This window comes from Megascapheus bottae, chromosome 8 (assembly GCF_031878675.1).
Source record: "Megascapheus bottae isolate mThoBot1 chromosome 8, mThoBot2.hap1, whole genome shotgun sequence".
Lineage (NCBI taxonomy): Eukaryota > Metazoa > Chordata > Mammalia > Rodentia > Geomyidae > Megascapheus > Megascapheus bottae.
Genome location: NC_143516.1, coordinates 29569310 through 29713488, shown reverse-complemented (window position 1 = coordinate 29713488; position 144179 = coordinate 29569310). Strand labels below are relative to the sequence as shown.

General features: G+C 36.5%; 1 protein-coding gene across 8 annotated transcripts; it reads left to right on the top strand.

The window, feature by feature from the left end:
- Positions 1-36149: 36149 nt before the first annotated feature.
- On the top strand, positions 36150-137614 carry Pkib (cAMP-dependent protein kinase inhibitor beta). 8 transcript variants are annotated; one of them, XM_090338196.1, is made up of 7 exons: positions 47956-48069; positions 55952-56049; positions 66631-66681; positions 99393-99459; positions 116522-116624; positions 135299-135472; positions 137354-137614. In XM_090338196.1, the coding sequence occupies exons 5-7, from the start codon at positions 116549-116551 to the stop codon at positions 137419-137421; spliced, it is 318 nt and encodes a 105-aa protein (XP_090194322.1). In that variant the 5' UTR covers positions 47956-48069; positions 55952-56049; positions 66631-66681; positions 99393-99459; positions 116522-116548; the 3' UTR covers positions 137422-137614. The 8 variants fall into 8 exon arrangements, with proteins under 8 accessions (XP_090194324.1, XP_090194322.1, XP_090194321.1 ...); XM_090338198.1 differs by lacking the exons at positions 47956-48069; positions 66631-66681 and adding an exon at positions 36150-36287; XM_090338195.1 differs by lacking the exon at positions 66631-66681.
- The last annotated feature ends 6565 nt before the right edge of the window (positions 137615-144179 follow it).

The following is a 144179-nucleotide window of genomic DNA, read 5'->3' as shown; positions in this document are numbered from 1 at the left end:
TTAAGTAGTGGTTTTCCTGTGGAATGAAATATCCTATTTCATGTCCCAGGACAGTGAAATGTAACAAAACTTATGACTGAGAACAATGCCTGTGTCTAGGCTCCTGGAGGCAATGGAGGAATCACAGAGCTGCCTTTTATTTTTGGACTTTTGATCTTTCCATCATCCATGGGATTCTTTGTATGCTCACCTGCTTCAGAACAAACTCTCTGGTGAGTGTGTGTGTGTGTGTGTGTGTGTGTGTGTGTGTGTGTGTGTTCTAACATAATGAGAACAATCCCAAGACAGATCACAGAGTTGGTTTTCAGTTCCTAATGTCTCTTGTGTGTTCATCCTTTGTGATTCTGATGAACAAAATCTAAACTCTTGCTTGAGGTTTTTGCTTCATCTTCTAAGCCTTTGTACCATCTATTCACAAAGACTTCTTGGATTATGAATATAATTTCCTTTTTAATATTTATTCTTATATATAATTCAACATTATATTTTTAAAAATATTGATTAGGGCCTTTGTTCCCATTCTGCAGACCTCAGTCCTGCTCTGCAGCTGGTTTTTCTCCTCAGACCCTTCCATTGGGTCCACAGGATTGTTCAGCTGCCCAGTGACCTGGTTATTCACCTCTCATCTAACTCAATCTGTATCAGGATGTCAACCAGTGTCAACCAGACTAGCTGATGTTGAGGAGATACCAAAGACTTAGAATCAAGTAGGTAGCAAAGCTAGTTCCATCATAGAAAGCCATGCTAAAAGAATTCCACAATGAGAATGGGAGCAGCCAGGAAATGATGTGGGGAGGAGGAATATGAAAGAGTGGAGAAAGGGGAAATCCTAATGGAATAGTGAAGAAAGGGAGATGTTTGCTGGAACTGTTCTTTAAGTTCCTCCATAAACATTTGAAAAATGTACTATTTAAAGAGCTGAAGGATAAGGAGATATTTAATTCTAACTCTGCTGATAACCTATTCCCACTCATGCTATGGAAATAGTAAATGCAACCCAGGCCATGTATGGAAAGTAGATGAGTTAGTTACTCACAGTTTTGGGGGGGATTGTTGAGATAATGTTTATTGAAACAGAATATACATTCTAAAAGCATATAAGCATCTGATTCTTAGGAATTTCACAATATACATATTTTAAACACCAGCAGATTAAGGCATGGAATATTTGTAGTGGCAGAGGCATCTCCTTAAGTTCACTCACTCAGGACTTACTCTAGTTTTAATTATTTTTTGTCATTCCTATGGCTTGAACTCTGGGTCTGGGTGCTGTCCCTGAGCTCTTCAGCTCAATGTTAGCACTCTACCACATGAGCCACAGCACCACTTCCACTAATGAGTTAATAATTCTTACAGGTAACTACTTATTTGGCTGGAATTAAAGAGATTTAAGAAGTATTTTTCTTTCTTAAGTATAGCCCTTCTGGGAAATGCTTCAAAATTAAGCAAATATTCCCTAAGCACTTAACTGTGCTCAAAGCAGTTCAGCTTCTAAAAAGAAGAAAATGTCACTTGTGACCTCTAAAAAAGTGGTTAGCAAACTTTTTCTGCAAAGGCCCAGAGTGTAAATATTTAAGACATTCTGGTCTCATGGTTCTCTCTATTAGCTATTCAACATTTCCTGCTAAGCAACCACCAATATGAAATGTGTTTGCCCCCAAAGCTTTTATATAAGGATATTGAAATCTATGTAATTGGTATAAAGCATGAAATATTCTTCTTTAGAGTATATTTCCCAAAGCATTTAAAAATGCAGAAAATATTCTTAGCTTATTTGCTGTGCAAAAAGTTGGCAGTGGGATGGATTTATCATACAAAGATTCTTTTTCTGTGTATATCTTATTGTTCATTATTTTATATGTATATTATTCATCATATATTTATTGTTCACATATTTATGATAGAACTTATATTGTTTGTGGTGTATAATTACAGTGTATAACCATATGCAATAGTAATATTATTATTATTCATTTCGGTCAACAAATGTTTTCTTTTGGTAAAGACCAAATTCTTTTTGAATCCAACGTTTCCTTATTTCATGCTTATTCCTATACTTGCTTACATGTTTAATTTATGACCATTGCTTTTAACCGTATGTGTCAATCTGCTGATTTTCACATTTTTTAAGCACAATTTCTTCTCTTCACCTTTCACCTATCTTTTAAATAATAATTATTTTAAAGTTCTTGTCTAATGATTTAATGCTGCTATGTTTGTATTTCTCTCGACTTATTTTATTATTAGTCCTGCTTCTTTGTTTCTTTATATGTCAAATACTCTGATATACTATTGAATACTGTACATTATTTGTTGGGTTGTCTGGATTTTTTAATAATGATAACATTGTGTTTGGCAAATAATTATTTGTGAGCCAGTTTGACTCTGTTGATTCTTTTAATGAATGAGAAAGTAGGTGTTGAGTAATGTGAGTTAGTAGCATTGGTTTCAACCTGTACCTAACTGTTGGGCTACCAGGTTCTTTACTTCTTACTCTGGTTTCAATGATATGTCTTTAACAGTTAGAACTTGAGATCTAAGCTTACAGTTTGTCAGACTCCTTTGCCTCATAAAGTTATATCTTATCTGTGAAATTATAAATTCAGCACAGTAGCTGCAGCCATATGAAATTCCAATCCTTGTTTTCACAAACAGAGATTAGCATCCTAAGTGTAGGCCTTCCTCCCCATGCTGTCACTGAGAAAAGGCCTTTCCGAACGTAACTGAGCCCACCGTAGGGGCTGCCTCAGTTGTCCTCAGTTTACCTGTCAAAGAGTTAAGTCCTGAATTGCTTTTGAAAAATGTATGGAAACCTTTGTTTCTTATATCTCATTCAATATTCTATTTCTTTGTCTTAAGAAGACAAATGCTATATCAATTGGAGGCTGAGGTAGGAAGATTATTTTAGCTTGTATGTTGAAGTCCAGCCTGGAAAAGGAGGTTAGAACTCATTTAAGGAGGAGGAGGAGGAGGAAGAGGGGAAAGAGTGGGAGGGGGAGGAAGAGGGAGTCTAAAGTTGGCAAAAAAATATGCTTTTCTCTATTCTCTCATATTATAATTCATTTTATTGTTTTAAAATACTTCATATATGTTTCCCTTTGTAGCACTTTCTTGCTTAGAGCCTGGGTGTTATTTGAGCATTTTTTGCTTAAGGCTTTATCACTTGAACCACAGGTCCACTTCTAGCTGCTTCTGCTGCTGCTGCTGTACCACCATCTTCTCCTCCTCCTCCTTCTCCACCTCTTCCTCTTCCTTTTCTTCCTCTTCCTTTCCTCCTCCTCCTCCTCCTCCTCCTCCTCCTCCTCCTCCTCCTCCTCCTCCTCCTCTTCCTCCTCCTCCTCCTCTTCCTCCATCTTAGCTTGCCTTGAAGAGAACTTATCCTTTGTTTAAAAGACTTGTCATGTATCTATGCCATAATGACCCCAATTGAACAAAAAGACCAACTTTGATATCTCTGGCTCAATTGATCAAACAGTGTAACGGCAAACATTACACACCCTTGATGTTAGAGCCCACATCTATGTCTGGGTTGTGTATTATTTCATGCTTTGCTTTAATAATAAACTTTCTTGGTCTGTCTCTTGAAGTGTCCTAAAATTCTTTTCCTTGGTAACCATGTTATGAGCACAATACCCAAAGGCCAGGTAAATGCTTTCTTCTTTTCGGAGTCATCTTCCTGCAGTCTCACCAACTCCAGTAACAGTGATAGAATGCAGGCAACTCACACACTTTGAAGGAAGTAGCAAGTTTTACAGGAGTATTCATGGTAAATGCTGCAGGGATTGGGGCTGGAGGAACTCTTACCATCAGTATATTGATTGTTGGTTTACTTTGCATTCACAAGTCAGGGTTAGACTAGTGAATGAAAACCTAAATCCATAAAATAGATACATATGTACCTTTACAACAATTTTCATTTATGTTTCAGAGAACAGAAACCTAGCTCCTTATGTATTATCAAATGTCATTCTTCCTAGATTTGGAAATGTGTTGGAAGAAACAGGGTAAGTTAATTTGAACAGACTTGTTCTGACATGACTGTAATTAATTTGAAACACACCTGGGAATTACAGTAGTCTATGGACAACCCTCAACTCATTTCTCATTAAAAAGTAAGTTCATGGTGAATTTTCTGTATAAAAATAACCCTTTAGGAGACTGATTTGTTCAGCATTCAAAAAGTTACTAAACTTTCAGGTATATAGGCTGTGACAGCTGAACTCTGGACTCCCCAAGCATTCCTAAAGTTATAAAAAAATATGACCCTTAGAAAAAATAAAATCTCATTTAGGCCTCTCTAAATGGTTGTCTGAAATCAAAATGGAAAGTCCACATGGAGAATAATAGTGAAAAAGACATCAAATATTTATGATTTATATCAGTTCATTTCAATGTACAATAGAGTATTATAGTTACATACATCTCATATAGACAGTATTCAGTGTGTTTCAATAATAGGATGGCGAAGTGAATAAGCAAGCAAGTTAAGCATTTCATTGTCTGGCTTTCATCTTTTTTCATATATTTTTTATTGTAATTAATAGAAGGGTTACATTATATTGGCCAGATAGAAGGTGCCTTAATTCACATACATTGATACCCTTTCTCATGTCTTGATCCCCATTTCCCTCCCCCCACCCCCACCCTTCATCTTGTTTCATCTTCCCTATCCAATTTCAAATAACCAAATACAAATATATCCAATATATCAGATAACAAAGTGAGATACTGTAACAATATAAGATAACCAAGGGATAGCAAAAGAGATGAGAGATAACATAGTGCATTAAGGACAACAATCACTCATTATATGGCTTTTGTTTCTATATCCTAGAGGTCCTTTCATTTAGCATCATACTATATGGCCTTATGTATCTAGGTTTTGCACTATTGTAAATCTCTGCTAGGAGAGCCCAAGGTTTCTACTGATTATGACAAATGAGGGAAACCATTGAGCCTATGTTCCTTTGAGTCTGGCTTACTTCACTTAATATAATTTTTTCTAAGTCTTTCCATTTCCTAACAAATGGGGTAATGCCATTCTTTCTGACAGCAGCATAGAATTCCATTGTGTACAAATACCACATCTTGTTGATCCATTCATCAACTGAGGGGCATCTCGGTTGTTTCCATATCTTTGCTATGGTAAATAGTGCTGCAATGAACATCATTGTGCTAGTGGATTTAGTATGTCCTTGTTCCTGGACAATTGGGTAAATGCCTAGTAGTGGAATTGCTGGGTCATAGGGGAGTTCTATGTTTAGTCTTTTGAGGAACTGCCATACTGCTTTCCATAGTGGTTGAATGAGTTTGCACTCCCACCAACTGTGTAGTAGTGATCCCTTCTGGCCACATCCCCAAGGCCTCGAGGTGAAAGAAGGAATAGGAGATACGCTAGGGCTCCTTGGCACAGTTGAAACTTTCTTAATAAAGACCAAGAATCACAAAATATCAGAGAAAGAATGGATAAGTGGGACTGCATTAAACTGCAGAGCTTTTGTATGGCAAAGGACATAGCTAATAAATTAATTAGGAAGCCTACAGAATGGGAGAAGATCTTCACCAATCATTCAATGGACAAAGGCCTCATATCTAAAATATATCAACAACTCAAAAAATTGAATCACTCCAAAACTAATCTCCAAAGTAACAACCATCCCATTAAAAGATGGGCCAAAGACTTAAAGAGAGTCTTCTCTGAAGAAGAAACAAAAATGGCCTATAGACACATGAAGAAATGCTCAACATCTCTGGTCATAAAAGAAATGCAAATCAAAACAACTCTAAGATTCCACCTCACTCAGTTAGAATGGCCAGGATCAAGAAAACTAATAACAACAGTGACTTTAATCTTTTATTTGCAATTTCAAGAGTCAAATATGGCAGGCTCACAATGAATAAATGGGCAGGAGAACCAACTATCTAAATTTTAACTTACATTTATCAGAATGTATTAAGGGTGATATTAATATTAGCATTTGGAAAATTACAAAAGTAAATACTTAGGTACATTCTGATTGTGCTTTCAATTCATTTGCATGTAATTTTTTTAAAAAAAAGTATTTAAAGAAACAGGAGTACTTTCTTTGGTAACTATATATAGCCACATAGATAAATATTTTTGATTGAAATTTTTGAAGGCATGCTTTATATGACAAAGATATCTCTTGGTTCTATCACACAAGCTCCCTTCCTCACTGTCATGAGCTTCTGGTATCTGCAGCAATGAATTTCCATTCAATTATTGTCTTGTTTTTTGAAAGTTCTGGGGTTTGAACTCAGTGCCTTCTATTTCTTGTGTTTTTCCTTACCCACCTCATTTAAGCCCTGGATACTCTGTTTTGTTCTGTGATCCACTCCTAAACCTTATTTTTAAATTTTCAAAAATCTAAATTATTTGTAGATTTTAGGATCTACATTATTGATTGACACCCAGAACTTTAAATGTTTCCAGTGTCATCCTAGAAATATTTAAATTCATTAGCTTTATGCTTTTATCTCTCAGGATTGCTCCAGTACCACCTTTCGTATAAAGTCTTCCCTGACCCTTTCTTGATCAGGAAGTGCATCGTTTCGCCTCTTGGTTTCTTTAGGGCATACACTGATCACCAGTCAAGCCTTGATTTACACTTGACTAAGTCAAGTACCAAGCTCCAAAACATTGCTCTTTTGTCACACATTAAGAACTCAACAAACCTTTGTTAAGTCAATGGATTTTTCTTGTTTTAAGGTACTTAACTTATAATCTCCTCTGCAGAGAACTGAACCATAATGCAGATACAAATGAACTTCCAGTGCAGGGTAAAATGTAAAATGATAGGGTGATTCTCATGCATTTTGCTCTGCTGTCATCACAATTTCTGCTGCGTCACCCTGATATTTGAAAGCAGCTGTCAGACCAGCTTGAGCTTAAAGCTCTTCACAACTCGTCCAACAGGAATTGTGTCACAGGTGGATCTGACTAAAGGAAAAACCAGTCTTCAGTGTATTTCACTATTGAGATGGATGCCTGCATTTATAGACCTTCAGGTATAACTGAGAGTTTATAGTTTTCAGAAAGTAAGATTTAAAAAAAAGTCAGATTGTTTAAATTTGCCAGTTAAAAATTCTGTATTACATAATGGTCAACTGGCTGGTGTACCTCACTTGCTGGATGAATATCATTCTGCCTCAAACATTGGGTCAGAACCTCTCACCTCTCAGTGGATCACCTGTCTGGTCACAGGGATGTCACTGCTAACGCAGGGACTAGCAAGGACACAGTTCCTGCAAAAGTGACTTCTTTGCTATTAATGATCAAAACCACAGCAATGTTCTAACCCTTTGGGGAAGTTTGCATACTGAGATCCAATCTTGGAGACAAGAAGAGAAAACAAGATATAAAGATTAGAAGCAACACATGGTCACTAACGTACAATGAAACATTTCAGTTTATTTTGGGGAATGAATGCTGCCTGGGGGCCATGAACTCTATCTTTCAGTTAAGAATCCCTGCTTTGCTGAAGATGATTGAATTATTGGAAAGGCAGTAATTTAGCTATCACATATAACATCAAGAGGAAGTTGGAAGGAAGGAGAAATCTATCTCCAGATGAAACTTATTTGTTGATCCTTAGGATATACTCTCAGAGAACCAGTGATGATGTAGTTAGCAAATTCGTAAGACTTAAATCCAAACTAAACACAGAGCCTGAAACAATTATAAGTAACTGTGCATGCTTATTTCACTAATGTTAGACAGTTACTCAAGCACAATGCCTACAAGACCATGGGGGAAAGCTTTCTATTAATTCTTGTGTTTGGGAAGTACATATTCGATTAAATGCCCAAATTATGATGTAAAGTTAAATACCAAGACTTCTTTTTTAAATGAATATTTCATCTTATTAGCAAAATAGCATTCCTAAATACAATTTGAATTCATCTTTGTTAGTATATATTACCCCTGCCAGAAAACATTTGGTACCCAAGTTCTATTTTATTTAGTCTTTACATGTACCCTCTTCTATCAAAATTAGAAATGCAGTGACTTCTACAAAGGATTTGTAATTTTGTAGTTGCAGATAAAGTGTGATGATGTTAGCTTGCAAATTAAATTAGAAATGTGGAAATAGTCTGTGCAGCTTCCAACCTTTCTTAAATATCACTGTAAAGAAAGTCTATTAAAGCAAACACATAGAATAATGGTAAAATATTAGTATTTGATATATTAACAGGAATATGTTCTTTAAAACTGACAAATTCACATCAAATTTGGGAGGAAAAGTACATTGGTTCATTTTCCATATAGTATTATCATGACTCATTTTTTTGGTAAGTCTTAAGATTAATGGTTCAATAGGACAGTAAGCTTGCTTCTTTCTTTTTTTTTTAAGCTTGCTTCTTTCATTTAATTTATGCTAAATATAGTCTTAGCATTTTCCTCTTGACAATTATAACTAATTCTTTATTTACTTAACTCATCAGTTGAATGAAAATATTGAAGATTATACTTCATATAATGTTTTTCTATACTGCATTGGAGCCAAAACTCATGACTTCATGATACAAAATCACAAAGCATGCATCTCTGTTATATCTACCTATTTATCTATCTATCTTTGCACATCTAAATGTATACACACATCTTCCAATAATACATCTAATACATTAGGAAAGCAAAGTAAGTTTTAAAAATGCCTAGGCTTGTTTTTGATTATGAAACATTTTCAAAATATTTGAATTTTCAGTCTGCTCCAAAGTACTTGCTTACAGATTAGTACTTGGTAATTAATCTTGACTGTTAGTGGACTTCTATTCACAGTCCAGAAACAAAAACCTGTTATACCAATTATGTCTTGTAAACAAACTGGTCTGTTACATTAAGACTAAAAAAAGGATTAGTATTATCTCCCTCAGAACCATTCTGCTACAGGGTATGAAAATATACAGAACATTAGCTAACATGTTCTAAATAGCAAATTTAACATGAATTAGATAAGTTATGTTAAATTTTTAGGCAATTGCTATGTTAATGACTTTTCAAATGCAAATTAAGGTATAAGATTAATACTTGAGTGTATACTAAACACAGGCCAAAAACCTCTGCATCATAGAATTGGGGTTTACTTGGGCTAGAAATTGACCAGGATCACAAAGGTGTAAGTGCTATGTGCATCTGGTCTTATAAAATAATATTTATCAAAATGAGTTCTAGAAAATGAAGACAGCAGTTTTTGTTTTCTTTGATGCTGTTTTTGTTTTCTTGTTTGTTCATTTATCTGTCTTTGGGAAGGGGAGGGAGCCACAGAAATGGTGGGACAAAGGGTGAGCAAATGCGGCAATGATGATACTCACTAGATACTCTGTTGAAAATGAACTGTGCAACTTGTTGATGGGGATGTGAGGGAAAAACTGGGAGAGTGAGGGAAAGGGTGATACTATTTAAAAAGAATTGTACTCCTTCTCACTTATGTAACTGAAACTCCTTTGTACATCACCTTTACAAAAACAAAAAGTACAAAAAGAGAAAGAAAGCTATTATTGACTACTATGACTAAGCTACATGTTTCTGATGAAAGTAATACATTTGCCTACTGTGATGACAAAACAATTTTCCACTATGACTTAGTCTTGAATTTTCCAGATGCTGTCTCAATGATTGGCTTTGAATTATAGGCAGCTGAATACGTGTTGATTAGAGTCCTATTTTGTTCCAACGTTGTGTAGGTAGAAGAAATGAAAATGTTTAATAATTTCTAGAGTACAGAAGTTGTCCATGGAACACTTCACTAAATGTGCCAACATGTTTTCCCAGAGCTTCATTTGCATATTGCTTGTATTCATTTAAACACAATAGTAGCTAAAATATACTTGCAAGATATATTTTACAATGGGATTGTTTTATAATGAAAAGAACTGAAAAGATATGAAATCACACCTTAAAAGTCACACAGCTTGTACATTAGAAAATAGGGGCTCAAAATGAAGGCTCTATTATTCTATGATAAGTACATCATTTTAACAGAAGTAAGCTATAACAAGGAGCCCATACTTTAATTAACAGATCAATTCTTTTTGAATAGAGATAAAAATTCATTGAAGACTTGGCCATGAAAATAAAGCAAATGAATTAAACACTACTAGGTAGAGGTCTAAACAAATCAATTCAAAGAAGCATTTTGCTAGTGGCTTTAATAATTGCTTTTGAATTTGTTTGAGAAGATTGTTACCTAGTAAAGATTTTCAATAAAAACAACAGGAAATTGAAAGTGGATAGATAAGAGACGACAATGAAGGATCTGACAAAACTAGAAGGCCATAAATGAATACTTTTATTTATTCATCAAATGTTTGTTAAATGCTTTTTTTCTAGTAACTGAGGAAGGGGTATACAGATTTAAAAAAATATTAATTTCTTGTAAGGACTGTAGTAATTATATAAAATATTTTTGAGGAATCTGGAGATGGGTCACAGATAGTTTTTAGGGAATCAAGGAAATCATAGAAGTGATGTGTGAGTTGAGTTTTGAGGATGACACATAATCCAACTCTAAGGAAAGTTGGATCCATATTTGCGGTGCCTTTAGCTATGAATTATTTGTTTTTCATCTTATAGGCAGTAGAACTTGATATACCATTAGAAATAATTGATAAAATTCAAAATTTAGACTTAAAGTAGAATAAATACCAAATGCTAAATGGAAAGAAGAAATACAAAGAAACTAAATGTCTTGTAGAATGTGACATTCTATCTTTGAGGCATGAGGTAAATTTCATATCTTAACTTTCTGCTGTGCAGGGCTACCTCTTTATTTTCCTCGTTTTCCATTAGGATTTTATCCTTTGGGTTCCTTTCTTTTTTTTTTTTTTTCCAGTCCTGGGCTTGAGCTCAGGGCCTGAGCACTGTCCTTGGGCTTTCTCAAGGCTAGAGCTCCACCACTTGAGACTCAGCAACACTTCTGGCTTTTTTTTTTCTATGTATGTGGTACCAAGGAATCGAACCCGGGCCTTCATGCATGCTAGGCAAGCACTCTACCACTAGGCCAAACTCCCGGCCCTGGGTCCCTTTCTTAATTCAGAGCATCACTTGATGTTTGGCTGAAAGATACTTTTCGTTATATCTTAGCTATCATTTATTAGTACTGTTAATTTTGAATAGGCTAGATTCATCATAATATTGAAGAGACAAAGTCACCCCCCTGGAAACAAAAGTTGTTGATAGTACAGAAAAACCACATGGCAGTTTAGATTTTGCAACCTTGGTGCAATTGTTATCATTCTAGTGGCCTGTGGCATGCTGACATATCCCTTTGAAGATAGAGGACAAGTTAGTCCATCTACTATTAAGAAAGAAGCCCTGTGCTTTGTAGGCCTCTACGGTTCTTCAGAGGTAAATTACATCTAATTTTGGCATAGAATTCTAATCCATTTGACAAAATATCTCTTACTCATTTACGAGTAAGACCAGAGCAAAAATAGCAAAAAAAAATTTCTGTGTATAAAACCCAAGCAGCCACACAAGCAGCTCTGATATCTGAAATATCACTTACATTAGGGGTGCTACATGGAACCTTCAGCAAATTCCCCCAAATGAATATCAGTATAGAGATTTAGTAATTTTTGGATAGGACTCTGCCTTCTGTGAAGAAAACTTTTCTCCTTTTGAAAAACAGGTTCATGCTGGCATTGCATAAGCCACAAGTAACTGAAAGCTTGACCACATGTGTTAAGTTATCAGGCTATGTGAACTGCCTACCAAGAGCCAAGAGTTTGGCACAAGCAAAATTGTTATACACATGCAACTACTCTATCTTCAAATGAAATGACAGATAGATAGATAGATAGATAGATAGATAGATAGATAGATAGACAGACAGACAGACAGACTAGGCTCAGTTGGACCATGGGACACCGCTCATCTCAATCCTATGATCTCACTGGTTGCTGCCTGTGACCAGGTGACTAAATGTTTGGGTTTGATTTGCAGGTATTTCTCCACATGTTAGCACTCTTCTAAAGAGCAGAGCTATAGGACTACAGTTGTTCTCAGGAATATACAGCATCGAGAAAACTGTAAAAATCAATGATTTGATGAACCATCAAGGCAGTTCATCTGATTGTTTAATATTATTTTGGAATTAAATAGATCAAGAACATGGATGTATCAAGTCACATATGCTTTCATTTGGAGGTAGGTAGTACATGGTCCTTTATTTTACTTTACTTTATTGTTTAAATTTTGTATTTTCTTTAAGTGGTTGTCCAAAGGAGGTTCCATGTAACAATACAATGTAGGAATATAATGCAACTTGATCAGTGTCACCTGTTCAACACTTTCATCCCCCCAACCCACACCATCTCTTACTTTTCTTAATTTTTTGGCATATATTATAAATTCTTAACTGTCTTCTCCTCCCTTTACTCCTTCATTCATCTCTCATTCTCTCCTTGGCCCTAGACTCCGCTTGAGTGTACCTATTTCCTGGCTTACAAATTGGACAGGGAAGGGGGGGAAAACCAAGAGGGTGGTGGGGGGAGGGTAATGGGACCAAGACATGTGGAAGGGTATCAATGTATGTGAATTAATGCACCTTCTATCTGGCAAATATCATGTTACCCTTTTATTAAATACAATAAAAAATAAAATAAAAAAAAACAAAAAACAAAATTCAAATCAATATCTATCAAAATGCCAGTAACATTCTTCAAGGAGATAGAGAAAGCAATCCAAAAATTCATCTGGAATAGTAAAGGATGGTGGATAGCAAAAGCAATCATTAGCAGGCAGAATAGTGTTGGAAGAATAAAAATTCCAAACTTCAAGTTGGGTGTGGTGTCTCAGGTCTGTAATCCTAGCTACTCAGGAGGCTGAGATTTGAGTATCATTGTTCAAAGCCAGCCCAGGTAACAAAGTCTGTAAGACTTTTATTTCCAAATTAACCACAGGAAAAATGAAAGTTCTGCTGTTGTTCAAAGTGGTAGAACCTTAGTTTTGAGCTGAGGAGTTCAATGACAGTATCCAGGCCTAGAGTTCGAGCCCCACGACCTACAATTTTTTTTAAATGCCAAACTTCAAACTCTGTTTTGCTTTAAAACAGCTTGGCACAAAATATACTACTGGCACAAAAAAATAGGCCAAAGGACCAATGGAACAGAATAGAAGAACCACCCATGGAAATATCAACAAATAGGCTGGAAGATAGACAGCCTCTTTATGGTGGTGGAAAAACTGGATGTCCACATGAAGAAAATGGAAACCAGATCCTGGTATAATCACCTTGCACCAGCATCAATTCAAAAGACCTCAATATCAGACTGGAAACCATGTAACAATTACAGGAAGAGACAGTGGAAATACTAAGGCTCAGAGCACAGGCAGAAACTCTGTAAATAAAAAAAATCACACATGCTTCTTAATGCTGATGGGTAGTCACAGATGTGCAAAGAGTGGGAATTAGAAAATTGGTCACAAGACATTTTGAAGAAGAGATATGTATAGGTCTCTCTGCTATGTACATGTTATGAAAATATTTGTGAGCTATGTGAATGATCACTAAAGAATGATATCAACAAAGAGAGACTTTAATAATGTGAAAATATATCATCCTGTAAATAGAGATTATGCCTTTCTTTTCTCACTGCTACCTTGTCCAAATAAGCTCAGAAAGTGGTCAAGGAAGAAATGATGGAGATCATTCATGAGCACAAGCTCATCTGGACATAGCCACTATCAAGACTTGCCAACATATAAAATTGGAGTCACTTGTATTGCACCATTCCTTTGGAAGTCTTCCCATTTACCCACTGGCAGGGTGATTAGTTAGACCATTTATACTGTGGAAGGGTTTTTTTATTTTCTCTGAATATAATCTTTCCTTCCCCCAATGCTTTTGCCAAAATCATCATCCATGGTTGTTTTGAATCTAAGTCATCCATACAGAATGATATATTCAACATCATAGCATTTTATACAGCATTATCTCTGATCTAGGAACTCTTTTCTTTATAACAAATGCAATGTGGCATTGGCTTTGTGTTCATAAAACTCACTGATTGTAGCATGCTGCTTATCGCCCTGAAGCAGCTGGCCTGATATAACTGTGGAGTAATGTTTTAAACATTCAGCTACAGTGCCAACTAGAGAGCAACTAGAGACTGGAATAATGTCCTTGAACATTAGATATATAAATCTGAGACAAATACATGATATTGTCTCTCCCATAACTGTAATTCAAAAAGTTGATAAAGGAGTGTCTATCATTGTTCCTTCTAATTTGTGCTAATTTAGCTCCTGGCTTAGAGGTCTTCTCAAGGGAGGTATTGTCATGGAAGAGATAATTTCTGCTGGAGGACACCATAATAGCTTTACCAAACTTTGTTAGACTAACATCTGCCATCAAGAATTCCTTACAATATAAGTGACAGGCATGCTCACACATGCACTCACACCCCCCCACACCCCTAAGCCAGGGGTGAGGTTATTCTTTTAAGGAAATGAATTCAGATAATCAGAGAAATGGTTGCACTATTCACTGAAGAAAGAAGAATAGATTTAGAATGAGAGAGAAACTTTGACAAGCCATGGTGTATTTATATTCTGTAACAAAATTTCATTAAAACCTGCCATGATCAACAGAAATGGGACTGCTATGTTTGCAAACCCACAGGAAATGAAGATATTGTTTACACAACCGCGAAAGTAACCACCACTATATAGATGAGGTGTTATCTGAGAAAGAGGGGACAGTGGAATGTTGTAATACAATTAGAAATTTAAAGATATAAGATTTGATTGTGCATCACAATTTGCAGAAGTGAAGTCTGTAATAGTAATTAATACTTCGAAGAATCATCTTGACATTGTTTGGATCTACCTTATGATTGTCCTATGTTAGCGCTCTATTTGTAGGCTTTGGTGATTTAGGGATTGCATAGAGATTGAATAGTTCTAGACATTTACTTGCCTTCCTGAGTTTCTCTGAGAGGAAAGCTTCCCTAAAACTGCAAAATATCCAGTTCATTTGCATTTAGTTAATATCCTAGGCTAGTAACTGGAACCTCTGATCATGCTTCGTCTTAGTTTCAAGGGAGTCTGCGTTTTAATTCTTAGCCTTAGGTTTCAAGGCTAAGGCACATTTCAGGTCTTAGCTTAAATGTTTATGGGACTACAGAACAGTTGGTTGGAACTGGGAGTGATAATTAATCTTTCCTGTATCTCTGGGAGACCATGACTAAGACCGTTCTTTCCACTGCTTTTTAATTAAGATAATTAGATTGGATTGCTGTCATTTTCACCTAGACATGCCAGCACCTTTCACATGGACTAGCACTCAAGTTCCTTGTGAAAGATCTGAGGAAATATACTATAGCTTTTGCTGTACCTATCTGCTATCCTCAAGCTTTCTTTGCACTAACAATTTTCCCTCTTCAGTTTTCAAAACTGAATGATATTAGGATCTCAACTTTCTTGGATTGTTAAATATTGATTAGCAAGGTTGTGTTTATCCTTGCCCTTTGCTTTGAAAGAAGCATCCTTGAGAAAATTGCTTAAAATATTCCAGAAAGTTGACTTTTTTTCTTAAAGCCAAGTTTCCTAAGTCTCAGGAAATACATAGCTTGAGTCTGAATTATGATGGATACCAACAAAGTGATCTGCTTTACTGGTGACTGTCACAGAGGGACTATTTTCTTTCTTTCTTTCTTTCTTTCTTTCTTTCTTTCTTTCTTTCTTTCTTTCTTTCTTTTTTCCAGTTCTGGGGATTGAACTCAAGGCCTGGGCACTGTGCTTAAACACATTTTGCTTAAGGTTAGAGCTTTGCCACTTGAACCCCAGTGCCACTTCTGGCTTTTTTTGTGTATGTGATATTGTGGAATCAAACCCAGGGGCTTCGTGCATGCTGGGCCAGCACTCTACCACTAGGTTACTCCCCTGGCCTCACTACTTTCTATCTAGGGAAAATATTTACCTCCTAGATCATTCAGCTTGGCAAGATTAGTTGTCAGTAATAAATGTATTCCATAATTAGCCAGGATGTATTTGAAACAGGAAAACAAAGTAAAGTTATTATATGTTTTACAAAATCAAAACAGCTAAAATATAGACATTGGCTTGAGGTATGCTCAGATCAGATTATCTGATTACTTTAACAAGATCATCAGAAACCTCTCTCTACATTTCTCTCTCTGTTTCCTTGTGAAAGTTCTCTTTCACTGTCAGATAGAAACTTGAGTGACTTGTCAGTCATGGCCCGGTGAAACTCCAGGCTCTCCGGTATTCTTATCTTCTCCCTTTTAAATGCCCCCACTGGAAGAAGCCAGTTGCCATGCTTTGGGTGTGCTTAGAACATGATACCTCTTGTGATGCAACTTTCAGATGCTAACCAGAGCTACATGTAGGTAGAACTGTGAACCAAACAGGAACACAATATTAATATTCCTAAAGCAGGTATTTTTGAAAAAACAAAACAAAATAAAATAAAAACAAAGCAGACATTGTTTTGTTTTACAAAATTCGCAGGAAAATTCCTAGGCTCACTTTGACTTAACATGGTCACTTGCCTAACTGTGTACTTATGGCTATCCTTGGACTATTCTTAGACAAGATCAAGTTTGCTGTCTCCCCTTGAAAGTGAGGAGAGGAAGCAGTAGTGGAAAAATGTAAAAGAATGAATTATTACCATTGTGCAGAACAAGCAAACACAATAGATATTCATGACTGTCTTCGGGAACCCTGGGATGGCTGAGAGGAAGAGCAACAACAAAATACTCTAATCCTGCTTCCATTATTTGTAATCATTGGATCCTTTCTGAGCATACTGTGCTCAATTATAAAAATTAAAAGCAAAACTTATCTAATTGCTTCACAAGGTTTGCGTGGTGATGAATAAGTTTTACATAAACTTTAAATGTTAAATCGATGTATTGAGTAGTCTTAAACTATTTCAAATGGTCTTTATACTAGCAATGTTCATATTCTTTAAAATGTAATACATATTACTTTCAACATAGATTATATGGGCCTAACCACCTTAATCATGTTATTAGTATTTTTTTTTGCCAGTCATGGGCTTGAACTCAGGGCCTGAGCACTGTCCTTGGACTTTCTCAAGGCTAGCACTATACCACTTGAGCCTCAGCACTACTTCTGGCTTTTTTCTGTGTATGTGGTACCAAGGAATTGAACCCGGGTCTTCATACATGCTAGGAAAGCACTCTACCACTAGGCCCAACTCCCAGCCCATGTTGTTACTATTTTAATACCATCCTTCTACCCTTCTTTTCTTATTCCCTCCTTCTCTCCTTTTATTCTTCCCTCCCTTCTTTTTTCCTTTCTTCCTCTCTCAGAAACATTTTTTATAGAGACAGTACAATTCTTAACTCTAAAATTTCAAGTGAAAAGTATTCACATTGGTCATTTAGATTGTTTCTACTGTGAGCATGGTAAATATATACAAAATTAGTTTTGTAGAATTATTCTTCTAAGACTCCTGATATAGAGTGGCAAATGTCTTTCCAAAACATTGAGGGTGTTTTTGATAATGTTAGCAACGTATAGAAGTATGAGTTTAACTGTCCATACAAGCTACCTCAGTTGCTGCCATTATCATATTCTTTAGACCATACTAAGGAATGTGATCTCAAGCAATTTACAATTGTTGATAACCTGCAATTATTGTTCTAAGACTCTGAGGGATGCCAAAGACACTTCTGTCCAATATGTTATGAGTCAGACATTCTTGATTGTCTGTTTTGGCACCCTCTCCAATCCTTTAAATCGTTATACTTATAGGCTCATCTCAGAGTCTGCTTTTGGGAGTGTAATACAAAGTAATCTAAAATGATCATGATCTTATCTTTACTGATCTTTTTAATTGGTCAGTTTAATAGGAAATGAGTAACTAGTTATTTGTATTAACAGAGATCAATCTTAAAACATTAAAATTAAAAACAATATTCAGAATACTCAGCAATACAGTAGTGTTCATGAAAACCTGGAAAAGTAACAATGGAAAAAATTATGCAAGCAAAGTTGTGACACATATGCATAATTGCATAAAAATGATAAAAATGCTAATGACTCATTGGAGGAGATGGCGCAGAGACAGTAGGGATCCAGCCTAGCTCTGTCCCACAAAAAGAGAGAATCAGGGAATCCCACGAGCCAACTACCCTAAGAAACCTACAATTACAAATTCAAGAAGCAACGGAGAAGTACACAAACTGGAAAAGAAATCCAGATAAAGCTTATATCCAACGTTCTCAAAGAATCCAAATGTGAGGACTCCTCCCCCACCCCTGGCTGCCAGCTCCAAGCTGCGGAAACGATGATGGAGGGCGCCAGGCCCAGGAAGCCCCAAACGTCATCAATGCCAGCAAGCAACGAATCCAGACACAGAAACCCACACAGACTGGGCACAGGCAGCACAGACGGTGGCGGAGACCAGAGGGGAAGGGAACAACCCACCAACACCTTGGAGCATCTCGCATCTAACCCCATCAGGAAGTAGCCCAGCAGGTTCCCCCAAACCCATCGGGAAAGCAGAGCTGGTGGTGAGCTACAGAACTTAACCCAGACCCCTTCAACACCCCCCCCCCGAAAGACTGGCAAGTGCAGGGGGGCAAAGAATTCAGAGTCCTGTTCCTTCCCCCAACAGCCCCCTCCCCCAGGATGTTGACTGGAGACTGACAGGCGGGTGGGTGCTAAGACACAGCACCCCACCAAAGGGGGCGGAGGTGTCCCTGCTCCCACCTGCCCAACAGCCTCCTCTCCTAGGCCACTGACATTGGAGACTGAGGGGCGCTGAGCCCCTGCCTCCAACAGCATGTAGGGGTGCGCGGGAGTCTGCCAGCCAGCATCTGTCCCACCTAAACCTAAGCCCTGAGCGGGGCGCCCTCCTTCTGGGAGTCTCCAGCAAGACAGCACCAAGGGGCCCCAATGGAGGAGTCACAGGCAGGCTCTTTGCCAAAGCGGCTGAAACACAGCAGGGAACTGAAGGGCAGACAAGCAGGGGCCAAGTTCAACCCCTGAGAGCCAAAAAGGTGTAGCTCTGCCCTTGGAGCCCACTTCTTTGCCTGGGCCCTGCCCCGGAGAACAGGGCAGAAACCACTCAGGCTAGTTTAGCTGGGAGCACTCAAACCCCCCCAAATCTCAGGCCCTTGGCTGGGCCCCACCTCCGGGAACAGGGCAGGAAAACTAGCCATCTGCCTGGCTCAGTGTCTACAATTCAAGCAAAAATGGAGGCATTAAGCAGCAGATTGGCTGAGATGGAGAATAGGACATCAGGAACGGAAGATAAAATACAAGAGCTGGAACAGAGAATCATCAGCCTGGAAAGATCAGTCAGAATCCACCAGAGAGAACTTCAGAACCTGGCAGACTCAGCTAAGAAATCTAATCTTCTTATAATAGGGATCGATGAGGGGCCGAGTTCCAGGACAAAGGAATGCACTCCTTATTCACCAAAATCATAGCAGAGAACTTCCCCAAACTTAAAAGGGAAAATACTCACATAATTGAAGGTTTCAGAACTCCAAACAGGCAAGATCCTAGAAGGAATTCATCTAGACACATCATAGTAAAGACACTAGACCTGAATACAAATGAACTGATCTTAAATGCTACAGAAACAAAAAAAGAGCTATACTACAATGGGAAAAAATTAGAATAACTGCAGACCTCTCCAAGCAAACCCTAAATCCAAGAAAAGCTTGGAAAAACATCGTTCATACCCTGAAGACCAACAACTGTCAACCCAGAATTATTTATCCAGCAAAACTAGCTTTTACATTTGAGGGTGAAACAAGAATATTTCATTCCAAAGAGAAGCTATATGAATACATGCTCACCAAGCCAGCATTACAAAAAATATTAAATAATCAGGAACAAATTGCAGAACAACTAGAAGCCCCATCAAGAAGCAATTACCTACAAACCACAAAACACAAAAGGGGTAAAAAGAGAGAAACTCAGAAGTAAAATTGAATAATGACAAAGGACACTGACCACTTTTCCATAATTTCCCTAAATGTGAACGGGCTGAACAATCCAATCAAAAGACACAGAGTAGCAGACTGGATTAAGGAACAAGACCCATGCATATGTTGCCTCCAAGAGATCCACCTCACTGCCAAAGACAGAAACAAGCTCCAGGTGAAAGGATGGAAACAAATTTTCCACTCTAATGCACCGTGCAAAAAAGCAGGAGTTGCAATCTTAATCTCTGACAAAATTAGCTTCTCAGTAAAATCAGTACATAAAGATAGAGGCAGCCACTACATATTAGTAAAGGGCACAATCCATACCCACAATATTGCAGTTATAAACATTTAGTCCCACAACATGGGAGCACCCAAATTCGTCAAGCAAACTCTCTTAGAATTACAGAACAAGGTAGACTCAAACACAATCATAGTGGGAGACTTGAACATGCCACTCTCACCAAATGACAGGTCAACTCAACAAAAGTTAAGCAAAGACACCATCGACTTAAACGACACCATAGCCCAGCTGGGCTTAATAGATATACACAGAGTCTTCCAACCAACGGTGAAACTTTATACATTTTTCTCAGCAGCACATGGAACACACTCCAAAATAGATCATATAATAGTTCATACAGAAAACTTAAGCAGATACAAGAGGACTGATATAATCCCATGCTTTCTATCTGATCGAAGTGGATCAGACTAGTTCTGAACAATGCAGTAAAAGTCAAAAAATATTCAAACACTTGGAAGCTGAACAACACACTACTGAGTAACTCCTGGGTGACAGATCAGATCAAAGAAGAAATTCAAAACTTTCTTGAATGTGAATGACAATCAAGAGACTTCACAAAGGAACTTATGGGACACAGCAAAGGCAGTTCTAAGGGGACACATTTTCTATTGGAGTCCACATAAACTAGTTAGAAAAATACAAAGTACCTAAAAGAAAAAGAACAAAAATATATTAACACATACTCAATGAAATGAAAATATTTAGAGGACATATAAACTAGTTAACTAAATTTTAGTTAACCCTACTTATAATTAAATACATACTAAATGAGATAATTTTCATCTCTAAAACAAAGCTTTTTATTATGCTAAATGATAAGTTACAGTGAAGCAGTCTTAACTATCCTCATAGTATTTTGAGTTGATATTCTTTGATTCAGTGATTTATTTTATAAACTTCAGTGTTAAGATCCAATCAGGGCTGTGATTTCTCTGGTCAGAGAAAAGCTAAGGCATGTGACAAGTCTTGGTATAAACACATCCTGTTCATCTGCCAGCTTATGTAATTTAGTGTGAGTCACTCTTCCTTTCTCACTGAACCCATTTCCTGTATGTAAATTTCAGATATTCAAATGCCTAATACAAAAATTCTGGTACTATTTTCAAAGGGAAAATATACATCTGTACAGATACCTTGAAAATTTTTTCAAAATAAAGAATATCATCGTAATGTGATATTAGATAAAAAGATCAGAATTTAAATTTGTAAACAAATTGTAATTCTATATATTAACAATTATGTAGAAAATATACCAGAAGGTAACTGGGTTTTATGAATGACTTTTTGTTCTTTAAGCTTTCTGATATTTCTAAGAGATGTTACCTGCTTAACAAATAACTGATAGCTAAAATAGCCTTTTCATATACCTCTATTCAAAAAGGCACAGTCACAGAAATAAATTTTACTCTATCCCTTTCTTTAAGTAGCTTTAAGTACAAAGGAATTGTCATTTGACAAGGAAGTTTATGAATATATCTAATCAGTGTTGTCCCATCCAAAATTTTCACCCAACTCTCCCCTACTCACTCCTTCCCTCACTTTTCTTAATTTTTTAGGATATACCTTGGATTTTTAAGTACATATGACTATCAACATTGCTAAGAAGCCAGCATTAAATGAGTGGCTCTTTTCCCCCTACTACTAAGAAATGGAGCTCAGGCCCTCATGTTCTCAGTAATCTTGCTTGCTCACAGCTGGTGCTATACTACTTGAACCACACACTTCACATTTTGCTCATTAATTGGAATTAAAGTCCTGTAGCCCTTTTCTGTCTGGATTCGCTTTAAACCTAGATCCTCTGGTTCTCAATCCTCTATTATTTATTGACATGAGTCACCTGCTTCCACCTATTACTTTACTTTATTTTTTTTGTCTTTGTACTGGGAATAAAACCCAGGATACTTGCTATCTGAGTGCTTTTCTACTGAACTACATCCCAACCCTCTTATTTTGCTTATTAAAATAAAAAGTAGTTTTAAATAAATTAACACTGAAATTATTTGATCATTCTTTAGAATTTTGCCAAATAGTAATCAGCTTAACTTACTAACACTTTTAAACTTTGCATTTTTACTCTTTAAAAATAGTTCCCAGTGGATGCGGTTAAATCAATGATGTGCATGATTCACATGAAATCATTTACATGAAACTTCTTCCTTAGGTTAACATGGTTCAATTGATGTCTACAAGCACTATTTTTGCTTATGAGTTATAGAGAGAAATAAAACTCTAGAAATGGTTTGATTTGACTGGTAAATTAGAAGCTCCACAACATGGTTTGGGCATATAATTGTTTTGTTTTCATCTAGGCTATGAAATCAAGGTAATTACTAAGCTGACTGCAACTACTATGTTATTCATTAAATGCACTAGAAATAAATCGATCCTGTTAAACTTTTCCTCATTCTCTTCCTTATAAATTAACCAGATTCTATCTTAATATTTTTAGCATGCATTTTTTTTGGGGGGGTAGGCTCTCCTAGCTTAACATTGTCAACAAACTCTGAGCATCAAGCACAGATCTAGCATTAAGCTGGTATTTTTACAGTATCACATTTATAGGAAGCAAAGATTTGTTTTCATCTCTTCTTCTTGCATGATTGCTGACACTTCCACTCCTCTCTCCTGCTTTTTATAAAAAGACTGAATCTGCTTTACTGAGCTTCTAAAAATGAAAAACAAACGAACAAATGAGATAATAAGCATTGTTTATCCATAATGAATTGTGCCAGATATCTTGTGTGACAGGACCTGTGGTAAATGCTTTTTGGGGGCACCACCACAAAGCATGTGGACTATTGCCTACGGAGAAAGTCATTATCATTAATTCTTGTTGTCTGGGTTACCACTGGGTGGATGGCTTCAGTTCTGTATTATTGATTCTAGCCTGACAAATGCCCAGAATCCTCCATCCATCCCTGGCTCAAAATATACCTGGAGTTCCATAGCAGTTAGAGCCCTTGCATTATTACACAATCAGAACATCAACTATCCTTCAAATAGCTCTAGTAACTTTGTGGAAATAAAATTTTAACTACTAGACCACACTGTGATTTGGAAGAATGTAGCTATTATAATACTATGATCATTTTTCTATCTAGGAGAGAAAATAGACTTTTCAGATCAAAAACAGTTTCTTGGTATTAAAATTTAAGCTCTCCTGGGAAGTGCTGGTTTGGTTTAGTGAATTGACTCCACTTTTACAGGTCAACACAGAGTTGTTTTTATTATAGCAATTCTTTAACAAGGTAAAGCTTTACTTTCTATCTTGACTTATGAGACACAGTTAAGCATGAAAAAATGAAACAAAAAAATAAAAAATGGCTTGTTATAAGGCCCTACAAATAAAGAGATATGAAATGGAAGATTACAAGATGATGTTAAATTTAAATATCTTGACATGCAGGTGTTTAGAAAGCAGTTACCACATCTTTAAAATTTTAAGGCTGAAGATTAAAGTTTGAAGAAAAATTCCTTTTGTCTCTTACACAAATATAATCCTCTTAATATGCTTTCTTCTTTTTTTTGCCAGGCCTGGGCCTTGAACTCAGGACCTGAGCACTGTCCTGTCCTTGGGCTTTCTCAAGGTCAGAGCTCTACCACCTGAGCCACAGCACCATTCCAGCTTTTTTTTCCTATGTATGTGATTTGGAGGGATTGAACCTGGGTCTTCATGCATGCTAGGCAAGCACTCTACCTATGTTTTATTCTTTTAATTCCATGAGTTATACCCATGAGTTTGCCTTTATTGTACTTTTTACTGTTTTTTTTCTTATTGTATCTTAATCTCTTTTGTGGGCCATAGTGGCGGCAATTCTTAATTGTGACAGATGTCTGTAATTACTGAGTAAATATTAGTCAATCAAACTATAAAAATATGTTTTTGTACTTGTGTCCTTCTGTTTGTTACAAGTTAGTTTTTTCCCTGGGTTTATATCTCAGTAGTTAAGAGTGGCATGACCCATCAGAGAGCAGTATGTGCACAAGATATGTCACATGGCATCACTCTGTATGTTTTCTGTTTATGAATTTGCTACAGACACCTATTCTTTTGAGTGCAGAGATTGGCAGAGATTGTGTTTTTACCACTTTGAAGCATACAATGTATGAGATATGCAGTAGTTGTTTCTTTAAAAAAAAAACTTTTGTCTCTGGATGATGGATGGGAAGACTTTTTATGCTGATATTTTTGTTTCCTCTGATGTTTGTGTAGTTAATATGGTTCACACTTAAATCACAAAAAAAGCGGAATCTTTTAGGGTATTACTGAGTAGCTTTAATGTGTCTTGTTAGAATACGTCAATTATTCTGGGCCAAATAGACTTTAGTCACACCCCAGAATGTGTCTTTTATTTTCCTCTATTTTGCTGCCAAGAAGAGAGAGGTGACTAAGATGTGGCTGTGGCTGAACAACTCATTCAGTTTTTGGCTTGTAATTCTCATCCAGATGCAAATGACTTGGGAGTATTTTCAAAAAGCAGAAGACATTCTTATACCTGAGTTTCTTGCTCAGTGGGTGCTCTATCACTTGAACTATGCCTCTAGTCCAGCTTTTTGCTGATTATTTTGGAAATGGAGTCTCATGGACTTTTCGGTCCAGAATGGTGATAATATTAGCAACAGCAATGCTAACTCTTCCTGATTACTTACATTTATAGATGTCAACATATTGTTTCTTTTTCATTTAATTTTGTTGTAAAGGTGATGTATAGAGGGGTTACAGTTACATAAGTAAGGTAATGAGTACATTTCTTGTCAAACATATTTACCTCCCTTGTTTATCTTCTACTATCCTCCAATCCCCCCAATGCCCCCACTACATTTTTCTTTTACTCTAGAAGTCAAAAGGTAATAGTTCCTTAGGCATCTCTGAGACAAGGGAGAATGGGCAAAAAAGCCAACACTTTGGCTTGCCAGACTTCTCTTGTATTAGGTGTGTGCCCCTGTAGGTTGTTTCACATGGGTGAAAAGAGGTAGAGTTAGTCTTCAGTGTGTGTGAGATTCTAGCTTAATAAATCATACAAAGGGATTGAGAAGTTTTATTTATGTTTTACTAGCACAGATTACATATCATTGATGATTTTCTGTGAAGCAAATGGATATTTAAAAGTCAATAGTAAACAGTACAATAAAAAGCTTCTTGCTTCCATTTCTTGGAGTTAATTTCACTAACAGTCATTTTGTAGGACCATATGCACATACCTATTGAGCCCTTGTGATCCTCTCCTAAGAATATCTTCCTTTGGTCTCACTGCATGAATGTTGAGACAGCTCTTTCATTAATCATGTCTAAGAGTACTTATTTGTCGTGTCTTGTTTGAAGTTCTTTCCTTTGTTCTCTGGTTTATTCCCTCTGTTGCTGCTTTAGATTCTGTATACTTTGTCTTGTATACAAGTTTATCTAATTTGGGGCATGATAGGGGAAGCACAAAAATTGGGAGGAGGTACAAAGAGTGAAACAATACACCAGTGAAACCCACTAGACACTAGATTAGAAATGAACCATACAACTTGGGAAGGAGCGAAGTTGAGAGGGGAAAGCTAGAAGAGAAGGAAAGAGGGGATGACATTGTCCCAAAGGAAATGTACTTATTACCTGACTTATTTAACTGTAAACCCTCCATAGATCACCTTTACAATAAAATTTAAATAATTTAAAAGTGCTAAGTTATGTGACACATGCAAGGCTGCAGGGTGGTTTCCCTATCCGATTTTTTTTCTTATCCCATGGGAAGATCAAATGAGTGAGTTAAATTAAAATTCACTTCTATAAAATAGAAGTTAAATATAATGACAATGTGAAGTATTGGTTAAAAATTATAATCAATGCTAGATTAACTCAATTTTGAGTATAATTGGAGCCAAGTTTCTTACTTTTGTAAAGACAAACTTGTTAGATATGTAGCAGAAGTGCAAGCTAGAGGCCTATGATATACTGATTAACAATCAGCTTTTTGGTACATTTTCAAGAAAGATGAAAAAATTAAATTAAAAAGAATAAGGAAAAATTAAGTAAAAGATCAATCCATTTTTAAGTTAAAAGTTAAATTCTACTTAGTGTAGTGGCTCATATCTAAATCTTAGTGACTTGGGAGCCAGATACGAGGCAGACAGAGATTCTGGACCAGTGTAAGCAGAATTAGTGACCCCCACCCACCCACCTCTGCCACCACATAAGCCAGCCACTTCTCTAGAGTTAGCTTTTACTACTTGTGTGAGAGAAAAGTTATTAAAACCATCAGTGAACCCCTTCCATTTAGCTTTAACCCCACAACTGGGGTAACTCTTAGAAAAGCAGCAAGTAAAAGTAGTTGACCTGTGATTCCAGCTACATGGGACGTGAAGATAATAGCTGTTATCTATGCCCCTTTAACTAGCATTCTCTGTCCAAATAAATAATTAATGCAAACAACAGCAGCAACAAAAATCTCACACACAGAAACCCCACTGGGGGATGGTTCAAGTTGTTAGACTACCTGTCAAGAAACATGAAGCTCTGAGTTCAAACCAACCCTAAAAACATCCCCAAAGAAAGAAAGAATGAAAGAAAATCAATCTCTTCTTGTGAACTTTATGTCAGAGAGACTTTTAACAATGAGCAGGAAATAAAAGAATAAATTTAATTTACTATGTTCCTTTTCTATGTGCGAAAAAGTGCTCTTAGTTTTTCAAAAAAGTCTTAAATTAAAAGACAGATTGGCTAGGTGCTGGTGGCACATACCTATAATCTTAGCTACTCAGGAGATTGAGATCTCAAGATCACAGTTTCAAGCCAGCCTGGGGTAGGAAAGTTCTGGAGACTCTTATCTCTAATGAACCACCAGAAAATAAGAAGTAGAGCACCTGTGGCTTAAGATGATACACAGCTACCCTTGAGCTGAAGAGCTCAGGGACAGCTCTTAGGCCTCTGAATTCAAGCCCTATGACAGATACCCCCTCCCCCAAGACAAAAAAGAAGACAGATTGAACTAAATTTGAGTTGTCTCCTTACTTTATTGTAATCCTCCAAATTTAAGTTCATTAAACTTCCTATTTACAGTGTATTGTTATAAGCAGAAGAGCATTTATCCCATATAGCCAGGCAAGTAACTACATAGAGCGGCACATGGCCCACTGAATAACTGAAAACCTGTCAACCTCACTTGGCCTTCCTAGAACTGAACTCTTTAGGCTACTTTTACTTGCTACTTTTCGAAGTGTTACCCAGTTGTTGGGTGAAAGCTAAAAGGGAAGGGTCATGGGCTATTTTAAATTCTTCTCTCTCACACAGGTAGTGAAAGCTAAATTTATAGAAGTGAAATTAAGTTTCGTCATTGCAGGTCAATGATGAAGGGCAATGATTGAATTTCTTAGCTTCTAGGCTACTACTTTTCCTATGCAAGTTATCTTGCTTCTCCCAAGCACTTTATTCCAAATGTATTAAATTTTACAAAATTGTATGTAATTTTGAATTTTACAAATGATCATCACTAAGTTTTTTCGGAGTTTTTAATGAATCCCTAATTATATGAATCATGCTGAGCCCCTTGTAAAATGTATGTGAATTCTGTCTTGCATCCCTCTTCAGTCATTGCTTGAAGGTGGCATACACTAAAACCACTTGATTTTGAGATTGGAGATTGGAAATGCTATCAATGTAACAAATACTACCATCAAAAGGTGTCATCTTTTCTTGTTAGTGATCATGTTTTGCCATCTTTTTGTTCCTAGTAGCTAACAGAATGCTTACCCAATAATAAATACCCTCTGACCTGAATTAACTTAACAGAATTGAAAAAGCATTTTTATAAAAATCATGCTTTATAATTATCTGCTTAGTGCGTACTTAAATTTTCTTCTTTGTGTGGGCAGAAAGTAATCTGTGTCGAAACTGAAAGTAAACTATGATCTGTTGAACAATGAACATTTGTCATGATATGTATCATCATAGTCAAATGCAATATTGGTATTGTCATATGTTTTCCCCAGTTTACATCACTGCATTTTATATGTTCTATTTCTGGCTGCTCTTTTAGCCAATGGGTAATTTCTATGTTATAAACGTTGTATTTTGGGGCACCTCGTCCTTTTGTAATTGAAGCAAAAGGTGGTACTATAACTTCAAAAGAATGAAATAGATGAAGAGGTGCCTGGGTTAGTGCTAGAGGAGAACATTAAAATCTTGCATGAAAATAATCATTTTTTGACTTTTCGTGTTAACTTCAAAGAAACTTCTGGGCAATTCCTTCCTCAGCCCTACCGCCTGGATAATTCTTTATGCTGCAAATGGGCTATGTATTGATATAGCAGATGAACTTACAATAAGGTGAACAATTGAGAAGACGAAAGCAGGTAGTATTTGGGGAATTAGGAATCTGGGGAAATATGAGAAACAATTCCAAGAAAGCCAAGTGCCCAGTGTTGGACACAGATTTTCCATGAATTCCTTTGGGTCCATAGGAAATACATAAGCACCAACAATGATGAATTTTCCTCTGTCTTTTCCTCAGTATAATGTGGAATTCAAGAAAGACTTGATTCTAAAAGAGCATTCATTGTTCACAGCTAAAGGCAAAATAAAATATTTCTATATTCAGGCAGGTAAATCAAGATATGAGCCTCTTTTTTTATACTTTTATTCTTGAAGCATACTCACATTTGTTTAAATGACATTAAGTCATCATTTCCTTGTGGAAATATGTTGTCCTCCCCCTCCCTTGAGCCCTCCCTTCAGCAATGGATGTAGAGCCTAGGTCTTCCAGCATGCCAGGGAAACTAGCCGTGAGCAATGACTTCAGCCCCTCCTCCTTATAGATTCTTGAATACACCTTGTCTGTGCTTGTTTACTGCATGGCTATCTTGAGAGAAGAAATATGCTATGCGGACCTGGAATGTTTGTAGGAAATCATCCAGCCCTATTCCCTACTACTAAGGATAAGAAAACAGGTCCTGGAAATGTTGTATAACTTCTAATTAGCATCAGAGGGTCAATATCAGTCAATACCAAGTTTCTTTGGTCTCCCACTGAAGTGTGTTGGTCAATCAGAAAAAATACACAGTAATTGCAAAATTGGTAGGCTTTAAAAAATTCCTGACTTTAGGCTTGAGGGGGTTTGTGCTACAAGGGTCTATGACCCTTATATAACATTGTTAACATAAGACATTTCACATTAAGTTATATTCTATAATCCAAATGTAGCTCTAATATCCATGGAGTAACTCCTATGTGTATAAAGTTCCATTATAAAAAATGTTAACTGTAGCTAGTACTTCTATACTGCTGTCAGAAAGAATGACATCACCCCATTTGTTAGGAAATGGAGACTTAGAAAAAATCATATTAACTGAAGTAAGCCAGACTCAAAGGAACTTAGGCTCAATGGTTTCCCTCGTTCATCATAATCAGTAGAAACCTTGGGCTCTACGAGCAGAGATCCGTGATAGAGCAAAATCTTGATACATAAGGCCATATAGTATGAAGCTAATTGAAAGGACCTCCAGGATATTGAAACAAAAGCCATATAACGAATGATTGTTGTCCTTAATGTACTATGTTGTCTCTCATCTCCTTTGCTGTCCCTTGGTTATCTCATATTGGTATAGTATCTCACTTTGTTATCTGATATATTGAATTTATTTGTATTTGGTTATTTGAAATTTGATAGGGAAGGGGGGAAAACCAAAACGGGTGGGGGGTGTGGGGGGGAGGGAAATGGGTACCAAGACATGTGAAAGGGTATCAATGTACGTGAATTAATGTGCACCTTCTATCTGGCAAATATCATGTAACCCTTTTACTAATTACAATAAAAAATGCAAAAAAATGTTAACTGTAGCTCGTACTTGTAATTTATAAAAATCCTTGGAAAGAAACAAAATGTTTCTATATGAGGGAATGTCTAAATAAGTCTTACTACTTTTGTCGAATGAAATATTATATAACAGCTAAAAAGAGTGACAGTATCATCAATATCACCAGAGGTACCAAATAAGAAGTTTGCCAATATCAGTAGAATTTCAAGGCATTATATGATAAATAATGAAGGCTTCAGAATCTTACAGTTTGTGACATACTATGATATATGCAATATTTCTGCGTACATGTAATCAGTATGTAATATGCACTAACAAAGAGCAGGACATAACTATTATAAATTGTGATAGATGGTTACGTATGAGATAATGAGCTGAACAGTTGAAGGAGGTGGCTTTAAAGGTAATTTAATTTCATATCCATATTTTGTACTTGTAAAAAATAATTTTAGCTACTATTTGCATAATGTAAGAAACGGTGTTTTTTTGTGTGTGTGTGGGTCCTGGGATTTGAACTCTGGGCTTGGATGCTGTCCCTGAGCTCGCTCTTCAGCTCAAGGCTACCACCCTATTCCTTGGTTTTGGGCATTGTCCCTGATCTTTTCAGTGCAAGGCTACTGCCCTACCCCTTGAGCCACAGCACCACTTTCAGTTTTCTGGTGAATAATTGGAGATAAAGAGTCTCACGGACTATTTAGTGCCAGGCTGGCTTTGAACTGTGATCCTCAGATCTCAGCCTCCTGAGTAGCTAGGATTATAGGCGTGAGCCACCATGCCTGGCTTGAAGAGGTTTTTAAAGCCTATTACCTATCAAAAGGTTAATATGTCCCTATTATGACATTGTATTGTGCTAGGAACAGGGGAGAGAGTTGTCATTCGAATCTAGTTTATGTCCTATAAAGCAGATGGTATAAATAAGTCCATGATGGACAACTGCTACAGAAAAATGAAAATAAAAAATGAAGAGGAAGTCATGGAAGATAGCAAAAACATGACCACATTTGAATCAGTAATCAATTTGTTAATAAAGGACAAGGAGACTAGTATATTGTGTTGCTTTAAAAATTATCAAACTGTATTATTTCTGCTAACAATTTCATTATTGTCACCAGTAAGATTTGTCTTAGAGATTACACTTTAATCAATGACTAATTGAGTTACATGATACAGAACCAAATTTGGTCATCTTTCTTCATTATAGAAATGTAACCCTCTGATAATGTCTGGTTCAAACTGATAATCTATATAAGAGGCTTTAATGACCACAATAAACTATTTGATTATTAGTGTGTTTCCACACATAGTACTGAGGAAGCTAACTTGTATAGTCTGTTTTGTTCTCCCCTTTTGATTTGATTATTGTAATTTTTCTTACATTTCTGTCTGTCTTTGTTTCTTTCTTTCTCTCTGTGGTGTGTGTGTGTGTGAGAGAGAGACAGAGAAAGAGAGAGAAAGAGAGAGAGAGAGAGAGAGAGAGAGAGAGAGAGAGAGAGAGAGAGAGAGAGAGAGAGAGAGAGAGAGAGAGAGAGAGAGAGAGAGAGAGGTCCTGCCATATTAATCAGGCTGTCCTTGAATTTCTGGCCCGGAGTTTTTGGCTTCTTCTAAGTCATTGGGGCTGGGCCATCATGTTTAACTTAAGAACCAAATTTAATGATCAATCTCAATAAATCTGCCAAAGTATTGTACATATTTATTTCACTCCCCTTACGCATAAAAGTAATTCAACAATCTTATTTATGTATGTGGTTTTCTAATAGCGAATTACCTTTGGAAGTTCTTGTGTGGGGAGTAAATAATGAGTTCCACAAGTTCCTTTTATAGATTACTTCCTTTTTAATGCATCTGTAGCCTGTTTGGCTGGCATAACTTCTTGATCAAATGTTTTGTTACGGATGAATTTTAAATATCCAACCTTCCATCAAAATAGTGACATCTGATTAAAGGTTGAATTTTTTTATTTATTTTTTGATGGCTCATGGGGCCTGAACTCTGGGCCTGGGTGCTGTTCCTGATCTCTTCAGTTCAAGGCTAGTGCTCTACCACTTGAGCCACAGCACCACTGGAAGTTTTCTAGTGGTTAATTGGAGATAAGAATCTCATGGTCTTCTGTTCCCCGGATGGCTTTGAACCAAAATCCTCAGATCTCAGGCTCCTGAGTAGCTAGGATTACAGGCATGAGCCACCAGTGCCTGGCAAAAGTCAATTCAAAAATTACATATTTGAATGTATTTTTAATTATTGAAAATAATATGTCAGAGTTGTTTTTTTTTTCTTGGCTCTGTTGAATTTTGAACTCAAAAGTTTACCCTTGCTAGACAAATACTCTGCCACTGGAGCCATACCTCGGCCCATATTTTAAATATTATTTATGCCAGTGCTTGATAATTCATGTCAGGTGACCTGGGACTTGCTTTTAGGAAAGAAAAATCCTTCATTTTCTGAGTGACTTTCTATTCTATCTTTCTTACCTATCTAAAATCTTGGCTATAAATTGTGTTGATCAGCACAGAAATCAGATTTACCTAAACAGTAGGATTACTGTTCCATGATGAAAGGATTACCATTCTTAATGTCAAGAAAGCAGTTTATCCACAGTAAAACCTCACAAAATTAACCACTGTGTTTTGCATGAATGTTTAACAGTGCTTTTAAAACTTTAATGTTACTTTACACAAACCACTTGGAGATCTTGGTAAGTACAAATTGTGATTCATAAACTAATGAATAGATGGTATCTGCTGATATCAGGTATCAATTTTATGGATTTGGAGAAATCATATCAAAATTATCCACAACTTTGAAGTAGGCATGGGTAATATTCTTGATTTGAAACCTATACGTGTCTGGAGGTTATTTTTCTTTGATTATTCAGATAGACACAAGATTGAGTTTAAATAAGATTGCATAATAATAAAGTTGTTATATAAATAAGATTGTTAAATTGTTTTATTCATAAGGGTAGTGAAATAAATACATAAATATAATACTTTGGCTGCATTTCTTGAAACTGAATATTAAATTTAGGTCTCAAGCCAAATATGGCAGTTCTACCTATAATCCCAATAACTGAGAAAAGAGGGATCACTTGGGGCCAGAGATCCAAGGGTGGCCTGAATAACTCAGGAGAAACCCATCCCAGTACACAAGATATGCATTACCAAGCTAACGTGTATTTGTGGATATCCAAATAGGGAGGGTGGGGAGAGCGGGAAAAGATTTGGCCTCAGTAGGTTTATGTGCTTCTATGTTTCTTTACAGCAGAAATTTGCAAGGCTGTTTGTAAATAACTAATGTAGAAAAATTTTTCAGAAAATGGTCATGCGCATTAATAACTTAGTTAAGTCATTAAGTTAATGTGAAATCATGAAAGTGACAGCTGAGAGGGCTATCAGCACTGAACTGAGAAATATTTTTATTTATCACTCTCCTTGAGATGTTGCATCATTTTAAAAATTAAAATGTGGTCCTAGTTAAGACTGCCTTTGTTGAAACTGAGTGTAAATCTTCCTCTGATTTGTATAGGAATGCCAATACTATTATGACTTTATATTGACAATTTAGAAATGTTAAAGCCCCCAATGTTGGCAGGAATAAAATAGCGAAAAGAATTGATTATCTCAGAATACTTTCATCACAAAAACCCTCCAAATAAACAGACTCCAAGATAAGTATAATTAAAGTCCTCTTCTTTAAGATTCACTTTATTCATTCTGAAGCATATATCATTTGTGCATTATGGACAGTGAATATTACCATTTTGTGAAGAAATATTTCTAGGAAAACAAAAAGCAAAACAAAAATACTACATTTAGCTTAGTACCAGTGGCTCACACCTATAATCCTAGCTACTTAGATCTGAGGCTCAGATCTGGAAACTATGGTTCAGAATCAGCATGAGCTGACAAGTCTGTGAGACTTTGGATTTCCAATTTACCAACACACAATGTGGAAATGGAAGTCTAGCTCTAGTAGTAGAAAACCAGCTGTAAGAGAAGCTGACTGTTGACTCAAGGCCCTGAATTGAATCCCCTGGACTACGACTAATTTACTAAAAAGAATACTGTAGAAGAAGCAAATAAACAACAAAACCAAACCACACCACATGTTCTTTTCTTATAGTTGAGATGGGGTTACAGGAATCAGATGACCTCTTTCATAAAACATCTATTAAAATGGATAAATGGGTCAATGTTTTTCAGATACTTATTGAACATGAAGCGAACTCAGAGAAAGAGGATAGAAATGAGGTAAGCATCATCATCAATGTCTCCCATCGGTGTCTGAAGAGTTTCAAGATCCCAGTGCAAGCAAAGGAACTCAGGCTGGCCCTCAGATTTCACAGAATTGAAGAGATGGAGTTGGTCATTTGAGCAGCCAGAGCAGATAAAGTGGATTTAAAACTAGCTTGGATTTATCTCACTTAGCGGTATTTAGATTATCTAGCCATACTGAGCTCAGTTTATTATCTGCAAATACAGAAAATTACCCCATTGTACAGTTATAGATATTGAATAAAAGTCTGATTGAGCCTTTACCTGTATTTTACTTGCATTCTTCACATAGATTTGCAGTAAAGGAAATTTGATATTCGTAGAGAACTAGCATGTATCTCAGGCAAGCCTTGAGTTCCAGGATATCAGAGGCAATACAAATGAGCATGATTAGTGTCATGACAACTGAGCAGTAACCACAACTTTCAGGAAATCAGAAGAGATACCAGAACTTCAGGGGAAAAGCAATACCCCCAAAAAGCAAAGAAGAAACTGCATGGCGGAATATGTCTATAACCTTAACTACTTGGGAGACCAAAAGCCAAAGGTAAATGAGACCCTGTCTTAAAAACAAAAGGTCTGGAGGAATCACTCAAATGGTAAAGTGCTTGCCAAGGCTGTGGGCTCAGAGAATAAGAAATTAAAAAGAAAAAAAAGCAGAGAAGTATCATTTCATTCGTTTTCATTTTCTAGTAGAATTGACATACTTTGCTTATGACTTCTTGCTGTTGTTTATTTGTTTTGTTAGTTCATGTTGGAGTTTAAACTTTGGACCCAGTGTGTGCTAGTCAGAATTCTTGAGCTAGACTCTTAGCTATTACTTTGAGTAGGGTAGGGTCTTTTGTCTTGGCCTTCGTGGACTTTGAGATCCTCTCAACTACCAATTCTCACGCTAATAAACCTAATAAACCTAACCCGTATTTCAAGCTTGGTATTTGAGATAGGGGTCTCACTAACTTTTAACCCTGTTCTAATCCACAATATTCCCTAGCTCAGCCTCTGGAGTAGCTGTCATTAGAGATGTGAACCACCATACCCTCCACTGACTTTTAAAGATCACAATAAATCACCCCAGCTTGAGCAGGAGGCATAGTCAGGAGGATGGTAGTATGAGCATAACCTGGAAATACAACAATGTGAGAGCTTGGCTGAAAAAATAAGCTAAAGCAAAAAAGAGTTGGTGGTGTAGCTCAAGTGACAGTGTTTGCTGTGTGCCTTGGTTCAAACCCTAGTACCACCACGACTTTAATAATGACTTTATATTTTCCTTAGTAAGCATTTGAAATGGAAACTCGATACACACTGATTTCTGCTTTTGTTTGCATAAAAAAACTAGCCTGCGTGGCATATTTGCTCCCGGTCTGTCAAAATAATTTGGGGGGGGGGACCCACAAAGGCGCTGATTACAGGAGCAGATAAGAAAATTCTGCGCAGTCGTAAATTCTCAGAGCATGCACGATTAGATCACAAGGACGAGCTTAGGACAGACACTCAGGGGACACAAATCCTTGGAGAGTCCCCAAGCCAGCACTAATTGTCAGAGGTCGGGAGGGAAGGCGCAAACATTCCCATGGTCATACCCAGAATATTCCTAACCACCCCCACCGTCGCCTGGGGCGGGGTGGGGGGACAGGGAGCGTGGAGAGGCAGGCGGGGAGGACACAGGTGGATGGTCACGGGTGACCGCAGAACAAACGCACAAGAAGCGCGGTGTGGTGGGGGTGGACACGAGGCTCCTTGGTGACGGAGTCTGCAGGGAGGGCTCGCGGTGCTCCGGGGCGGGGCCCGGCTGCTCCCCCGCCCCGCACGTCGGTCGCTGACTGTGCCTGGCGGAGCCTCAGCTCCCTGCGCGCACGGGGATCGGCGAGCAGGAGCCGGAGTCCCAGCCAGCCGAGGCTGAGGGAGCGCGAGCGCGAACCGACCTGACATCCCCGGCCCCGCCCGCGTCTCCGAGCGCCGCGCTGGTAAGCACCTTATGGGCTGGCATCCAGAATGGGTGCCACCTGGGAGACCGTGGAGGGGACAGACCGGGGGAGACGGCGGGGCGAGGGGTGTGGGGGAGACTAAGCCGTGGAAAAGCGAGGCCAAGTGCAACTTTGCCGTCTCCCGCCCTATCGGCCCGAAGCGCAAGGTCCTCTTCGGCGAGGTCGACCCCATCCGCTTCCGTGGGCTAGCCGGGGCGCGTCGGGAGAGCCCGGAGCAGCGCCCCTCATCACCGGGGGCCGCTCGCCCGTGGGGTTTGCCCCCTGGGCACTAAAAGTGGCCAGCGCTGACCTCCGAGCCCGTCGCGCCGGCCGTGCCACGTCGTTTTCCTTTGGGCAGCAGCCGGCTGGCCACGGGGGTCAGCAGAGACCCCGGTTCTTTCCGACTCTGCCAGCACCGCGCTCAGGGCTTTTAGCCAACTCCACCGGTTCCCCGCCCCCCATTCTTTGGTCAATAGCTAGGTGAGTTAATCAATGGCCTCAGGGGGTCCCCGACAGCTATTCCGTGGTTCCCTATCTGGGGACACGGGCAGCAGAAGAGCAGGGTGAGGTGGCAGCTGAGAGACACAGCCAAGGGCCTGGATCCCCGGCTGCTGCTGCTTCAACCCCTTGTGGAAGGTCCTCAGATGCCTTCCTGGTAGAAAGGAAAGGGTTCGCTGCCCTGTCCCTCTTCCAGGGCGTCCCCCCACTCCCCGTTCCCCACGTGTCCCTTCATTGGGGAGGCTGAGATGGCAGGGTTCATCGCATTTTCCGAAGTTCCTCTGGAAGAAGGCAGCTCCTCAGAACTTGCACTGAGAAACAGGCAGGCAACAGAAAGGGATAGGTCCCTGGGAAACCCTGAAACAAACCCGGGGAGTGAGATAATATCCTGCAGGTGGTGTGATTAGCTGGTGTCTTGCAGGATTAAAGCAGGGAGACTGATGACAGATGTGCACCGTGAAACAAACAAACAAAACACTGGCAACGTGGATCCACCTTTGGTTAGTGAAAGGGTATCAGAGTGTTGGGTTTCTCCTTCTGTGCTTTTGAGATTAAAAATCTGTCTGCCCACTTCTCCTTCCTTCCTGACACCCACCACGCTTTTGAACTTGGTCATCACAAGCTCACAGTTTAGATGATTAAAATGAGGCCCTCTGATGGGTGCCCTGCGATCAGAATTTTAAAATCTTTGTTTTCTACTAGTGTACCAGACACTGCTCCATGCATGCCCTGCTGTTGACGCTATGCCAAGACGGTTGAGTTTCTGAAGTAAAATGTTTTCAAAGTTCAAATAACTCAAGTTTGAAGCAAAGTATCATTCTGAGTAAAATGAAGAACTTTCTCATAATTGACTAGTCTTATCTTCACAACTTTTTCCCCAGCCAATTACAAGACATTAATGGGTTACTTAATACAGATTTTTTTTAAAGGGCCAAATTTCATTTTTATTGCTCTTTTTAAAGTCATTGTAAGCATATAGTTAAGTCACTGTTGTATCAATCTCATTTTCCTGCTAATTTTTATTATTACTTAAGGGCAAACGAGTTTTTAGAAAGTTATGAGTGATTATTAGACTATCAAAATGTAAAATCATTAGTAAAATCTAGTTTTAGTGTTTTTCTTTTTAAATCACTCTGCGATATCTTTCATGTCTCTGTTTCTACTCCAGTTCCAGGAAACCACTAATCTACTTTTTCATCTCTATAGATTTCCCTTTTCCACATTTCAAGTAAATAGACTAGCATATCTTCTGTTCATGACTTTATTCACTTAGTATAAGAATTTTGTAGTTCATTGAATTGTAATTTGTATCAGTATTTTATTCCTTCTGGTTGCTAAATAATTCCCTAATCTATGGATTTACTGTATTTTGTCCATGCAATCAGTTCTTGGACATTTGAATTCACCCATTGTGGCCCTTGTGAATCATGCTGCTAAGAACTTTTGCATGAGAGACTATGAGTTAATGTTTTTCATTTCTCTTAGGTCACTATTTAGCCATGGAATTCTTGGTCATATGATAAATTTATAACTTCTGAAAAACACAAAATGATTTTTTAAGGTATAAGTCTGTGTGCTTAGGAAACTATAGAAAATGATAGGGGAATAAATGATTCCCAGTAGATTATATATGATAGATAGCAAATGTAGATGTAGCAAGAATTGGGGAGAAAGCGTGTTCCTTCCTATCAAATTATGCATTCAAGTAAAGCAGACAACTTTAAAATAAAGTTGTGATAAATTTCAGTAATATTTCTTGCTAATGGTTTTTTAATGCTAAATGAGAGTGAATCAGGCTTAATCAAGACTATATTTCCTTCGAAAATGAGATGGTGAGCAATTTGAGAGTTATATTTTAAGTTGTTGATGAGACATAATCTTGAATGACTTGACAGCACTTTTCCATTGCCTCAATGCAAAAGTTGAAAGCAGGAATAAAACATTCCTTTTTGAACAGCAAAGACAAACAGTCAGCCCCATGATAAAATATTTCTTTACCCATGGTGCTGTATAAAGGGTATTTAATCATATCCTATGAATAGATTTGTTGATTTAAGGGCCAAAGATCAGTTACTTTGTACCAAAAATCATATATTAATCCAGGATTGTAGCTTTCCTATTTTAAAACTTCTCCTCTAGATCCTGTTCATCTCCAGTATTTTCATGTGCTTTGTGTAGGTGTCATATATCATTATCGGTTAGCAACATCATATGTGAACTCCTGGTTATGCCTGTAAAACCAAATTTAATTGTTCCTTTTAAATTTTCTTCATAGTAATTTTGAAAAACAAACAGAGGTTACTTTTTACTTAAGTAAAATATACTTCACTCCGGCTTTCAGTGACAGATAGTTCAACATTAGGTGTGGCAAGTATGATGCATGCTATGAATTTTACAGAGCAGAGTGCATTCACATTCTTCAGTAGCTCTTAGTATTAACACATAACAGTGTTGAAGAGTTGAGTCCTTTCTTGGGGAAGAAAGATGTAGAGGTAAGAATGAAACAATTCAGACTCCTACAGAAACCTGAACAGGATGAAGCACTATCAATCACCTAATTCCCCAAGGAATTAGAAATAGGTTTTCTCAGACAGGGAAGGGGGCTGAGGAGATGTACATACTTTGAGGGAATATGGAGCCACAGCAATTAGAAAAATTGTTTTTGGAGGGGAGGCAGAAATCAGAAGTATCTATGGAGTATAAAGACAGCTGGATGCCTTCCTACATTCTGCCTTCTCATAGTTCCTACTTCCTTAAAAGCCCTAAGGTCTACTATGCATATCAAACAAAAACCCTGTCTCCATGGAATCAGTATTCTTACAGCATTCTTAAATATAGGTTTCATTTGGGAGAATAAAAGCAAGGGAGAAATGGAGGTTCAGTGTAGTAATTTTGAAATAAAACCATAGAAGACTAGGGTGTTAAGTAGGCTTCTCACATGTCATGTTTTGTATTTTAACAATCACAGTATGATTTACTTCTACAACAAATTTTATAAACTGAGGTAATATGTCTTAGGAAGAAAATGCCATTGCTAAAATCAGTGTGTGTGTGTATAAGTGTTTGTGTGTGGGTAATGGAGGATGGCTTATAATTCAGGCAATTACATTGGTCTATTATGTTTGTTTATTTTTTAAAATGAAAGTAAGTACTTTTATTGTAGATCTCTGGAGCCAGTTATAATATTAAATCTCAACAAAATACTGAAATAAGGCCCTTTTGTTTGCCTTTCTCAAAGAGGCCTTGAAACCTAATAGAAAGGCAGATTATAGGTATGATAGGTTTTTTTTATCACATTTTGAAGATTTGTAAGAGTCTATCAAGCTGAAATAAGAAGTTGAATCCAGAGCTGCTTCCACAGGAACCACTCTACCTTTCAGTTCCTCTAGTCCTGAAAAATGATGTATATCAGAAATCCGAGCACTAAAGTATGAAAGTAGAAGTTACCATATTCGTGACAAGTTAGAAAAAAAAATAAAGTACATATGTCTTTCAAATATACATGTTCCTCTGGGGGTTTAAATCTGAAGGACACTTAATTGACTGTTGCATTAGATCACTGCTTTTAAGGTTCTCATACAGATTCTAGAAATGTTAGGACCAGAAAATAGCTGAGCATAATGATAGCATGCAATGCCAAGGAAAGTAGAGAGTATGTTATATTCTCAGTTTGTTGTTTTGAAATTGTGAATTGGTGTCATTTATGAACATAGCAGTTTGAGAATGGGAGCAGATTTGATGTCTGAACTGGATTTCTGTCCCATGAATTATGTGTCTTCCCAGCACCTAAGAATGAGAACTTCTTTGAAAACAAGAGACTGCTCCAGTATAACTAATTCTAACTAGTTCTAACTGATCACATTTGTTGACTATTACCAGAAGCTGAGAATGAGGCATGAAACAGACTCTCCCCTTGATGTTAAAAGAATAATCCAACCTTGTGGACTTCTTAATTTTTGTACTGCTGGCTTCCTGAATGGAATGGAACGCATCAGGAAATTCCCTGTGTGTTAAGCCACTTAGTTTTTCATAATTGGTCCTAGTAGCCATAGGACACTGTTATAGGAGCTATTAAGAAAGATCATAGATAAAAGTCAAATCAGAACATGATAGCCAAGAAACAGTTGTGCGAGAAGCTCTGTGGAGGTAGATCTAGTTATTACCATGTAAGATGTAAGGATGAGGCCTCCTATGATAAGAATGTAGAAAGCGAAGAGAATTGGAAGAAACTGGGAAGCTAGGAAATGAGGTTCCATGAAACATGGGGAAGAGCATTGTCATAGAAATAAATTCAAGGGAGGGTAGCTATTTGATTATTTCCATAGGAATACATCTATGCGTAAGATGGGGAAATGGCTATTGATTGTGCCCACATGTCATGGCTCAAACTACATTCTCTCATGTAATTTATTTACTCTTCAACCTATGGAGTTGGTTTTGGCTCTGTTTTTCAAATAAGTACATGAAGAGAATATCTATTCATAATCATGTCATGGAAAAGAGCAGAGCTGATATGAGAAGCTACATTGGATTGATGCATCACTGATGCCTTTTGATCATTGAACTGAAGAAAATGGTCATTGCTCTGTAGCACACACTGAGTGCTCTTTCTCCATGTCAGTTAGTAAAGACTGTTGTATGGTAACATAGTAATAGGTTCACATTGTTATTACTGTCATCACAATGCTATAGCATTGAAGAAAACCAGTCATTTTAGGAGATGTATTCATGTATGTACTAGATGGATTCCAGAAGGTGAACATGAGTTGAGGAGTGGCAGCTGTTTTTATTCATTTGCCTCCCAGAGAGATGAGATAAATTTTAAATGAAGCAAGGAACACATTTCCCCAGATTAGAACTGGCACATCACCCTCAGATGTTTAAGGAATTTGCCAAGGTCCACGTGATATATAGTTTCTAAATTCCCATCAACTTTGAAACATATGATTCAGGTCTTTCTTTTTTATGATGTGCCTAGTCATTTTTTTTCTCTCCTTTATTTAAAACCATCATACGTTTGCTGCCTCTCCCCTGGACCACATTTTCCCTTTTTATTTGGCCTTAAAAATGGGCAGGGGAACCTGAGGTAAAGCAAAGAAAGGTGTGAAGAGAAAGGTCCACAAAGAAATGTACTCATTACCTGACCTACGAAACTGTAAACTGTCCATACAACACTTCAATAATAACAATAAAATTGTTAAAAAATATTCATCACAGCACGGCCTCTGGAACACCTGTACAGTCACAATAAACTCCCGTTATTTCCCTGTTTTCCATACTCCTGGAATTTAACTTTCTCCTTTGTATCCAATTTCTCCTGAGCCAATAGGAATGTAAGTGGAGAGAGTAGACATATTTGCCTCATTCCTGATTTTAAAGGAAATAGTTTTAACTTTCACCATTAAATATAAGGCTGTACATTTGTTATATACAGCCTTTATTGTATCGAGGAATGTTCCATAGATCCCTAGTTTTTTTCAAAGCTTTCATCATATAGGAATATTGGATCCTGTCAAATGTTTTTCTGTATCTACTGAGATGATCATGTGGTTCTCGTCCTTGCTCCTATTGATGTGCTGAATTACATTATTGAACCAGCTTTGCATTCCTGGGATGAGTCTCATTTCATCATAGTGTATGAGGGTTTTTTTTTTTCTTGGTTTTTTTTTTTTTGGATTAGTTGTTGAAGTCGGTTGGCTAGAATTTTATTGAGAAGTTTTGCAACGATGATCATTAAAGGAATAAATTCTATAGTTCTCTTTCTTTGATGGGCCCCTGTTTGATTTTGGGATGAGGGTTTTTCTGGCATCATAGAATGAGTATGGTAGTGCTTTTTCACTTTCAGTTTCATTTAAGAATTTGAGGAGTATTGGAGTGAGTTTTCCTTTGAAGGCAATATAGAATAAATATGGCTGTAAATCTGTCTGATTCAACATCTTTGGCTGTAAAAGAAATGCAAATCCAACTACATTGAGGTTCCACCTCACCCCAGTTAGAATGGCCATTATCAAGAAAATAAATAACAGATGCTGGTGGGGATGTGGCCAAAAGGAAACACTATTACACTGTTGGTGGGAATGTAAACTGGTGCAACCACTCTGGAAAGCAATATGGAGCTTCCTCAAAAGAATATACATAGAGCTCCCCTATACTCCAGCAATCCCACTTCTGAGCATTTGCTCAAATAATTACAAACAAGGCCACAGAAGCTACTAGCACAACTATGTTCATTGCAGCATTATTTACCATAGCCAAGATGTGGAACCAACCCAGATGCCCTCAGTAGATGAAATGATCAAGAAAATGTGACACACACACACACACACACACACACACACACACACACACACAGAATTCTATGCTTCCATAAAAAGGAATTACAGGCCTCTTAGCGTTGCCAGCTACAGGCACACGGAGGTTGGAGTTCAAACTTGTAATAAATCACCCTTGCTTCTTTGCTTTGAAAAGAAAAAAAAAGAGGAATTACATTGCCCCATCCATAAGACTTAGAAAACATCATATTAAGTGAAGTAAGTCAGACCCAAAGAAACATAGGTTCTATACTTTCTGTCATTTGTAATTATTAGTATATGTCTAGGTATCTATGGTAGACCTAGCAGAAGATCACAATAGCTCAATAACTATGTATATATGACCATATAAACTGATGTTAATTGAAATGAATGCCAAGATATGGAAACAAGAGTTTGCTTTCAATATATTGTGTGAAGTTTGTTTTTCTTTAGTCTTCCCCGCCTTTGTTTTGTCACCTATTGTCACTGTTTTTCATTTTGGTACCCTGTGTCTTATAAATACATTTATCTGATCTGGGGAAAGAAAGAGGAATTGCAAAATGGTGAGACTAAGGACACAGAGTAAACCAATGCAACAGCAATACTCACTAGACACCATGTTGGAAATGAATTTACAACTCGGGATTGGGCAGAGGGCAGCAGGATGGAAAGTAGGAGAAAATGAGGGAGGAGATAACTATTCAACTGGAAATGCATCATTACCTTACTTATGTAACTGTAAACCTTCTGTATATCACCTTTACAATAAAATATTATTTTAAAAATGTATGAATCTGCTGAGGTGATAGGTTCTTAAATGCTAGATGAATACTTTAAATTTTGTAGCTATCAGAGATATCTATCTATAGATATTAAAGTTCTAAAAGATTAATTTACTGCAGTCTGTACAAATTGTTATTGTCAAGGGGTTGTTGAAAAATGTAGTGAATAAAGAGACAAACAAAGCATGCTCACTCACTGTGTTATTTTTCAGAAGTTACTTATCCTTTTGCATTTTTAGTTTATTTGTAGCAGACAGATACTACTATTTACTGCTTGTTTGTTGTGGTGATTAATGATTATCCAGGGCTGTGTACTTTCCTAGAACCTACAATATCTCCACTACTTATGACTATTATTTTTACTTTAAAAGTTGTCTTTCCAGGCATGGTAGAACATGCTTCTTATTCCAACTACTTGGAGGCAGGTGGACTCAAACATAGCATTTGATTCTAGTCTAGGCAAAGTTTGCAAGAGTTAATCTCAAAAGTTAAGTAAACAAATTTGCTGGGGTGTGGTTCAAGTGGCAGAGGGCTTACTTAGAAAACTCAAGACAGTAGTACTACACTGAAGAAAAAAAGACTGCTGATGTAGGCCTTAAACTGGTTCTAAAATTTAATTGGAGAAAAGTATTTACTTAAAAAAATGTATATATATATATATATTTTTTTTTTTTTGCCAGTCCTGGGCTTGAGCTCAGGGCCTGAGCACTGTCCTTGGGTTTTCTCAAGGCTAGAGCTCTACCACTTGAGCCTCAGCACCACGTCTGGCTTTTTTCTATGTATGTGGTACCGAGGAATCGAACCCGGGTCTTCATGCATGCTAGGCAAGCACTTTAACCACTAGGCCAAACTCCCGGCCAAAAATATATTATTATTATTAAACTGTAACTATAAAATGCAATGGTATGTTTAAGTGGGATAACACTTCTTGGGTTTAAACATACCAATGCTATATTTTATTTTAATGTATACATCAAATTTTCAGATATCTACTGTGAAGTAAATTGTCCAAATATCTAAGTTTTATCATGTAGTACTGAACACTTTCTGGCAGTTATGTATTCCAAATACTAATGTCTTTCCAGTTGGAGAAAGATGGTCTTAGTCATAATAGACTAAGAATTTTCTTTAGGTTTCTCAACATGGACAGGATCATAATTCACATTTCCATAGATAAGAATTTGTATAGATTGATTTAACATAGACAATCAGATTACTTCTAATATGAAAATGTGTTAATATGGTTGATTAGAAAATGTAGGGGCAAAAAGAATGAAAATGGAGGCTTTTATGAATTCTAGCTTCTGAGGTATTGTGGGAAAGGGTTGAGTGGCTTTGTGGAATTACCCTTGGCTAATATATTCATGGTCTTTTATGCTCTATTGGCTCCTTTTCTAATTTAATTTTTCTATTAATTCTTTGTGGGAGACAGATGTTAAGGAAATTCTGTGTTTTGAATTTTTAACAGGTTTTAAAATTAGGATAACTTCTTGCTTTTTGGTTAGCTGCAAATTCATTTTTTAAAATTTTTTATTGTAATTAGTAAAAGGGTTACATGATATTTGCCAGATAGAAGGTGCATTAATTCACATACATTGATACCCTTTCACATGTCTTGGTACCCATTACCTTCCCCCATCCCCCCACCCGTTTGCAAATTCATTTTTTAAAATTTTCCCTACTTTAGTTGCATAAAACATTCCTGAATAAACTATATTTACAAGATTTGTTTTAAATGCTGCTGATTTGAATGGGAAATAATTTTCCTTACAACTGAATTAAGGTCAGTGTTTGGTCATTATCTGAATATGTAGCTCCCTTTAGTTTTATGCTATCACAAAAGGAATGTGGGTTGTTGTGGCAGTTCAGTGGTAAAGTACTTGCCTCCAATGCACGTGTGCTGGATTGGATTCCCAACCGGACCAAAAACAAAAAAAGAGGGAGATGGATTGGAATACAAGCATTCTTATTGTTTTAAGTTTCTTACGGATTAAAACACCATGGGAAGGTTATTTACCCTATAGTAACTTGTTCTGTTTTTACTAAGAAGACCAGGTCAACAGTAAGGAGATTGAATTTCACTCTCAATTTTCTATGCATTACTTCTTTTCCCATTTGTGCTAGAAGCTGTCACTTGGGAGATAAAGGAGGTTAACAATGAAAAGAAACTAACTCCTTATGCAGCCTCCAATTTGCCTTATTAATTGTTCTCCAACCATGAATAAGTTGTAGTTTACAATCTCTTTAATGTTAAGGAACAAGCAGGTCCCAAGGAGATCAAATCATACAGAATAAGATCTGGTCCTTAAAAACCAAAGGCTTGGGCTGGGGGTTTGACCTAGTGGTAGAGTGCTTGCCTAGCATGCACGATGACCCAGGTTCGCTTCCTTGGTTCCACATACATAGAAAAAAAAACCGAAAGTGATGCTGAGGCTCAAGTGGTAGAGCTCTAGCCTTGAGAAAGTCCAAGGACAGGACACTAATATGGATTAAGGATGAGCATGTTGAGATATGTTTATAAGCAATCATAAAATCAGGATTAGATGCTCAAAAGAGGTGAGATTTTTGCCAGTTCTGGAAGATATCTAATAATTTATAAGTCAAAGAGGAATGTATCCTGAGAAGAGGAAAGAGAACAGAAGTGTGTGATGTGTTTCTGAACTGTGATGACTTCATCTTATTGGAGTGTGCATTCTACAAGTCCGTAGCAGATACATTTGAAAGTTTGACAAGAAACACACATGGGAGTAAAACATGTTGGAACTAATCAGCTCTTACAAGAAGGCAAAGTTCCGCTTTTAGGATTTCATATCATGCTAAAAATACTTAAACTTGATAGAGGTTTTGAATTATGAGAGTAATGGAATTTTATCTGTGCTGTGGTATACTGGCTGAAATTACACATGCCTTTGAGGAAATGACTCTACAACAGAAGTAAGGAATGCCAAGGGACAGTGTGGGCAAAGCTGCACTTAGGTTTTGAAGGTGTTAGGTCTAAAGTCTGTTATGTGTTTGTCAGATATGAATGGAAAATCATGGCTAATTTAGATTTGTTGAATTTTAGGGTGTGGAGCTGCGGAATGTTGAAGCTGATGATGTAAATGTGGGTTTAACCATAGATGAGAGCCTGCCTAGAAGTTAATGCATTGAACTAGATTATCTTTCTCTTCTGTGTTTCTCTTTCCTTCCTTTCTTTTTTCCTTCCTTCCTTCCTTCCTTCCTTCCTTCCTTCCTTCCTTCCTTCCTTCCTTCCTTCCTTCTCTCCTTCCTTCTTCTCTCCCTCCCTCCTTCCCTCTCTTTCTCTGTCCCTCTCTTTCTCTGTCCCTCTCTCCCTCCTTTCCTTTTCCTTCCTTCCTTCCTTCCTTCCTTCCTTCCTTCCTTCCTTCCTTCCTTCCTTTCCTTCCTTTCCTTCCTTCCTTTCCTTCCTTCCTTCCTCCTTTCCTTTTCCTTCCTTTTATGTCAGAGCATCCTATTTGGTGCATAGAGCCTTAAACTCGCAGACATTTTCCCTAACTTGCAAATTCTGGGATTGAAGTCATTAGCCACTACACTTTGCTCCAAGTTTTTAGGAGCAGATTTTATATAATAATATGCATGATTTTTTAAAAAAAGTTGTATTTCCTTAATGTTCTATCCATGAACAGAAAGTAGGTAGGTAGCTAACTTCTCTGAAATGAACACTTTCAGCATTATGTATTAAATATAATTTAATAAGCAATAGACAGTAACACTACAGATTTGCCACAAATTTGGATTCTGATGTCCTAGGTTTTTTTTTTGTCTACTTCTCTAAGTCTCCAAGGACAGAGTTGAAATCAAGAGTATTTTCAAGGGTATCTTTCAGGCCAAGCACAAATCCTGTTTTGATTTTTATTTAACAACAGTCGGAGAGCAGTCCAAGAAATGTGTGTGCAGATTATGTAACTAGTCACGTCAAGAAGTAGGGGTCCCTCACTTCCTGTTAACCTGGCCCTCTTGAGAGCCATTGAACTTGGGAATGTGCTGGGGAACAGCTGGGTGCAACTCAGCCCTGTTGCTTAGCAGTCTTTGTGAAGCAGTCACAAGGCCTTGTTGCTGAGCAACCAGGGGCCTCAGTGGTGGCACATCTTCCCCCATGGAGTTTAACAGTAGTGGTAGGGCTACCCCATGGGAGAAGCAGTACAGCCTGGAAGGGGGCTGGCCTCCTCAGAGGCTCAAGGGTTACTAGCAGTAAGTATTTGACTTTAGCATCAAAGCAGATAGCGTCATAGTCTACGAAGATGTTGGTTATTTGTGGAATTATTGATAGAAACTTAATTAACATGAATTTGAGGCAGGGAAATGTAGCAGCGGCAGCTAGTTTTCTCCTTTAAATACTTTGAATCTACTGTTTGTCCTTTGCAGGCTTAGTGGTACAGTGAGTTTGGGGGTCAGTGAGAAGTAGTTTTCATTGTGCTACATGGAACATGTACAGTTCCTGATTAAAATTATGTAACTAAAGCAAACATTTCAGAAAACCGAGCACGATGATCATATTCTGGTTACGAGGACCTAGCTGACAATATATTTGATTCAGTATAAATGCAGGATTATCTTACATTTTGTTTCTGCATAGAAAGGTCAGAAAATCACAGTTCATCAAGACCTAATCTTAGCTCTTTTTAATACTTAACAAGGTACACAAATCACTCAAGAGAGCTGATGCACGTGTGGAAATGAATCAGCTTTCTCAGAAAGGCTAAGTTTTGCTTTTAGGTTTTAAAATTTCTGTGTTGAGCAATGGTTTTTATTCAAGGTGCTGCTAAGTATTTTAAAGGTCAAGATGTAGCCATTTCAAAGTTTGAAACAGGCCTGGATCTTTATTGGCATGGAGGGTTGTCACTCGAAGTAACCTATAAGTTTTGGTGAAGAGTATAACTTTTGAGAAGTTTTGTGCATACTGCTCAAGCCCAGTACTCTATCATTTGAGCCACAGTTTCACTTTGGACTTCTTGGCAGTTAATTGGAGATGTGTCTTATGGCTGTGGCTTAGAACCACAGTCCTCACATTGCAGATTCCTGAGTAGCTAGGATTACAGGCAATTAACTCTCTCTCTAAAGGTGATTTTAATAGTTATTTTTTTATCATTTATATAATTAGCTGGAGCATTCTATTTATCTTATGTAAGAGTTTTCATAAATATAGCATGCTGAATGCAGTAAGTGCTAGATATTGTTCTGTGTGATTTAAATTCAGGAGACCATCTGAATTTCTAACAATCATGTGAAAAAGATTATTAAGCCTATTTTATATGCAGGGAAGCCTTCACTGGTTTAGAGAACTTGGGTATGGTAACAGTATAGATTTATAATTAGAGTATACCTTCAGAATCCATGTTCTTCATTATTATCATAACTATCATGATTTAACGAAGGAAACTGAATTTCTAACATATTTATTTTTTAAAAATTATAACACAATTAGAAAATTCAAAAGACAAAGACTACAGAATCATTTGTGTGATTAAGTTGGCTTGATTTCTTCTTTGAATCTGTAGTTCACAGCTAGGAATCCCTTTTTGGATGTTGCCTAGCCCCATTGTACTTATTCAAACTATAAATATGAAAGTAAATGCATCAGATATTTGGCACTTTTAAGGTTTTTATGTTCACAGTCAGATTATTTTTTCTGGCATGTGATAGAAAGGAAAGGGGAGAGATTAGGAGAAAAAAATAGAGGAAATACATGTGCAAATTGACTTATAGTCAGTTCTCTACAAATTTCCTGTTCCCTAGAGCTTTGCAATATCAAGCAAAACAATAAATGTAAAGGAAATAAGCAGTGAAAGAAAAATCACACAAAGGAAAAAGTATATGTCAAAGGTAGGTCAAAATTCCAATAATATTGCTTAAATGGCATCCTTATGTATACTGAATCATATGCAAATTTTAAGCTGAGCTTAAATCCTGGATTTAGGTCTTATTTGCTAGGTGACATTGTGACTGTATCTCCCTGTCTCAGCACAGAAAAAAGGATCTAGTATATGGTGGATTGTAGTGATTAAATAACATATAAAGCATTCCACAAGGTTCGGAACACAGAACTTACGTTTATGGAATGGCGAAATCTAACCAGGAGCTGCTAAGTTATGCTGGTAAAACTATCTACTAAGGAGGCTCTAATCTGAGGAGTACAGTTCAAAGCCAGCCCAATTTGGAAAGTCCACAAGACTCAACGTATTTTGCTATTAGAAATATTATAGGATTAGCTTGATAACTAAAATGAGTGGATGTATATTAAACTATTTTTATTCACTGGCATCTGAAACATGAGTATGTATCTTGGTAAATTGTTTTCATCTGTATCCTTAATTCGTTATTTAGCTACTGAGCTTTCAGCGTGTGGATGAAAAATTTTTGATAAATTAGACATATGACACACATGTAAAATTTTAATTCTGGTCATTATGTATGTATTTTAATTATCAATTTCATCTAGTTGCAGCTCATCTTTGTCCCCAAATGGTCAAGGTTTCCTCCTGGTGTCTGTTGTATGATTAACAGTGATATCTGTTGAAAATGAATAAATGATTATTACAAATTTTATGTCATTATATCTGTGAAAGCTTATAGAAATATTTCAGTTACCTAGACTCATTTAAAAATGATTAAAATTGTAAAAGATCAATGTTATATAGGAGATAGAAGAGAATAGAATATATTGGGTTGCAAGGGAATTAGTGAAATTGAGCCAAGAGCAAGTAGGGGAATTTGAATAGAATGGTACTTTTGTTAGAAATATATTTGAGTTTTATACATTTTTATATCTGTATGATTTATCATTCTGGAAACACATAAAGAATGGATAATTGTAAAAAAAACATTTGAAAAGCCTCTTTAGTTTATAGCTAAGATGTAGTTTCTCAACACAGGTAAAGAGGTAGAGATTTTCTACTTAACAATTATTTATTGAATACTTGTGTGATGTGGTGCTAAGTCTTATAGAAAGATAAAGGTATGGTGCTAAGTCTTATAGAAAGAAAAAAAAGAATTGTTCCCTGGCTACATTGTTCAGCCACAATACAGCATTGGGATTTTGAGTAAAAAGACTAGAGTCAGGATTTGAAGAGTACCAAGCTGGAGCATTGTGCTAAGCTCATGGAAAGGCAGCATTTGTGTCAGATCTTTAACGATTACCAGGTACCATCTAGGGAAAGAGGACATGGGCTTGGCAGATGTTTGAGGTAGGATTGTTTCTATGAGGTAGGATTGTTTCTTGTGGACTGTTCATGTAAATATTGGTATCTATGACCATTCTATGTGTCCATTATACCTTATCACATGTATACAAGGTCTCATGCATGGAAAGGAGGAGGTAAGTCTTGCATTTAAAATATTCAAAGAAGTGGCTAGGAGTTTGGCCTAGTGGTAGAATGCTTGTCTAGCATGCACAAAGACCTGGTTTCAATTCCCCAGTTAACATACATAGAAAAAAAAGCTGACAGTGGTGCTGTGGCTCAAGTGGTAGAGTTCTAGTCTTGAAAAAGCCTAAGGACAGTGCTTAGGCCCCGAGTTAAAAAAATATACGAAGAAGACATTTATAGATCCTTATTTATATAGGATAATGACATTCAAGAAATATACTTTATTGTTGGTTATTCTTCACTGACTACTATGCAATACAAAGAAAAATTTGAACTATCTAAATACTGGTTAACATTAATTTCATCAATTTTAACATATCTGGATTATTTTAACATCTCTTTATTTTGCTCCTTCTAATCTTAATTTCCATATTTTTATTTACCTACTTAAATTCATGGATTTAAATATACCCATTTGGAAGTTATTTACATTTCTGGATTTGATCACTTAGAATATTTTCAGTACTTGTGCATTGGGAAAGCACTTCTTCATTTAAGCTTGTTCACTAGAATCTGTCTGAATTTGAATTCATCTTGTCTCCCTCACCTTTCCTTGCTAACTACATTTTTTCTGGATAGTTGTATTTGCAAATAATTCCCATGTATATTTGCCTCTTTTCAATCTTTAACAATCACTATATGCTCTTTGGACAGCTTTCTCATTTGTTAATTTTAAATCACAAATTAAAACACATGGCTTATTAAGCCAACTAGTTTTCATTCATTTTCCTTCAGTTTTCTAACATCTTGACACTACTAATGCTTGATTTATTAATCAAGAAAGTGTAGCTTCTTTTTGTAAACTATCATCATGTTTTTATTAGAAAAAACATGAGTTAATTTGTAGAACATAAAATATGAGAAATAATTTTAATTATTATTTTATTATTAATTTATCTTAATTAATAATATTAATTATATGCAATAGTCTTATGTGAACATACTTTATGAATATTTTATTATGTATGAAATTAACATACCCATTCTTTTTCCAGTTCTAAGGATTGAACCCAATGTTTCACACATGCTGGAAAAGCCCTCAACCTCTTACGCTATGGTCCATGTTTTTGTTTATATTTGGGAAAGGAATGTGTGGCTCTGGCTGGGTTAGTTTTGAATTCATAATCATAGCCTCTGTTTCCAGAGAGCTGAATTAGGGGCATACATATCCTTGCCCTATTTAACATATACTTTCAAACATGAAGTTGTGATGATCATTATATGTGGAATGTATCCAGTTATCTCGTTTATTATTTCATGGAAACTTTTCTATCTCTTCTAAGTACATACTCTATAAGACTATATAGTGAAATAAATAGAAAATTAATACAGAAAAAATTGAATATTTCCAGTGTACTTCCTAGGTATGAGATCTTGGGCAAATTGCTGAATATTTGTATGATTTACTTCTGTGATTTGTAAAACGGCCATCCTAATACTATACAAATGCTAGCATTTGTGGCTAGCATAAAAAATTCTGCTTTATGTGGTTAGTTGCCACCTCTTCCTATTGACTATTCCATGCATTATTTGACTGCATCCTCAACCTTGTTGCTTATCATTTCAATTATGATCTTCTCTGTCAGCTGGCTGTTTTCTATTAGTCACTTTTCTTTATGATTTAAATTCTCTTCCTCTCCCATCTTCTTCCTGTTGCTTGTATATATTATACCCGTTTCTCCCTTTCTAACTAAATGCCACTTAGGATCTTGTGTTATGTGGAAGAAGAAGCTGACTCCTCACAATGTTTTTCAAATCTTTTTATTATTCATAATGTAATGCCAGTTTTCAGAGAGGCTTTTAGAGAAGGTCTCCTCTGATGGCTATCAATCACAAATTCCTCTCAGCAGCAGAAATGAGTGGCACAGTTCAGAAAGGGAATCTGGTGTCATGTCACAGGATCCTTTGTACTTGCCCTAGAAAACAACCCCATCTTTCATTGCACTTTTTCAGCTCTATTTTCCAGATAGCCATTTACAAGCATATGTCAAAGTTGAGATATTGGGTGATAATACATTACATGTATACAGCATGTACTGAATTAGTAGAAAAATACTACAAATCTGGAATAATTTTTTTTAAAAACATAGTAATGTATGATTGTACATTTAATCCAGAGAAAAAGCTACACATTCATGGGTTCATGATGTCATGAATATGTGTTACATATTATGTAATTTCATGTATAGAAAGTACTTAGAGTAGTCAAGTTTACAAAAAGTAGAACACAGAATGGTTGTTATTAAGGGAGGAAGAACTGGGCATAGAATTTTAGTTTTGAAAGACAAAATTCTGAGATCAATTTTAATTTTGAATCCATTGTTCAATGTCTGCCACTGTTCTCCTTTTCCCTGGCCTCACTGGCTCTGAAATTAGAGTCCTATTCCTTACTTCCACAATATCAACATTTTTAGATTATACACGTTAAGCCTGTGAGTGAAGTCATGAAATTACTTCAATTTTCTTTTACATTCAGGATGTTTTTCAAATCCAGAGATATTAGAATTTGGTTTCTCTGGTGTTCTTTTCCTTTGGAAGCTAAAACAAATCCTTCAGAGCACTGAATTCCTAAAAGGATTTTAGGAGTGGGATCACAGATACCGTTTGGAGGTCTCAGATTTCATCTTGTGTCAAACAAAAGCAACTTTTAATTTTACTACTTTTTTGAGGGGAAGAGCACTGACTGTGTATCTGCTAGATTATTTTATGCCATCTTCCTTGAACCTTAGAGGAACCTGGAGAGGTAGATGGGGTAAATGCACATTATGATGAACAATGCTTTGTAATTACCTTACAAGAAAGATAAACTCGCATGATTTTGTACGCAACACAAGCATAGGTCCTGAGAGCATGCAGTCCTGATCATCTTTCCAGGTTCCTTACACATCTGCTTGGAAGAGATAGTGACTCTCTGTGGAGTGTCAGTTTCCTGGCCAGTATAATTCAAATCACCATGCAAGTCACTTTTCTAGTCGCACAACCTGTTGCATGAACAGCAATTACATAGCCCTTTTTCCTATAGCCCTATAGGAATTAGCGCTCACAGAATAGGTTCATGCTTCTACCATGAGTAATAAATTCCTTCATCTCTGAAAAAAAGAGATAAAATCAATACTTAATGAGTGGTTGAGGGAGTTAGAATCCAATATGGTTGAATTTTCTTGCCACTGTAGGACATTGTATGTAGGGATTTTGGCTATTCCATTGGTTTGATATAAAAAAAAAATGGGAAAGGGTAAGACGTATCAGATTATTTGGATACTGAGTTAAGACAGACTAACACAATGATGCTGGTATCAGGAGAACAAAATACACTTATTTAAGAATCACTGCAAAAAGTCATGTTATTCATGGGTCTCTAATTTACAGTTCAGTTAATGAACCATTGTGAATCATCTATGGAGGATGGATTGGAAGGAGGAAGTCTCAGTGTCAGGAACACTTGTGAAGGGTTATTGACAATCTCTGTAGGAATTGGTAGGGTGGAGGAGGTATGGATACACAGTCAGACTAGATGGTACCTGTTCAAATGGAGTTGGAAGAAAAAGAGAGGGGGAGAATATTGAGATCCTAAAGTGGGTAGAATTCGTTTAATAGAAATGGAATGAGGAGAGGCTAGCATATAGCACTCATCCCTAAGTATAGAGAATACAATGAACTCTCCTGCTTATATTAACTCTAGTAAAGTTGGACAGAAAATACAAGCTGAGAGATATAGCAATAATACATATACCTACACTTAGGAAAAAAACCAACTGGTGATTTCTATAAGATGCAACAAATGTAACAAAAATATGGCTTTTATAAACCCTGTCATCTAAGATTTTGTTATGTTTTTCCTAATGTGTGTAGCCTGCTTCAGTGAATGTGGGTCTTGTTTGACCCATGGTCCGTTGTAGCCACTTCTCTCAGAAGGGTATTTGGAATTGAAAATAAATAGTTTGTTCTGTGTATTCTTATTTTGTAAAATGGGGACATTTAATACAGAAATGCCTAGGAATATGAAGAGGAATAAAATGTACAAGTGGGTCAACTGTCTATTCATAGCAAAATTCTTATCTCTTGGTGCTGAGGCTTTGTATATAGACTGGATTTTATTGGATTTGTTTCTGCCCAAGCATGCCAATCACGGTGTCATGTGATTGAGGAAAACAATGTCTTTGCTTCTTGGCATTGAAAATCAAAGATGAACTGCTGCAGAGATATATAGAAATTTCAGGCACACATTTGAGAAAGGCTGTCACTCAGCTAGTCAGTGGAAATTTGAAAATCTGAAGGAAAACAATGTATTTTGTTGGTAAGAATGTCTTTGGTAAGAATGTCTTCTGACAATTCCTTTTACACAGTTAAAGACAAAACACAATTAAGATTTCTCAGAAGATAATTGATGAGTTTGGAGTGGTGAACAAAACAATAATAATAATAATAATAATAATAATAATAATAATAATAAAGCCTACATTTATTTATAAGGAAGCATGGGGCTGCTTGTTCAAGAAAATCTGCCCTTTTGATCTCAGACAAGAGAAAAAAAAGAAATAAGGAATGAAAAAATAATAATGGATATTGTTCTAAAATTGTGTAGCATTTGGACATTTGACATTAGATTTTTTTTGCCTGAAGAACCACATTTCAATTTCTAAAGAAGACAAAGAATTAGAAGCATTTATCTTAATAAAACTCTCCCTTCCCCACTTCATTTTCTTCAGGGGTTTTGGTATGTTGAAAAGGCACTCCATCAAGAGTAATCTGGGGAAAACTAGAAAGCCGTAGTAACTGAGACCATACCAGGGCACAAGAGACAAAGGTAAGTTCAATTCATGTTCACCTTGACCCTGATATAGGGGATGTTCCTGAAATGCCTTTGCTGTTATCAAGCAAAGGAATAGTAGTGTGAGAGGTTGAATCAGTTACTGTTAAAAATCATCAGTAAATAATATATCCCGAGACTTTGAGGGATCCAGTTCCATCCTATGTCAGCCAGGGACTCTACTTAGTAGAGAGACAAGCTTGGTTTGCTACTTTTATCCTTAGCTGTGCTTACCTAAGTCATTCTTAGTTGAGGCAACTGGCCCATCATACTAATTTAAAATCTGTCCGCTTTAAGACCTGGGAGAAATTCATGATGTCCTCATAATGGCATTCTGTAAAGAATCTAAGTAAAACACTGACAATGAAACACAAGTAAATTTCTTTGGGTAGCACTCTGGTGTCATGCTTGGTTTTGTGGTTGTACTCAGGTCTCAGTATACAAGGTACTCAAGACCTTGTGTTTGCTAGGCAGACACTGTATGACTCTAGCCCTAGATCTAACCCTTTTTTGTTTTCCAAAAAGAGTCTTGCTTTTTGCCAAGGCTCGCCTAGACTGGGATACTGTGATGATCCTGTTTCTTTTCCCTGTGCTGATGAAATAATGAGTGTGGCATTACCTCACTTAGCTTTTATATACATAATTTAAATAGTTGCACAAAGGAATTGACATTAAAAAAATGTACAGGTGGGTAGAATTTCTCTGAGACCACTTCAATCACTTAATATATGTTCTGCCATACAGAAAGGGACATGTGCTTCCCCACTACTGGTTAGATGATGTATCTGGAGAATCTGGAATAAAGCTTGGATAAAGGCTTCTATATTCTCCACCACTCTCAGGTTTCTATGAGAATAAAGCTTTGGTAACAGGTAAAGGCATTATGTAAAGTTTGGCCTTATAGCCCTGGTTTTAAAAATAGTTTTTTTTAAAACCTATTGTTAACCCACCATGATTTCATTGTAACAGTTCCACTGGCTCATTGGAGTATCTAATATAAAGCTTTCAGTTCATCCTCATGAATATATCATTTTAATTCAACTTTATCTTTTACTGTGGAGTAATTTCAATGAAATAATTTTATCAAAACACATCTTTACACAAACCACTGAACCATTCCTACTAAGAAGTGATTACCAGTAGAAATATGAGCATAAAGTTTTTTATTTAAGGAAAATTAAAGGCAGCATATAGTCATGTACTGAGCCCATATTGTATGTGGTGTTTACAGTAATTTGCAAACATAAATCTATTTAATTCTCAAGGTAACTCTAAAAAGGGACTGAAAGTGTATCTTTTTTCTCTGTAATAATCTTGCCAAATGCACATATTTAGCAGGTGGGTGGTGAAGTTAGGATTTGAGCCTAATTCTGTCTGATATTTAAGTCTATATTTATCCTTGACCAACTGACAGGAAGTTTTGGCAGAAGCTAAAATGTTTTCCACTTAAATGAATAAGCTACCTTGTTTCCATAGGTATTTATGATTGGTTTTTGAAAATACACTCTTAAGGAATACATTATCCTACATCTGAAGAACTTTCATTTTTTCATATATTTTTATTGTAATTAATAGAAGGGTTACATTTTATTCACCAGATAGAAGGTGCATTAATTCACATACATTGATACCCTTTCTCATGTCTTGGTCCCCATTTCCCTCCCCCCCACCCCCACCCCTCATCTTGTTTTCCCCGCTTCCCTATCCAATTTGAAGAACTTTCTTATGGAGCTCACATTCATTTTGAAGATTCATTTTATTAAAAAAGTCATACTAAAATGCTCCACAAATAAGACAAAAAATATCAAAAGAGAGCTAAAAGGAAAATCACAAATACTTATAAAATATGAGCTAAAGGAATTAGAAATAGACAAAATCAATTAAGGATAAATAAAATTGTATTCTATGAATGTGAAAATGACTTAAAATCGGAAATTTATTAAAATAACTTAATAATTAGAGACCAAAGAATAAAATTTTGCTTTGAGGGATACCAAATGCTATTTGGTAAAATGAAATTAGATTTCTTTAATAAAAAGGTAAAGAATTTTAAAGAGAATTGTGTTAAAACTGAACATTAAACATTAATAGACTCTATAAAAGAGAAAATAGGTTTGCATGGAACATGGTAATTTAGGAATGGAAAGAATGAGTGAGTTCATGAAACAGACAATTCTAGAGGCTTATTAAATAGCCAGTTTCATCACCTTCTAATTTCTTATTTACATACACTGTTCTAAATGACTTTAATTACTGTAAATTTTTATTTTACAAATTAGAAAGTTGAGACCTACAAAAACTAAATACGTTAAATAGTTATGTTAAATAGCTAAGCTGAGTTAGAAAGTATCTGAATTCGGTTAGAGCTCAGGAGGCTAGACTTAGAAGTCTTTAGGCTTAAATGTTACATCATGTAGGCTCAAAGGTTATAATTATTTTTCAAAAATGATACTGTAATAAATATCTTTATCATTAGTCCCAAGAAATTCAACTGAGAAACTATTATAGTAAGGAACCAAAGTAGAGGTAAAAAGATAGGTATGTATATAAACAAGTTCATTATAATAGCAATAAATTTAAAAAGAAAACACAAAAAGTACCAGTTGAGGTAGAAAGGAAATATCTGTGAATAAACCATGCAGAGAACATGCAAGATCTAAGTGAAACAAACAGCAGTGATATAGTAAGAAATACACATGAGATTAGCAGGAATATAATAAATGTTGTATAGCCATTCTGTTCCCTAAAATTATAAGCAGTAATGAAGGTCTACTATTATATTTTGGATGAAAATAATAAATGTTATACAGATGTTTTTTTCCCCTAGCATTATAAGTTTAATGTTTATTTATAATCTTGAAGATATTTTAGGGAACCATTTTCTAATTAGAAGAATGGAGAATATGGGAAAAGTACCTTTTTGAAAATGAATAGCAAGAGGAAAGACTACAGTATGACTCTAACTCTAAGCAAACACTGGTATAAAAGCATATATGTTTATTTGTTTGAAAGTTTTATCACTCCCAGAAAAATTTTCTGGATATAATCATTAGTAATGAAAGAAAAAGAATGCATGGCTATTTTATTTGAAATAAGACACAAAATTGAATAAGCACAATTCTAAATATAAAGAAATAAATCTTGTTACTTGTCATGCTAGCTAGACTGTCACTTTTGAAGACTGTCAACAAAACCAAGCAAAACTTGTTTGTAAGCAGTAATTTCTAGATGGAAAAATGGGAGACAATAAAAATAACCAAGGGAAAAAAACCCAAAAAGCAGAATAGACAAAAAAATCTTTGTGGAGTAAAGTAAAAAGGATATATGTGAAAAAAAGGAGATTGCTAGTAGGTTAACCTCAGTTCTTATAAAGATCAAAATAATTATCAATTAATATTCAGAGTAGGTGAATCTCTTCCCTCTATCCAATAAATATTTGTTGAAATTTGCTTCATATTCTTGGGGCCTGGAATTATTTTGGGTCCAGGTATCTGATAACACTGATGAACAGACTTCATAGTTTCCCAAGGTTTGTGAACCACCTTCATAGAAATGCCATGTTTGAGAAAAACTAGCCAAAGGTTGTAATAAGAACTCCAAGAGCCCTGGGTTAGCATTGCCTACTTGCACCCTTTAGGCGGTGCCATCATGTTGATCGTTTTCAAAGCTGTGAGAACTGTCATACAAAAATGACCATTGTGCGCAATTAATGTGGAAAAAGTAGACTGAGTAGATGGTGGGGGGAAGAAACTTTTTTTTTGAAATCAAGAAAAGGCTATTTGAAATTGTAGGGCTCTAGTTCTGGTAACTGAGTGGTATTGTCACCTAGGCACCATTTAGAAATGGTGTAGCAAAGGGATTTATATGTTGAATGGGGAGAAGTTAGCAAAAAGGGATTAAGTTATTCATTTGGGCTGGTTACTGAAATGACAGGCATAGGAAGGGATCTCCTGAAAACAACACAATGAGTAAATCCTATGTTTAAAGTAAGCATTTCAAAAATAATATTTTATAAATATTTTATCTCTCATTTCTATGAGGAGCAAGGATTTTACTGTCTAAAAAATTAAACTTTTAAATTTAAACAGTATAGAAAATGAAAGGGATACCTATTAATGTAAAAAGTATGACCATTCTTTGTAGAAAACAAAATCTTTCTGACAGGAGCCATCGTATTTATGCATTAGAAAAATCAACAGGCCATTTTTCTATTTTATTAGCACTCTTTTGTCTGAGCTTAATTGATGAAAATATTTAATTATTCTAACTCAGTCTGTAGTTCTTCATACTATGCTATCGGGTCCATATTTTCAACTTCAGTTTTTCATATCAAAGGAGATCATAGACAATATGTTTTTACCTGTTATAAGAAAGCATGCTTATACATGTTAGATAAGTATTTGGGAGTTATTCTTTTGGTTGCTGTGTTGCAATCATTTCTGATTTTTCTGTCATGTTATTGGAATTAAATTATTTAAATTACCTATTAAGAAGTCCAAAGGGACTCCGTTTGTGGAACTAAAGCCAGATTGTGCTAACATTAGCCTAATAAAGCAAGTAGGGATCATCTATAACATTATGAGATCAATGAGCTATCACTGACTTGAATGTGCTTACCAGCTACAAGAAATGATCCCTATGAACATTCTCCTTTTGTCTGGGAATGTAGTGTGGTGATATTGTCTAGTCTGCATGAGGGACTGGATTCAATTCCTTGGCACCACATAAAAAATGAAATGGAGCCATGAGTTTGGCCTAGTGGTAGGGTGCTTGCCTGGCATGCACAAAGACTGGGATTCGATTCCTTGATACCACATACATAGAAAAAGCCAGAAGTGGTTCTGTGGCTCAAGTAGTAGAGCTCTAGCCTTGAAAAAGCCCAAGGATAGTGTTCAGACCCTGAGTTCAAGCCCCAGGACTGTCAAATAAATAAAGTTTAAAAAATGAAAAACTACCCCATTCTACAATTTTATGCAATGTGTCTTTGTTTATACTTGAAGTAGTCTATACTCTGTTTTTGAAGTATTTTTATTTATATATACATGTGGTATGAAGGGTTTTCACTGTGAGATTTCCATACATGCATACAACGTACTCGAGTCAAACATATTTTCTCATTTAAAGTGCACAGGCTGCTCCAATCTTGAGATGCTTTGACTTTGTAATTTTCCCACTTTAATAATGATGTAAAAGCAATCCTCATTTAGTAACAACTGTACTTTTTGAGTTTTAGTTTTAATCTTTTTCCAGTATAGCTATATGCAGAGCAATATTCAGAATATTCTGGCCAGCAGATAAGGCCCCAGGTCTAAACCCTGAGGAGAAATAACTGAGACTCCACAGTGAACTGGTTGCTTAGCTCTCATGCTCAGTAAGTTAAATGTATTTAACATTTCAGTTTAGAATGATATTATAGTACCATTTTTCCTTGACTAGTCAAGGAACAGTACTTAATGTTGGAACAGTTAAATGCAAAGACAAATCAAGAAGAAGATCAGTGGTGGCGGAAAGGGGAAGAGTGCCATCAAGATTTCATGGTGTATACCACAGAATTATAAAAAGGAAGGAAGAGAGGGTGGGTGGAAGGGGTGTGAGAATGTTGACGAGGTGGCGCTGATCAAGATACATATATACTGCTTTGTTATGTGGCACCTCCTTAGAACAATTATTTGAAGATAATTTTTAAAAATATGAAAAAAGTAAGATCAGTTCTCATTTCCCAGAACTGACTCCTTTCCTTTTGAAATGTTTACTTAAACTCACCCTTTAAGTAAAATGCTATATTTACTCAAATCTCCTCTCAGAAACCCCTACAAATTAGTGTAAGTGATTCAAATCCATTTTGTATTTTTCTATATTTTTTGGAATCATCCCAGTATTTACTTTTGGTTTATAAACGTGAAAGTCATCAAAACAATACACTTCTTTTCACATTATATGTTTGAGATCCATAAGTGCTCATAGTTATAGTTCTTTTCCCTCAGGACATTCTACTTCATTTGCTAATCACATTGCATGATTTGCCTTACTTCTACATTGAGCATGTGCTTATTAGAATAATATTCTTGGAACAATTAGAAGAAAAAATATTGTGTTTTTTTTACAGTTACAAGTAATAGAAGTATTTTAAAAATGCTAAAGCTAAGCTATATGGGAAGTCAGGGAATCTGTTCAAGAAATCAGAACTTTTGCAAGCATAGTGGAGTTAACCCTACTCCTTAGGCCACCAGGGCATAGGTCATGGTACCTTTTCTGTTTTTGAGTGTTGTTCACCTTATGAATTATTTTTATCTATCTAAAGGTTATTCTTTAGGTATTGCTTCATATAGCTGGTTAATGGCAATTTTGTAATGACTCAGATCAACACTTAAAATTAACTGTACAGGATAAAGTATATAAGGCTTTCTAGCCTATTATTTCAGTCACATTCTACTCTTTAAAACAATGATGATATATATTACCCTGACTTCAGAAGGACTGATTAGAGTATAGCTTCAACCCATCATTTTTTTCCTAGAGATGTGATGTTTTACTGGGTAAACTTATTACCTTTATTCACTGGGACAAAGCACTCTTCTCGTATTTGTTCCAATAGCTGTAAGAATGAAGGCTGGTGAATCATTTGTCACTGGCAATCAGAATTCATTTCTTCTTAAGTCAGTTGCCAGCTGGTTGCCTCCCAGCAGTTGTTTTGATTCCTGCTTGTTAAAGAACATGACATATCTAACTTTCCAGAGGTTTGAATGTATCAGAACTCTACTAGAAACAGAAAATTAGCTGATTAGTTAAAACCTCAGGAAAACAAAGAGTTTGCATTCCCAACCCTGGCTTTAAATTTCCTTAAAGAAAGCTGATCTCAGGTATTTTTTTTTGTACTTAACAGCTAAAACTCAGTTTATTTCTGGCTTTCTATCCAGTATTAACATATTTTTTTAATTGTTAGGATAATGCATAGAGGGGTTATATTTACATTTGTCAGGGAGTAGGTGCATTAATATTCACATATTGATACCCCTTCTCATGTTTTTGTCCCCATTTCCCTTCCCTTACTCCTTCCCAATTATCTTGTTTTCCCCCTTCCCTTTCCTATTTCAAATAAACAAATAAACATATACAATATACCAGGTAACAAAGTCAGATACAGTAACACTATGAGATTAACCATAAGGGCCAAAAAAAGAGAAGAGAAATAACATAGTACATTAAGAACAACAATCGCACTTGCTCCTCAGTAGATGATTGGATCAAGAAGATGTAGTACTTATACACAATGGAAATCTATGCGGCCATCAGAAAGAATGGCATCTCCCCATTGGTAAGGAAATAGAAAGTCTTGGAAAAAATCATATTAAGTGAAGTAAGCCAGACCCAAAGGAGCATAGGTATTCTTCATAGTTAGACAACATAGTGTGAGAACAAATCATTCCTTATTTTATTTTTATTTTAACTTTGATGAATTATATCACTCCTAAGATTATGATAGTTTTAAATTTTCTCTTTGCCTTTGTTCTGCTTTATACACATAGGAGATAAATAAAATCAATAAGCTAATTTCTAAAGTACTCACTATAAGCCAAGTGACTTACTGTTTTGGTTCAGTTATTATAAATCTGTTATCCTAACTTGGAATGAGCATGGAAATTATAACAATAGTCATAAATTGACTTGTAGGGAAATGTGCATGCACATATTTGACTGCTTTTAGACCTAACTCTATAAAATTCAGATGACTTCCAAAAAGAGAGCACTAGGTGAACAAGTGAAGTCATCAAAAGGTTTTGTAGAGGAATTTTAAGTATTGAAGATAAAATGTGTTGCATAGTGGCATTATGCCAACTTGGCTGCATGAATCTCAGAAGTCATTCAGAGATACCATGCAGTGGTATAGACCAAATCAAGGATTACCAGATTTGAGTTTAACTTTCACCATTCATCAAATGAATGGCCTTAAGAAAATTATTTTACTTCTCTGCCTCAGTGTTTTTATCTGTAAAATAGAACTGATAAGGTTACTAAGATTTAACCACTTGCTATGTATATATTTCTTAGAATATTGCTTCTAGGTTATTTAATGAAGTGTCATGTGGTTTTACTTCGTTTTGTTTCAAATTTACAAAGAGTAATTTTTGCTTTGAGGTTTACATCCATCCTTCAGCTATTTCTTGCCTTTGTTGTATGTTTCTTTAAACTATTAAGTTTCTTCTCCTGAAAGCCTTGTTTCTGTGCAGAACATTAATGTCATTAATGACATTAACTGTTCAACACTGATGCTTGCTTTCTTCAACTGTTTAAATCAAGGCAATTTTGTAGAGTTAAAAATGTGCTATAAAAACCAGGTAAAGGGCTGGGAGCATGGCCTAGTGGTAGAGTGCTTGTCTAGCATGCACAGAGACACAGGTTCAATTTCTTGATACCACATACATAGAAAATGCTGGAAGTGGTGCTGTGGGCTCAAGTGGTAGAGCTCAAGCCTTGAGAAAGCCCAAGGACAGTGCTCAGGCCCTGAGTTCAAGCCTCGGGACTGGCAAAAAACTAGGCAAAATATTGCCATATCTTATAATTATCTAGAATGTGACAACTCTTTTTTTTTAATTTCAATATATAGAGGGGTTACATTTATATTCGCCAGATAGTAGGTGCATTACTTCTCACACATTGATATCCCTTCTTCTGTTTTTGTCCCCATTTCCCTTACCCCACCGCCCTCATTTTTCCCCTCCTATTTCGAATACACAGGTAAACATCTGTATAATATACCAGGTAACAAAGTGGGATATAGTAACAATATGAAATTAACCAAAGGGCAACACAAGAGAAGGGAGAAAAATATAATACATAAGGAGTAACAGTCACTCATAATTAAGCTGTTGTTTCTATGTCCTGGAGGTCTTTTAATTTGGCCTCATCTTATTTGGCCTTATGTATCTAGGATTTGGGATACTGTAATCCTCTGCTAGGAGATGTGTACTAATTCTTACAGACCTGGGAAAACACTGAGCCTATGTTCCTTTCCATTTCCTCACAAATGGCCCAATGCATGTGACAACTCTTACCACTGGGTTGAAACATGCTTTTAAATTGTGTGGACATTTTGTTTACTTCTTAAATAGCTACTATCATTTATTTTACTTTTCAGTTTCCATCTTTATAAATGCCCTATGCATTGGCAAGCTGTTTGGAAAAATTATTCATTGATAATACAGAGATATTATCAGGGCAAGTACTCCAGGGTTTATCAGATTTCTTTAGTACAGGTTGGTACCTGATCTATCACACGCTCATAACTCTTGTTGTGCAACCTGAAGTCTGTTTTCATCATGCTTGAAAACTCTAAACTTGAAATATTTCAGATTAGGGCAATTGAACCATATAATACTGACAGAGAAGGAGAGTGACAAGGGGATGGATCTGTTTTAATTTTAAAGAAAGGGCAGGCTCACCAGGTCATGGGAACTGGAATTTATGGTAGGACCAAGTGCAACCAAGTCAGTGGTTTCCTGACAGGAGGTCAGAGTCCAGAAGGGACAAGCAAGCACAACAGATGGTGTTCAGGCAAGTGAATGGGCCCTGGTGACAAAGAGTCTGGAGGAAGGTGATTATGCAGATAAGCAGAGAGGCCTGATCCCCAAGGTGGAGACTAAGGGAACATTTAGGCCTGGGGAGATTGGGTAGACTAGCACAAAGGTCCAATTTGGGCGTTAAAGCAGTGACTGATTACTGGGCACACTGCTTGAAGAAACTTTGTGATCTCTCAGGTTTGAGGGTTGTGAAGGTTGAAAGGCTGTTAGACCAAGGAGCCTGGGCAGACTCTTCCCTGCCCAGAGATACTCCCCTGTAAAAATCAGGGTTAACTTTTGAAAACTGAAAAACCATAGTGTTGACCACTAACATGTGCTTTGCCAATTATTATTTTTGCCTTTTTTGGTGAAGACTTGTAGTTCATTTCAGACCAGATGAACTCCCCTACAGTTGAATCTTTCCATGTGGCTCAGATTAAGAGAAGAATAAAATATGGTCATACTATTTTTATACTTCTTAGGTTTTTCCTTAGGAAGAAGTCATTTGTCAGAGAAAAGAGCACAAAATGAAGGTATATAAATTATGTGGCTATTTCTGGTTGAAATTTTCTTCTATAGGGAGAGAAAATGTGTGGGAATTGCTGAACCTGTGTTGTAGTAATATAAGTTTGAAATGATTGTTCTGGAATTATTATTTAGGGAATTATCAGACCTTACTATGTTACTAGAGAAAATTCCACATCAAACCACTAATTGCATCTCCAAGGATAAGAACATTGGACATTGACTTTTGCCTGATTTTTAACTTAAAAAAAGTGTTCAGTATTTATTTAGTTCAGAGAAAGGTACTCTCCTCTTTTCAGTCTTCATTTAGGGTGTTTCTTATGACATTTGTGTTGGTAACGATTCTTTTTCATAGGATGACTCAATCCTTCATTCTTAAAGGGTCCATACCATTAGCATTTCTTCTTAAATTACTGCTCTTTTTCCAATTTACTGTAGTAAGAGAATGAAGTAATCACTGATAATTTTTTTTGTTTTCTGTTGCATTTGGTGATAGCCTTTTTCTAGCAGAGTTCCCAGGCAGCATATCACATAGGAAGAGAAATGGGTACGTATGTGTTTGTATGTCTTCTGTTCTCTCTTTTGTCTCATAAAGCCATCAGTATTCAATCAGGTACCACAATGGTTTTATTTAATTTGAATCATGTTTCAATGCCCCTATTTTTTTTTCTTTTTTTGCCAGTCCCAATGCTTGAACTCAGGGCCTGAGTGCTGTCCCCTGGACTTCCTCAAGGCTCTTGAGGCACAGCACCACTTCTGGCTTTTTTCTGTGTATGTGGGACTGAGAAATCGAACCAGGGCCTTTGGGCCTTTGTGCATGCTAGGCAAGCTCTCTACCACTAGGCCCAAATCCTGGCCCAATGGCCCTATTTTTAAATACCATTGTTAGACTAGGCTTAGACTCTGTTTATAACTGAGATAAAGTCATTAAACTCCTACATGAGTTTCAGAAGGAACAACAACATTCAAACTATAACGGATGCTCCCAAGAGATCTTTCTTCTAAGCATATTCTTTATCTCTATTGTGCATTTAAACCTAATTACCTGCTTAGTAATTAATATCAGTCAATATCACATTTTATCTTTTTCTTTATTAATTCAAAATGTGGGCATTTCAAAATGGTTGATATGGAATCCACTCAATGACATTATTAGTACATCTTTTTAATCTAAGGTCTTTGACCACCAAGACATCATATGATTGGATTAGTTGCCAAACTAATCAGTGGATGCAGTTTAAGAGTGGTATCTGTTGCTAGATGGATGAATCCTGGCTATATTAGCACTATGTGTTCATTATATACCAATGGAAATTTAGAGCACTGACATCTTCCTAGTGAATATTTCCAAAGCTCAGCAATACTCTTCCACCTAGTTATTCATTAAAAAAAATTGGTTTCCCTATTCTGTCATGTGTTGATGACCTAAAAATGTGTGATGATGAATCGTAAGAACACTTAATGTGAATTTCTGTCATGTTTTGATTTTTGATGAAAAGTATTATCCATGTGGAATAGTATAATGGTCAATTTAAAAGTTCAGAAAAGGGAATTCTGGCAGATACGTTGCTTGCTTGGAGATACAGTCCTTGCATGATGGACATAATCCAGTACAACCAAACTGCTTCTGGGTACCGTGGCTCATCACTCCAACAGACAATGTCTTGTGGGAATTCAACATTGATGCTTTCTGCTTGCTATCACTAAATTGGCTTTGGTGAATGGAATTCCATGCTGCTGAGACCAGATATAAGTTTCTACTTTATGGATACTATTAATGAATCCCCTGGGTAAAAGATGGTAGGGGCTGGGGAAAGAAGCCCTCTGTACAGCTTAGCTACTTAATTATTAAAATCCTCTTGCCATGGTTACTTTTTGTTTAACATTTACATAAGATACAATTTTTGGTTTTTATGTACAATATTATCCTTTGTAGAGACCTATTCACCTTTTTTATTGTAAAGGGGATGTAGTGTTGTTACAGTTACATATGTCAGGTATTGAGTATATTTCTTTTGGAACCGTGTCACCTCTTCCTCAATTTCTTTCAGTTATTTTCCTCTTGGCGTTTCTCCACCATAAGTTGAATAGCTCATTTTCAATATGGTGTCTAGTGATTATCACTGCTGAATTAATTCCCCCTTTGTCTTACCATTTCTGTGCTTTTCTTTACCCTCTCCCAAATAGATAAACTTAAGTACAAGACAAAAGGTACTGAAGTCAAAAACAATGACAAAAGGGGGAAAAACAAAAAGTAAAATAAAAAACTCTTTTCATTTTTTGGAGTTCATATCCATAAACATCATTTTATATGATTATATGCACAGAGCCCTTGTGATCCTCTCCTAAGATTATCCTGTGAATGTTTAGAGTCCTGTTTAATTTATCATGCCCAAGTATAATTTTTGTCTCTTATCATCTGTTGGTTTTACTGGTAGATTTATAGACATTCTAATTATTACAAACGAGGGAAACCATGCAACCTACATTTTTTGGGTCTGGATTATTTTGCTTAGTATAATTTTTCTAGATCTTTCTATTTCATTATAGATAGGGAAATGTCATTCTTTCTCATGGAAATATAGAATTCCATTGTCTGTATACACACACCACATTTTCTTGATCCCTTCATCCACAGAGGGGCACCTGGGTTGATTCCATATCTTGGCTATGGTAAACAATACTGCAGTGAACATGGTGTGCTGGTGGCTTTAGTGTGGCTTGGTTTCTGGGGTTGTTTTTTTTGAGAAATGTCCAGGAGTAGGAATGCTGAGTTATAGGGAAGCGCTCTGTCTAGTCTTTTGAGGAACTTCTGTACTGCTTTTCAGAGTGGTTGAACAAGTTTACATTCTCACCAACAGTATAGTAGCATTCCCTTTTGGCCACATCCCCACCAGCATCTGTTTTGGGTGATGGCAAAGGACATAGGTAGCAAGATAAGGACACACACCTCTTCTCCAGATATTCTTGTCACCAAGTTTCTGGTCATTTTGCAACCTGATGAACATCCAATTAAAATGATAGCCTTATTGTGTCAGCTATATCTCTATCCAAGTAAAATGAACACTCTGCTTCATGCTAGAAGTCATTTGAAGTATGAAGACTTTAACACTTTTTCAGAGAGGGATTAAAATAGGACTATTTTGTTATGCATGTTCAATTTTCAGGTGGCACCATATTAAGCATAGCAATCTACAAACTAGGCTTAAGTTTCTCTTCCTGTCAATTGATTATAAACTTCCCCATGATGCCATAGGTGTGAGTTGGAAGAAAAAAGACAAAACAGAAGAATTAGGAACTATGAACATTTATTCCACTGTCTGGTATAGATTTTTTTATTCAGAGTTTACTTGAGCTCTATCTCATATACACTACTTGCATTTTCTATTAGTGTGTTTCTATGTATCATCAGATTAAGGATTGATGAATCAGAGGATCAACTAGCATAGGATGGATAGCTCAAGTCTTATGGTAACTTGATGGACCATGATTACAAATTCAGTTTCAAAAGATTCAGTTACAAGTTCAAACATGGTTTCTCAAGAGATGGAAGGAAGGCAGAGATTTGTTCTAAAATTCTGAGGAATCACACTGTGATTCACCTGTTGCCTCTGCTAACAGTTTAAAATAGAATCCCTTTTGTAACTGATACTTCAAGCACTATTGGAGCTGATGAATCATAGACCCTGATGACAGAGTAGCATACACGGCAGACTGGGCTTTTAGAAGAGACTTCTTGTATTGAGAGATTTTTCTTGAAACTAGCAGCTGTTTGAGTCACCCAGAATTTGAGCAAGAGAAAGCTATCCAGTGAGTAATGGATGTTGCTTCTAATATCCAGAAACCTACTTCCTAATAACTCTACTTCCTTATTAGTTGTGGGAGAAACCACATAAAACAGCTTATCTTTTACCATTGAAGAGATACATCATAATTCCCCGTACTAGTAAAATCATATAAATTCAACTAAGGTGGAAAGGTCCATATAGACCACATAGGTGGATAGAGGAGGCTATTTAGAATCAGCTCCACTTTACACTTGCTTTCTTGATGGTGAAAATAATCCCTGTAATCTTTCCTGAATGTGGTTTTCTTCCTACTACTTTTGCAAGTTGGGAGAGGTCCAGTGTTTTCTACTTTGATATTCCTACTATAGTTTTATAATAAGCCAGGGGGACCAATGTTAGTCATATCCAAAAAAGGATCAGTATCACAGATCCAGAAAAATATAGTATGAAGTATAATGACTAGTAAATGTGTACTGTTTTCACATAATCACAGTAAAATATTAAAAAAGACAAACCATTTTAAATTAAGAACTATTTACATGGGACTGAGAAGCAACATATAGAATAATTTTTTTTCAGTAAATTGGTTTACTTGGTTATGGAGGCTAACTAGACAATTATAAAATGCTTAGAAGGTTTTTGCAAAAAAAAATGGAAGCTTAAATAGGCACTGGTGGCTCATGCCTGTAATTCTAGCTACTCAGGAGGCTGAGATCTGATGATCATGGTTTGAAGCTTGCCTAGGAAGGAAAGTCCATGAGATTCTTATCTCTAATAACAGAAAAAGCTGGAAGTGGTACTGTGGCTCAAGTGATAGAATGCTAGCTCTGAACAAAAGAAGCTCTGAAACAGCACCCAGGCCCAGAGTTCAAGTCCAAGGAAGAGAAAAAAAGCAACAAAACAAAACAAAAGAAAAATCAAAGAAAAGGAAACTAGTAACTACTGATTTTTACTTTCATCAAATTGGATCAAACCTATTAAGTTATTATAGAAAATCTTTTTTTTTTTTTTTTTTTGGTGGGTCATGGGGCTTGAACTTGGCCTGGGTGCTGTCCCTGAGCTTTTCAGCTCAAGGCAACCACCCTACTCTTGAGCCAAGCCCCACTTCCCATTTTCTAGAGGTTAATTGGAGATGAGTCTCAGGTCCTTCCGTGCCTGGGATGGCTTTGAATGTTGGTCCCCAGATCTCAGCCTCCTGAGTAGCTAGGATTACAGGAGTGAGCCACATGGCGGGTACCGGGCTAGACAATCTTTTTAAAGAAACTAATTAGAGATACTGATCATATAACAAACCATACCGTAAGACAATCTTTTTAAATAAACTAACTAGAGATACTGGTCACATAACAACCCATACCATGTACGGGGGCCGGAAACCTAGGTGACATATGTCTGATCAGTTAACTTTCTGAATAAGCTCTAGACAACAGTTTCTTTAGTCATTTATGTTTCTTAAAATCTAGAGTAAGATGTTGCAGTTATAACATGGGTTTTGGTGCACAATGTGGCTCTTTTCTTCTAAGAATTACCCGAAAAGACTTCTTTCTTGACAGATGTTTATCTCTCTTCAGTAAGACTTCTTTTGGATGATCTGTTGCTATTATTGTCTTTGAATTAACCCACTGATGAAAACATCCACAACACAATGGAAAATGTCATGATCTTTGGATCTCTTTGGTGTTCATTTTTTACTACAATGGAGGGGATTATGTTGCTATAATCTGTTTTTTTAATACTGTTTTTAGTAGTTCTTAAGAATTAAATTAAATTTTATTGTAAGGGTGATGTCAGAAGGGTTGCAGTTTTCTAAGTAAGGCAAGTAGTACATTTCGTCTTGAACACTGTTACACCCCCTCTTTTGTCCCCCCCCCAGTTCTCCCCCAACTCTCTTTCTTCTCTAGTTGTAAAGCTCCTTTCTTGTGAATATTGCTGTTGCAATATTGGTTCACCTTCTATTCTTTGTCTCACCATTTTGTTATTCTCCTTCCTTTCCCCAAATCAGGTAAACATACACAGAAAACACATCATAGCAAATTCAAAAATAGTGACAATAGGGGATAAACCAAAGGGGGGAAAAATGAAAGAAAAAAAAAACTAACACAGTACATTAAAAAACAAAAGCAAGCAAAGCCCCTCTTGTTTTGTATCTTGAGTTTATTTTGATTAGCATTGTTTTATAATGTCATATGTACATAGCTATTGTGGTCCTCTGCTAGGACATTTACTAATTATTATAAACTAGGGAAACCATGGAGCTTATCTTATCACTTAAGTGAAGTAGGTCTTAAGTTCAGTAAGACCCTCTGTCTTTCTGAACCATTGTACTATCTGAGCTCTCCAGAGTCTATTTTTATATTTCTGTTAATTCATTTTCAACTTCTTGAATACCAGCCAATGTGTACATTTGAGCTACCACAAATGACAGAAACCATGCAACCTTTGTTACTCTGGGTCTGGTTTACTTTATTCAATATAATTTTTCCAAGTCTTTCCATTTTCTTATAAATGGTACAATATAGTTCTTTCTAATGACCGAGTAAAATTCCATTGTGTATATATACCACATTTTCTTAATCCATTGTGAGGCACCTGGGTTGGTTCTGTTTCTTGGTCATGGTGACTAATGGTGCAGTGATTAAGGCTGTGCCAATGGCTTTCCTGTAACCTTGTTTGTGTTCAATTGGATAAATACCCAGTAGCAGGTTTTCTGGGTACTAGGGAAGCTCTATGTTTAGTTTTTTGAAGAACCTCCTTAATGTTCCCCAGAGTAGTTGAACAAGTTTATATTCCCAGCAATAGTGTAATAGAATTCCCTTTTTTGTTATTTGTTTTCTTGATAGTAGCCATTCTAGGGTGAGTGGAATTTTGATTTGCATTTCCTTTATGGCCAGAGATAGTGAGCATTTTTTTCATATGTTTATTTGTCATTTTTACTTCTTCTGCTACAGGAAACTTTTTCTAATCGAGTATGGTTAAAACCTAGCATCTAAGAGCCAAGTAGGGGGAGACTATTTCCAAAAATTGGTCCTTTACTTTGAACAGTAAACTCTCCATATTCTATTTAGTATAACTTGGCTGGTATTAATTGAGATTAAAAAAAATTGGGGGACTGGGAGTTTGGCTGAGTGGTAGAGTGGCAAAAAAAATTGACTCCTCCTTGTACCTTCCATCTTTCTCTTGGCTCTATTTATTTATTTAGCCAGTCCTGGGCCTTGAATTCAGGACCTGAGCACTGTTCTTGGGCTTTCTCAAGGCTAGAGCTCTACCACTTGAGCCACAGCACTACTTCCAGCTTCTTTCTTTGTATATGGTACTGAGAAATCAAACCCGGGTCTTCATGCATGCTAGATAAGCCCTCTACCACTAGGCCAAATTCTGGGCCTTCGCTTTATTTAGTAACAACAGAATATTGATTGTGTTTTATGTTAGATTGGGTCATTTTTATGCCTCAGCCAAACAAAATTTTTCTGTCATCTCCCCCAGTCTTTGCTGGTTCTCATCTCTATGTTATTTTCTGCTACTGTGAAGAATATAGGGTTTAGATTTTTATTTTTATTTATTTTTAATTTTTTCCATATATTTTTAAATTGTAATTAATACAAGGCTTACATTATATTCACCAGATAGAAGGTGCATTACTTCACAGATATTGGGGTTTAGATTTTTATTATTAGAGTAGTTAAATTTTGGAAACCTTGAGTTCCTTGTAAAGAAAGTAATTTAGGGCATAAAATTGAAACAAGGTTTCTGTGTGTAGGCTAGGTACTTAGAAAATACTATTTTCTTTGCTACCCTGTGTCTATTTTCTGAACAGAAAGATGAGTGAACAAACAGCATTTATGTTAGGGGGTAAAGATTGTTTTCATCATTTCCCCTGTTTAACTGTGACTCCAAATTCTACATTCTAAAATTAAATTCATAATGGTCATTATTTCTAGAATATTATTCATGTCAATAATAGATGTTTATTGAAAGCCTACTAGGTTGTGGGTTCTGAAGCAAGAGCATAAACTCCAGAGAATATTATATGTGAGTGTAATCTACATGCTTAATCATTAAAACAATATGTAAGTCTTGCATGGGAGGCTCATACTTACAATTGTAACTACTCAGGATGCTGAGATCTGAGGATCACAGTTCAAAGTCAGCTGAAATATGCAAGTACATGAGATTCCCTTTTCAAAATAACCACCAAAAATTCTGGGAGTAGAACTGTGGCTCAAGTGGTAGAGCATATAACTTGAGGAAAAATAACAAAAACGAAAACAAGCAAAGGCCCAGGCCTTGAGTGCAAGCCCCAGTAATTCACACACACACACACACACACACACACACACACACACACACACACACACAATATATATATATACATGTATATATATATATACCTTATTCCTTGTCATCAGAGTTCTAAAAATTTTCTGTATTGGTTTTCTCATAACCTATTGGAATATATTTCATTAGGATTTTTTGTACTCTTTGGCAATTTTGGTATTGGGAAACAATATCTATTATGAGAAAGAATGCTTCATATATTTATGTTAGCCATTTTCTCTAGCTGTGAAAAAGTACTAAAGATTAGCAACTATCAGGGAGTGATATTGATTTGGGTTTATGGAGTATAGATAGCAGAACTGGAATATGCCTACCTTTACCTTAGCTCCTCAAAAAAAAAACTCTCTGTGATCCCTAATCTAAGCAACATCCTCCTTGAGTTTTCATTTTGTTCTAACAATATGTGTTTTCCTTCATTGCCCCAACTATATATTATATACATGATTCCTTGTATATATTCTCTTTTTATCTTCATCTTTAGGAAATTGTGAAACCTTGCTAGTTTCTAGTCCATTAAGTATTGTTAAATAAATGAATGATGATCAAATCTTTTACTTTGCTGCTCTTGGTGCTTCCTTTTACTCAGTATAATTCGAATCTAACTATTGGTCCTGGCTCTGTAGTCACTGGGAACACTTAGATTTGCCAAAATACGGAGAAATGTACATTCTTCCTCCTCCCCGAGGGTTATTCAATTGGCTTGCAGTAGATGTTAGTGATCACATATTCTAACGTGCAGTTATTCATCCTGAATAAGAATCCTGATTTATTTTGATGCTATTAAGTCATTGACTGATGTCAGCATAACATTTTAAAAGTTCACTCAATGTCAGTTTTTAAGTGTTACATGTAAGATTTGACAGTGAGGGAATTTTAGGAGTGAATGGCCATGGATTCATTCACATGACCTCTTATTTGACAATATCTGCAATATTGCTCCCTTTTTTATTACAACTTAATAGGAGTTGTTCGCAATCTTTCTTTCACTGATTTTCCTAGGGAACTCTACTCACATTTATTGATTATCTTCAGTCATGTTTCTAATCTCTGAAACATTAGTGAGTAATCCAACTTAAATATTGCCTTTCAGCCACATGTCAATGTACTCACGAAACCAATAACAGTTCTATGAGATTAGCTTAACAACTATGGAAATAAAGCAGCTCTTACCTGAGCTATTAAGTCTTGGTTAAATATCGTAAACGTAGTGATGTGTGATAACTTTAAAGAAATACTCACAAATTCAAATTGCTTGATACAATTCATATGGTCATTTGTAGAATTTTAGGACTATTACTTCTATCACAGAGTTGGCATTTATATCAGGCCCTGTAATCATGAAGGAATGATTAGAAATGGATTTATAACCTGAAGGCTTCTATGGGCAATCTTGCATATTTTAGTTTGAGCTTAGATCAAACATATGTAATGGAAACCAGAATGGTTGCTATCCTCTAGGGCATTTTAAAGATGTAAAAGAGCAGAATATATAGAGATTTTAACAGAGTTCCTGACACATTCAAAGCACTTGGTAATATGATATGTTTACATTAATAATGACATTATATGGCACTAATTTAATGAATCTGTATCAAGCATCTTTTTATCATTGGCCAGTCATTCTTCCAGATTATTACTACATAATGTTGAATAAGACAGAATCATAGTCTAGTAGAGCTAGTCTTTTGTATTAGTATTAAACAATAAGCTTTAGTTAAATGAATTTTTGGGAGGGGTCGGTCATGGAGCTTGAACTCTGGGCCTGGGTGATGTCCCTGAGTTCTTAAGCTCAAGGCTATCACTCTATCACTTGAGCCACAGTGCCATTTCCATTTTTTTCCTGGTGGTCAACTGGGGATAAGAGTCTCATGGACTTTTGTGTTCAGGCTAGCTTTGAACCATGATCCTCAGATCTCAACCACTGGAGTAGTTAGGATTACAGGAGTGACCTACCAGTGCCTGACCAATCAAATGAAAATTTTATTTATTTTTTATTTTTTTATTTTTTTTCATATAATTTTTATTGTAATTAATAGAAGGGTTACATTACATTTGCCAGATGGAAGGTGCATAACTTCACATACATTGATACCCTTTCTCATGTCTTGGTCCCCATTTCCCTTCCCCCACCCGCACCCTCATCTTGTTTTCCCCCCTTCCCTATCCAATTTCAAATAACCAAATACACATATATCCAATATATCAGATAACAAAGTGAAATACTGTAACAATATGAGATAACCAAGGGAACGCAAAAGAGATGAGAAATAACATAGTACATTAAGGACAGCAATCACTCATTATATGGCTTTTGTTTCTATATCCTAGAGGTCCTTTCATTTAGTGTCATACTGTATGGCCTTATGCATCTAGGTTTTGCTCTATTGCAAATCTCTGCTAGAAGAGTCCAAGGTTTCTACTGATTATGGCAAATGAGGGAAACCATTGAGCCTATTTTCCTTTGAGTCTGGCTTATTTCACTTAATATGATTTTTTCTAAGTCTTTCCATTTCCGAACAAATGGGGAGATGTCGTTCTTTCTGACAGAGCATAGAATTCCATTGTGTATAAATACCACATCTTGTTGATCCACTCATCAACTGAGGGACATCTGGGTTGGTTCCATATCTTTGCTATAGTAAATAGTGCTGCAATGAACATCATTGTGGTAGTGGATTTAGTATGTCCTTGTTTCTGGATGGTTGGGTAAATGCCAAGTAGTGGAATTGCTGGGTCACAGGGGAGCTTTTCTGGCACAAGAATAGGGCTGAAGACCAATGGAATAGAACTGAGGACCCAGATATTAAACTACAGACCTATGGCCACCTAATCTTTGACAAGGGAGCCAAAAAAAATAGAATGAAAGAAAGACAGCCTTCAACAAGTGGTGCTGGCAGAACTGGATAAGCACCTGCAGAAAACTAAAGTTGGATCCTTCTTTGTCACCCTGCACTAGAATTAACTCCAAATGGATCAAAGACCTCGAGGTAAAAGCTGACACACTGAAAACTTTACAAGAAGGAATAGGAGACACAGGTCGAAACTTTCTTAATAAGGACCAAGAATCACAACAAATCAGAGAAAGGCTGGATAAGTGGGACTGCATTAAACTGCAGAGCTTCTGTATGGCAACGAACATAGCTAGTAAATTAATTAAGAAGCCTACAGAATGGAAGAAGATCTTCACCAACCAAACAATGGACAAAGGCCTCATATCTAAAATATATCAACAGCTCAAAAAATTGAATTACTCCAAAACTAATCCCCAAAGAAACAACCATCCCATCAAAAGATGGGCCAAAGACTTAAAGAGAGTCTTCTCTGAAGAAGAAATAAAAATGTCCTATAGACACATGAAGAAATGCTCAACATCTCTGGTCATAAAAGAAATGCAAATCGAAACAACTCTAAGATTCCTCCTCACTCCAGTTAGAATGGCCAGGATCAAGAAATCTAATAACAACAGATGCTGGAGGGGATGTGGCCAGGAGGAATCACTACTACACTGCTGGTGGGAGTGCAAACTCATTCAACCATTATGGAAAGCAGCATGGCAGTTCCTCAAATGAAAATTTTAATTAAAACTTTTTTTTAAAATTGGGGAAGGTTGTCATAGACATGTTTACTCTTCTGGAGTAAAGGAAGTGGGCTGTGGCTCAAGAACAAAACAGCTTTTAAGAACAAGTCCCTAAGTGAAAAACCTCTGTACCACCAGACAAACAAACAAGAAAAAGCAAAAACATATAGAAAAACAAACCAAAGAAGCTTGTACCATTTTATGCTTCCAATGACAATACAATTTGGTGTGAATAACATTGCGATGAGTATCAGAAAACCTGAGTTCTAATTCCAGCTTTTCTCATTTTGGGAGCTCATTCAAAGTAAAAGCCCATTAGATCTCAGCTCTGGAATTAGGCAAAGAGAATTAAAATTTTAGTACATGTCCTTGTAGAGGTCCTTATAAGTCCAATCTTCTGTATCATAGATACAGTCAATTTCTCCTAGCTTTAGACCTCTGGTTAAGAGAGATTACTATGAATTTAGGATTATAATTAATAGCTAGGGGCCAAAGGCTCCTGTAGTCCTACCTATGCATAAGGCCAATATCAGAGGATTGTTCATTGAAACCATTCATGGCAGAAAAGTCTCTAAGACTTCAGTTAACCACACAAAAAGAAGTGGCGTTGTGACTCAAACAAGTAAAGCACTAGCCTTGAACAAAAAACAGAGGGACAGTACTCAGGCCCTGAGTTCAGAGACCTAGGCAACTGTCCATTACTGGTTTTAAAAAAAGAGAGAACTTAAGAACATGAGACCCTGAAATAATAAACTTACATCATGAGGGAAAGGCTTAATTTGGCTCACATTTTGGATGTTTCAGTTTCTAGTTAATTGTTATTCTGGAGCCTGCAAGGCAATGTATCATGGTTGAGAATACATGGAAGAGTAAAGCTGTTTACTTTGTGCCTGGGAATTATAATGATAATGATGATAGTGTTAATAATAATAATAATAATAATAATAATAATAATAAAAGAAAGGAAAGGGAGGATCATGGATATACTGTATCTTTCAATGGCACATCCCAGCAATACAGAACCTCCCATTAGAGCCTCTGTCTTAAAATTCCCATCACCTCTTAATAATGCCACTCTGGGCAACACCTAAGATGAAAGCTGTAGCAAATATATTGGGATAAAATAGATCAATTACACTAAAAAGTGATTGTTCCATTAATCACACATCCTTGATCAATCTCCTGATGACATTATATGCCCTAAAGTATGTTTGTGCTTATTATAATCCACAAAAGGAATTTGTTCTCATATGAAAATGTGAAGTTTCTCCAGACAAGTAGGGTTGGAACTGAGTTACAAGTACAAGAAAAAAATCTTAATAAAAAACATACTTCTGAAACAATATTTTCTTTTTATCTAAGAGCCTTCTCTCTTACCAATTCTCCTCCTTTACATTTACACTTGAAGCTTATATTTTATTCAAAGGGTAGAATATTTAAAAGAAATGTTTAATATGGGTCTGGGAGTTTGGCCAAGTGGTAGAGTGCTTGCCTACTATGCACGAAGGCTTGAGATTGATTCCTCAGTACCACATACATAAAAAAAAGTCAGAAATGGTGCTGTGGCTCAAGTGGCAGAGTGCTAGCCTTGAGGAAAAAAAGGCCAAGGACAGTGCTCAGGCCCTGAGTTCAAACCCCAGGACTGGCAAAAAAAGAAAAAAGAAAAAGAAATGTTAAATACAACAAACTGAAGAAATAAGTGGAGCGATCCCACTCCTTTGAAATGTCTGTGGTGGGAAGATAGCATTTATAAATACATATTGGAGTTGGAGAAAATATAGTTAAGACCGCAATACAATACAGATTCAAACACAAACACAACTCTCTAACAAATTCAGATTTTGTTTACCCTTTTAGGTTTTGTTTGTTTGTTTGTTTGTTTTTGCCAGTCCTGGGCTTAGGTTCAAGGCCTGAGCACTGTTCTTGAACTTTCTCAAGGCCAGAGCTCTACACTTGAACCTCAGCACCAGTTCTGGCTTTTTTTCTATGTATGTGGTACCGAGGAATTGAACCCAGGTCTTCGTGAATGCTAGGCAGGCACTCTACCATTAGGCCAAACTCCCTACCCTTTTAGTTTTTGTTATATTTTGCACAATATGTCATACTGTTCCTAAAGTTTGATTGTAATGCAAAAAAATGTTAAGTCATAACAGTCCTGTAGAAAAATAGGACAATGCTATAAGGTGATTATATGTTATAAGCATGCATTCTGTTTTGTAAGAGACTATTCTTATATTTTATAGTATAATATAAATATACAACTTTAATTATGTTTAATGTTTATAATAATAGCCATCAAATGTTTACAAGACACTCAATGATCAAAATTCTTTCCCTCTGCCAATTAATGTATTTTTTAATGCTTAGTAGCCAAATTGAAAAGGTTTTAAAAAAAAACTGTCCAGTTTTGTATCACTGAAGTGTGGTTATATAATTTATTCTCTTAGAGTTGATTGAGTTTGGATTTTGCTTTATTTTTATGGTTTTTAAAAAAGTATAGAGGCAGAGAGTGTGATCTAATGGTAGAGTGCTTGCCTAGCATGCATGAAGCCCTGGGTTCAATTCCTTGGTACCACATACACAAAAAAAGCTAGAAGTGGTGCTGTAGCTCAAGTGGTAGAGCACTAACCATGAGAAAGTCCAAGGACAGTGACCAGGCCTACAAGTTCAAAGCCCCAGGACTGACAAATGAAATAAACAAAACCAAAAAAGCAGAGTCCTGGGGGAATTATTTTTTTGGGGGGGAAGATGGGAGTCAAGGGACTTGAACTCTGGCTTGGTTGCTGTCCCTGAGATCTTCAGCTCAAGGCTACCACCCTACCCTGGAGCCATTGCCCCACTTCCCATTTTTAGTGATTGATTGGAGATTAGTATCTTGGCTTTGCATTGCCTGAGCTGGCTTTGAATCCCAGTCCTCATATCTCAGCCTCCCGAGTAACTAGGATTACAGGCTTGAGTTACCGCACACAGCTGAATTATCTGTTTTTTGAGTCAAGTGGCAACTTTGGACCAACACTCAAATAATTATTAACACTTCTGTTAATTATGAAATGCTTTATGAGTTTGATGGCATTATGTTTCTTGCTAATATGTAAACTAAAATATATAACTTGCTCAAAGACACAGATATAATCAATCATTCAGTTAGCATGGCTCAAGTATGTCCCATTCCAGCAACTGTGTCTTGCTAGCTTCTAAGATAAACACAGATAATTATGAAGGTGTAGTTTTTTTTAACCAGCCCTGAGGCTTAAGCTCATGGCCTGGACACTGTATTTGTGTTTTCTCAAAGCCAGCACTCTACCAGTTGGGCCAGAGCACCACTTCTGGCTTTTTCTGTGTATGTGGTATGGAGGAATCAAATCCAGGACTTTATGCATGCCAAGTAAACACTCTACCATTGTGCCACACGCTAGGCCCTGAACTTGTAGTTTGATAGCTCAATTCCTTAGGCCTGTTTCTTTTGTTCCTTTACCCTGGTTATATCATTTCTTGTGTATTTTATTTCCTTGGGAAAAATTCATGAAAATAATACTCCATTTGTCTTAATATACCTTTTTGTTCTTCTGAGTGTATTGGTATGTGTGGACATAATTAACTCTGATAAAATCATGAGTCATGAGATGATCCTAGGAGTACTGGAAACTTAAGTTATTAGGGAATGGTTTGTCCATCCAAACTATTGTTATGTATTCAACAATGTAAAGGTTATTAATCTGATCCTGATTTGTTATATGAGTTAGTTATACTTGAGGATGCTTTAACTTAAGGACAATCTCTAGTTTGAGATAGTGGAGCCTGAAAATCTGTTAAATCACTATAATTCATTGGTCAGTATACTTTATTATGTCTGTGCCCTCTAAAATTTGCTGATATATTTAGGATGCCTCTGAAGTACACATGAATTACATGGCTTAAAACAAAAAAATTATTTTCTCATAGTTCTTGAGTGAGTATGTTCCATTAGAAACCTGCAAGAAAGGGCTCTTTCTTCTTCCAGCTTCTTTTGAAGCATTCTGTATGCTTTGGCTTAGAGATGTGTCAATCCTATCCCTTCATGTGATGTTTTCTCCACTGTGCCTATGTCATTACACCATTATGAGTGATATTTTATCAAGAGTCTATCCTATTTTAGTGTGCCTTCATCTTAATTTAACTTGATTGTGACTGCAAAGAGTATTTCCAAATAAAAATCAAATTTGTAGGTACTAGAAATAGGACTTTGACATTGTTTTGAGGCCCAAAATTTGACTCATCACCCTAGTTTGGGTATTTCTGTTATTTTTGGAGTGTGATTGGCTGAGACTAACCCCACAGGAAATCATGGCAGGTATGGAGTCATTTTCCTAAGCATTTGGAATAAAGATTCATTTCTTCAGTTCATTCACAAAATGGATACATGATTATGTGGTTACTCTGGTGTTTGATAATCTTCAAGATGATGTTACTTCAACTAGCACAATATGATGTGAAAGCAGTAACACTAAGTGCAATGAATGTATCAGCAACTGACAAAATCAACAGACTCCACAGATGATATCTCTACCAGCTGTGACGATCAGAGGATGACTGAGGTTGGAAGAATAGCTTTCAGTGGCAGCATCTGCTCGGAGAATTAGCAGTAGTGAATCACCACTGTAGCTGACATTTTTCTCAGAGCCAGGAAAATGCTGAAATGAACAGATGCTGTTATAGGAAGCACATAGTGAGCCATTGAGAGTGTTGGTATATACTGATTTTTAGTCATTCTCAAATTTGGGGAAGGAGAATTTTATCATTAACTGTATTTTTACTGTTCTTCTTTTTTTTAAACCATCTTCCCCCAAGTTCTTTTTGTCATGTCCGTTAACCTCTTTGCTTTCAGTTTATTGCATGTCAATGTCTTAATGTGAAATATACCTGTAATAAATTTAAAATTCTGCTAGAAGGAAACTATACTTAATATAATGGTTAGAATTTAGAATGCCTAGAAAATGCCACTAGAGAAAAATCTAATTATATTCTGAAAATATCAATAGTTGTTTTTATTTTGTTTTGTTTTGACTTTAGCTGTGAGTGTATTTTGGGCCACAGTGAGTGATACCCATGAGTATAAGTCTCTACAGACTCATGTAGTAGACTTCTCTAACTTCCTTTCCTGTACTTAAAAGACTGACAAACTCACCAAAAAAAAATGACCAGCACAACCATAATGATGTAGAGAAATGAGGTATGGCTGAATCACTTGGTAAAGAAGCAGAAGTAAACATTTCAATGGAAATATTTTTCTTGGCCAAAGTCAATAGGAACTGTTAACTTCTTCAGATGACTTTACAGAAATTAGTCCCAATAGGTCACTCTTCAGAAGCCCTCTAAAAAATGAATTCATAGCCAAGATGCCAGTATACATCTGAAATTCCAATATTCGGAAAGCTGAAGTAGTAGAATTCTGAGTACAAGTCCAACTTGAGCCACTTAGAGAGTCCCTGTCTCCAAATGCCAACGGCTGTGGAATTAGTGGCAGACTGCCTAATATGCTCCAGGCCTTGAAGTTTGATCTTCCACACTAGGAAAAAAAAGATTAAGATGAAAAATAATTGATTAGATTATTTTCAATGTTATTCTATATTCTGAAATTAATAGTTTGTATTTTATTTAGAAGCTTCTAAATCTGAATCTTGTTCATTAACAAGAATGTATGCCTCTCATTTCTCTTGTGAATTTCTCTTGGGGACTTTATTCTAGACTACAGGAAAAATCAAAGCAATAATCAAAAATATTAGGACAATGTACATTCAAGAGAGGGACTTTGAACACAGAAGTATCAGGATTAACATCATACAGAAATTTAGAGTTTTGAAAGGACCTAGACTTTAGGGAAGGGGAAAAATGGCTCTATTATACCATGAGTTTTTAAATTTCAAATAAATACCTCTACAATGCAGTTGAAATTTTATAGGCTTTTTGTGGTCTTGCATTACTAACCACTCATTTAGAGGGACATTGGTTTTGGATGAAGCTGAGTTGATTACTTTTCCCTTGAAAAGAAATGGCTGGTAACCTCATCATGCTCGTCACTGATTCTTCCAACCATATGGGTTACTTCCTTAGAAAGAAGTTGTAATAATGAATTCCATTTATTAAGTGATGACCAGATTCCATGTATTGTCCCAAGTATTTTTCAGGCATTGTCTCTTTCGATCCACATAAAATCCTACAAAAGCAGAAGTCTAATTTCCACATTACAGAAAAGGAATTTGGACTACAATAGCCCAAGTCACATAGCTGCTATGTTCTCAAGCCAGCCTGGTTCCAAAGTGCATATGCAGAGCATCATACTATCTTTAATGTTGGAGTCTTTTCCAGATGTAGCCTCTTATAACAAACTTTTATGACCATCTGACTTCCTTTGCCTCATTTCCTCCATTGACACAGTCTCTCAAGCAGGTTCCAGAAGAGTAGGCCCAGTAAGAGTTCTTAAAACACTAGCAGATTTCCTAGACAAATGAAAAAACTAATGTACAAAGAGTATAGTGCTTTGTTAGGAATCATATAGCTAATGAAAATTCAGGTTCATTTCATAAGAAAATCTTGACATATGCAAAAAGGCACCCGTAGAATAGCTATGTAAGGACTGGTTTTGTTTGTTGGTTAATGGGGACACATTATGATTTTGTTCCGGGTTTTGTTTTTATTCCTATTTCCCTGCAGCCTCTGTTATGCTAGGCATTGCAAAATCAATACATTGTGTATGTAGAATACATAGAGATATATAGCATATGTAATATATAGCTTAGTAGTGTTATGCCTTTATGGCACAGTTTTGTACTTTCAAAACAGATCAGGCTCCTTTGAGAAAATTATTGATCTTACTAAAGTAGAGATAGGGCATCTTCACTGACTAGAACTGGTAACTGAGCAGTGAATAAAACCCATTTTGAAAAAGTATGGAATCCTACCAAGTGTGATCTCTAAAGTAGAACTCATTAGTGTACTTATTCTTTGATACATCGATGAAGTGGTCTAATAAATTGTTTATATGTATTGCTAATATTTTTGTCAGGCGGATCTGGATAAATCTTGTCTGTGCTTGGCTTTGACTCTGTTACAACCACAGGAAATCTTAGGTATCCAATATATTAGTAGTTTTTTCTGAGGCCTTTTTGTAAGGATTCAGGGAGAAATTATTTGAAGCACCATCTTCACCATTTATTCCCATCAACTTGGAGTGTTCAATATTTATGTAACAGTTTTCATCGGCTTTCTTTTGTGAGCATATTAGATGCCAAATGTAAATCTGCTAGTGATATTAAAATTCTTTTATTAGCCACGAGGACTAACAGTTACCTTTTGTAATATTGTGACCTATATTGAGTACATACGAGGTTTCTAAACTGTACTACTATCGATGTGAAAAGTAATTAGACTAAGGAATTTGATTTGGAGGGCACATTTAAGTTACTGACTTCATTAAAGCTTTGCCAATGACCATTAAGAAGCAATAGTTTATAATCGATTGTGACTGTTGCTTCAGTGTCATGATTTTTATATGGCACCTGGTAAGAATGGAGTTTTGTGGGTTAATATGAACAGTTCTGAGGTCATATGCAGAAACAGAATGCCACAAACCAGATCTGTGATGGTGCTTCTACAGATGAAGCATACACAGCTGGAGCAGTGCCAATCCTGGATATTGAATGCTGAGTATCACAAAACATGAGTTCCCCACCGCCACTATTGCCTGTATACTGGACATATACTTGTCTTTCTTTTTTTAATGTTTATTCAAATAAGGGAAGGGAGGGAGAAAAACAAGATGATGAGACAAAGGACAAAGGATGAATCAATGTAACAGCAATATTCACAAGACAATATGTTGGAAATAAACCTTACAACTTGGGAGGGGGTAGGGGAGGGCAAGTAGGAGAAACACATGAGAAGGGATAACAATATCCGAGAAGTAATATACTCATTACTTACAAATGTAACTGTAACCCCTGTATTCATCACACTTACAATAATTTTTTTTGATTTTTACATCATATTTAAAATGACAGGTTTAACAAACAAGTGTTCAAGAAGGGAAGCTCTATTTACAATCACTGGAACTTAGTATTTAGAACTTAATCAAAATTAGGCTAAGGGTTTGTATGTCATAGAACCATATTAATTTTTGAAATAAAACATTATGTCTATAGAGTCATAGGTTTTTATATTTATATAGTTATGTTTATATTTCCATTACCATGTCCATAGCATTGGGTATGCAGATATTGAGTCCTCGCTCTTGTACTCTTTGGATTTAATAGCCACATATTAAGGATACCATGTCCCTTTTGTTCCTTAGGTCTTGACTTGTCTCACTCTACATGATTCGCTCTAGATTCATCCACTTCCCTGTGAATGCCATTATTTTATCTTGCTGTTGGCTATGTAGAATTCCATTGTGTATATATACCACATTTTCTGTATGCATTCATCTGCAATAGGACATCTGGATTGTTTCCATCACCTGGCTATTGTGAATAGTGCAGAGATGAACATAGCTGAGCAGGTGTCCTTATGATATCCTGGGTCATGATGTTCAGGGTAGATGCCCAGAAGTGGTATGGCGGGATCATAGGGAAGGTCTATTTTCAGTTCTTTAAGAAACCTCCACACTACTTTCCAGAGTGGCTGAACTAGTCTACATTTCCGCCAGCAGTGTAGTAGGGTTGCTTTTTCTCCACAACCCTACCAGCAATGGTCATTGTCTGAGTTCAAAATCTTGCCATTCTTGTTGGGATAAGGTGGTATCTTAGGGTTGTTTTTATTTGCATTTCCTTTATGACCAAAGATGATGAACATTTTCTCATATGCTTTTCTGCCATTTTAATCTCTTCTGCTGATAAGTCTCTCTTTAGTTCCCTTGCCCATTTAGTGAATAGTTTATTGGGTTTTGGGGGATTAGTTTCTTGAGTTCCCTGTAGATACTGGATATTAAGCATTTGTCAGATGTATTGTTGGTGAATATCTTTTCCCCGTTGGTTGGCTGTCTCTCTACTTTTGCAACTATGTTTTTGTCTGTATAGAAACTTTTTATTTTTGGGTAGTCCCATTTATCGAGTCTCTCTCCAATCTGTTGTGACCCTGGGATTCTGTTCAGGAAACTTTTGCCTGTGCCTATGAGTTCCAGTGTCTCTCCTACTTTATCATGTAGCAGTTTCACAGTTTCCGGTCTGACATTGAGGTCTTTGATCCACTTTGAGTTAATGCTTGTGCATGGTGAAAGGCTAGGATGAATTTTTAGTTTTCTGCATGTGACTGCCCAGTTTTGCCAGCACCAAAAATTGAATAGACTTTGTTTGTTCCACTATATATCTTTGGCTCCTTTGTCAAATACAAGTTGCCTATAGGTATGTGGTTCTATTTTTGGGTCTTCTATTCTGTTCCACTGATCTTCTGGTCTGTTTTTGTGCCAATACCATGCTGTTTTTGTTACTATGGCTCTATAGTAGAGTTTGAAGTCTGGTATTGTAATACCACCAGCATTGCTCTTTTTGACTAGAATTGTTTTGGCTATTCTAGGTCTTTTCTTGTTCCATATGAATCTTTGGATTATATCTTCAATTTCCATAAAGAATGTCTTTGGGATTTTGATGGGGATTGCATTGAATTTGTATATCAATTTTGGCGATATAGCCATTTTCACTATATTGGTTCTCCCTAGCTATGAGCATGGGATGACTTGCCATTTCCTAGTGTCCTCTTTAATTTCTTTCATTAGGCTTTTATAGTTTTCATTGAATAATTCCTTTACATCTTTGGTTAAGTATATTCCTAAGTATTTTATTCTTTTGGGGGCTATTGCGAATGGGATCATTTTCTTGATTTGGCCTTCTGTTTGTGTAATGTTGGGAGTGGAGTTTGTTGGGTCACTCAAGTAGAGGATCATATCATCTGCGAATAGGAATAGTTTAATTTCTTCTTTCCCTATCTGGATCCCTTTGATGTCCTTTTCTTGCCTTATTGCTCTGGCTAAGGGTTCCATCACTATATTGAAGAGAAGTGGAGAGAGTGGGCATCCCTGTCTAGTTCCTGATTTTAAGGTGAATGGTTCCAGTCTTTCACCATTTAGTACAATACTGGGTGTAGGTTTTTCATATATGGCTTTCACTATGTTGAGGAATGTACCTCTTATTCCTATTTTTTCTAGTGCTTTCAGCATGAATGGATGTTGTGTTTTGTCAAATGCCTTCTCCGCGTCCAGAGAAATTATCATATGATTCTTATCCTTAACTCTATTGATATGATGTATTACATTGATTGATTTGTGAATGTTAAACCAGCCTTGCGTCTGTGGGATGAAGCCTACTTGATCCTAGTGTATGATTTTTTAAAATTTGTTTCTGGATTCTGTTGGCTAATATTTTATTGAGGTGTTTTGTGTCTGTGTTCATTAGAGAGATAGGTCTGTAGTTTTCTTTTTTTGTTGGGTCTTTCCCTGGTTTGGGGATGAGAGTAATATTAGCTTCATAAAATGAGTTTGGCATTGCTCCTTCTGTTTCTATTTCTCGGAAGAGTTTCAAGAGTATAGGTGTTATTTCATTTTTAAACGTCTTGTAGAATTCCACAGTGAAACCATCTGGACCTGGGCTCTTTTTGGTTGGCATTTCCCTGATTGCTTCCACAATTTCATTGTAAGAGATTGGTTTGTTCAGTTTGTTTACCTCATCCTTGTTCAGTGTGGGTAGCCTGTATTTATTTAAGAAATCATCCATTTCTACTAGATTTTTTTGTTTCTTTGAATATAGGCCCTGGTAGTACCTATTCATTATGGACTGAATTTCTTGGGAATCAGTTGTGATTGTTCCCGTGGGGTCTCTAATCTTGTTTATTTGAGTCTCCCCTTTCCTTTTTTTGATTAATCTTGCAAGGGTCTGTCTATTCTGTTGACTCTTTCAAAGAACCAACTTTTTGATTTATCAATTTTGTGTATAGTAGATCTTATTTCAATCTCTGATATTTCTGATTTTATTTTTGTTATTTCTGTCCTTCTAGTTGTTTTAGAATTAACTTTTTCTTGCTCCTCTAGGTGTTTCAGGTTTTTTTTAAGGTTATTTACATGCTCTTTTTCTGTCTTTTTAATATGTGCTCCTAGTGTGATAAATTTGCCTCTTAGAACTGCCTTTGCTGGGTCCCATAAGTTCCTTTGTGATGTTTCTTGATTGTCATTACATTCAAAGAAGTTTTGAATTTCATTTCTGATCTGATCTGTTACCCAGAAGTTATTCAGGAGTTTGTTGTTCATTTTCCAAGTGATTGCATGTTTTTGACTTTGACTGCATTGTTCAGAATTAGTCTGACTCCACTGTGGTCTGATAGAATGCATGGGATTATATCAGACCTCTTGTATCTGCTTAAGTTTTTTGTATGAACTACTGTATGATCTATTTTGGAGTGTGTTCCTTGTGCTGCTGACTAAAATGTAAAAAGTTTCGCCATTGGGTGTTAAGACTCTGTGTATATCTGTTAAGCCCAGCTGGGCTATGGTGTCATTTAAGTCGATGGTGTCTTTGCTTAATTTTTGTTGTGTTGACCTGTCCTTTGTTGAGACTGGTGTATTGAGGTCTCCCACTATGATTGTGTTTGAGTCTATCTTGTTCTGTAATTCTAAGAGAGTATGTTTGACGAATTTGGGTGCTCCCGTGTTGGGGGAGTAAATGTTTATAACTGTAAGATGGGCATGGATTGTAGCCTTTACTAATATATAATGGCCATCTCTATGTACTGATTTTACTGAGAAGTTAATTTTGTCGGAGACTAAGATTGCTACTCCAGCTTTTTTGCATGGTGCATTGGAGTGGAAAATTTGTTTCCATCCTTTCACTTGGAATTTGTTTCTGTCTTTGGCAGTGAGGTGAGTCTTTTGGAGGCAACATATGGATGGGTGGTGTTTCTTAATCCAGTCTGTTGCTCGGTGTCACATTTAGGGAAATTATGGAAAAGTGGTCAGTGTCCTTTGACATTATTCAATTTTACTTCTGAGTTTCTCTCTTTTTACCCCTTTTGTGTGTAGTGATTTGTAGGTAATTGCTTCTTGATGGGGCTTCTAGTTGTTCTGCAATTTGTTCCTGATTATTTAATACTTTTTGTAATGCTGGCTTGGTGAGCATGTATTTATATAGCTTCTCTTTGGAATGAAATATTCTTGTTTCACCCTCAAATGTAAAAGCTAGTTTTGCTAGATAAATCAGTCTGGGTTAGCAGTTGTTGGTCTTCAGGGTATGAACATGTTTTTCCAAGCTTTTCTTGCATTTAGGGTTTGCTTGGAGAGGTCTGCAGTTATTCTAATTTTTTCCCATTGTAGTATAGCTCTTTTTTTGTTTCTGTAGCATTTAAGACCAGTTCATTTGTATTCGGGTCTAGTGTCTTTACTATGATGTGTCTAGACGAATTCCTTCTAGGATCTTGCCTGTTTGGAGTTCTGAAAGCTTCAATTATGTGAATATTTTCCCTTTTAAGTTTGGGGAAGTTCTCTGCTATGATTTTGGTGAATAAGGAGTGCATTCCTTTGTCCTGGAACTCGGCCCCTCATCGATCCCTATTATACGAAGATTAGATTTCTTAGCTGAGTCTGCCAGGTTCTGGAGTTTTCTCTGGTGGATTCTGACTGATCTTTCCAGGCTGATGATTCTCTGTTCCAGCTCTTGTATTTTATCTTCCATTCCTGATATCCTATTCTCCATCTCAGCCAATCTGCTGCTTAATGCCTCCATTTTTGCTTGAATTGTGGACACTGAGCCAGGCGGATGGCTAGTTTTCCTTCCCTATTCACGGGGATGGGGCCCAGCCAAGGGCCTGGGATTTGGGGGTTTTTGAGTGCTCCCAACTAAACTAGCCTGACTGGTTTCTGCCCTGTTTTCCAGGGCAGGCCCGGGAGAGGAAGTGGGCTCCAAGGGCAGAGCCACACCTTTTTGGCTCTCAGGGGTTGAACCTGGCCCCTGCTTGTCTGCCATTCAGTGTTTTATCTTCCATTCCTGATGTTCTATTGTCCATCTCCGTCAATCTGCTGCTTAATACCTCCATTTTTGCTTGAAGTGTGGACACTGAACTGATCATGTCTGCTGTGAGGGTATTAATCTTTTCTTCCATTTCTCTTTTATATTCGAGGAACTTTTTGGTGATTTCCTGCATATGTTCCTGGAATTGTTTTTGGAATTTTGTTTTAATCTCTTTAGTCATGTCCACAATCATCTCCTTGAATAGGGTCATGTTTCGTGTCTCTTCAGGTGTCATTTCTTGGGATGGTGACGTCTTTGTCATCCCTTCGGTCTTGTTTCCTTTTGGGCTTTGCGTGGGACTTTGATTATTTATGTATGCCGTAATTCGTCTTTGCTCTCTCCTAGGCATCGAGAACTGTTGTTGTAGTTCGCTCTGTGGTCGGTAGGTGGCGGTCTTTACTTGGATTAGGACCGGTGGTTCTGGGAATCTGTGTAAACCTGTGGTTCTTGGCCAAATCGATTCCGCTGCTGACTAGGTCAGAGTTCGCAGTTTTTGCAGGTGTTCTGCCTGTTCCCAGAGGCTGTGTGCTGCTGTATGACTAGTCTCAGCCCAACCAGTGGCCTCACAGTGGGCCATGGGTTGGATCTAAGTGCTTCAATCTCAGCGTGCTGGACGGGTGGTTGGTTTTCCTGTGCTGTTTCCAGGGGCGGGCCCCAGGCCAAGGGTCCGGAGTTTGGAGTTTGGGGGTTTCCAGGGGCTCTCAGCAGGACCAGCAGCTGTCTGCTCTGTTGCCAGGGGCTGGGCCCAGCTGAGGACATGGGCTCCAAGGGCGGAGCCTCGCCTTTCTGATTCTCAGAAGGTGAGCTTGGCTACTGGTCTGCCCTTCAGTTCCCTGCTGTGTTTCCACCGCTTTGTCAGAGAGTCTGTGACTGTGGGGGGGGGGGACCCTCGGTGCTGTCTTGCTGGGGATTCCCAGCTGGAGGATGCCCGGCTCAAGATTTGAGGGGGACAGATGCTGGCTCCTATTTTCTTACACACCCCACCCGCTGTTGTAAGGCAGGGTCTCAGCGCCCCCCACTCTCCAGACCCAGTGGCCTGGGAGAGGAACCTGTTGGGCGGATGGGACAAATGCCAGAATCTTGGCTTTTAACTGAGAGAGTTGACTTTCATGTTACACGTTTTTGTAACTTCAGTGCTGAAGTGAATGGGTTCATTTCTTTTCCAACATTGTTATCCCCTCCCTCATTTTTCCTCCACAATCCCTCTTTCCCCACCTCCCTCCCTGCAGGTTGTAAGGTTCATTTCCAGCATATTGTCTTGTATCACTGTTTCTTTGTTCAGCCTTTGTCCTTTGTGTCATCATGTTGTTCCTTTCCCAAATCTGATAAACGTATAATACAAGATACAGGACACCAAAATAAAAAAACTCTGATAAAAGGGGATAAACCAAAGTGGAATAATAACAAAAAGACATAACTTTGCACAGTGATTAAAAATAACAACAAAAGGAAACCTCTTGTTTCCATATCTTGGAGTTCATTTTGATTAGTATCACATATATATAGCTACTGAGTTATTGAAAGCCTCTGCTAGGACTATAAACGTATACTAATTATTACAAATAAGGGAAACCATAGAACCCATGTTTCTTTGGTTTGAATTATTTCACTTAATATGACAATTTCCAAGTTTTTCCATATCCTTATGAATGAGGCAATGTAATTTCTCCTGATGGAAGCATAGAATACCACTGTGTATATAAATAAAACCATTTCTATTTCAAAGAATGATTAATTTTCATGAGAACATTAGTAAGCAAAATCATTATGTAGGTTCAATATGTTTACAAACCACAACAATTTATCTTCAAATTTATTTATCAGCGTGAGTCATTTCTATCATTCGATGTTTTTAATTGCTACTATCATTCAATGTTTTTAATTGTTACTCTTCTCTTATGTGAGATGTACAATTCTTTGTCTTTGCTAATTACTGCTGCTTCCTCTTGCCTTGTATGATAATACCCTCTTAATTATTTCTATCTATAATCTTAGCCTGAGGTCCTATAAATATTCACTTTTTAAATATTTCTATTATGCAACATTTCTGAGATTTCCATTTTCTTTTCTGTCCTTTTATCTGAGAGTCAGCTCTTATGAGCAGTCATTTACCAAGTCTTTCTTGCACTCTCTCATTTCTTTTTGGTTCCATTATTGTCCCAATTTCTTAGAACTTTAGAGCATTTCAGTTCATCCCTGTCTTTTATTCAATGTATACTAGGACAATACTCCATAATTTCTTTCCTTTGAGAATGCCTTAATAGCAGAAATAAGGATATGGGTGTGTCAAGTTAAAAAACAACAGTAAGTTCAATATAATATAAAGTGAATTCTGTCTTATATACAGTTCCTATAGGTGGCACAGGAATGTACAGTAGCATGAGAGTATTAGGCTCCTCCTTTCTTATTGCTATCTTCTTTTCATGTATGGTCTTTGTCCACCATTATATTCTCTCATTTCCAGAGTCTAGGTTTAGAAAGGTGTCTTTCAGGATGTAAGCTACAAGTGGAATGTACAACCCATATATAGTTCCTATCTCATGTTTAGTGACAAAATCCACTTGCATCACAGATACATTATGCATATATACCTAGTTAGCTAAACCTATTTTTAGTAGCCCATAGCATGTGGTTTTACTTTCAAGCCTCTTTAAAAATCTGGTCTTCGTTTATCTGTTTCCAACTTCTTTCCAACTTTTATTCTTCCAAAAGTAAATGTGCAAATGCCTCTTGTCTGACAGACACAGAGACCTGATTTTCTTTATCAAAGTCATTTGGGATTTGTGGCTAGAAAGCATCTTCAAGAACACACAGGGTTCAGTGGTCACTATGATTTACCTTGCATGGCTCTTCCTGCTATTATGCATGCTTCAGAGATTAAGAGCATCCTTTTAAGAACAGGCTATTAAAACTAGGTCTTGCACTTGAAAAGACAAATTTGCTTTACAGAGTTCAGTGGATATTCACCTGACACTTTCAACTTTCACGTTCACAAATATTTTGGAATGATTTGCTTTCAAAACCAAACAACAGTGGTAAAGAATACCTACCTATTGGAGGAAAAGCTCCAATTAGATTTAGGTCATTGTCATTGTAAAAAAAATAAAGGTAGATTTAGACAAAAATCTTTTTAATGTTAATTTTTGCAACAGAGTCCCAGGCTGTTCTTTTTTAAAATTTTTTTAAAGAATTTATTGACATTGATTTTTACATCATATTTCAAATGACATGTTTAACAAACAAGTGTTCAAGAAGGGAATCTCTGTATACAATCACAGGCTCTTAATTTTTAGAACATAATCAAAATTAGGTTAAGGGTTTATATATCATAGATACGTATTAATTAATGTAATAAAACATTATGTCTATAGAGTCATAGGTTTTTATGTCTATGTAGTTATACTTATATTTCCAATACCATGTCCATGGCATTGGGTATGCAAATATTGAGTCCTCGCTCTTGTACTATTTGGATCTAATAGCCACATATTAAGGATACCATGCGCCTTTTGTTCCTTTGGTCTTGATTTGTCTCACTCAACATGATTAGCTCTAGATTCATCCACTTCCCTGCACATGCCATTATTTTATCTTGCTGTTGGCTATGTAGAATTCCATTATATATATATATACATATATATATGTATATATACATACATATCACATTTTCTGTATCCATTCATCTGCAGTAGGGCATCTGGATTGTTTCCATTGCCTGGCTATTGTGAATAGTGCAGAGATGAACATAGCTGAGCAGGTGTCCTTATCATATCTTGGGTTATGATGTTCAGGGTAGATGCCCAGAAGTGGTATGGCGGGATCATAGGGAAGGTCACTTTTCAGTTCTTGAAGAAACCTCCACACTGCTTTCCAGAGTGGCTAAACTTGCTTACAATCCCACCAGCAGTGTAGTAGGGTTCCTTTTTCTCCACAACCCCACAAGCAATTGTCATTGTCTGAGATAGAACCACATACCTATAGGCAACTTGTATTTGACGAAGGTGCCAAAGATATACAGTGGAACAAACACAGTCTATTCAATTATTGATGCTGGCAAAACTGGGCAGCCACCAGAAAACTAAAAATTGACCCTAGCCTTTCGCCATGACAAGCATTAACTCAAAGTGGATCAAAGACCTCAATGTCAGACCGGAAACCATGAAACTGCTATATGATAGAGTAGGAGAGACATTGGAACTCATAGGCAGAGGCAAAAGATTCCTGGACAGAATGCCAGGGTCACAACAGATTGGAGAGAGACTCGATAAATGGGACTATCTAAAAATAAAAAGTTTCTTCACAGATAAAAGCATAGTCGCAAAAGTAGAGAAACAGCCAACCAACTGTGAAAAGATATTTACCAAGGTATTTTACATCTGACAAATGCTTAATATCCAGTATCTACAGGGAACTCAAGAAACTAATCTCTCCCAAACCCAACAAACCATTCACTAAATGGGCAAGGGAACTAAAGAGAGACTTAATCGGAAGAGATTTATATGGCAGAAAAGCATATGAGAAAATGTCCATCATCCATGGTCAAAAAGGAAATGCAAATAAAAGCATCCCTAAGATACCACCTTACCCCAACAAGAATGGCCAAGATTTTGAACCCAGGCTGTTTTTAAATTCATTATTTACTTGCCTCTGCCACAAATGCTGGGATTATGGGATTATGTTGCCATGGTCTGCTTATAACAACTCTTAATTCATGAATTATAGCTACATAGATTTTTATTTGCACCATAACAACTTAATCTAAAACATAGTCCAATGGAGTTACATGTAAAGCCTTTAGAGCACAACATAACTTTTTGGTTGACCTTATCCCACAAATAACATTTTATCTTTCACAGTCCTAACTGTTATGAGATAGGAACTTCCATTACTTAACTGTCATAATTTTTAGATTTGCACTTATCTCCTCAGAGATGTTGATGTACAAAGTGAGATATGTGACTTTATTATATAAGCTCAAAATTAAATATGATATGTATTTTAAATGGTAATGTTATGTCCCCCGTAGAATTTTTGCATGAACTTTGAAACATGTTCATGAAAACATTATTAATCTTGATATCCATAGTTTGGAATGCTCCCTGAAATTTTATGGTGGAAACTTGATGGATTATTTTTGTGTATATTATTTGAATATTGACACCCGTGTCTGCTTGAGCAATTAAAACTTTAATGTTAGAAAACATAAACACTAGGTAGCCAGCAATCCATTATTATGACAGAATCCCTGGGATCATTAGAGTGGGGAGAGGTTTTTATTTTGGCTCATAATTTTGGAGGTTTCCTTTGAGTAGGTAACTCCTTTTGGTCAGTGGTAAAAGTTGTAATTGTTTATTCTGGTGTAAGTACTGGATGGTGGAAGCTATATAACTCAAGGGGAGGGGAGGAGAGAAGAGACAGAAACAAGAGACAGAGATACAAAGACAGACACAGAAACAGTCAGAGAGAGGAAGAGGGGAGAGAGACAGAGAGAGGAGAGGGAGATTTGGAGAGAGGAACCGTGCTAGAGTCCCAGTACCTTTCTCAAGGACATGCACTTCACTTCATGACTTTTTCAACTCTCATTGAAGTTTGTTTGTTTGTTTGTTTGTTTTTTACCATCTGTCAATAATTCCATTAGCTGAAGTCAAGGCATGTAGGAAATACTTACATGAATCATAACACAGAGAAAATAGGCACTATTTTACCAAACACTGGAATAAAAAATCACCATAAATCCTATCTGATTACAATGTATATGTTTTCAATTGAGATCACATCAGAATATGCAGGAAAGCCTCATCTTTGAAAATAAGCATTTCATTGTCACTGATCTCCTTGCTCCTCTCTCTGGTTTTGTTGCAATGGGCAGAAATGGTTGAGAATTCATAAAATGAGCCAAAACTTTAATTGTAGAAAGGTAACGTGTATAGTTTTTTTCCCTTTATTTTATAGCTGTGCTGGGGTTTAAACTTGGGTCTTACATTTAAGATGCAGATTGTCTACAGTTGAGCCACACTTCTGTCACATTTTCCACTATTTATTTATTTACTTACTTACTTATTTATTTATTTTTGCCTGTCCTTGGCTTGAGCTCAGGGCCTGAGTACTGTCCTTGGTCTTTCTCAAGGCTAGAGCTCTACCCCTTGAGCTTCAGCACCACTTTCAGCTTTTTTTCTATGTACATGGTACTGAGGAATCGAATCCGGATCTTTGTGCATGCTAGGCAAGCACTCTACCACTAGGCCAAACTCCCGGCCCCTCTAGTGCTTATTTTGAGATTGACTCTGCTTCCTCCTCCCCAGGTTCATGCCTGGACCATGATCCTCCCATTTTAGGATTCATGTGTAAGTTAGAATGACAGGGATATGTTAACACATCTCACCCACTTTATGCCACTGAAAGAGTCTTTGGCTGGGGCGCCCCTTACTGACCTGGACTCCTCCAGACCTCAAGCTCCCACATAGCCACAGTTTTCAGGTATTGGTTGAGAAAGGATTTCACATGCCCATGGATGGCCTCAAACCATGATCCTCTCAATCTTACCCTTCCAGATAACTAGGATTAGCAGTATGGGGCATAAGTAACTAGCCATTATAGGAATTGTTTAAATACACACTTTACAGATTGTAGATACTGACTTAGTCTATGATGAATTCCTATTTGTGCTTTCTACTAGATCTTTATCAAGAACTATATGCAAATGGTTGAAAGATTTTTTTACTACAAATTTTTATTTTCTTGACTTCATCTTTGATGAGTCTGTATTTGCATTGTATTATATAAAATTTGCAGCTTTTAACTTTTTATTTAATTACTGCTAATATGATCAGTTTATTTCCCTCTCGTGTCTTTTGTCCCTCTGTCTTTTGTCTGCAGATGCGAAACTCAACTGCAGGGAAATGGTCTCAGTTTTAGAATTAGGGGAAAGGTGGCCCATGGCTCCGGCCTGCAATCCTAGTTATTCAGGAAGTTGAGATCTGAGAATCATGGTTCAAAGGCAGCCTGTGCACTAAATCCCTGACTCTTATATGCAATTAATCACTAGAAAACCAGAAGTGGCACTGTGGCTCAAGGGGTAGGATATCCTTGAGCTAAAATGCTCAAGGGCAGCATCAGGCCCACCCAGAATTCAAGCCCCACAACTGATGACAAACAAAGAGTTAGAAGATGATCAAGAATGTATGCGAAAGTTGGCTTCTCAGAAGAAGCCAAGTAAGGTTGTCAAATTCTCTCAAGGTTGTAAAGTATGCAATCAGGTACCTTGACCTTCAATAAATTATTTATTCCATTCATCCTACCATCTGCAAAATTTTGTGCTAGGATTGATACAAATGAGTCATAATCCATGCTCTCAAAAGGTTTTAAACCACTAAAGCAGGAAAGTAGAGCTAACCAGATGTTTATGTGTGAAAAGTGCAACCAGAGAGATGAATCCATATTTATCCATTTAAGAATGGATGAATAAATAAATAGATTGCCCCAGAAACAATACAAGGAAAGCACAATTATTCTGTTGAGTGAGTACCACTTCAGAATTTTTATTTTTAGCACTGGTACCTGTTGGGCATGGATGAAAAGTAAGAGAAGAGGCAGCTAGACTAACTTCTGGAGGGCGGTCATGAACTAGAAAAAGACTTCTATTTGATTTTATATGATAGGAAACTTGAGAAAAATTCTTTGCAGAGTGATCAGAAGGAGATTTAATTTGAAATAATTCTACCTCCTATCCATGTAAAGAATGGATTTTCGGTGAGCAAGCATGTGGAATCATTGAGCAAGTTGTAAATGCTTGATAAAAGGGAGTGGCTGGATGAATGAGCACAGTGGAAGTACAGAGGGAGGAAATTTGTCAAGTACTCTATTGCCCAGTGGCAAATGTGATCGTTGACTTATCATGTTCCTAGTATTTTCCCTTCACAATCTAATCCCTGAGCTGTAGGACCCCATTCTCTGAACAGGGATTGTGTATATGTAGTTTATTTTCATTTCTGGGAGCAAGATAGCTCTATGCCTTTGGCATGGTTCCCATAGAGTTGCTGGGAATGTGGCTCCACTATCTTGGGAATCTCATGAAAGGTGCAAAAGATTTTCTCAAGTCATATTTTAAGCATGTTATGTCTCCACAACTTCTGAAATGTATAGTAATGCCAAATATTTATTTACAGTGGGCATCCTGTGCACATGTGCATGTATTTTCTATAATAATCAGTTGTTTTTATATGATGATTTTTTTCAACTTGTCATTGATTAGTACTATGACATACATTTTGTAGCTTGCAATCCTTGATATTAACATATGATGCTGGAGATGATGAAGTAGGATATGAGTTTAATTTGAAAATTTCATTATCAAATTAGAGGCTATACTTTTCCACCAGAAACTATGGTGTTTACCAGTTTAAAGTCAATTGAAAAATTAGCAAATATATTTTAACTAGTATTAGATAACATTAGATTATTTAGCTGGAACTTTTCTGGCTCTTCATGTTTGTTTTGTTGTTTCATTTCTCTCTTGTATTTTTTTTTGAATTTGCAGAAACCAAGATTTATCTGAGTTTCTTCCTAAACCTGTCTTAAAATACAGCATATCTTGCCAGATATTTGTAAGTAGCCTTTCACTTTTATTTTTTGTTTAGGAAATTATATATTGATTTTGTGGAAGCACTAGCTCTTTCAGTTGATCAAATAAAGCTATGCAGTGTAAACTAATAGGGGAAAAAATATACAGCTCTGAAATAAAACCTCAAACAGAAAATCCTTGGCCATATCTTCTCATAGGGAGTAAATATTTCTTTGGAAATTTCTCTTTCTTCATATAATTTCCATTCTCTGTTGCTCCTATGTGAAAATATCTTTGTTCATACTTTAGTCAGTTGGTAACATTCAGAAAAAACAAGATTGAATATACTGTAACCCTTCTATATATCACAATAAAAAATTTTCTAAAAAAAGAAGTAATATACTCACTGCCTGAGTAACTATAACCACTCTATACATCACCCTGACAATAAAATGCAATAAATAAAAGTAATCTGAAACAAGAAAAAAAAGATAGGTAAAACTTGGCCACAGCAGAAAGTGGCATTTGTATTTGTTTAAATAGTTAAAAAGAAATGACTTTGGAGAACTTTGTATTTTCCATCATTAGCAATTTTAGAAACTTAATATCACAAGGCTCACATAACTAATGCCAAATTTGTTTGATATGAATTGCATATTGTTGTATCATATTTCTTCTCAAATAGGTCAGTTTAGAAATGGGGAAAATGGGAGAAGAGAGCTTTTCCATTTCATTTAACCAAGAGTTCAAGATAAGTGCACGTACACACACACATACACACACACACACATACACACACACACACACATACACACACACACACACACACAACCTTTTACACTTATATATTACTAGATGAATTTAGAGGAATCAGCAAGAGGAAAAGAAACAAAGTCCTTGGCCTAAAAATGCATTTATAGTATAAACATTTTTTTCCTTATTCGCTGAAAGAATCTTCAAGTCAAATGAAGACCTGTAATGGCAAAGGATCGGCATATGGAGTTTATGAGCATGAGTCTAAGGCCTTTTGTATCTAAATAAGATCATGTCACTAAGGCATGGAGCTAGCAGTCTCTGGAAAGTATACTTCTAGACTTTTCACCTGTAAATATTTGTATTTGAAAGTAGTTGACGTGCAATGACTAGATGATTTTATGATTTGGGGAGAACTCTGGAATTACTGCTACTAGGTATCCATAGTCATTTTATTTTGGTCAGTCTACAATTGTAAAGACATTAACGTTCATGGGCAAATGCAATAGGAACTGAGGCAAACTTCTAACTTGTCAGTTAAGATCTCAGCAAATTGTTTAATTAAGAGGTATTCAATTCTTAATTACTCATTCTATAGTAATACAGGCTATTTCTGAGCTATATTATCTCTGAGTTATATTAGCTTGGCAGCCTCAGTTGATCCATGTGAGTTTTAGCTATGTGATTGCTAACTATGAAATTTGCACAAGTTACTTCAGTTTTCCAGAGCTTGAATTTGTTAGTTAAATGAGAATAACATTGCTCAAACTACAAGCTTCTTAAAGAGATTGAATGAAATACAATAGAGATAATAGCGATATCTGTACTTCAGTTGTAATTTCCTATATTTTGTCTACATCTTTGGTATCATTTTTTTGTATTGTTTTGTAGACCTGGAAGTTTTTTGTTGTTTTTTTGTTGTTTTTTTATTAAAGAATTTATTAACATTGATTTTTACATCATATTTTAAATGACAAGTTTAACAATCAAGTGTTCAAGGGGGGAATCAAATTGATATACAAATTCAATGCAATCCCCATCAAAATCCCAAAGACATTCTTTATGGAAATTGAAGATATAATCCAAAGATTCATATGGAACAAGAAAAGACCTAGAATAGCCAAAACAATTCTAGGCAAAAAGAGTAATGCTGGTGGTATTACAATACCAGACTTCAAACTCTACTATAGAGCCATAATAGCAAAAACTGCTTGGTATTGGCACAAAAAACAGACCAGAAGATCAGTGGAACAGAATAGAAGACCCAGAAATAGAACCACATACCTATAGGCAACTTGTATTTGACAAAGGTGCCAAAGATATACAGTGGAACAAACAAAGTCTATTCAATTATTGGTGCTGGCAAAACTGGGCAGCCACATGCAGAAAACTAAAAACTGACCCTAGCCTTTTGCCACAAGCATTAACTCAAAGTGGATCAAAGACCTCAATGTCAGACCGGAAACTGTGAAACTGCTACATGATAAAGTAGGAGAGACGCTGGAACTCATAGGCAGAGGCAAAAGATTCCTGGACAGAATACCAGGGTCACAACAGATTGGAGAGACTTAATAAATGGGACTACCTAAAAATAAAAAGTTTCTGCACATATAAAAACATAGCCACAAATGTAGAGAGACAGCCAACCAACTGGGAAAAGATATTTACTAATAATACATCTGACAAATACTTAATATCCAGTATCTACAGGAAACTCAAGAAACTAATCCGCCCCTTAAACCCAACAAACCATTTACTAAATGGGCAAGGGAACTAAAGAGAAACTTATCAAAAGGAGAGATTTAAATGGCAGAAAAGCATATGAGAAAATGTTCATCATCCATTGTCATAAAGGAAATGCAAATAAAAGCAAACCTAAGATACCACCTTATCCCAACAAGAATAACTAAGGTTTTGAACTCAGACAGTGACAAATGCTGGCAGAGTTGTGGAGAAAAAGGAACTCTACTACACTGCTGGTGGGATTGTAAGCAAGTTTAGCCACTCTGGAAAGCAGTGTGGAGGTTTCTTCAAGAACTGAAAAGTGACCTTCCCTATGATCACGCCATACCACTTCTGGGCATCTACCCTGAACATCATAACCCAGGATATGATAAGAATGCCTGCTCAGCTATGTTCATCTCTGCACTATTCACAATAGTCAGGCGATGGAAACAATCCAGATGCCCTACTGCAGTTGAATGGATACAGAAAATGTGAGATATATCTTTCTTTAAAGATGATCCTCAAAATAGTTGACTACAAAACCAAAGGAAAGCTTTGTAAAAATAGATATTCCTGGAAATCTACCTTGGAGATTCCATTTCAGTAATTTCTGCAAGGCTTTGAAACAGTTCCAAGCAATTTTCTTGCAGAGTTTGGTATTTTCAAGGCATTAATTTTTAGCCTCATTGGTGGTAACTTTTTTGTAATGATGAAGCTTTTGACTATGCTTACCATATGTTGATGAGGAATACAGTCAGGAGTATTTGCTTCTGTTAGTTCAGAATAAGTTGCATAAGTTAAAGTGATGAGATTAGAAGCCTTTACTGTAGGATTAACAAAACTCATGGCTGCCTCATCCTTGATTGTTTATTTACTTTCAATAAATGAAACATTGTCTTTATATGTTTATAAATAGCAGACTTAACCAGCCAGAAATGAGGGTTCAAAACCATCTAACAACATCTAATTTCACAGAAAAGAAAAGTAAATAAGGGAATTGCCCAAGGCCACAAGTCTAAGGCTGTGATTAACAATTGTCTTTCTGCTAAAATCTCAGCTCTATCCCAGTCATAACTGGCTAACTGGGTTTCATTTCTGGAACCAGTAACACCTCTTATGATGATTTAGGCTTGAGCAACCATCAGGAGAGAAAGAGTCAGCTTTCCTTTCATCCATCCAGCTGTTCTTTTGAAAGTAAGAGGCTCTTTCTTTCCAACCTTGTTTTGCAGGAAGGATGTGGAGATATTTCCTTTGCACACCCAAAGAAGCAGACTGTCCAGCTTCACTAATCCTTCTTATGCCTTTGCCTTTGCCTTTGCCAGAGCAGTGCCTGTTCTCCAACTCTGTGCTGTCTGCTGAGCAAAAATTCAGAAAGAACAGGTTTCTAAAGAAAGACACTTTCCCAGCAAAGTGAATGCCATCTGATGATTGGTCTTCTGAGGCTCCTCAATATTAACTGTTCATCCACATGCTGAGAATGTCGCATACATTGTCACACTTAATATTCTCACTTGCAGGAGGTGTTATTATGTGAACTCCAAAGAGGCAGAAACAAGGCTTAAAGGACCTTATATGCCCTGCATATGGTCCTTCAGCTATTAATAATCTGTGCAGCCCCCAAACCATACCAAAGGTGCAAACCAAATATATCCAGTTGCAAAACACTTGTGCTGTATTTTTTTTCTTTCAAATTACTGCTCTTTTTAGCTCTGCCAGTTATAAAATGCAAAACAATTTTTGAGGTGTTAAATAGAACACATAAGTTGTTTCTCAGATACCTTTATCTCTCATGCAGTATACTCTAATTACCTCCAAAGTCATCTCTTAAAACTGTTTCCTCTTTCCCAATCCATACAATTCTTGACAGCAGGAATGGCCATCCCAAAAGATCAGTTATGTTTGTCATACTATTGCTTAAACTCCTGCAGTGACTTCTTGTTGCCTAATATTAGGGTGGATGAGATACTCAACTTGTCTGACTGTGGTGGTTCCTGCTTAGTTACTAACTTCGGCTGGTGCTATTCTCCATTTTCTTCTCTACATTATCCATACTGGCTTCCTTCAGTTTCTGAAATGTGTGTTCTTTTATTTTTATAACCCCTATGCCAGCTGCAACTGCTTTTGTTCACTCATATCTCAACTCGTGATATCAGCAAGTCAGATCTTGACATGGCAATTTTTCATCCTAGACTCACCATAATTTTAGTCGTAAATGGCTTTGTGTTTGTTATTCTTGTTTTGTCCCTATTAGATTACATAAAAATAATTAAAAAATTGTTTTACTATGCATATGATTGATATACAGCAGATGTTTTCCAACTGACTTAATAAATTTATAGATGAATAAAAGAAATTTTGATTAGCTAACTTGTATTTTGATCACTTGGTAAAATACTGTGTTTAAATAGTAAACAGTTTGTTTTTTCCCCAGTAAAGGAAACCGAGTTTCAATTATATATAATACTGTTTTTAATGCCCAAATGATATAAGATTTCCCTTGATTTTGTTGTAATTGCCTTTTCCTTCCTGAAATTAATTTGGTCGAATAAATGAAGCTGGTTCAAACAGCATGTTGACATTTTTTGATTAAACCAATTAAACTAAAGCAGTTAAAACCTGGAAATAGCAACTATAAAAGAAAAATATATCATTATTTATTGTACCAGTATAGGATGGAAATGTGTTATAATTTGTTTTCAAATATCATGTCTTAATTCCAGTTTACTAATTAAATGACGCTTCTCTATTTCAGTCCCATCGAAAGTAATTTAGAATTTTCAAGAGCAAGCTATGAGTCAGGGTTCTCCAGATAGACCAACCAATAATATAAGTACATGATAGATAGATGATGATCATGATACATAGATAGATAGATGTGAGAGGGGATTAATCAGGGAAATGGACTCACACAATTATGGATGCTAAGTCCCGTAACTGATGACTGGTAAGCTGGATTTGTGTGATGTTCAATGGTGTAACTCTCATTTTGAAGCTGAAAAGTCAGGGTGCAGTGGGTTGATGTATGTTTTGGAATTCAAGGTTCAAGAAGCCAGAGCTTCTCATGGCCCAGGGCAAGATAGAAAGAATGTACCCCACTCATGTTTCTCCATCATTGTTTTTGTCCTTTCGAGCTACTGAACTGATTGGATGATGCCTATCAGTACTGATGGTGGTTTCTCCCTCCTAGACTACTCAGACTCACATAGGAATTTCCTTTAGAAACACTTGTCTTCAGTCAACAGGTGCTCTCATCATGCCCCTCCTACGTGGAATGCACCCCATGCCCAAAATTGATCTGATGTCAAAATGATTTATATGCTTGAAAAAATAGAGCTGAGAGTGTTGCGTAGTGGTAGAGTGCCTGCCTAGCATGCAAGAAGCCTTGGGTTCAATTCGAGGTACCACATACACAGAAAAGGCTAGAAGTGGCACTGTGGCTCAAGTGGTGGAGTGCTAGCCTTGAGTAAAAAGTGTCCAAGGACAGGGCTCAGGCTCTGAGTTCAAGCCCATGACTGGTGAAAGCAAGCAAGCAAGCAAGCAAGCATGCAAGAAAGAAAGAAGAAAAAAATAAAATCAAACGTATTGCTATCTTAATTAATCGAATGAATTTATCTAGTCACATAATGTTTACAGATGTTCAGTCAAAACATGGTTATTGATTCCTTCTTTCATCTGTGAAATCAGGATTGCTTGATAATTCTTTTGTGTTTATTACCAAGCTGAATTTCTCAAAGGTTGACATCAAAGATTTCAAAGTTATTTATGCAAATTATTAGATAATGAAAAATTACTCAGGGATTGTGTCTTGTTTGCTTTGTCTTGTTCTCTTGAATACTTCTAATAGTGTTTGCATTCATTATATTAATTTGTAAAATGGGGAAAAGAAATTGGATGAGATGTATGTGACCATGATTATGTTAGTCTCCGTTTAAAATGCCAATCTTAAGAATAAGTCTGTTGAATATATCTATACATTTTAAAGTCCTGAAAACACTTATCTTGTTAATTTTGTCTAAGCTACTGAACTTCACAGGTTGTTAAAGTCACTTAGTCTTTGTCATAGACTGAGTTGGAATTAGCATCTGGATCATATGGCTCTATCACAATTTTTAATTTAAACAATGAAATATTATGTAGAAATTTTTAGGTAAAACATCTTAATCTATTAAAAATTAAAATTTCTATTCACAGTAACCATTATATATGATATAATATGAGAAATATAGATAAGAATGAGCCAGATAAATGTAGCTGCATGTTTCAGAGAGGTTTAACTAAAGGAGAAAAATCTTAGGCTCAAAAGTATTTAGAGTCTAGTAACAAAATACCCTGCTTGGCTTACGCTGAAGAGATGCCTATAAATAAATACTTAGTGATTTTTTTCTGCTATGATTGTGACTGCCATCTTAGATTAAAAGCACATCAAAGAAACTTGATGTTTCAACCAGCATTAAGCTTTTAGTTTAGAATTTATGTGAAACAAGTTTTGAATTATAGTCATGAAAATTAACAATAGTTGAAGACAGAGTATCTAAATTAACAGAAAGCAGACACCTTTGCTTTCTTCCTATGCTGCAAAGAGTCACTGAGCAAATGGATACATATAGGTATGTGAAAAGAAGGTAAGCAATTTTGAATATTACTATATTTTGTACTAGAGGTTCTTGAAAAGTCCAGATATTTCTCTGTGTGTATATTGTGATATATTGGACTTCAGCAGTTCCTAACATGAAAGGATTCCAAATTATCTGAGATCTCAGTATTTTAGACTGGAATATTTGGCCTGAAATTTAAGAATCATCTCTTTTGATACTAAATGACTCAGAAACTATTGAACAGTGACAATGTTCTTGCATCATAACATTTTTCATGAAAGCTATAATCTATACTTATAGTTGCCATAAAGTTCACACTTTTGTTACAAATAAAATATATTTTAATATAAATTTTACTCACTGAGCTAAATCAATGAGTGATTTTCTAAAATCTTGTCTGAGTAGGGTGAAAAGAGACTCTTAGAGAAGCCAGAGACAGAAGAGGAAAGCAAGAGATGTTTGATGCAAGAAGATGGAGAAGGGTTCAGGAAGACTGATCTAGGATGGTCCGATAAAAAAATAGCAATTAGAATTGGTCAGAAAATTCTAAAATCAGCTTCCAGATCTTTTCTCCACTACTTTCATATAATCATTCTCAGTTATCTATTCTATTACAAAAAGCTATTTAATAAGGACTACATCTCCAATGATTGCTTCTGATACTTTCTGAAATTCAGAAGGTGAATATAAGTGATGCTTCTACACTATTAGCTGAATTATATCATATCTTTGCCAGGGTTGCCTTATAATGATTTCAGGTTTTAATGTCTCATGGAGACATTAATGGAGAGATCTTTGAAAGCTTGCAGAATGTTCCAGATGACTCTTCAGCATTAACTTCAGTGAACAATCCTTCCTGCTTCTTCAAATGTACCCTCTTGCTTTCATCCCCACTTTTCTTGATGATGAGGATATTTTTCAGGGAGGGTTTTTTCCCTTGGTATTTTTTCCAGTTCTTTTAATCCAGATGGATTTGAGTTCTGTTCCCACCCCAAAATTCTTTAGTATTTTTAAACAAATGTCAGAGGATAATATACTGGGAAACAAGAATGATGGGATGACTTCCCTGGTTTGTGGACAATCTCTAGAGTATAAGTACAGTAATACTTAAAAGACCAACTGAGCTGTTTTTTAATTAAAAATCAATAACAAACTTCATATTTTCATGGACAGTATTTACAAGTGATGCAAACAGCACGAAGTAATGTGAAATTCATCCGGAATTCCCAGGAGTTTATGTTCCTTTGGGAAAATCCAAGTCACCCACATAGATTGTTCAGTGAGCATGTTATTAAAGTTGTTTAGAGGTGAGCCTCCGTATTATCAGAGTGAATGCAAAATACCCCAATTGATGATAATGTCTTATGTCCTGACATATGTCTAGTTGAAGGTCTAGGGAAAGTTTATCTTGTGATATATTGCAAACTTTAGTGTACTACAAGGAAAGATTATAAGAAGGCCTGAAATTGGATGTACAGTTCTCTAAGTTTCTATGTATGTGTTGCTCTACTTTGTTAGAAACCACTAATAAACACATCTGTTCATTCAGATGAAACTGTTCTAAACCTCCCTACAGTAACAAAAATCTATTTGTGATTTTCCCCCTGGTAATCTTAGTGGAGAAATGTAGAGGAGAATATGATCTGACTTTCATCCCCATTTGATTTTGATTCTCACACTTGTTGACCACAATCATATACATATAGATCATATCAAAAGCACTGAATTAAATGTTCAGGAGATCATGTATTGAGCCTCGATTCCTCCTGAGCTAAGACTTGTACAGACAACTGTTCTGGTTCATCTGATAGAGATTAATTCTCAGTAAATATATATTTTAAAACCTACTTTTTCTCTTGCTGTCCTCCTATGTCTCTATGCCTTTCCCATTAAGATTTTTTTTGTGGGTTGTGGGGCTTGAATTCTGGATGTGAGTGCTGTCCCTGACCTCTTCAGCTCAAGGCTACCACCATACCCCATGAGCCTCAGCCCCATTTCCTATTTTCTAGATGGTTAATTGAAGATAAGAGTCTCATGTTCTTTAGTGGCCAGGCTGGCTTTGAACCACGATCCTCAGATCTCAGCCTCCTGACTAGCTAGGATTAGAGATGTGAGCCACTGCACCTGATGATTTTAACAAATCTTAGGAGGAACTAATGTGCTTTAAAATTCACACTGTTAGTCTCCAGCCTGGCACAGATGAGATATAATTTTCTCAGAGACCTTATGTTTTTGTCTTCTTTTTTCTATAATTTAATCAAGTGTTAAGGTGGAGTGGCACATAAGGGGGGGAAGGAATTAATTTACACTACGAGTCAGGATGCAATATGATGTTAGCAAAGCTATAAAAAGAAAATATATTTTCAAGAGCTGAGAAAAAATGGAACGAGGTCACTGTGTGAGCTGCTGGGATGAAGCAGAGCCCAATAACTGAATAGCAACTGAGACTGAAGGATGCTCAGCTTGCCATGTACTCGGCTGGGAAAAGGCATCAGATTTCAGTGATAGCTTACTAGAATGAAGTTCAGGATGTTGCAGTAAGAAACGCAAGGATTTGTCTCACTGTATAAAAATGACTAGATGAACTGATAGAGTAGAATAGAGCCCACTGTCATGTTGACCCTGAGAATTGAATAAGATTCCTTTGCTGCTGTCTTTGAGATTTTTTTCTCTCTTATAACCAGTAAATATTTTTATAAGGTGTACATTTATTTTCATATCTAAATAAAAGACCGCAAAGATTAAAGTACTTCAAATGTCTAAAATTAAATGTTAAACATACTAGCTGTACTAAATAAAATATTATGTTGATCTATAATTCTTTTCAATGAATTTGTTCATGGTAGTTACTTGAGAGATCAGACCACTGCTTCTGTTTTATTCTGGTAAAGAGTTTTAAGTATCCGAATGTGGATCCTATTTAAATTATGTAACTGTTCATGAAGTACAAAGACTAGAATATTCAATATTATGAATAATATTTCCATTTTGTGGCCTTTATTCAACAGTGATACAAGACACTATTTGGAAATGAACTTTACAACTAGGGGGGGCGGGTGATGGCAGGGAGAGGAAGGAATGTGGGAGAATAAAACGAGGGAAGTGGGCAACAATGTTGGATAATATATATATCATTACCTTACAACAAAAGAAAATAACATTTAGAAAAAGAGTGGATGATAGCCTATGCAGGAGATGAATTGTTTGAAAAGTGTGAAGATCAAGCACTTTGGAGAAGGTAGGAATAAAGGAGGAATTTCTGTTGTTATTATCCATGCATTGCTGTTGGTGAGTTTTAGGTGGCTTCTTTAAACATTGGGCAGTTAGTTTTCTTTTGCTAATCTCTTCTAGTTTACAAAGGCTTATGACACTAGAAACAAAGCAGTAGAATGCAATGACTTAAAAAAAACCACATGTTTTAGAATCATATAACAAAGCTCAGATCCTAACGTACAGAAGTTTCTTAGCATCTGGAAAACTTGATTTTAGTCAACTCATATGTATAGGTAGTTTTTTTCTCCTTTCTGTATCTTTGTCTATTTTTTTTGCCAGTCCTGGGCTTGAGCTCAGGGCCTGAGCACTGTCCTTGGGTTTTCTCAAGGCTAGAACTCTACCACTTGAGCCACAGCACCATTTCTGGCTTCTTGCTATGTATGTGGTACCGAGGAATTGAACTCGGGTCTTGGTGCATGCGAGGCAAGCACTCTACCACTAGGCTAAACTCCCAGCCCTATCTCTGTCTTTTTTATCTCACAAACATTTGTGGTAATGATTAAATGAAATAATGCAATAAAGCAATGTACAATTTTCAAGTAACATTTATAAGGCAACTGCCTAAGATAAAAGCTCAATCAAGAGTAGCTGCCTAAATTTGTATTGCCTGATAACATTTTTAATTATTAACTGAGAATTCTTTACTCCTTTGTACTTTAATGCTTTTTATAGATACTAATTACTGAAAACTGACATGTATGACAAAAAGTTCTCTTGTATTTTTCATGTTTTTAAATGTAAACAAAGAGTCATAGGCTTGAAACCCAATATTGTATCAGACAATAGACAAGCTTTTGGAAAAAAAGATGTTCTGAGCTGAGAACTGAAAACAAGCTTCAAGCAGGAAAAAACGTGATTATGTAAGAGCTTGTTTATTAACATTTCTGGAAGAGGAACTAAATCATCACTTTGTCAGTATGAGAATTAAATATGTGAAGAGAAGATTGACTGTTGGGTCTTTGTAAGGTCATGCGGAATCCCATTTTCTTAAGCTGAGCTAGAAGGAAACATAAGACTTTTTCCGTATATTATCGTGAGAAAGATTACATTATATTCACCAGATAGAAAGTGCATTACTTCACAAACATTGATACCCTTTCTCATGTCTTGGTCCCCATTTCCCTCCCCCGTACCCATCTTGTTTTCCTCCCTTCCCTATCCAATTTCAAATAATCAAATACGCATATATCCAATATATCAGATAATAAGGTGAAATACTGTAACAATATGAGATAATCAAGGGATAGCAAAAGAGATGAGAGATAACATAGTACATTAAAGGACAACAATCACTCTTCATATGGGGCTTTTGTTTCTAAATCCTGGAGGTCCTTTCATTTAGCATCATTCTATATGGCCTTATGTTTCTAGGTTTTGCTCTATTGTAAATCTCTGCTAGGAGAGCCCAAGGTTTCTACTGATTATGACAAATGAGGGAAACCATTGGGCCCATGTTCCTTTGAGTCTGGCTTACTTCACTTAATATGATTTTTTTCCAAGTCTTTCCATTTCCTAACAAATTGGGCAATGTCATTCTTTTTGACAGCAGAATAGAATTCCATTATGTATAAACACCACATCTTGTTGATCCACTCACCAACTGAGGGGCATCCGGGGCTGGTTCCATATCTTTGCTATGGTAAATAGTGCTGCAGTGAACATCGTTGTGCTAGTGTATTTAGTATATCCTAGTTTCTGGACGAGTGGGTAAATGCCAAGTAGTGGAATTGCTGGATCATAGGGGAGCTCTATGTTTAGTCTTTTAAGGAACGGCCATACTGCTTTCCTTAGTGTTTGAATGAATTTACACTCCCACCAACAGTGTAGTAACGATCCCTCCTGACTGCATCCCCTCCAGCATCTGTTATTAGATTTCTTGATCCTGGCCATTTTAACTGGAGTGAGGTGGAATCTCAGAGTGGTTTTGATTTGCATTTCTTTTATGACCAGAGATGTTGAGCATTTCTTCATGTGTCTATAGGCCATTCTTGTTTCTTCTTCGAAGAAGACTCTCGTTAAGTCTTTGGCCCATGGAAACATAAGACTTTTTGACTTCAGTTCCAGTCCCGGGGCACGAATTCTGGGCTTGGGCACTCTCCTTGATCTTTTATGCTCAAGACAAGTGCTCTAAAGTGAGAGCCACATGAGATGGACTTTCTTGCCCAGAATGGCTTCAAATCTCAGATCTTAGCCTCCTGAGTATAGACATGAGCCATCAGAGCCCTGCTAGCAACAGAAATTTTAATGAAGCTAACAAATCCTTCCTCCTAGGTTGACAAGTTAACAAAGCTGCACATGTAGGATGAGCCTAGAAAGGTAGCGAGAACACTGAGCCGACAAATACTGCTTGAAAACTACGTCCCACAATTCCCTGGCCCTCAGGGATGTGAATCAGAGAGACTAAAAGTATGCCACAGACCTTAGGAAGGCTCTAGTGTGGTTTAAGTAGACCTTGTACTAACCTAGATTGGGACAGAAGACTGAACTGGGATTACATTGACCTCCATGGCTGTGCATTCCAGCTCACACTGACTAACTTTTAACCCCATGTTGATCAGTGTGGATGTTGGACAGATGTAAAACTGAAGTTTTATTCCCTCCTAGCCTTAAAGCTCTTTCATGAAATAGGTATGGGTGATATATGGGGCGGGGCAGGGGTTGCTCATTTATTTACACCATTGGCAAGGAGAGCTCAGCAGCACCTGGCATGAGGAGATGAGATTGGAGGCTGTATGTTAGTCTTATTCCCTGAGAGCAGAGGAGGAGAGGACACTGCTCATCAGGCAGGGCCCAAGTAGGACCCACATGCAGGAACTTACTGAGCAATCAAGCATGTGAGAGGAAGATTTAAAGTAGGAACAGCTTAGGTACTCCTGAATACTGAGGACAATATTGACTGCAGTATTTCAACAATTTTGCAAGCTGACAGCTGAACATCTGCACAGAAGCTGGGCTCAATCCCTTTGATGAGGATATTGCTTTGGCTCGGGAACTTCATGATGGAAAGTGTAGGAGACAAAAGTATGGAAGAGTCACCATTTGAAATCTCTTCAATGAGAGGTCAAGCTTGACATGTTAGACTGCTGTCACAAATGGCACCAGGATACTTTGATGATTAAATCTAGATGATAGCTGAATATTTTAGAGAACAGCAAAACATGTAACTTCTTAGGTTGTAAAAAGTAGCCACTTGGTTATCTCATATTGTTACAGTATTTTACCTTGTTATCTGATATATTGTATATATGCTTAATTAGTTATTTGAAATAGGATAGGAAAGGGGGGAAAACAAGATGAGGGGTGGGGGTGGGAGGAGGAAAATGGGGACCAAGACATGAGAAAGGGTATCAATGTTTGTGAAGTAATACACTTTCTATCTGGTGACCCTTCTATTAATTACAATAAAAAATATATGAAAAAAAGTAGCCATCCGACCAGGAACATCCAAAACAAGAATGTTGGAGGAATCATCATGTTATAAACCAATAAAATTTAGAGTTTTAGGTTAGAGTGAGTCTCTCAACAGGACCTAACCAGCAGTTGTGTCAATAATGACATTCAGTGGAAAAGGAAACATTTTCCACTTTGTGGGTTAAATACATGCTAAACATGCCATTAGGCTTCCCAATGAAACTGACTGCTTACTAGGGATACTTACCTGAGGCTTATAGGAAAGGTGAAATTTCCCTGAATACCTTCTTCAAGATGCAAGTATTCTATGTTCCAAGAAGTGAAATGATTGCCTGTATCCCTGTCATTATTATCTAGAACTCCAAGGGAAATAAGAAGCATCCTACCGAGGATGAATTACAACTTTAATAAATGTAGAGAAATCTGTTTACCAAGTTTATGTTTTGGGCATCAGAAGTTGGAGATCCCATGTTATTAAACTTAAAGAGCAACTCTTGTCAATAACCTATGAGTTTGTAAAAAAAAAGTATGTACTTATGGGGACAATATTCATTGCTAAGATGAAAGTCTAAAATGTGCCAATTGTGTCAACTCATGGGTTATATCTCAGATATTCTGACTAGTGGCTGGAAAGTACCAACTATCCATTGAGCTACTTTAGGTGGGATGGAAATAGCAGCATTGCAGATTATTTCAAGGAGTGTTCCAGTATCTAAGAACTCCTGAGATGGATCACTTCCTCCAGCATCATAGCATCTTGAAAAGGACTGAGCATTGAGGAGGCCACCTTCTTGCTGATACGTCAAAACGCTTTCCCTCCCCTTCCCTCCCCTCCCCTCCCCTTCCCTTCCTCTTCCTTCCTTCCCGCTTGCCTGCCTGCCTTCCTTCCTTCCTTCCTTCCTTCCTTCCTTCCTTCCTTCCTTCCTTCCTTCCTTCCTTCCTTCCTTCCTTCCTTCCTTTTATTTTTATTTTTCTGCTATTCCACGACTTGAGCTCAGGGACAGGGTGCTATTCCTGAGCTTGTTTTGCTAAAGGGTAATACTTTACAACTTTGAGCCACAGTTCTGCTCCCAGTTTTCTGGTTGTTAATCAGAGATAAGAGTCTCACAGCCTTGCCTGCCCAGGCTGGCTTTGAACCTTGATCCTCAAAGCTCAGCCTCTTGAGTAGCTAATAGTATAGGTATGAGCCATCACCACCCAGCTTACTCCTTTCCTTTCCTTTCCTTTCCTTTCCTTTCCTTTCCTTTCCTTTCCTTTCCTTTCCTTTCCTTTCCTTTCCTTTCCTTTCCTTCCCTTCCCTTCCCTTCCCTTCCCTTTCCTATCTGACTTTCCTTTCCTTCCTTTTCTCACTCTCCTTTCTTTATTTCTTTCTCTTCATATATCTCCCTCCCTCCTTCCTTCTTTATTTTTTTTGATTTTTTTATTGTAATTAATAGAAGGGTTACATGATATTTGCCAGATAGAAGGTGCATTAATTCACATACCTTGATACCCTTTCACATGTCTTGGTCCCCATTTCCTTCCCCCCACCCCCACCCCTCATCTTGTTTTCCCCCCTTCCCTAACCAATTTCAAATAACCAAATAACAAATATATCTGATATATCGGGTAACAAAGTGAGATACTGTAACAATATGAGATAACCAAGGGACAGCAAAAGAGATGAGAGATAACATAGTACCTTAAGGACATCAGTCATTCATTATGTATATGGCTTTTGTTTCTACTTCCTAGAGGTCCTTTCATTTAGCGTCATACTATATGGCCTTATGTATCAAGGTTTTGCTCTATTGCAAATCTCTGCTAGGAGAGTCCAAGGATTCTACTGATTATGACAAATGAGGGAATCCATTAGAGCCTTATACTTGGTAGGCTTGAACTCTTACACTTGAGCCTGCCCTTGGTCCTGCTTTTTGATAGTTATTTGTGGAGATTAAATCTAGTGGACTTTTGTTCTGCATGGAGTAGCCTTGAATTTGGATCCTTCAGCTCCTGAGAAGCTCATATGATAGGACTGAGCCACCAATATCCAACTAAAAGACCTATGCTTGACTCCATCATGTATCAAAAAGATCTCAGCAGCCCCATTTCCTTTAGAACCCAATGGGACCCAGTTCAGCTTGTAAGTTCTAAGAAGATCAACACCTGTTTCTTGACAGTGTTCATAATGGAATAAATGTTTTAATTCCTCCAGGTTTAAGAATAGGCCAAATAAACCACATTGAACTCTTATGCTCATAAGCTGTTATATAACCGGTTTTAATCCTTGAAGGCACTATTTTAAATTATGTTGAGCCATGTTAATTACTTTTACTTGTGATGGTGGTTGGGGTGGATCTTGAGTTCCCATTTTATCAAGCCAATTTGTAAGTGTCAAAGACTTAATTTCATTTTCATTTATTTTTTATTGGGTCAGAATCTGTGTGACCATTATGGGATATTTTTAGGCAATGAGTGCTATTACCAGAGGCACTATGGGTAAGCTAGTAGTTTTCATGGGTAAGGTGACAATAACTTGCTCCCTCCTGTGTATCTAAATATACAGGAGATGGAGGAAGTGTCCTTTTCATCTTCGTCATATTTATAAATTTCTGCATCTCAAAATCATCATGTTCATGGCCTCCTCCAAGGGAATGATGAATTACATGGAAAAAAGATGCTGGGTTTGGGAGATAGGAATATGGTTCAGTGGAAGAACATTTGCCTTGTAAATACAAGGCTCTGAGATCAGTATTCAGTACCACACACACAAAGGAAAAGTTCTGGGTTTAAGTTAGGATTCCATGGGTGTTTTAGTTTAATTCCATAGATTTATGTTCTTTATTGTACCAAGCAATATTCCATAATGTGGTGTAAGGAAAGAATGCCAGGTCTGTGGTCAAACTTGACAGCTCAAAGCCACTTTTAAGCATAGCCCCACTTTCTCTATCCCATAGTATTTTTTCCATTTTTTTCTCTCTGCATTTCTGCAAAAATTCCTTTGGAACACTTGTAGTTGCTAGTCATGTAAAGCAAAAGCTTCTAGTTTCTTTCTGTATACATAGAAATGTATAGTCTGTGATCCAAACCTTATGGGTAATTAGGGGAAGCATTCAGAAGCCTGGCATGGTTGCCTCTCTTCCCAGGGTTTCAGTCTTGCTGTGATTGAGGTCCACAGCCAGAAAAGTTATGTATCTATGACTTGGATGAGGGCTTGGCTCATGATTGAGAGTTTAAGTATTTGGTGTGGTTTGGCAGAAGTGCTGAGCCAGGGCACACTGGCTATGGGTTTGCATTGAGGGAATGGTTGAGTACCAAACACTCCTTCCTCTCCCTATCCTCCCTCCCTTTCTTTTTTTATTTCATCAGCTGTCAGCACCTGGGCCACGGGCCACCATGGATGATGTCCTTGGGGGTCAGGAGAAATCAAGCAACAGCAGCAAGGGAAGCAGCAACACAGGAGTCCAGCAAGGTCACTACCCTTGCACGAAGAGCAGCAACAACTGAGATGTCATGCATGGTGGTGGTCTCTTTTCCACACACCTTCCAGAGGGATGTCCCTGGGTATATCCAATAGATATGCAAGTACAATTATGCACAATGTCTGTATAGATTCCCCAGGTAGCCAATGACAGTACCTGGGCTAGACACAGTGACTGGAGAGCTCTAGCCTGCATTCAGGTAAAGAATAAAGATGGAAGCATTGCCTTGTGAAGGCACTGTTTATCCACTTCCCTGATAGATGAAGACCTCAGAGAACACTTGTCAAATGCAGGTTGAACCCAAAACATGTCACACCAAAGAACCATTAGATATCCTTCATGTTAGAGACAGACCAATGAAGTCTGGGTAAGTGCCACACACAGACCATCACTCAAGGACTCCAGTAATCAGCAATTCTGCCTCTAGAAGTGTTTTTACCATGTTTCAGAGTCATTTAGCCAGGAACACTTCATTTAAGTTGACAAGTATCTTCTATCATTTGGGGAATGCCATGTGGTTTGTGACACCAGTGTTGTTTTTCTTTCTATTAAGACCATCGGTGAAGGACAGCTTTCTTTGCTGAGTGGTCTGGAAATACAAGCCCATAATACCTAATACTTCATAAGTATGAATCAAATCAGTTTATTGGTCATATATACTTATAACACAAGAAGTGATGCAGATGTACATAGGATTTTAATCAAGAGGAGAGGAAGTAGTTGCTATAGAAGTAGTAAGGAGCAAGTGTTGAGTTCCTTGTTTTCCACCATAGGATATGATTGACTTGCCTGAATAATTCCATGAGCTGATTTGGAACTGAAATCTGTTTCTTAGGCAAAGGCAGGAACTGTGCTTGGTTTCTTTGATTAGAAAGGTTATTTAAGTTTTCTTGTCCATTCAGAGTGTACACTGGAGAAAAAAAAACCACAATCTATTTATAGCCCTTATCCCTGATTTTATCAGATGTTATGATAGCACATAATATTGAGCCTTGATATTATTAGGCTATAGACAAAATGACAAAGTCAATCTTGCAAATTATAATGTATTATTTGATACTTTACCAAGAGGAAACAAACTTTAATGTGAACTGTTTTACTCTGAGTCAGAAGTTTGTTTTCTATGTGACAAGAAAATGCCTCACCATATGAGTTAAAATAACTAGTTAAAAATATTATGGAAAAGGTGACAGTGAAACAAAAATAATATGGTTATATTACTGTACATTTCATCTGGTGATCAAATGAATGCTATTACTTGAACAAGAAGGAATGGAAACCTAAAGCCAGAACTTAATTTTCTGGCATTATAGAAGACCAAATAAAGCAAATAAAAGGGAAATAAAGCAAATAAAAGGGAAAACAGAATAATGAAAACCTGTATGTACAACTACTTCAAATACTGGATAAATTTGTAAGGCTTTTTAAAAATACCTGGAAGAGACAGAGAGAAATCAAAAAGGCAGACCAGTGAGAAATCACAAAACTGGAGAAGCAGGTAAGTGCTATATAAGAGCCTGATCCAGTGCATTCCATGGTGACTCTTGAATTTATTTTTTTAATCTTTTAAAAATATATTTTTATTATAATTAGTAGAAAGGTTACATTATATTCGCCAGATAGAAGGTGCATTACTTCACCAACATTGTTAACCTTTTTCATGTTCTTGTCCCCATTTCCCTCCCCTTTACCCCTCCCCTAATCTTTTTCCCCCTTCCCTATCCTATTTCAAATAAACAAACAAACATATATACAATATACTAGATAACAAGGTAAGATACTGTAACAATATGAGATAACCAAGGGACAACAAAAGACATGAGAGATAACATAGTACATTAAGGACAACAAACATTCATTATATGGCTTTTGTTTCTATATCCTGGAGGTCCTTTCATTTAGCCTCATCCTATATGGCCTTATGTAGCTAGGTTTTGCTCTATTGTAAACCTCTGCTAGGACAGTCCAAGGTTTCTACTGATTATGACAAATGAGGGAAACTATTGTGCCTATGTTCATTTGAGTCTGGCTTACTTCACTTAATATGATTTTTTCTAAGTCTTTCCATTTCCTTACAAATGGGGCAATGTTGTTCTTTCTGATGGCAGCATAGAATTCCATTGTGTATAAATACCACATCTTGTTGATCCAATCATTGACTGAGGGCCATCTGGGTTCTCCAATTTATTTTTATTTTACTGAGGCAAAAGAAATACAATTCTCAAGGTTGGGAAATCCAAGATGGTGATGCTGATTCAGTCTTTCATGCAGTCTTATTTGAAGGTGTCTTTCCTAGATTTCAGGTGGTCATCTATTCATGGCTTGGGAGCACAATTTCTGCTTTAAAGAATCCTGCTTTGGAGATAAGTCATAAAATGGGAAGACAGAATAAGTGCTCAAAATAAAGCTCAGATAGCAGGAGAGAAATCTGGTCAGTTAAAGGATTCCATAACACAAGTCTAATCCAAAATAAGATAATGAGACTTGCTAGTCGTGGCTTTGACTAGAGAACAAAAATCTTTCTTGATAATTTATGCACAAAAGCAGGACCTCATAGATCCGTAGGAATACAAAATGTCTAGTTTGTAGTTTAACAAAGGCTACATTGAAAATATAAAACTAATCAATTTGGTAAATACCCAGAAGAGGCAAATTTAGAAAATGTGGGTAACTTGCTAAGACTTAGAGCTGCATTAAGTATTTATAGTATGTTACTAGTAGTTTGCTTTCAAATAATAGAGCAACATATATTTACAGTGATTATATATAGCAAAATTTTTACTGCTGAATTAAGTGATGGTATACATTGTTCCCTTAAAATTTTTGAATTGAAATATGAATGATTCCAGGCCAACTGGAATATACTACAGCTTGAAGTTTTCCATATAACAGGTATAGAATTCACTATAAATGATTGGCAGAGCCATATGTTCTTTCCATTAGCAACATTTTTTTTCATCTAAACAGGTTTTCTCTTGTGAATATTCCAAGATCACAAGTAATGGTTCAGTAACCATATGTGTAGTTAAAACCTGGTTCAGTGACCAAGGGACAATATGAGTACTTGGCTGTTTCTCAAGTCTTTATTTTATTACTTAATTGACTATAGTTGGAGAATTCTATAAAATCTTAACTAGTACTTTATAATACTTTATCAGGTCTGTGAATGTAAGTCCATTACCATTATCTATCTTATTTTTAAGAAGTAGCCTGGATGACAGTCTCCATTTTAGAAACTTATTCCCATACATAACTTTCTTATGTGTCTTGGAAATGTTCATGTTTCAAAGTTCCTAGGAAAAATACATTTATGCATTTTTTTACATTTATGCATTTTAATGGCATTCATTTCTTTGGTATGCTTAGGTTTGTGTTACGCCTAGGCTCCAATGTGAAAATTCTATTTTTTCTTTATCGGTGACTTTCTTTCATACTCCATCATTCATGATTTACTTCATGATAATTCTCTGATTTCACTTTTTAATTTCCTTTCTTCCTGAGGGAATCCCTCCAAAATTTTGTGGGTCAATAGGGATTCTACAGCCTCTCTGAAAATTTCCTTAATGACAACAAAATTCAAACACTTCTCTTCTATATATCTATAGCACTGTAAAAATCTACTACTTGTTTTAATGCATTCAGTTTATTTCTATTTTTATTTTCTTATTTTATATGCATGTACTTAGGTCCCAAATCCTTTGAAAGTGAGGATATCTATCTATCTATCATCTATGTATGTATCATCTAGCTATCTATACATATATAATCACAGATTTTCATCTTTCATTTTTTTGTACTTCCTCAGAATTCTGCATTAAGAAAAGAATATAGTAAGTTCTCAAGAATTGGTGAGCTACAAATTGAATTTTTGTTCAATAGATATTTGAGAGGTATACTTTAAAAAGAATTGAATGGTGATGGAATGATTTATGATCTTTACTCTGTCATTTGCTAGCAGGATTTAGTCAAATTGCTTCATTTCTATGATCTTCAGTTTCTGTATTTTTTTCTTTTTCTTGTTTGTTTTATCATTTTTTCTAGTCCTGGGGTTTGAACTCTGAGCCTAGGTGCTATCCCTGGGCTCCTTTGGTTCAAGGCATGTATTTTTTACCACTTGAGCCACTGTACTACTTCAGGCTGGCTTTTTTTGTAATTAATTGGCAATAAGAGTCTTGAGCTGGCTTTCAACTGTGATCTACCAATTTCAGCCTAATGGGTAGCTAGGATTACAGGTGTGGGCCACCACTGTCCTGCTCCATTTCTTCATTTTTGAGAGATAATAATGACTATGACAAAGCACAGGATCTTATAAGAGAATTCCTTGTGAAGTGTTGAACATTCTGTGTGCTCAATATGTACCTGACATTTTTCATGTTATAAACATCCTCATGTAAAAACAGCAGAGCTCTTAAGGGAATACGTTGTCTTAAGTAAAACACCATCTAGAAAGAATGTTATAGTTTCATACATTTACTTTATAATGTTTACTTGTGCATATATAAAATAATATATATATAACACAGATAAAATACTATTTTATTTTTCATCTGTGTTTGAAACTTTTAGGTATTCTTTTTACAAACCTTTACTTTTTTCTATTCCATTTACATAGTAAATATAGTTACATTTTATCTCTGCAAAAGGATTCTTTTAAAGAAAATGTATCTTAAATAATTCTACTTAGGTTAATTTACATTGATACAAACAAGCATAATTTGGTGAGAAAATATAGGTTTTTCTTTTTGAAGTTGCTATTTGGATTGCTTTCTTTTTTTGCCTCTATGATCCAGAAAATTCTGAAAACAAATTAAATTTTGATTTCAAAGATTTTGATTTCTTTTGCCTGTTCACCTTTTTGTCCTTTAAACAAAAACTACAGAAGAGAACTTAGAAAAATCAGATCTTTTAAAGACTCAAACATTTTCCTTGTTTCTCAGTTATAAATGAAAAAAAGATGAATATTTTCATTCAAAGAGCAACTAAGAGACTTCCAAAGAAATTTTCTATTAGTTAACAAAATGGAGACATTACTGGAATATTAAGAATTGTGTACATTATTTAAACAACCTACTTATATTTATCCAATTTAATTAAAGGATTTCTATTTTCAGCCATACCCCTTCTGTCATTGTGTTTTTCTTTTTGGCTCTATTTTAGATAGCTGGTATGTGTTCTGAAGCGTTAACTCTCAAGAAATTTTTGTTTTTACCTTTCCTTCAAATATGGAGTTATTCTGGATTACAAAAGATTTACCATTTAATATGTAGTAAATGACATAAAGTAAATATAATCCATCTCCCAACCAAATAATATTCAGCCAAAATATATGGCACTCTTATGTATGTGATAGACTTGTGCATATGACATACTTTGTATGTGATTTCCTTGTGCCTGTAGGCATGGAAACAATTCTGAATGGATCTATACCAGTATTAAAGTAGCTCTACCAATTGGATAATGAAGCATGAAGCAATTGTTTTTCTTCTTTATGCTTTCCAGAATTCCACTTTTTTTTTCCAAAAATGGGTTTAAATGCATGTCATAAACCAAGGGAAAATTCATGTTGAAACAAAAAGGAAAGATGAGTCTTTCATTTGACAAATATGTACACAGACTTTAGGAAGAGCCAAACATGGTTTCAATTGCTATGAATATCAGGAAATGACATACAAAAACCTCAACTATGTGAAGCTTAGCATTTCGGGGAATGGAGAATTTTTATTTAATACATTTGTATGTAAATTAGAATATGTATTCAAAGTTAGAAATTTCTGTGAAAAGTAGGGTTTGGTGAAAGGTTATCAGGTATTTAGGGAAAGGGTATTTTAAATGGTGTGGTCAAGCAAAGCCTCACATAGAACACGGGATTCTCTTTTATGAGTTTTGTTATTTAGTCATAACATTTACTTAGACTAAGGAGTATTTTTCAAGTATCATGATGATATTGAGATTCACTCTCATTGAAGACAATGAAACGGGATTTACTGCTGTATGTCAACATCTTTCAGGAGAACCTGCCAAGGACAGTCCAGGCGAGATGTGGTTTTGTGTGACAGGTGGCTTGTCTGCTTTAGCTGATTAAGAAAGTTTGCCAAAATTGTTTGTGGCTTTTTATTGTGAGGGGCACATTTTTAAATAACTTTTTAAAGTAACTTTTTTATTGCATTTTATTGATGGGATAACTTATAGAGGAGTTACAGTTAAATTCATCAAGTAGTAGGTACATTACTTCTTGAACATTGACACCCTTTCTTATGTTTTTCTCTTACTTTCCCTCACACAGATCCCTCCCAGTATCTTGATTTTCCTCTTCCCTTCTCTATTTCAAATAAACAAATAAATGCATATACAATATACTAAGTAACAAAGTCAGATACAGTACAAGATGAGATAAACCATAAGGGGGGAAAAAGAGAAAAGAAATAACTTCACATAGTGCATTAAGATCAATAATCACAAAGATAAACTTCTTGTTTTCATATCCTAGAGTTTATTTCACTTAGTCTCATCCAACATGGCCATATGTATATAGCTTTTGCGCTATTGTGATCCTCTGCTAGGAGAATCCTAGATGTGCTTTAATTATTATTAATAAAGAAAACCATGGGGCCTATGTTCCTTTGGGTCTGACTTACTTCACTTAATTTGATTTAAATGCCTTTTTTAAATACCAAGTTTCTACCACTGTCTCAGAGTTTTTTTTTCTCAACATCACATGCTGTCTCTAGAAGTCATGTCAATGGTGTGATTTACCAAGATAATTGGTGCTTGTAATTACATTCTACTAGAATACCTATACATTAACAGGACAGATATGCAAGCAATTTCATTTGTATAGTTATTATTGTCACACTTTTAGTGTACTTGACTGTAACAAAATAAATGGTACTAATTCTACTTTTGATAGTGTGAAAAGCTTAATTGACAAAGAAGTTTGATGTCTTGCTGGGAGTCAAATCTCTTTTAAAAAGCAATGTGGGATTTAACTTCAGGAAGCTTTGATAAACAATGATGGAAAACACATAGTTTATGATTAAAATAGTTTACTATGGGATGGAGATGTAGTTAAATGTTAGAATACTAGCATAGCCTGGACAACATGAGTTCAATTCTTTTTTTAAATTTTTTTTCATATATAGAAGGGTTACATTATATTTACCAGATAGAAGGTACATTACTTCATATCCATTGATACCCTTTCTCATGTCTTGGTCCCCATTCCCCCTCTCACCCCTCAACTTGGTTATCCCCCTTCCCTATCCAATTTCAAATAACCAAATACAAATATATCCAATATATCAGATAACAAAGTGAGATACTGTAACAATATGATATAACCAAGGACAGCAAAAGAAATGAGAGATAACATAATACATTAAGGACAACAATCATTCATTATATGGCTTTTGTTTTAATATCCTGGAGGTCCTTTCAATTAGCTTCATACTATATGGCCTTATATATCAAGGTTTTGCTCTATTGCAAATCTCTGCTAGTAGAGCCCAAGGTTTCTACTGATTATGATAAATGAGGGAAACCATTGAGCCTAAGTTCCTTTGAGTCTGGCTTACTTCACTTAATATGACTTTTTCTAAGTCTTTCCATTTCCTAACAAATGGGTCGATGTCATTCTTTCTGACAGCAGCATAGAATTCCACTGTGTATAAATACCACATCTTGTTGATCCACTCATCAACTGAGGGACATCTAGATTGGTTCCATATCTTTGCTATGGTGAATAATGCTGCAGTAAACATTGTTGTGCTAGTGGATTTAGTATGCCCTTGTTTCTGGATGGTTGGGTAAATGCCAAGTAGTGGAATTGCTGGGTCATAGGGGAGCTCTATGTTTAGCTCTTTGAGGCACTGCCATACTGCTTTCCATAGTGGTTGAACGAGTTTGCACTCCCACCAACAATGTAGTAGTGATCCCTCCTGACCACATTCCCTCCAGCATCTGTTGTTATTAGTTTTCTTGATCCTGGCCATTCTAACTGGAGTGAGGTGGAATCTCAGAGTTGTTTTGATTTGCATTTCTTTTATGACCAGAGATGTTGAGCATTTCTTCATGTGTCTATAGGCCATTTTTGTTTCTTCTTCAGAGAATACTGTCTTTAAGTCTTTGGCCCATTTTTTAATGGGATGGTTGTTACTTTGGAGATTAGTTTTGGAGTGATTCAATTTTTTGAGCTGTTGATATATTTTAGATATGAGGCCTTTGTCCACGCCATCTTCCTGGGGTCTGAGTTAAATTCTTAACACTGCTAAAAATAAAAGTTTACTAAAAATATAGTGGTCTATAATTCTAATAATTTGAATACTACTAATAACTATTACTAGTGGTATTATGATAGTAATAATTCTAATAAGCCATCAGTATATGAGTACAAAACAAAAACAGTTTATTAAAACTATATTACACAGAAAATGCAATTATTATATGTGAGTACTTAGAAGAATAGTTTGAGATTTGGAAGGAAATGTAGCTTTTTAATGATTTGATTGGCATGGTATACATTTTGCTGTGTTAATAAAAATAGGTTTGTTATTTTTAATCACACTGCATTTTTCTCTGACAGATACTCTAAAATGAAAATATTCTAAAATGAAAGCATATAATTTAAGCTTCTCATGTCTAAACTACTTTAAATTATATTTCAATTGGAAAAAGCAATGCTTGTCATTGTTGTATCTTTTCAGTGATATTTCTAGATAAAATGCTTAGCAGATTGGTTGAGAACAAAACTGATAAAGTCAAACCTGCTGAAATGTAGGAACAAGCCTACTTAAAGTGTCATAGGCCTGCATATATACATACAAGGGAAAATTTACAGGTTGCTTGTATTGACTTTAGGCTGAGAAAATGTTCCATTTAATGTTTATGAATACCTTCCAGAAAGGGCTCAAGTCTGAGTCAGGAGCATGTACTATCAGATGCTCTTGATGGATATAAAAGTTGGTACTATCAGGACTGGGAGTTTGGCCTAGTGGGAAAAGTGCTTGCCTAGCATGCACAAAAATCCAGGTTCAATTCCTCAGTACCACATTGAGAAATCTGGAAGTGGTGCTGTGTCTCAAGTGGTAGAGCTCTAGCCTTGAAGAAAGCCCAAGGACAGTACTCAGGTCCTGAGTTCAAGCCCAAGGACTAGGGAGAAAAAAAATTGGTACTAGCAGAGCTGATGCATTAATAAAACTGTTCTGCCTATGGTAAACAGCTCGTACCCTAAGAGGTAGGCATTGCTTGTGCTAGTACTTCCAGCTCTGTCTGTCTGTCTGTCTGTCTGTCTGTCTGTCTATCCATCTATCATCTATTTTTTCCAGTCCTGGGGCTTGAATACAAGGCCTGGACACTGTCTTTGAGCTTTCTCAACACTAGTGCTCTACCACTTGAACCATAGCACCACTTACAGCTTTTTCTCTATATGTGGTCCCAAGTAATCAAACCCAGGGATTTGTGCATGCTAGGCAAGCACTCCTACCACTTAGGGCACACTACCATCCCTACTTTGAGCTTTTTGTATCATGGTGAGTCCTCTACCACAGTTCCAGGCCTTTTGCTATTTAATTTGAGATAAAAGTCTTAAAGAATTTCTCTTCAGGTCTCAGATACGTGAGCAACAAGGATGATGTCATGAGCCACTGGCACCTCACTCATATTTCACTCTTGTAGTTACTTAATATCTTTGTTGTGAATACTAATATTGAACCGAACCTTTACTCTTTATGCTTTCTATCTTATTAACAGGTTTAAGCTATTAACTCAACAGTTACTTAGAGAATTTGTGCAGCAACTCTTGTCTAGTCTTTACCCAGGCAAAGGAATATAATGCAGCTTCTTTTGTGATCTTCGTGGTCAGAGTTAACTTCCTCTTCTTTCTTTTTTACTGACGTCATCCATAGTCATTTGACATTTGAAAATCACCCATTTCACTGGAAGGGGAAATGACTTTTTTCAAATTCATAATCAAATTCTGGCACAGACAAGTTTAATCCTTCTGAGAAAAGTACAAGTTGTGCAAGTTGGCCACAGGAATTTCAAATTGTATTTGTTTACTCACAACTGAAAATTCAGTTCTGACTGGGCTTTAGTGTGCTTGGAATACCTCTGGGGTTCCATTTGAAATCTAGAAATATTTCATGTTCAAAAGCTGTTGGCTGGGGAAGGGAGTTTAGCCTAGTGGTCGAGTGCTTGTCTAGCATTCACAAAGACTTGAGTTTGATTCCTCAGTACCACATACATAGAAAAAAGCTGGAAGTGGTTCTGTGGCTCAAGTGGTAGAGCTCTAGCCTTGAGAAAGTGCACAAGCCCTGAGTTCAAGCCAGGACTGACAAAAAAAGCTGTTTGCTAATGAAGATGAGAGACAATCTATGGGAAACTTCCTACTAAAATCTGCAGAATAGAAGTAAAGATTCCTAGCCATCTGATTAGTAGCCTGTAGTTCTTCTATTATGACAAGACAGGAGAAAGAATAATAACAAGTAATGCACCTACTATCTGGTGAATGTAACTGTAACCCCTGTCACCCCTCTATAATTATAATAAAAAATAAAATTAAAAAAGAGAAAAAAGAATAATAGCAATGACAGAGTTGTTTGAAACAAACTGCCTGTTAAGTTTGTTATCTTAAGTGATGTCATCTGTTTTTGTTGGCACATAAGTGATATATTGATATATCACTTAAGGAAGGTTAATGGATATAAATATATATATACATACATACATATATTCCTTTTGAATTTAAAATCACGCAGAGTAGCACATGCATATAATCTTAGCACTTGGGAGGCTAGAGTTAAATAAAAGTCTTAGGCCAGCTTTGGGCTACCTAAGAAAGCAAAGTGAGTGTGAACTGCATAGCAAGATCTTGTCCCCTTGTCCCCAAAACAAAAACAAACAACAATAACAGCAATAACAGAAGTTTAGTGGTCCTATTTTCTTATTTGGAAACTACAAGAGTGCCTACATGCCTCTTTATATTTATATAAAATTATATGCTTATCAAAATGAATTTCAAGATATGAAAATAAGAGATCTCTCTAAAAAAAAGAGTTGGAGGAAACTATAAAGCTAAGTCACTCCCTATGATCAGCTAAGGTGTGTATCAGGTAAACGTTAATAACAAAAATCTATGAAAACTATTTGTTGCAGGTGTTTTCTTAGCACCTCCATATTCAAAAAGTTACATAATGTATTGCAGCAAATATTTTTGTCCTTATTCTAACTTCCTTGTCTTAAGTACATTTGTGATGGACATTTAAATTTTAAAAAATCAATTTCAATATGTATTTAATTTCTATATGCATCAACTGACAAAAATTATCTTTGGTAAAGTTATTATATGCACCTATTAATATATATTGGAATACTAGTCATTATCAAGCAGAAACCTAAGCATAAAAACAAATATGTGTGAACTGGGAGTTTGACCTAGAGGTAAAGTGCTTGCCGAGCATGCAGAAAGACCCAAGTTCAATTCATTGGTATCACATACGTAGGAAAAGTCAGAAGTGGTGCTGTGGCTCAAGTGATAGAGCTCCAGCCTTGAGGAAAGCCCAAGAATAGTGCTCAAGTCCTGAGTTCAAGCCCCAGGCCTGGCAAAAGAAAAAATATGATACACAAATATGTGTAAATAAGTTAGAGGTATATTTCCCTTTAGTTTATATGCAAAATATAATTTCTAAAGGAATCTTTAAAGAGGCAGGCAGATCTCTAAGCAAAAATAATTTTTATCCATATATATACCTTACAATATCAGCATAGCCTAAAAAAGTCTTTATACTTAGATGGATAGATGCGTTAAAAATTTCCATTTTATGGTGGATATTTTCATTTTATTTCCAAAGATTAATATTTGAGGTTAAGAAATATGAGCAGATTGTTTCATGTCACCAGGCTGTGAGCCAGGTATAAGATCCTGAACATAACAATGTAGTAGATGTTCAATACGTATTGTTACAGTATCCCACTTTGTTACCTGGTATATTCTATACATGTTTACTTTTTATTTTAAACAGGAGGGGGAAAATGAGGTGAGGGGGTTGCGGGGGAGGGAAATGGGGACAAATATTAAAATTATAAAAACGTTATCTTTTTGCTGGCACATAAAATGGTAACTTTTAATTCTTTCACCTTGTTTGAAGAGAGCTTTATATTCTAAACCAGAAAATCATATAAAAATTTCTTGGCCTAATCATAAAGATCCTTTAATTTTATGCTGAGGATTGAACATTGCTAGTTCACATGTAATAGTTCTACCACTGAACTAAGTTCCAGCTCAGGGTAGAATCTTTCTCCTTCTCTCTGTCTTTGGAAAGGAAAAGCACTAGCATATCAAAATGCATGTTTTCTTTTCACTTAGTCTAAGAATTTTTTCACATTGTTTGACCCAGACCTCTTCTCTGCCAAGTACCTTAACTTAATGGATTCATTAGAAAGTTCTATCTAATGTATGAATGAGCAGTGGTTTCACTGCAGGAGATAGGTTGAATGATATGGATCCAGAAATGAGAAAAGAAGGTATAAACTCATTGAAAGTTTGGCGTCAAATAAGGAAATTACTTGGGAAGGAATGAACCTGTGTTAGCTACAAGCATACATTGTTTCAGCTGCCAGAGAAAGAAGTTGCAAAAATCTATTTGTAATTACAGTTATAACACACCAACATATTTTCTTAGCAATCTTTTTACCCTACTGCAGCTGACTAGTGATTATATGTAGATATACATATACACACATATGTATATGTGTGTCTACATTATTGTGTGTATATATGTGACATGTATCACATTATATTATAGATAATATTTTATATTATATAGATAATATAATAGATTGATAAAAAGATGATAGATGATAGATATCCCAGTACTCCATTTAGCTGGAACATCTTGTACTCTTCACAATTACGCTTGTCCTGCATTTTCAGTATTTCAGAGACTGTAAATAATCTGACCTTCAAGTACATATGAATGTGGAGGGCTCTTTGATACCACATCCTAATCTCTGTGTTTAATGCAGTAGGATTCCATCTAAGACAATGTAAATAGTATTAACTCACTGAAGGAATGAAAGGACTTCTATGAACCCCCCTAATGCCCAAATGTCTCTATTTCTCTATAAGCAACTACAGTTGACAAAACAAAACTCCTTTAGCTACCTCTTGCAATTCTGCGAAAGAGAAAGAGGAAGAGTTGCTAGTGAGTCATTTGTGTCGGTTAGCAAACATGCACATAATTAGCTATCTAAGCGAGAAAACTAAGAGCCATAAGGTTAATATCTTTCATTCTTCTTAGTATTATTACTATATCTTACTATGGATTGCATTCTTAAGCATCATAAGGCATTTGAAGAGAGTAATTGTCTTTATAGTTTATCCTTTATAAAAGGCATTAAAATATATGCAGACAAATTTCTATAGGAAATCAATGACAGACAAGTATGATGGCTATTTTGGAGAGATGGGAGAGTGAGAGCCTTCATTTAAAGATATACTGTTATTTGGCCAAATTTACCAACTATTATTTTGAAATTTTCTGTGCCTATTTTTTCCCAATGAATTTATCATTCTTTTTTTAAATAAAAGTAATATATGGTCATTATTACAAGTCCTATTTCCAGATAGGACTTTTACTCTTTATAAAATTAAGATCAGCCGGGTGTAGTTGCTCACACCTGTAATCCTAGCTACTCAAGAGGCTGAGATCTGAGGATCGCACTTCAAAGCCAGTCCGGGCACTAAAGACTGGAGACTCTTATCTCCAATTAACAACTAGAAAATCAGAGGTGGCGCTATGACTCAAGAGGCAGGGCGGTAGCCCTGAGCTGAAGAGCTCAGGAACAACATCCAGGCCCAGGGGTAGGGTGGTGGCATGGAGCTGAAGAGCTAAGGGACAGCGCCCAGACCCGTGACCAACGGCAAAAAACAAAAAACAAAAAACCTGAGATCATACTACGTAACTTTTTCTCTCCCCCTTACTATAAATGTTACTGTTGTTTACTGACTTTTGCTTTACTTAACACTACACCAGGTACAGTGTTAAAATAGGTAGATCTAACAGGTTCAAACACATTCACTTTCTCATAGCATTACAAAATTCCATTACAGAATATATACTTCAGCCACACCCTTTTCTTAATGGATTTTCTTATCATTCAGAGTGCTGCAACAATTCCTGTGCCAGGGAACTGAGAGAACCCAGTCATGGGTTTTTTAATATGACTAAGGGTCATACTGTACCTATAATTAGTGTTCGTGCAAACTATCTGTAAGTCAACAAATTTGATCCAGAAGATGAGATGATTTCATTATAGAAATCATTACAGTGTTTTGGGCTGGGCTGAAGAAAGCTATCTTGCCTTCCTGTGGTAAGCATCATCTTAAGAGTCATCAGAGGCAAGCTCTGAAAGAAGTTTGCCCTGAATATCAGATAGCAAATAACAAGCTAAAACTTCAGAGAAAAGTATGCTTATTGGACTCTACTTGTAGAGTCACTTCTGATTTTGACTATAAGATGACAGCTAATATAGCTAGCAATCTTTGTAAAGACTGTTCTTTAGCAAACAGATTTTTAAATAAACCTGAATCTAAAAATTGCTCCTTTCTTTCAAATTGATGGCCTCACACATCTTTTAAAAACATGAGCAGCTGGGCGTGATGGCTCATGCCTGAATCTTAGCTATTCAGGAGGCTGAGATCTGAGGATCAAGATTCAGAAAGTGGGGCTTGGCTCAAGGGTGGCATGATATCCTTGAGCTGAAGAGCTTAGGGATAGTGGCCAGGCTAAGTTCAAGCCCCATGACCCAAAAAAGAAAGAAAGAAAGAAAGGAAAGAAAGGAAGGAAGGAAAGAAAGAAAGAAAGAAAGAAAAAAAGAAAGCAAGAATGAATGAATTTTGAATCACTCCAAAACTAAAAGTAACAACCATCCCATTCAAAAATGGGCCAAAGACTTAAAGAGAGTCTTCTCTGAAGAAGAAACAAAAATGGCCTATAGACACATGAAATGCTCAACATCTCTGGTCATAAAAGAAATGCAAATCAAAACAACTCTAAGATTCCACCTCACTCCAGTTAGAATGGCCAGGATCAGGAAAACGAATAATAACAGATGCTGGAGGGGATGTGGCCAGGAGAAATCACTACTACACTGTTGGTGGGAGTGCAAATTCGTTCAACCACTATGGAAAGCAGTATGGCAGTGCCTCAAAGAGCTAAACATAGAGCTCCCCTATGACCCAGCAATTCCACTACTTGGCATTTACCCAACCATCCAAAATCTAGGGCATACTAAATCCACTAGCACAACAATGTTCACTGCAGCATTATTTACCATAGCAAAGATATGGAACCAACCTAGATGTCCCTCAGTTGATAAGTGGATCAACAAGTTATGGTATTTGTACACAATGGAATTCTATGCTGCTGTCAGAAAGAATGACATCGCCCCATTTGTTAGGAAATGGAAAGACTTAGAAAAAATCATATTAAGTGAAGTAAGCCAGACTCAAAGGAACTTAGGCTCAATGGTTTCCCTCATTTGTCATAACCAGTAGAAACCTTGGGCTCTACTAGCAGAGATCTGCAATAGAGCAAAACCTTGATATATAAGGCCAGATAGTATGAAGCTAATTGAAAGGACCTCCAGGATACTGAAACAAAAGCCATATAATGAATGATTGTTGTCCTTAATGTACTATGTTATCTTTCATCTCCTTTGCTGTCTCTTAGGTATCTCATATTGTTACAGTATCTTACTTTGTTATCTGATATATTGAATTTATTTGTATTTGGTTATTTGAAATTTGATAGGGAAGGGGGGAAAACCAAGACGGGGGGGTGGGTGGTGGGTGGGAGGGAGGGTTATGGGTACCAAGACATATGAAAGGGTATCAATGTATGTGAATTAATGCACCTTCTATCTGGCAAATATCATGTAACCCTTTTATTAATTACAATAAAAAATTATTAAAAAAATAAAAAAATTTTAACATATATCAAGTGCAAAAAAGTGAATTAGAATTTATTTTTCAATATAGTATACAAATATTCTTTTAACTTGTCCCATCTTATTGAAATGTACTCTCTTATTCAACCTATAGATCATTTAAATGGAAACATTGTATTTTGATACAATGTTTTGCACTATCTTCAGTGTTAAGGCTCTTGACTTTCAGATGAGTGGTCTTATATAGCTGCTGCTTCAAGGCTACCACAGTTGTTTGTGCAGTTGATCAGAGTGACAAAATCATGGCCTTGGTTTCATTGTGATGCTAATTGACTTAGAGTAGATTGGAAGCTCTGAGAATGGAGTCAATGCAAAGCTGATGTCAGGTAGTTCTCAGAAGCGATAGAGAAAATATCCTAATAGAAGCCATGGAGCATGGGTACAGGGGCTCTCAGGGTAACCAGACATTTAAGATAGAGAAGAATGTCTCTTTCTACATGTTTAGGATTTGGACAGATCATTTCCTATCATCCATGTCACCTTGCTTTTCAGAGTACTAAATCTGGATGTGTACTCATGAGTGCTAGACTAGCAACTACATAACTCTTGAGAAGCTCAATTAATCAGTCTGATTGATAGTTCCTAGACCTACATAATCAAGTTCACATATCATTAGCTCACAGAATTGTTGGGAGGTTTAGATGAGATGAGAATTTTAAAAAAATGTTTAAAAGTTCAAAGAATGCTGATTGCTCTCTAAGAAAATTTTGGAATTCTCTCAGAAGGTGCTTCTTATTAGAATTAAACAAGATCCACAGAATGGTAATAGAGAAAGGAAAATGTATTAAGATAGGAACCAGGATAGAGTCAATCCAATAATATCAACTTTTTAGTTACAAATGTTTCTATGTCCTTTATCTCATTAATTCCTCATAAGAGTCCTATGAATTTGACAGGCTAGTTGTTAGAATTGAGTCAGAAAAATTAAATGGATTGAGCCCTCACAATCACCTTGCAATTCTGTAATGCATGAATTTTTTCATATATTTTTATTGTAATTAATAGAAGGATTACATTATATTCACCAGATAGAATGTTCATTACTTCATATACATTGATACCCTTTCTCATGTCTTGGTCCCCATTTCTCTCCTCCCACCCCCACCATTCATCTTGTTTTCCCCCTTCCATATCCAATTTCAAATAACCAAATACGCATATATACAATATATCAGATAACAAGGTGAAATATTGTAACAATATGAGATAGCCAAAGGACAGCAAAAGAGATGAGAGATAACATAGTACATTAGGGACAACAATCACTCATTATATGGCTTTTGTTTCTATATCCTGGAGGTCCTTTTATTTAGCGTCATACTATATGGTGGCATGAATTATTTTTAATAGTTGAGTGCTTGATACAGTGCTCTAAACTACTTTTCAGAGCCACACAGCTGACAAATTTCAGAGTGTGGAAAGTCTAATGGATTCCATCATTGTATCTGGAGATCGTACATAATAAGTATTTAGATAAAAAAAAATCTAAAGCATATATGTCTGTCTGGGGACGGGGGTGCTTTTTAAGATTACGATCTCCTGAGGACTGTACTTAGTCAACATGTTTTATGTATTTGTGTATGATTTGGACTGAAAGAGTTGTGTTTCTAATATCATGTGCATCCTATCTGTGACTTGCTCTGTTGTTAGTATTTTCTGAACTAAAGTTAACTATTTGGTTAAGAGTCCCTTCCAACTCCTGTGTACAGGTTGGCATGTTTTCTATAGGCTAATACATTTCCTAATGGCTAGAAAGAGTTACCTCTATTCTTTGGTTGATAACAGGCCCATTTTCTGTTCTTATGCTAGCACACACAGCTTCTGTTGTCCCTTGAGAATTCAGAATCTCTCAAGATAGTGTACTCTACCACTATACTCCCAATGCCTAGCCACAATAGTTTCTCAGTAAATAGTTGATGCTGCTTTTCAGTTGTTATGAGGTACTATTCAATATTAACATCTTAGGAAAAGAAATCATCACATAAAAGGGGATCAAGTTTAGAATGAGCAATAACTGCTCCCTTCCTCCCTCAGTGAACTTGGGAAATTTATGAAGACAATTTCTAGGAAGATTAGGATATTGAGGAAAGTACAAGCAATTACCATATGCACCTGAAGGCAAGAGACAGCAAAAATAGGTCCTGCCTCTCTCTAACATAAACACAAGTCTATTGAAAATTGAGTTGAGACAAGAACAGATTGAAATACAAAGCACTCAGTAAGGAATAAGAGCCTCTGAGATAATGTTGTATTTTCTTATTTCCAAAGAGTAGAAAAAGAGCATTTTGTTTAGTCCTCAGAATTATAGTGATTTAGGCTTAAGCATCATAAACAAATACTGGAAGGCAGAGGACCTCTGGGAGCAGCCAAAGAAATCTGTTTTCATTTCTTTCCAACTTCTCTGGTTTGGCTGACCCATCATAGAAAAGTGGAGCAAAAGGCTCCGGATGGCTGCGTGCTCAAGCCTTAGTGGCTCTTATGGCTCAGGGGCTATTTATAGCAACTTGTCTTGTGCTGAGGACTTACTGCTCTTCTATTCAATGTCAGTGCACATTGCAGCTCCAGGAGACACAAACATACTGAGGGAGCCGTTCAAATTTGTTGCAATTCTCATCATTTACCTCTGAATAGGCTCATCTTCATGTGTACATTCTATTTGTAGATGTTATGAGGTCAGACTCATCAGAGATGACTGATGTGGAGTCTGTGATCAACACCTTTGCATCTTCAGCCAGGGCTGGCCGCCGGAATGCCTTACCTGACATCCAGAGTTCAGCTGTCACTGGTGGGAATTCAGATTTGCCCCTCAAGCTGGCAGCACTCTCCATGAAGGAAGGTAATGTTTCCAAGCCTCTTTAAATAAGTATGTACTTCTCTTAGCCATTGAGGCAGAAAAGTCCATGAGACTCCACTAAGCTACTCAGAAAAAGCTGTAAGTCATGCTGTGGCTCAAGTGGTAAAGTACTAACACTCAAGGATAGTACCCAGGCTCTGAGTTCAAGGGGAAAAAACACTATTTAAAGATCATATAATTCAAACCTGCAAATGAAAAACACTATTCCTATTTCTACAATTTTCTTTGATTAATTTTCAAATAAAGGCAGGGAAATCAATTAGGTAACTCAAAAATCTTGAAAATCAATGACATGTGACACCAGATGCTAAAGAATAAATAAAAAAGCTGGCTTTCTGGAAGCTAGGTCCTGCCCACCTGGTATTGACACGTTGTTACTCATTTTGCTTAAGAACTGCATACCTGGTGCATGCAAGTGTGCATGTGTGTACTGTGTGTGCTCCTTTGCTGGAGAGCATGGGCACATTACATTGGGGACATCAAGGATACAATGTTTATGGATTGCTGCATGATTCTTAAAAATGAATAAAATTGTTTACATGGGAAGGAGAGGTATTAACCACAAAAAATAAGTAAAAAGACATAGATGTATATACCTCGATAATACAGTTAATACTATAAGCAAGGAGTTTTAAAACCCTTCTTCTTATTAGATAAGCACAAATATGAATAGAATATTCAAATGAATAACACCCAATTGCTAATGAATACAGAAAGCACAAATCTGTGTTGGATATTATGACTTCAGTGCTTCAGCCTTTTAAAAGTCATATTCTAGCCAGTCATTGGTAACACTTGTAATCCTTGTAATCAGGATCATGGTTCAACACCAGCTGAGACAGGAAAGTTGTGAGATTCTTACAGCCAAGAAACTACTCAGGAAAATCTGAAACTGAAGCTGTGACTAAAATGATAGGATGTTAGCTTTAATAAAGAAGCTCAGGGACAGCACCCAGGCCTTGAGTTCAAGTCTCAGGACTGGCAACATAATAAATAAATCAATAAAATTCTAGGAAAGACAAGCAGCTTTTCTAGACATATCTGTGTGTGTGTGTGTGTGTGTGTGTGTGTGTGTGTGTGTGTGTGCACGTGCCTAGGCAGGAAGATATCTAAGAGCATACATGTGTGGCATGCTGCATGAGATTAAGATAAGAGTTGCCTCTCAAGATGAAAACCCCAATAGGAACGCAATGATGACTTATGATGTCAAAGGATGGCAAAGGGTGACATCCTAGAAAATTACAAAAGTCACAAAACAAACCATTTCTTACTTTCACCATTACTATTTGACACATCATTCAACTTAATGTTGTTAAAAGACTGGCCTTCCAACAGCTAGCAATAATAGAGAGATAAATGAATGGGATTCATGTAAACTCCTGTCATTCAGAAACTTACACATCACCAGGATTATATATATATATGTATATATACATCACATATATGATACACAAGACATCACATGCCGTATATGTGACATATGGCATGATACATGTCAGAAAGATATATAATACATGTATCCAGATGATCATGATAGTACTTATATGTACTTTGTCTGTATTTTAGGTCTAATGACACATTTAAGGGAGAAAACATGACTTTTTTCCTTTCCATCCTTTGCCTAGCTCTTAATAAGTAAGAGTTTTTTTTTAAATAAGTAAGAGTTTATTGAAGAGAAAGTAAGTTCTCGATTCTTTCCTCTCATATTCCTATGTGGATTTAAAGAGAAGACACATTTTACTTTAGTCAAGATGGAAATGACTGAGATGGAGAAAGGAAAATCCAAATATCTTATTTAAATATAATATAAAATTTATTTTCATATATTCTATATATCAATTGAAAAATCTCTTTTTCCCCCAGATGTAAAAAAGGAAGGCGAAGAAACAACACAAGACCATCAAGAAAAACCCCCAAATGAAGAAAAATGAAGGCTTATAAATTATCAAGCGTGCTGATTTCATACACATTGAAAGACTTAGTGTTGCCTAAGGTGTCTAAACTGGGGGCATCAGGTAACATGTGTATTAGATAATTGTGTTGTGGTGCCACTCAATTGGATTGTAACTGTGATGCCCAGTGTACGCTATTAAAAAGAAGCCCATTCCAAACTGCACCCAAGAATGTAGAACCACTGAAGTACATTATCATTGTCGTTAAACACAACAAAGCCCACTGTTCTCTTTGGTATTAATTTGGTTGGATGTATGTTTAATTCCATTTTATGGTGATAGGAAAATATCTCTTGATAATATAAGCTAAACATTACTAATTTGAAATTTTATAAAGTTTGTAGGAGATTATATTTTTTGTTGAGAAAGAATAATCAACCAAAAAAATCACATGTTTATTTTTGACCAAAATTGCACTGGATTTTCCAAAAACCATGGAAGAGAATAACATAAACGTCTCTAGGATGATTTTGTCTGATTTATTTTGCATCAAGTCTATGCATAGTGTGCTTCTTCATGTTGATCCTTAGAACGTAAAGTTCATAACACATTGCTTAGATGAAATATGCTTATTAAATGACACACTGTAATCTGGGGTGTATTATGCGAGTGTTTTATTTTTATGTGAATCATCCAAAATACTACTTGCTTCACAATACCTTTTTTATTCTTTGGGTTTTTGTGTATATGAGTTGTTTCTAAGCAAAATTTCCTCAGGAATGCAAATCTTAGTTTTTTATATCATTCCTAAAGTAGATAACTCAGCAGTATGCACTTAAAGTATGGAGTGAATATGGTATAATTTTAATATATATTTAAGTATATTTTAAAAGGAATAAAAAACAAAGTTTTAGTGAATTTTACTTTACTAGATGTTTTATGAAAATAATAGAATTCTGAATCTTAAATTTTTGACTAATTTAATGTTCAGCTCTATATACATGCACTTATATTTTATTTGATTGACAGGCTACATCTATATATATTAACTAAATAAATTCTCCCACTAAAGAAATTTGTTGACATAGTTTTTTCATTGTACTATCTGAAATATGCTAGGAAAAAATGATGATACGTTTTAAGGAATAAAGTTAGCATCATGGCACCGTGAATTACTTCCTGATTATTACCTTACTGACAAAGCTTATCTTAATACCTTATATGTACCAAAAGCATAGATTTCAAATAACTTAATTGTTTTAAATTCTCAATAATAAACTTTTAGGAGAATAATTTAGAAAATCGAATGTGCATGTAGTTCCCATTTAATATTCATAAAATGTGTTAGTCATGAAAACATTATGTTTGAAGGTTATTGAATTTAAACGGAATGATCACTAGAAAGAGGGTGAGAGGAAAACAATAGTTCTCAACTGGGAAGGGAGGGACTATTGTCTCCTGGAGGACATTTGGCGGCAATGCCTGAAATAGTTCTGCCTACCACACAGGCAGAGGCAAACAGGCAGTGGAAAGAAGGAGGTGCTACTGGGATCTGGTGGACAGAGGCTAGAGAAGTCATCTATAGCTAAGATTCATCCATCCTCTCTCCCCCCATGTGGTACTGCATTGAGAAGCTAGGAAGCTAATTTAACCTTTAAGCACACAGAGATTTGATCACCACACACCTGCACGTGATTCAGTTCTGCTGCATGCTCTTTGTGTGATCCTTGGTGATTTATATATTTCCAAATTTGTGGTATTCTAGCAGATGGTAAAAATGGTAGTATGTGTGTTATTAGATGAGTAGAAGCAATATATAAACACTAATAGATTTCAAATCCAGAACATTAGCATGGCTACTTCAGTATCCAAGTTATGATATTTTTTGCTAGTCCCGGGACTTGAGCTCAGAGCCTGGGCACTGTCCTTGGGCTTTCTCACGGTTTGCGCTCTACCACTTGAGCCACAGTGCCACTTCTGGCCTTTTCTGTGTATGTGGTACTAAGAAATCAAACTGTGTGCATGCTAGACAAGCATTGGGGGCTACACTCCTAGCCCCCAATAGGAGATTTTATATAACAAATTTTGTCAGTTTATATGGCAAAAATTAAGATGGGAGAAATTGTCACTAAATTTGCCCTTAACTTTGTGCATGTGTGTGGGGGGGAGGGGAGGATGTGTGCATCAGTCCTGGGGTTTGAACTCACCCTGGGCTCTGTCCTTGACTTTTCTACTCAAGGCTAGCACTCTACCACTGGAGCCCTAGCTCCATTTCTGACTTTATTGGTAGTTTAGTGGAGACGAAGAGCCTCACAGAATTTCCTGTCCAGGCTGGCTTCAAACCTTGATCCTCATGTCTCAGCTTCTTGGAACTGGAATGACAGGTGTAAGCCAACAGTGCCCAGCTCACCACTGACTTTTAAAGACAGTGAAGGAATGGAAAATGGATGGGAAGCATGAGAGATATTGTCTCCCAGAGGTACAGGGGAAACATTTGGGTGGAAAGAAAGAAATGCTAGCTCCAGAGTTGAACTCTTTCATATTCTGGTGACTGCCAGTAATTATAAAAGGTCCCCTGATTCTGCAGGTGTGTCATAGCTTTCATTATGGCGACAATCACTTTGCTTAAAAAGAAGAAGGCTTATGTTGGCTCTTAGTTTGGGAGGTTTACCAGGACCATAGGCCCTTGGCCTGAGACATCACTACATTATGGTGGATCCTGTGGAAGAGGAGGCCTGTTGGCCTGAGAGTAGCTGGAAAGTAGAGAGAAAAAAGGGCTGGATTCCAGTGGAATGGAACTAGAGACTAAATCTTCGACACAGCAGCCTTAGTGGACATTCAAAATCCAAGCTATAATAGAAAGTAATAGAAAAGGGAATCTGACATGATTTTACCATAAATCTTTTAAAAGTGGGAACTTGGAGAGAATGAGGTTGTATTTCATGTGGACTTCACACTGAGTGCCCCTAATGTCCTGCTTCATGTAGCAACTGAGGCCTGGGAGCCATACTGTGAGCAAGAAAATTCAAAACAAACATCTAGCTGTATTTAGAATATGTGCAATTGCCTCTAGTGAAAATTCTCACCACGCATTAAACATACTAGACTTATAATGTTCATCTACATTGGATTTCCAATGGTGGATGCAATTCGCTTTTCAAGTATTTCCTTTATTTGGTACCTTAAGCCTGTGGTGAACAACAGAAAAAATCGTTGGATATCAATGAGCAAAAATGAGCTTGGTCCCAGGATTTTACTTAAAGTAGGCCAAATTTAATAAACCTTTGCATAAACTATTTTGCTTTTCTTTGATAGTCTTTAGTGCTCACATATAAAAAATTTCCAAAATCGACCCTAGGTGGAGCCCTGTTTACACAGCTTACACAGAACGCTACTTCCTAAGGTTTCCTTCCATTTGGTGTGTTTTACTCATTCCGGCACACACATTGGTCAAAATCATAACAGAAACAAAAGAAGATCCCAGAAACACAATATTTTAACAGTTTTTTTCTGAAATATACTTCCAAAAGGAGATTATAATACAAAGTGTTCTAATCCTTGGTTGTTGATATGTGTAGGATTTCTCATAGTTTAAGGAGCCAGAAGAGGGTGCTGTAAATACATGTTGAACATCCATTTTGGTGTGTGACAGCTATGACTGTACTTTCTCTGCAACAAAGAGTTTCTTCTTCTTCTGTCTCAGAAGGCAGGCTGGGTGCCATTTCCTTAATTTGAGTTAGCTAAGCACAAATACTTTATTCATTCAAATCAAATTACAAGTAATTCTGAATTCTTTTACATCTGAAAATGCAAGAAAGATCTTTGATGTCTATTATGTTGGATTATTTTCTATTGTGACTTGTAGCCTTTACACATCTTTTGGTACCTGGAGCCTTAAGTAATTAATAATGTGAATATATAGCTTCTGTTCTTCATCTAATTCAGAATATCATTTATCACTTTACCCTTTCCCCATTCCACCAAGAAAGAGAGGTCATATAAAAACAAAGGCCAGATGCCAGCGGCTCACCTGTAATCCTAGCTATTCAGAAGGTTGAGATCTGAGCATTGCAATTCAGAGCCAGCCTGAGCAGACTCTTATCTCCAATAAACTACTCAAAAAGAAAAACAAAAAACAAACAAACAAAAAAAAACACCAAGAATGGGGCCAGGAGTTTGGCCTAGTGGTAGAGTGCTTGCCTAGCATGCACAAAGACCCAGGTTTGATTTCTTAGTACCACATACATTGAAAAAGCCAGAAGTAGTACTGTGGCTCAAGTGGTAGAGCTCTAGCCTTGAGGAAATCCCAAGGATAGTGCTCAGGCCTGAAATTCAAACCCCAGGACTGGCAAAAAATTTCAAGAAGTGGCTCAAGTGGTAGAGCACTAGCCTTGTGCATAAACAGGCCTGGGGACAGTGCCAGCCTCTGAGTTCAAGCCCTAGGACTGGCCAAAAACAACAACAAAAATAAACAAAGGTTAACTAATCATTCCTGCTCTTCCAAGGGCAGGGATGAAGATAGAGAAATCTTTTCTCACAAGTCCCACTATACTCTGTCTGGGAAAGTCGAATGCACCAAGTGGACACCAACCAAGCAGTCTTGGCAAGGGACTGTTAAGGGTGAGAGGCCCTGAAAATGGCTTCTCGTATCTTCAGAGTCTTTTTCCTGGACAGAAAGTTTCTTTCTTCAGTGATGTGCAGGTGAGTGAGCAGCAAGAGGAAGATATTGATGACAGCAATTGCCACTCATTACATATTAAAATGGTTCGCAGTGTTTTTTTGAGTTCATTTATCCAATTCTCACAATGAGTGTATACATCAAAACACTGGCCCAGCAAGGCAACTGATGCCCTAGTAAGTGGCAAAGGCACAGTCCAAACCAGTGAGGCTAGTTTCACAATCTTTGCTCTCAGTTACTAAGCTCTGTCATCTCTCTAGGTGACAGAAATACCTTTTAAGACAACGCCTATATGCCAGACTCTATTTTGAGCATTGTATCAATGTTAACTCCTTTAATTTTTAAAATTAACTTACTGTTATCATAGAGGTAATATACAGAGGGATCTCAATTACATGACTCATGAAATGAGTATGTATCCTTCTGTTCAGCATAGTGTCTTCTGTTCCCTCACTCACTCTCATTCCCTCCCTTCCATCTATACCTATGAATTGTAGAGTTCACTTTCATCAGTTTTTCAGTGAGCTCCAGGGCTGCACTTTTTCATCCTTTTTCCCTCAAGTTCTGTGCCCTCCTCCCACCCTCCCAAAGATATATAATTGAAAACACCATACATAAACAAGATAGAACCATCAAAATAAAAGAACTCCAGCTTCCATATCTTAGTTCATTTTGATATCAATATATTGATAAATGTATGTATGTATGTATGTATGTATGTATGTATGTATGATCTGTCTATCATCTATAGATATCTATGAAGTGTGGCCTTAGGTCTCTTCCTCAGGTGATTGCCCGCCACCTCCTCTGGCAATGGACAAACAGCCTCACTCATCTGCTTCCCATAGCTACAGAAATCCAGTCATCTGAAAGGAGGGGGAGAGGAAATGGGGACAAAAACATGAGAAGGGTTATCAATGTGTGAGAAGTAATGCACCTTCTATCTGGCGAATATAACTGTAACCCCTCTATACATGAAAATGAAATGTAAAAAAGAAAGAAATGATTGTTTTTTTACCTCAAACTTCCCAAATAATTTTATACTGTTAATTGGGTGCTTTTTAATTACCTGAAGACAGAATTCATGAATCGTTAACGAATGAGAACATCTATTTTAGAAGTTTATTTAAAAAAATCTTGACTAGATTAAGAAAAGTGTGTGTGTGTGTGTGTGTGTGTGTGTGTGTGTGTGTGTGTGTGTGTGTGTTGTCTTCATCTATCAGGAAAATGATATTGAACCCTTTGCAGAGAAATATATGGACCAGGAAAACATTGTATAAAGTGAAGTCTGGCTCAGGGAGACAGAAGGTGCCTATTTTCTCTCACATGTGCAAGTTAGATTTTACACATGAATATACTTGGAAATGTATACAAGGTCATAAACATGCGTACAAAATAAAACAAGTATAATGTATGCTGGGTAGATTCCCAAGTGTCACTCCTTTGAACAATACCTGATGATTTAACCAAATGAAAACCACCAAGGTGAACTATGTTTTACTTGAGATACTTAGTTACAAACAGAAGGGGCAGATACATGCAGAGAAGAAGGATGGATGAACAGAGTCATAATATTCAATGTATGCAAGGGAAAATGGAACCAATTGGTGTGGGTGGGGTTGAGAGAAATGGGGGAGAATGTGATCAGGATGAATTGTATTCATAACCTGACATGGTAAATTGAAATTCTTGAAATACTTAATGGATAATAGATAAATAATTAAATAAAATTGCTCTGAAATTAAAAAGAACTCCAGTCATTGTCCAGGAGACAGTGAGGTGGAGGTTGCTCTATTGACTAGCATAGACTTAGATAACATTACGTGGTCTAGCAGAAGTGACACCTTGTGTTTCTATCTCCAAGAATGACAGTCATAGGCTTTTCAAATTATAATTCTCTTAATTTTGAGCTTTGGTTTTCTTTTAAAGAGCTATTGACAATCCTCTAAATCCAGCTTAGGTTTAATGGTTTGACTCAGATAAAAAAATACTTTGAGACTGCATTATCTACAATAACAATATATCCACCATGAACTTGAAAACAATTTCATATTTGGTTCAGTTGTATTTTTTCCATGCTATCCACTTCAGCTTTTAGCTAAGAAGAGCAGGAACAGTT

Coding starts and splice junctions, on each gene's coding strand:
- Pkib (XM_090338198.1), top strand. CDS start 116,549: ATGGATGATGTCCTTGGGGGTCAGGAGAAATCAAGCAACAGCAGCAAG. Junction 116,625..135,298: donor CAACACAGGAGTCCAGCAAG/GTCACTACCCTT, acceptor TTCTATTTGTAG/ATGTTATGAGGTCAGACTCA. Junction 135,473..137,353: donor AGCACTCTCCATGAAGGAAG/GTAATGTTTCCA, acceptor TTTTTCCCCCAG/ATGTAAAAAAGGAAGGCGAA.